The sequence below is a fragment of the Crinia signifera genome, chromosome 1, assembly GCF_055691185.1.
Source record: "Crinia signifera chromosome 1, ASM5569118v1, whole genome shotgun sequence".
In the NCBI taxonomy this organism is placed as follows: domain Eukaryota; kingdom Metazoa; phylum Chordata; class Amphibia; order Anura; family Myobatrachidae; genus Crinia; species Crinia signifera.
The window spans coordinates 390,860,505-390,993,888 of NC_139217.1; the positions used below are offsets into that span (position 1 = coordinate 390,860,505).

Sequence of the window (133,384 nt, forward strand, 5' to 3'; positions counted from 1 at the left end):
CACTACGTCTTAATGTATGACTGCCAATACCTGTTATTAACAGGTTAATGGATAAGGTGTTACACCACAGGTGATGCCAATCATACATTAAGAGAAAAGGGGACTATGTAAAAACCGGACCCGGACATCAAAATCTGCAGTCGGGAGCTTGTAGTGTCCAGTCCGGGGGGGGGGGGTCCCTATGATAGCTTTCACCAGGGACATGGGGAAGGGGAGATTACAGCCTCCCCGTGTGGTCCGGACCGTCCGGTTTTTGGTACATGCCCGGACCATACAGGGAGGCTTTATCCCCCCCCCCCCTTCTCTCCTTGGTGACAGGTGTCACAGGCAGCCCCCCTGGACAGGACACCCCCCTGACCAGACGCTACAAGCTCCAAAATGCAGATTTTGATGTCCAGTCCGGTGGTACGGGGGTTTTGTCCTGGTCCGGTTGTTACCCATACCCAGAGAAAGAGCCTTGTGTCCCTCCTGGAGAGGGTCAAGTTGGGAGGTATGCAGCATTGTGTCTCTCCTGGATAGGGAGGCATGTTGGGAGGTATGTAGCTCAGGGTTGCCTACCTGACCCTCTCCTCCAGGGAGAAAATGCTCTGTTCCTGGACTTCCCTGGTAATGTATGATTGCCATCTCCTGTGGGAAGCTAGGTAATTGATAAGAAAGGTGTTTCACCACAGCCCAGGTGATGGGTAATCATACATTACCAGGGAAGCCCAAGAACAGAGCATTTTCTCCCTGAAGGAGAGGGTCAGGTAGGTAACCTGATGTATCATCCCATCCATTATACAATCCGCTATACAGCTCAAAAAGGGGGTGTCGCATCTATACTGAAAAGCCATGCCCGGGTCACAAACATATGCGGAACGGAATTATTCCGGAACGTAGAGATCTGCTCCAGTTCCCCCGTGTTCGTCTGCACTGTGCAGCAGAGGAAGAGGAGGACTAAAGCGGTGGAGGAGGTTGCTCCGTCATTACCAGGTCCCGGCTGTTACTGACACCAGACCTCCAGCAGTGGGCGTTGTTACATGCTGTGTGACTGTCGGGCACCCGGTTGCCAGGCGGAAGTAGTCGGTAGTCAGGGGGCGTGGACTCGCTGTGTTTGTATTCTGAGAGAAGCGGCAAATAAGGCAGCGGCGGCGGGTGACAGTTCCCCAGCAGCCAGTCCCAGGAGCTGCACCAGATCAGTCCTGCTGCGTCTTTCTGCTTCTGTGCAAACATGGGGCCCAAGTCCGAGCAGCTGCTCATTGTCGTGTCCATCCTGGAAGGTAAGGGACACTGTCACCGCTCAAACTCCCCTCTATCCAATATAAAAACACATTATGTGCCCGGGTAATATACTTGAACTGCAGACCCTATACCCGTCCTGAATGTGTGGCAGAGGGAGGTCATCTCTAGCATTTCACCTGTTACAGAACTACAAGTCTCAGCATTTGCATACCCAGCTGTCAGAGCAAGCTGGCAGTAGTAGCCTGCCCCTGATCCAACGCTACATGCTGTATACACTATGGGTGTAATGAGCTTCCTCTCTATAACGAGGTCCTACCTGGTGCAGTATATTTAGCTGTGGCTATAACTGTATGTATATCAGCTGCTGGTTCTTAGTTATACAGTATACTCAGATCAGGGGCTGACTGGGAACTAAAAGTACCCCTGGAAAGTTTTGTAGTAGAGGCCTGCCTGACAAGGGCAGCACCACAGGCACAACATGCTGTGTATCCATGTCAGCATCACTGGATGGCACTGCTGTTACTGTACTGCAGAGATGGAATAAAAGAATGATGCAGTAAGGTGGGCTGTCTGTCATGCAGGGACCACAAACAAAACCGGTCTCTGTGGTGTGTCAGCCCACTGGCAATCTTTGCTGTTAGCCCTATGACCAATCTTGCCCAGACTCAGATCCTCCAAATAGAGGGTGTGGATCGTTTGGTCTACAACAACTAGGTCTACAAGCATTGGGTCGACACCACTAGGTCATCATGGGTCTAGGTTGACATGACATTAGGTTGACACAAGCATTATGTCGACATGGGCAAAATCCGCAGTCAAAAGGTCGACATGGGGTTTTTCCCTGTTTTTTTGTCCCGAATGTCGACACAGTTTGAAGTGCACAGCATCCCCTTGCTTCGCTAGCAATGCTTCAGGCACGGTACCTCGCTACGCTCATCACACTATTTTATTCTCCCACCACGCCCTAGTGGATGTTAGGGCATGAAATACCGCCTTTCGGCACATGTCGGCTCAAAAAACAGTGAAAAGCCCCATGTTGACCTTTTGACTGTCGACCTAATGTCATGTCGACCTAGACCCATTTTGACCTAGTGGTGTCGATCCAATGCTTGTCGACCTAGTTGTTGTAGACCTAATGACGTATCCCCGAATAGATGTAGTAAACATAATAAATGACTACCTGTTAAGGAGAAATACAATATAGCCAATTTCTGCATCAGAGCACTTGGATAGGAAATATTAAGGTGATTTTTTTTTTTTTACCCACCCTGGCAGAAGGGTTTATATATAAGTAATCTTAAATAAAAACGTTACTGGATTTTCTTTTTCACCCTGGCATATGGTTTACAATAATAATCACTATGGGAGATGAAGTCTTTTTAAACAATATTTCTGTCACCTGAGTTCCCCTCTGGGATCTGTAAGCATCTGTTAACTAAACTGCCATCTTTGCCATCAGTCTCCCTGCATCTGTGACAGGAGCTTAGCAGCACTCCTATGCTGTTGGGGAACCTGCTCTTTGCACAGACTAATGCTCAGTCTGTGGCTCTCTCTTGCCTTCATTTACTTCCTTAAGGCATCCTATAAAATCAAAGGCTTATGCTGCTCCTCACCTCCTTTGGGGACATGGAAGTGTTTTTTATGCTGGTGTCCACTAAATGGGGCTTGACGGCAATGCAAGTGTTGCTCCATTCGGCCACGCATAACCACCATTGCTGATGTTACTATTATCTTATTCTGTCATTTTGATAGGCTGAATGTGGCTGGTTGTATACCAGTGTAATCTACGGTGTTCCAGATATTTTGGGACTACTAGTTCTAGCTTGCCATCTAGCAGGACATGTTGGGGGCAATTTACTAAGATGGGAGTTATATTTAATATGGAATGTTGCTATAAGCAACCAATTATATATGATCTATTATCTTCTTCTATAAAGTGCTAAATAAATAAGTAGATGGTTGGTTGCCCTTAGCAACATCATGTGAAATTGAACTCCCATATTAGTAAATGTCTCCCGTAGTACTTTGTAGGTCCACAACATTAAGGGGGAAATTTACTAAAGGAAATTTGTAAAAAATAGGTGTATTTGTATTTAGAAATACACTTATTTTTGACATTTACTATCCCGAAAATACGGCAATTCCTATTCGTATTGATAGCACATCAATACGAATACGAATTGCCGTATTTTCGGGATAGTAAATGTCAAAAATAAGTGTATTTCTAAATACAAATACACCTATTTTTTACAAATTTCCTTTAGTAAATTTCCCCCTTAATCTCAAAGCACCAATAAAGTAGTGTTCTAGACTGAAGGCCAACTACATTGCTGCTTGTATTCTGCACTCTCTGCTTTACCTCTATAGCTTCCATGGGGCAGTGACCATTCAAGTGAGGAAGCTTTCCTTGCTAAACATAATACAAGTGTGGTATTTTAAGGTTCCTTACTAAACTAAGAAAGATATGTTGAAAGGGGATGTAGCTGGCATCCCAACAGACGAGATGTTGGTGGTCAGAGACAGGAGCTGGAATCTCAACACCCAGTAGAGTAGACACTAGAATTCCAACATCCAGAATCTCAAATGAAGTATACAGGGAAGGTTGAGTGTTAGGCTGGTTTTACACACTCCGGCTGCTGCCGGACGGTGAAATTCCTCACGGCCAGGGAGGTGTGCCGCACACATTAGTTGTGAATGGACACTATTGTGTCCATTCACACGGGACGGCCACGGCCCGGCCGCACGGCTGCAGCCGGATCCCACCACTGGAAGGGACGGCTGCCGGGCTGTGGCCATCCCCTCCATGATAAAGTACTGCGTGCGGCACGGCTCCCTGGCCGTGCGGGATTTCACCGTCCGGCAGGAGCCGGAGTGTGTGAAACCAGCCTTAGGGTTAGTTTCCTTGCTCACTTTTGTCTGGATTCAGGCACTCATGATGCTGGGGTCAGTTTTCAGACCATACATCAGGCACCTCTAAAAGTAAAGTGGATAATTATTTTAAGCTCATTGGGGGTGATTCAATTCAGTGCAATATGGATAGCACCATGAAGCAGATCCTGTTGCAATTCAAATGACCTTTAATCCCAACTAGAGGATCTTTGTACACCCCAAACAGTTTATTTTATAGCGCAGAAAATTCCATTGCACTTTACAGTTGGACACACCGATAAAACAAAACTGGTTAATAACAAACGGTAATAGAGGTATACTGCTTCCTCATCGCTAAGTGCAGGATCACACCGGGACTTTGAAACGGTTCAGTCCCAATGCGACCCTGCATTTTGGGATGCTCACATCCCCTCAGTGAACTGGTGTTATTGCTGGGTCGCTTACATCTTCCGGGGAGTCGGCGTGTCATTGGGGGCGGTGGAGTAGGCAGCGTGTAGAGCTGGCAACGGCTCCAAGTGCTACCTCGGTACTTGTGTATTTTGGCGGCGCCCATCGCATCGCATACCATAAGGCATACGATGGTATGCGATATCGCGCGATATTGTACAATGCCATACAATTTTAAAATTGTATGACATTGTATATGGCATACAATGCCATACAATGCGATGCGATTAAACATTGTATAAGCACCCTAATGGGTGCTTACAATGTTAAATGCACCCCCCCACTATAAACGTGAACCCGAAGCGTGGCGAGCGGCGGGGTACGCATCCTCCGACCTTTTCATACCCCCACTATCCACGACGTGGAGTTGAGAATAGAAAGTGTGGCGAGCCTGAAGCGTGGCGAGGGGACGCAGATACCTGTGAAGGCCGCGAGGGGACTCCGATACCTGTGAAGGTATCCGCGTCTGCTCGCCACGCTTCGGGCTCGCTGCGCTCGCCACACTTTCTATTCTCAACTCCACACTGACGTGGATAGTGGGGGTATGAAAAGGTCGGAGGACGCGTACCGCCCCCCCTCGCGGGCTCACTGCGCTCGCCACGCTTCGGGTTCACGTTTATAGTGGGGGGGTGGCGTGGGGGTGCATTTAACATTGTAAGCACCCATTACGGTGCTTAAAAGCACCCTTTAGGGTGCTTATACAATCTTTCATCGTATAGGGGGCAAAAATCACGTCGCATCGCATACCATCGGGTGCATGGCATGCGATGCGATTAAAACATCGCGCAATGGAAATGGGGGGCGCCGCTATAATACACAAGTACCGCTACCTCCTCCATAGTGTGAACGGGAAACGGGTGAAAGGGGTAGTAGTAAGGCCATTCTCACAATCTATAGATATCCAACTTGGCTATTTCTGCGATGCTGTTTTCTGCCTTAGCGCATGCGCAAACAGCATCTCGACCAGCACTTGTTGGAGAATGACGATCACCATGACTAAATGTCCGGTTTATGGCTCAATAACCGAGTAAGTGCAGTGTGCACTTGTTAAAATTTAAATAGCTCCTGGATCTTCTTCCTGGCATCGTTCATATTGCGCCACATGAATCGCCCCCATTCTGCAGACAGTAGAGGTAACCTGTCTGCTCTTGGTCAATGATTGGCTGAGATTTCACCTCACACTGATATCACTTTGTTCCCAGCCTTTCATACTGCTTTCACATCGATATTGCCGGGCTGGGCACCAGGTCCGGCACTTTCACATTAAACCCTGGTGTCCCATTATACACAGGGCAACCGGGGTTTAACCCTTCTTAAAATCCAGGTCACATTACCTGGGTTTCAGTGTGATGTGAGAGAGGTATCAGTGACTGAGAGCAACTGCTTCATGGGACTCCGTCCTATTCTACCGGCAGCTGGCAGATCCTGAGAGGGCCAGATGAGAAGGTAAGTATTTTCTTCCTGTTCTGGCCCAGTGTGTTTTGAATCCCGTAATACCCAGAATTTCATTTATTAGAATAACTGGTATTTTTGGGATTCAAAAATGTTTAAAATCAGCTTTCCTGAACAGCAATTCCTTCATTTAGTCCTTATGATCTGCTGTCTTTTGCATTTTAAAGTTTTTAGATAAAGTAAAAAAAAAATTGTAATGTGCTGCAGTGCGGTATTTGGTAGGGCAGCAGCATTTTACATCCACTGGTGTGATAGGAGCATATTCTCCCACTCCTCACTGGAGCTGTTGCTCTTCAGTTTCATGGCAGTTCCAAGGATCAGAAAGTGGGTTTGCACCACAAACTGGTTTGGTGTACAAAAGAGATGCACTTACCATAGCTATTATAGATTAAATATGTAACTTGTTTGTGTATGTATATTGTAAGGATATGGGGTAATTAGCTAGGTAGAGAGGTGTATTTGGTGCAGGCCTGGCCACCCAATGGCTCTCCAGCTGCTCTGAAACTACAGATACCAGCATGCCCTGTCTCAAATTTAGCATTCCTTAATAACATGTGGGCATGCTGGGACTTGTAGCTTCTTAACAGCTGGAAAGCCATTGGTTAGCAAGGCCTTTTCATAGTAGTTTGTACATCCCCTTTCCATTCAGAGCAACATATCGTCCTATTGATTGAACATATTTAACAGCCCTTCAAACTACAAAATTCAACAATACAGTATGTAAACAAACATATTGTGCATAAAAAAAGGCATACCATTTTTAATAAAAATATCTGCTTTGAGTAAAATAACTGTTGCAGAGTTGTACTGAAGTAATTACAATTTAGTTAATGAAAGTAACACATCTGACTGCAGCCATAATAAGTCTAAAGGCCCCCATACACTTATGCGACTTCTTGGAGTGAGAAGTCGCATAAAAAATTTCCCTTGAAGCATCCAGGCGCTTCCTAGGATATATTGAATGTGGTCCTTTTTCATGTGATTAGGGAGGCCAATCATGGGATAGGCATCTGTCTAACGCTCGAACGCTGCTGCCATCTCCGGCTGTGCGGCTCTGCGACGTGGTCAGAAATCACGCTGCACAGGCCGCACCACCGCTCCCTCCTGCCTCGCTTCTGGCTGCACCGCCCATCCCCCTATGCGTGTAAATGTGCGGGGTGGCCGGTTTGGAGGGGGCAGGGTAGTGTTTTTCTATAAGGCTTATACTGGGAATCCCAGGACTGGGCATTTTTTTTAATCCCCAATCCCAGGATTGAAAAAATGCCCTGGGATTGGCATCCCTAAATGTCTCATTTTATACCATTCACTGCTGCCAGAGGCTGTCTAATCCAACAGATCCTTCTTGCGGCCAGTCCCATCTCGTATCGGATGTCAAACACATTCACTTTTTCACCCGATTTCTCGGCCGGATCCAGCGAAATCGGACAAAAAGTGGCCACTTTGCATAGACAGCTTTAAGCTGGGTACACATTAGATTATGTTTACCCAGCAACTTCACAGATGACAAAAGCCATGCATACACATACGCCAGTGACTGAAGCGGCCATTGCCCAAATTTCAGTACACATAGAAATGCTAGAAGCAGGTTGGTTGCAAAGTTTTTATTGCAGATTTTGAACAATGTTACTAAACAACTGTCGATACACATTATGTCTATGAGGGTATTCAGTCTTGGGTCACGACTGTAGAGCTGGACCAACAGCCGTTACCCTCTCCCGTTCTTGGTCTGCTCGACCGAGAATTTGCAGACAGGATTCAATTTCAGCTTGCAGTGGGACTAGAAGGGGGCGTGGCCACGAGCTGGAGCCGGGAGCTCATCACTTCCTGGCCGTTCTTGGCAGAACGAGCCCGACTGCTTTTGAAGTCGGGCTTGTTCTTCCGAGATCCACTGTCCAATGCTGTTGGGGAAGACAGCATAGAATAGGGCCCCGCAGCCATCTTCCCCGTCGGGAGATGGCTGCAGGAGATTGAATACCCCATTAGAACCTGATAGGTACACGACCAATGGAGTTCAGGTACCCTGTCTGCAATCTTATCACCAAACATGTTTCCTGGCTGTTCCTGCCCAATTCATGACTAACATTTTGCTACTCTCTCTTTCCAGGGCGTCATTTTCCAAAGCGCTCTAGACACATGCTTGTGGTTGAAGCCAGATTTGATGGGGAACAGCTTTCTACAGATCCAATACCCCACTTAGAACAGCCACAGTTTGCTACAGAGTTGGCTTGGGAACTTGACAGAAAAGCTCTTCACCAACACAGGTAATTATAGGTTTTACCCTTCTTCTGTTGCCACTCTTTAGTATTAGCATACAAACATAGAATTCATAAAAAATGGCCAATTGGCCAAGATTATATATTTTGTTTGGTGCATTTGCCTTTGATTGCAGTGATCTGCAGCACAGCTTGTGTGCCAAGTAGCAAACCAAAGACCTTCCCTAACATCACCCTCTGTGCTGATTCACTGGCCACACTAGAGAAAAGCAATCATCGTATTAAAAGCTGACAATACAGAGGAGCGACAACTCTATAGTGTGTCATCTCCAGTCACTTTGGTTAACTTTGTTCATTGAGTGGACAAATATTCCAGATATATTTTCGTATTAATCTCTGGTAGAGCAATTTGCTGTAAAAAGAAACATGTTGATGATTTTCTGGATGTTATGGTGTATTTGTTGTGAATGCTGTGATTACTGTGATAGTAAGTTATTTAAAGGATTCCAAACCATTAAGCACATTGGGCTAATTCAGTGAAGGTGCCACTGCAATCTTGCTCGCACTGAGCATTTCAAGTAAAAATGATTGACAGGAAGTGACTGTATGGGGTTTACGAGGACTGTGTGAAAATAGAGGCACACATTGCCACTTTCAGCCATTTTTTGCCATCAACTGTGAGCTGAAACATACAAAAACTTGGCACCTGTGTCCAGTCTGCATAGCCAAAGACCAATCCTTATAAACTATGTACCTCATTTTTGCATGTAAGTCGCAAATGTGTAACTAATTGCGAATAAACTTGTGATGGCTCCAGTGAGCATCTTTTTCTTTCCAGGGCAGCAGCGTAATTTGATAAGTTTTTTTTGTGGCCTAATAAATCACATTTGCAATCAAACATGAATTAGACCCATTATACATATTGTACAGAATCTTTTTCAAGGAAAAAGATTGAGTTTTTGCAGAGCAGCAAATAATCTATGTGTGCTGGGTTTAAATAAGCAGTTCTGTATAGATAAATAAATTCTCTGTAATGATACTGCTTTATTCTTTTAGGTTACAACGAACACCAATCAAGCTGCAGTGTTTTGCCGTGGATACGTTAACTTCTGCAAAAGAGTCTGTTGGTTATGTTGTTTTAGACTTAAGAGCAGCTCAGGAAAAAAAACAAGTAATTGTATTTCCATTATTTAACAGAAATTTCAAGAGATTGTTTTCAACTTTTTTTTACAGCGGCCCAAAATCCTGTCACAAGTCATGTAACAATGCTGGACTACAGCAACATAAAATATTCTATCCATCCATCTGGTTTACCCAATTCAATGTTTATTATACAGGTTGGGTATCCCTTATCCGGATATCACAAAACCGAAATATTCCGAAAACCGTAGGTTTTTCAGAATATTTCAGTGTTTTGTTGTTGGATACTCCGGTGACATCACCAGCACACCTGCGTAATGCATCCTTGGGAACGGAAAAAGGAATCAGATGGGACGTCGGCGGACTGTTAAAGTACCGGCAGGGGACCAGGGGAGTATGTTAGAAAAAAAAAATGTGAAACCCGCAAAATCCCTTCCCAAAATGCTTGTGGTCCTGAGTATTTTGGATAAAGGATACTCAACCTGTAATATAAATGTTATTTCGTTTTATGGTGACTTTTGCTGTTTAGGAAAATGAGAGCTTGATTTATGTTCTAGACCATTTAGTCAGATCATATATTTGTTTGCTCTTGGTTCTAAAGGCCCCCATACACTAGTGTGATTTGGCCTGATTTCACTCGATTCTGGCGGATCAGGCTGAGAAATCGGGGGCAAAATCGCATGTGTTTGACATCTGATCCGATGCGCGGTCCCATGTGCATCGAGTCAGAGGTCGGGCATGCTGCACATAAGATAAATCGTATTGTGCAGCCGTCAGCGGTACATCGCAGGTGCTTTTTTAGCACCCACAATGTATTGCATCTGACTTTCCTGGAAGTACCCAAGTAGCTCACCCGGACTACTTGTTACATGCAATAAATCACATGAAAAAAAAAGGGCACCTCAAGTGCCAAGTCAGATGTTAGTCCTCCTGGGAGCTGCCGGGGGAGCTTATGGGAAATCTGGTCCGACTTGCCCTTGAGACATAATAGTGACTGGGATTTGTCTCTTCTATGTAAAATTCAGGACATACCTCTCTTGGCCATAAATTGTCTTTCTTTCAAAGGGGTAAATTTACTAAGATGGGAATTCTATTGAAATTCTATCAGATTCTACTTCTTTATTTAGCACCTTCTAGAAAATGATTGGTTGCTATGAGCAACATCCCATCTTCAGTAGAACTCCCATTTTAGTAAATGTACCCCTAATTGTTTGTCTCCTAATCTGTCAGTGCAGTATATGCTCTACAAAATGGTATAAACAAAATTGAAGAACTGATCTCTTTATTGCATACTGTATCATTTGTGTTTCAAAATCTGTGACCCTTCTACCCATTTAAAAAATGATCAGTGTCTATTACCCTCCATCACCGATTTTTTTTTTTTTTTTTCCTCCCTTATTATATGTATGAACAGGCTCCAAAATGGCATTCTCTATTGAGCAGTAAGTATACAAGGTTTAAGCCAGAAGTGCAGCTCAGTATTGCCTTGGAATCGGACACAAAACCTGCAGTGGAACCTTTTAAAGCCAAGGAAGCGCCTCCACGAAGCAGTAGAGGTAGGTAGAGCTGCTGTGTGCAGTGTATAAATCTAACAATGAGTGCAAACAAAAAAAGAGAAAGGATTATGAAGATGTTGCAGCCAGGAATCAAATATCAGCCCCAGATTTTTTTTCTTAGTTAATGCACTAGATTCTTCCGTATGCTCCTTTCCAGATATATTTCGTGTTGGTAGAGATTTGCGGATTACATTTTTTAAGACCTCAGTGCAACAGCCTGAGTGATCAAGCTGTGCTTTCTTTACATCAGAAATATTTGCTTAAATGCGTATTGAACAGGCGGGATACATAAAGATGAATGGAGATCAGAATATCAACACTGACATCCAACAAAGTGGTCCCCCCCCCGCTTCCTTCTCGCTGCTCAACCCTAACACACACCACCCCAATAGTGCCTAACCTTAACCCTTGTACCAAGACAATTAGTCTTCACCCCTCCTAAGTGCTTAATCCTTCCTTTCAACAGCCTTACCCTAACTTTACCACCTCCCCCGTCTCCACATCCGAAACCTAACACCCACCCTCATCACTGGTGTATCGATAACCCGCCCTGGTCACTCTGATTGGCATCCCGGCTGTCAGGTTTTCTGGCGCAGTCATCCCAACTGAGGTTGATATTCCATCACCCGTCTCCCGGCAACAGTTTGGATGCGAGGGTTGGTATAGTGAAAGCCGACATACTGGCTTATGAGCAAACTATGAATGATCATGAAGAACGAAAATAAGTGTTTGGTGTGTTGGCGCTCTTACTGTCTCATGCTTGATGATCTTCAGTTGCACGTATCCTTTGTTAAGCCACCTTGGTAAGCTCATGTATTGTGATCATATGATCACTCCTCCATTATAATTGGCTGTGGTGTTTAGAAGGAATAAATGCTATAACACCATTAGAAACCCTAGACCAAAAAGTTGTATGCTAAGGCTGTTTTTTGTACATTTCTCCTTTTCATACAAATAGAAATAAAACCCTAGAGTTGGGGTCTTTAGAGGGTTCACTTGCTCTTTTTCCTACTGCATTGTTGTGGGGGGACAAAAGGAGTAGCTGGTTCAAGGGGAGTGGAGGATAGTGTCCAATGTCCAGACAAGGGTTAGCTGACACGTTTCGTTGTGCTCTGACAACTTTCTCAAAGGTATGCCACTGCTGGTCTGCTGTGGGTTTATATACCTGTTTTATTAGGGCAAGCAATGCAAACAGGTCTTTTTCTATATGGTAACTGGGTAGTTTAAGGTAGTTCTGACACTCTGAATCCTGCTATTAGACTGCAGTAATTCTTTCATATTTGTCTGGTCAGAGAATCGGATGTGGCCAGAGTATATTATGCGTATTACACAATAGGTAGAGAACCTGAAAGTCGTTACCCTACAAACAGGAATACCTATTGCATCAACATGCCCTTATTGTACCTTGGCAACATCTACAAGCTCCCTTCCAAACTTCTCTGCCCCATTGGTGCTTTAAATGTAAAAAGAGCCTGAATCGACAGGACACATTCTGAAATGCCATCATACGCAATTTACAAAAATATCTGTTTGTTTCTTTCCAACTAATTCCAATTTGTTCATAACTGTAATAACCTGATGGTTGGTGCACTGCGTATGTGCAGGACAAGTTCTGCACATGTGTAGAATGTAGTCTACCTTAATCTGCAGCATGATTGACCTGCTTTGACATTTGGGAAGGATGTAGTAGGGACAGTGTTGGGTCCAGTGTCCACTTCATTGGAAACAGACTTCCTGGACCCAGCAGAGACGTTCCCATGAGCAGTTTAAGTAAGTTTCACTATAATCAGACAAGTTCCGCGACTTTGGTGGCCAAAGGTGATCCGATGCTGCCCCCCCCCCACCCTAAAGTACAGGTTCCTCCTGCTGCCGTAGCATATTAGTTGTACTGTATTACCCAGCTGATTCCCTACCTCTTTGGAATAGCATACAGATCTGAATCGGGCCAGAAGTCTGTTGTATCACCCGCTTTATCACTACTTGAATATTTAACTTTTAGCAGCTAAGATGTCTTGTTCTAAGATGTTTTGATTTTCTGCATATTGTATGTATTTGTATTTTATCACAATATACTTTGTAACCATTATGTTACAAATTTTAGAGTAAATGTGTTTTGAGAGTGGCTGATATTTATATACTTTGCGTGTCCATAAAATAAAGGATTTAAGAGTCCATTTTACAATATTGAGTTTGCAACCTTAGTTCTTTTTTGGATCTTTGTTAATCTGGTTATCTAGTCGACAGTCCAAATTCCATGCTCTATTTCTCTTAGTCCTAGGTGAATTCCCTGGCCTTGATCCAAAGAGCCTTGTTCCAATTCTGAATGAAAGCGAAGGCTACCATCAAATTGGGCCAGCGGACTACTGTAAAGACTACTTTGTTTTGTCTGTAACTGTTGCTTTTGCAACACAATTGGAGCAGGTAAGGGCACGTGTAATAACTGCTTTATAATCAGCAATTTACTTAAGTACACCTACTTTAGGCTTTGATGTGTCTCTTTTTCTTCAGAGCACCAATTTTAAATGTTTTGCACATATTTTCCATGTGACATAATTTTTGTTTTAAATTATTATAGTAGTTGTTATAGGAACTGAAGCTTCAAAAAGTATACCTGTCACTGTTGTCTAAGCACAGGATTAAGGTTTCCTTTTTTTTTTTTTGTTCTGGCTTGTGTACTCCATGCTAAATTACTAGTAGCTTATTCTCCCCCCCCCATTATGCTCACGTTTAAACATGATTTTGTATTTCTGCAATTCCTTTTAATGGTGAATTATTGTTCCCTCTTACCGTCAGTAACCTCTTGTTACTGACTCCACCCACTGCTCAATGACACTTGAAGGGGTGGATTCATGTGGGGCTGCGCAGCGTGTCTCATTGCCAGCTTCGGCTGGGGCAGTGTCCAAGCCAAGTAATAAGCTCTGCCAGTTGAAAACAAGTCTCTGCATGCTCTCCGAAATACCGTCTTTTTTGGGCCCAAGGATTGGCCTTCCTATTTCCAATTTGGACTGTAGTCCTACCTGTATTAACACACACCAATAAATAGCCTACACAGTTTCCACAAGTGTGACATGATTACGTAAGTGAGGTCGGAAGATGACCAAACAGAGGCCGTAAGCGGCCATCTTACCACAATGTAGTTTTCTGGTTTCTTCCATTAATAAATGTATCTGCATGTTCTTTTTTTTTTTTTTAAAGATACCTTTTTGTAGTTGTGATTTTGTAAGCGTATGACTAATTTAAATAATTATGGGTTTGTGTCTTGGTATTTGTGGGTATAATAGTTTCTAAAATAGCTGTATGGGGCCCATATATCTACTTTCAGTTAAGGGAAATGCAATTTGCAGATGACTGGGTCAGGTCATTAGCAAAATCCATGCTGAAAATCCTTGATTCAAATTCAGTGGGATATTCTGTATTTTTCCAATTCCCTGACAATTCGTACATTATTGGAGTCTGCCGGTTGGAGCATAGGCGCTGTGGCATTGCCAGGTAGACGCATGAGCCAAATTGGCTTAAACATTTTAGTTTTATTATGCTGCAGTATTGGGTCGATGTCCCTTTCATGGGAACCGATTAGTCGTTTTTCTTGATCAATAAGATTTTTATATCTTTCAGTTAATCCCAAGTACTTTGAGGCTTCCTGAATCACAGCCAGAATTTTTCTTCTACTATTCTTTGCTGGGAAATGATGTCGCAAATGAACCATTTACGGACTTGATCAATCCAGACTTTGAGCCAGAGCGAGCATCCGTCAGAATACGGAGCAGTACGGAAGTGCTCTGCATGTACCTTTCTGTGCAGCCTAAAATGCAGGTACTACCTTCCCCCTACTACAGGAGGTGATGCATCCTACACGTCATCTCCTTTCTATACAGATGGAAGAACTGGGGTCATGCATTGTGTGATAGTAAAAAAAAAAATAAGGTACTCTTTACCTAGAAGGGCGCCCATCGAATTGAATGCACTAAAAAATCGGGTGCGATGCGACCGACGCGATGCCCGCGATTTCCCATAGGGAACAATGTTAAATGTCTCAATTGACCCGATTTTCCTGTTCAATGCCTCAATTGACCCGATTTTTCCATAGGAAACAATGTAAAATGGGCCACAGAGGCCAAATAGGCACCCTGAAGTGTGAAATGGCCCCCACAATTGTTAACGCCACCCCGCGATCAACGAGAACCCGAAGCGTGGCGAGCGCAGCGGTACGCGTCCTACGACCTTTTCATACCCCCACTATCCACGTCGGCGTGGAGTTGAGAATAGAAAGTGTGGCGAGCGCAGCGAGCCACCGAGCCCGAAGCGTGGCGAGCGCACGCGGATACCTTCACAGGTATACACGTCCCCTCGCGGGCTTCACAGCTGTCTGCATCCCCTCGCGGGGCTCGCTGCGCTCGCCACGCTTCAGGCTCTGTGGCTCGCTGCGCTCGTCACACTTTCTATTCTCAACTCCACGCCGACATGGATAGTGGGGGCATAAAAAGGTCATAGGACGCGTACCGCCGCCCCTCGCGGGCTTGCTGCGCTCGCCACGCTTCGGGTTGACGTTGATCGTGGGGTGGCGTTAACAATTGTGGGGGCCATTTCACACTTCAGGGTGCCTATGTGGCCTCTGTGGGCCATTTAACATTGTTTCCTATGGAAAAATCGGGTCAATTGAGACATTGAAGAGGAAAATCGGGTCAATTGAGACATTTAACATTGTTCCCTATGGGAAATCGCGGCCATCGCGTCGGTCGCATCGCACCCGATTTTTTAGTGCATTCAATGCCCGCGATGGCCGCGATTTTTTACTAACGATGCCCACGATCCAAATCGTGGCCGCAGTTCTAGGTAAAGAGTACCAAAAATAATAATAATCCATATACTGGTGCTCTGTGTTGTCCAGGTATTATTTGCAGTCTAAATGTAATCTCCCATGTATGGTTTGTATGGCAATCAAAGTCCCCAGCCGGGATGTGGTCACTAGGACGACCCTATTTAGATCGACATGCTAAGGTCGACAGGTTTGGAAGGTCAACCCAAGCATAAGGTTGACAGTCAAAATGTCGACATGAGGTTTTTTTGCGCCGAAGTGCTGACAGGTGGTATTTCATACCCTACCAGCCACTACGGCCTGGTCATAGAATAAAATAGTGTGCCAAGTGCAGGGAGCCATGCAAGGGGACAAGGTGTACACTTTGACAGTGGCCATGTCGACAACGTGAAAAACGTGTCGACCTTTTGACTGTCAACCTAATGCTTGTGTCGACCTAAGTTCTGTCTACCTTCAGCTGCCGACCTATATAGGATCGACCCAAGGACCCATACCCTCCCATCCTTTATCACTGGCCTGGGACTCATTTTGCCAAAAATGGCTGGTCATGGTGTTTGGGTGCTACATAAAGCAGGTACACCCTTGAAATGTTGCATTTTGGAATTTATTCTTTACCTGCACCTAACAGCCAGTAAACTCTTTGTGAGCATTACATAGGCATTTGGACAGTTGCTGCTATCAGCAACCATATCAGAGATGACAAATGTTTTTGTTGTGTTTTATATTCATCATTTCATACATGCAAGGATCTAGTGAAACAGATACTGTTACCTACCTGAATTTGCACAACCGTTTACCCTTCCCTTCTCCTTTGTATTTTCTAAGATACATCTGTGTTGTGGTGATCAGTCTCTTGGCAGCACAGATATTCCTTTAACAGGACTGCTGAAGAAAGCCAGCACAGAAATAGAGCACCACCCAGTGGTTGTTGAAGGTGCTTTCATGCTCTCGCCACCTAACCGAGCAAAACAGTCCTCTATGGCGGTGGAGAGCTCCCCAACTATCGGGGTGTCAATTGCTCTGCATAAAGAAGGGACTTTACAGGTATGATGGTGCTAAGAAGTGTTTTCATTATTAGTTTGTGAATGTTTTTATACATAAAATCATTTTAAAATGCGGCTTTCCCTGTTCTTAGACTTCACAACGTGCCAAAGAATTTAATGAAAGTGTTGTGACCTTGAAAGAACCATCAACGCCTCCTAAAAATTCAAAACCAGATAGTTTACCACCAAAACGTGAGCTGTTTGGGGATTCCCCACCAACTAAAGAAGATGCCACGGAGAGTGAAGCTGAGAGCTTGCAGTCCGTGCAAGCAGAGCCAGCAACTTCTCGAGTACAAAGGATACCAGAGGCTCCAGGTCCGTCTGAGCTTCCTCTAGCAGGTAATTGGTGATAACATAAAGCAACTGACACTTTCTAATCCCCTAGAGAAGACAATGGACTAGTGAATCACCCTCTGGCGCAGCAGCTAAGTTAGTCTCAAACACCTGATGGGGAGACACCACTTCCCCCAAGACATCCACAATACAACAGGTTCAGGTGGAAACACACTAGCGCTAGGTATATCGAATGTTACTTTCCTTTTTATATGTAATGTTCAAAATATTGGTCAGTGGGTAAGTTAATAGGTCTTCCCAGACAGATTTTTCATATGAATTTATACATGTAAAAAAACATATAAGCAATATATGGTGAAGTACGTCCGCATTAAAGTTTTTTAATATATCTACACCAGTGCAGATATATGGGGATTGTGAGAGTTCTCCTTCCACAAAAAAGGAGCAAGATTCATACCCAACTCACATTAACAATACTGTGTTGAAACCTATCAAGGTTTCAAGTAATCGTACCCCAACTCACAGTGCACATAAGATGTTCTTTCTTATAAAGGTATCTTTAGGGGTCATGACAGGAGTGTTTCCATCTCTGCATTAGATCGACCAGTAACTGTGTTGCCCTAACTGGTCAGTAATCGTGTCACATGTCCTGTAGATCCAGTAATTGCCGGTTGCATCTGGCAGTGGATTCAGTGCCGCCGCTGACTGGATGACATTTTCCCTGTTTCTTCACAGGAGGGGAACCCAAATATCCCAGAGTGTATGGCAACAATATCTGAAGGATTTTGTCTTGTCCATTTTAAAATATCCCTTAGTCTCACAGACATTTAATCTGACGTGAATGCAAGCATTGCAAACTTGAGTCCAATCCTTTCACATTAAACCCAAGTCTCCCATTGTACAGACGGCAACCCAGTTTTAACCCTTGTTATAACACGATTCAAATTTCTGGTTTTGTTGACCCGGGTTATAATATGTGGTGCTTTCACACCACACCTCGACCCGGGTCCATACATTGCCAACTCTGCAGTAACCTGGGTCCAAGGTGCTGTGAGAAAGGGGAATTAATACTTAATTCTCATAATAATAAACCATGTATTCTCTCCCTGATGCAAACTGGCCTTTGCAATCTTAGTAAAGCACTTCTATGTTTACACTGTTGTGTTTTACTACATGGGACTCCTTCTTTTAGTGAGTTTGGGTCTATGTACTGAGCTTTGGAGAGAGATAAAGTCCATGCCAATCTGCTCCTAACTGCCATCTTACAGGCTTTTAAAATCTATGATTCTCCCCAGGTTTAGTGCATAGACCCCTTTGTCTTAGACTGCCCTCCTTGAAATTAAATGCTTTATAATGGGGTTGCAAGGGGATGTGGTGCATTGGCTGCATCTCCATATGCTTCTGTGCTTCAGACCCCCCCCCCCCTCCAAGTCTTCCCCATCCACCTGGTCCAGTGTTCTGCTGCAAATGTTGCTGTATTTGTCACCACCAACACAAAGGCATAAATGTCTTCTATATGAAGCTTGATACAATGCTGACACTGCAAAGATGATACTGTAGCTTTATATGGAAATTAATAGGTCACGATACACATGGCAGAAAATATGCCAGGTAGTGAGGTTGGGATTATACATATTGAGTTTTGGATAAATTGATTCTTTGGGACAAATGTATTAGTGTCAGAGTTTGCCAAAGGTGTGGGATGCCTGCCAATCTCAGACTTTTTATTTATTTATTTATTTTGTGGAACGTAAAATCTTGCCTTGTAAGGATAGTAACTTTAAAATAATAATAATAATAATAATAATAATAATAACAAAAGAATTGCCTGGCATCCCTTACCTCCGGCAGACTCTGACCCTAATACCTCTTTCACACCGGAAAAGGCAGGGATTTACCCAGAAATACAATCCAGGGATCATGCAGGGACATTCCCAGGTTGGCCTCTTTCACACCAGCCTCAACAATACATACAATTAATAACTATGGTACAGAATTACAGAACTATGTATTTTTTATGTATTTTAATAGCAGGTGCTCAGTCTCCACCGCCGATTTCCCAGAATGCTTTAGAAGCTGTAAGGAGCATCTCCGAATCTACTTCTGCACCGAAAATAGCAGTGCCCCCAGCTGCGCACCATTTCTGCTTCTCCCTCGACTTGCGAAGTATCAGTAATATAGATGCTGGATTTCCTGTAAACTGCATGCTACGGTATTATGTTTTTGTTTGTACTGTATCCTATATAATAAATGGCCAATGCTGGTCCTCACCTCATTGGCAGGAATTAAAGTGTTTTTATATGTGTGCATGTTTATAGATATATCTGTATAGATAGAGATATATAAATAATTTTATATCCAGTTCTGTTTCTCAATAGTCTGAATATGGTTTTGCACGTGTAATATTCCAATCCTCAGTGGTGTAACTAGTTTGAGAGAACAAACTTTGTATTCATGTGGCAGCTTCCTGGGTTCTCCAACACGTTACCTGACAGCTGAATAAATCCTGCTTAATGGCAGAAATAGGGGAGCTCTAGAACTCCTGGGAGAGCTTCTTGCTAAATGACCACTTTATCTTTGTCAGCCTGTACATTTAACATGTCCATCCTTCACACCCAATGTGTTCAGTATTTAGGTTTAGTAAACCAGTTTATAGACCAAATCTCTATGATAAACACAAATAAATGACTTGCATTTAGAAGTCCATTCACATGTATTCCGTGTTTTCAGGTACTCGTACCCGTTTTTTGGCAGTGCAGCACCTATTATGACCAACCCTCCAGTGGAAGTACGGAGAAATATGGAGGTTTTTTTCCCCCAGTCTTACTGTGCATTTGACTTTGCAACTTTGCCTCATCAGCTCCAGGAGACCTTCTTAAGGTACAGAGTCCTGGTTGGGACATAACCTGTATTTTATTTTTGCAGCATATGAAGTCATTTTAAGAATAGTAAATCAGAATAGACCTGTAAATCTAGTGGTTGGTGGATTGCAGCAGAAAAAGCAACAGATATCCCACGTCTTGTTCACATTCCTTTACTAAACTTTTTAATTGCGGTATATGTGGTAATACAGGTTGTTTAATTGTAAACGTAAAAGGTTTAGGAGTAAGTGGAAAACTACTGCTGATTCTTTGGGGGAAATTTACTAAGATGTGTATTCTACTTCACATGTGATGTTGCTATGGGCAACCAATCAGAATCTACTTCTTATTTATTTAGCAGCCTCTAGAGCAGGCATTCCCAACCACAGTCCTCAAGGCACACCAACAGTGCAGGTTTTGTAGATATCCAGGCTTGAGCACAGATGATTTAATTAGTACCTGAGTGATTCTGAATAAACCATCTGTGCTGAAGCCTGGATCTCACTAAAACCTGCACTTTTGGTGTGCCTTGAGGACCGTGGTTGGGAATGCCTGCTCTAGAAGATAGCAGACAGGATGTGATTGGTGGCCCGTAGCAACAACACATGTGAAGTAGAATACACATCTTCGTAAATTTCCCCCTTTGTGTGTAGGATTTTTTGAAAATTTACTATGTACCATAGTATTTGGTTTATTAAGAGCAATGTTCTGCAACAAATAACAATGATTTCATATAAGCATATAGCGTATTCCGCTTTAATGGAGGAAAGTCTGCACCTGTGTTTTATTATGTGGTTTGTTGAACATGTGATATAACAGCGATACTATGTATTGTTGTACATGACCACTAGAGTGCACCAAAGTCTTTTTTTTTTTCTGTTTCGAGGATGATCTGTTTTTATGAATGGGATGAACTTTAGTATAGGATTCCCTCTTATTATTATATACTAACTATACCCAGTTACGCGTCTGATCATTGGCGGAATAAATGCATGGCCATGTGACTGACCATGCGTGTCATGTGACACTGGTGTGTCCAATCATGTTAGTGGGAGTTCTGTTATACTCAGCCTAAGTCTGCCTGGGAAAATTACCTATACAATAGGGAAACCAGAATCACAATAGTTAGAGTGGTTTTGGAGTTTATCTCAATTAGACAGACATTTATTTGTAAAATGTACAGCTAATGTAAAATGATTAAAAACGATGTAAAATAAAAGGTTACTAATGGTTTGGGAGTTTTGTATTCAATCGCATGAAAATATGACCTTCTTTTAAAGGCTACCCCTCCTGGTTGAAGTGTGGCACAAAGATAAACTTGCCAAGGACGTTCTGCTTGGAGTAGCGAGACTTCAGTTGTCAAATGTTTTGTCTTCAGAAAAAACACAATTCATAGGACCCCATGGTGACCAGTGTTGGAGACAAACCTTTTATGAGAAGACTTCTGTTGTGGCCATAGAGGGGTAAGACTCTGTTTAATGTACGACAGAATTCTGGGTTACGCATTACATATTTATTAAATGTTTCCATCCATGGAGGTTAAATCAATTCTGTCCGGTAACTACAGAACTGCAGCATATAGTAGAAATATGTGATAAAGGATTAGGTGTAAGTGGGGATATCCATGGAATGTCACAGAAAGGATGTCCATAGCCTTGCAGCAGCCATTTCTGTATTGCAGAGGTTCCCAAACTTTTTCTGTTCAAGACACCCATTGGGTCTCCATGACTTTTTCAAGGCACCCTTTAGCCAAAATAATTTACGAACTGTCCCTTTTTTTTTTTAATTTATTTTTTTAAAGTTGTTCTGTCAGAATAATGCTATTAGTATTTAGATCAGCTAAAAATACTTATTAATTTGTTTGCAAATATAATAAACATAAATCCAAGAAAAAATAAAACCTTTTATATAGTTGAACTCTCCAGCGGCACCCCAGCTCCGAGCCTAAATCGCATCACCATACTTTAGTATGTGCAGAACCCCCTTTCCAACGCCGAGCGCATTGTGTGTACATATTAATACATCCCCTTGATAGGATTGCATGTTACAATGCGATCCTGGGGGGTAATATTCTGTCCAGTTCGCATTATAAATGCAATCCTTAATAAATGGTTCAGTAACTGGAAAACTGGCTTCCTGAATTAACTATCTAAAGTGGTGAGAATCACTCAAGCCAGTAGATGGCACTGTCTGAAAGAAGTTCCTTAAACTTGTCATACAAGGGTTTACAGCACATACTTCCTACTAGAATGTATACAGGTTTCTTATTATTCAAATACATTATAATGAGGTTCCTTATGGTCAGTATACAGTATATTGCACTACAGTCTTTAAAACACAAGAAAATAGTTTTAATGTTCCAATGTTGGGATATATGGTAAGGCATAACTGTATTATAGAGTGTTATTAAGGTGCAATATTAAGCCGTGGCTGTCGATGCAGATTCAAGGGGGGGGGGGGGTGGACAGTCGGAGAGGAAGAGGGGAGGCTGCGGCTGTATGGAACTTGCTTCTGGCAGATCGAAGCAGAATAGACTTGTCTGCCAATTCCAAATCGAATCTAAAATTAAACTGAATGTGACTGTGTGTGCCAAGCATGACTGAGATTCTGTAAATATGCCCCTAAAGTTTAGCACAGTGGATTACAATAGATGGATCAAATGTAGACCGCACAATGATGCGGCACTCCAGACAGTTGAAATGGTGCAATGAATCTTTCTATTCAGCAATGTTTCAATACGTGAGTATTTTCTTCAGGCTCCCGTATACTCACATATTGAAACGTTGCTGAATAAAAAGATTAATTGCACTATTTCAACTGTCTGGAGTGCCGCATCATTTTGATATATATATATATATATATATATATATATTCTATCTCTAATTATACAGCACTCAATCAATATTTTTATACTTGAATAGTGCTCCAGACAACTTGCCCAGCAATGATCTTATTATTGTCTGTATAGGACTGGCGCTGTGAACGCTGTTTGCTGCCCAAATAGTGCCCAGCATTTAGTTTGAGCTGCGCAAATTGCAACATTGTGTCTATACCAGGGCTGGGCAACACCGGCCCTCCAGATGTTAGTGAACTACACATCCCAGGATGCTTTGCATTAGTTTTGCTATGTGGCCATGCTGAAACTGATGTAAGGCATGCTGGGATGTGTAGTTCATCAACATCTGGAGGGTCGGTGTTGCCCATCCCTGGTCTATACGGAGACACCGTACATTTACCACTGTGGGTCGCAACCATCTGAGCATGGGGTCCTGACTCCATGCTGCTGACTGTGCGGCTGATAAGCTCTCTGATCTCTCAGCCAGCGATCCAACGAGTAAGAGAAATCTGTTAAAATTGTCTTCCACTTCAGACTCCTCCCATCATTTTGTGCCTCCACAATTTTATCCAGGAAAGCCTTCAGTGTTGGTTATATGGGATTTTTTTAAGGTAAAACTAAAATCCCTAAATATATTTATTTGGTAGGATCTAGTTACTTGAGTAGTGAGACGTCTATAAAAAGAGACCGGTCTCTCATCCATTTGTTTAGTTAGTTATTTATGTCTTATAATTGTTTTTATTCTAATACTTGTTGTTTTCAGACCTAAAAGCAGAGTGGCTGAACTATCGTGCATAATAATCTTAGAGGATTATGGACTTGTGAAAAAGCGAGAGATTGTTGTCTCAGAGTCCTCTCAGGTATCTGTTTTCATTACCCAACTTCATTTCTTGCACACTGGTTTCCATTTCTCTCACAATCTGTCTGTGCTACTCCTTCGTGTGCAATTTCATTGTTTTATGTGTTCCCAATCTCCCGACTAATGTAATAATAGATAGGGGGTGCTATTTAGTTGCTTTTTACAATGTGTGCTTATTTTAGAGAATTAAACTGGCTACACCGACCCGACTGCTGGGCGAAATGCAATAAGTGCAGATTGGGGGCCCAAATGGGTCAAATTTTACTCATTTCACATGGGGTGGTGCGCTGCAAGAAGAAATAAAAGTGCTGATCCTCCGTAGAGTATATATTACACCTGAAGCTCCATTGAGTGAACCTTTGGGTACCCACTGTGGTCCTGTCGTATAATTTGCTCCTTTTGGCATGAAGTAATCTGCATTCTAGTACCCACAGGTAGATCTCAAGACGTGCTCACTCCAATATGTAATACATGCTAGACAGTATGTTGATTGGTGTATTGCTTCCAAAAAATGTGCATAGCTAGGTCATGGTTAACACCCCAGGGTCTAAACTTAGGGGCCTGTCTATCCTTCGCTTGTGAATTTCTGCTCATGAGAAATTTGTCTATGGCCAGGAAAGCGACATGAGATAGATGGATAGAGTCTCCATTCAGTTTGCAAGCAAGGCAACTCCGAGTTCCTAATATGACTGCAGGCAATAGGAATAGGACAGTATGATTATATATGCAACTTTCCCCTTTGTATCTGTTGGTTGAAATTTGTGTCCTTTCCATCCTACATATGGAAGCCCATGTTTGATACTTTTCTTTCCTATTTCCTTGAATAATAAGAGCTCACTACTCCAGAACCCTCCGCCCCCTCACCCTCGTGCAGAACATATCGCGGAACCTCGTGAGACTCTAGAATACAAAGCTGCTCTTGAGCTGGAAATGTGGAAAGAAATGCAGGAAGAAATGTTTGCAAGTCAGGTATGCGATATCTATAGTGTTTATTGTTTAAAATTATTAAACTGTCCTACAAAATGGGGGTGTACCTTCCATTTGACATGTCCTGTGGTCACCTTCTTTTGGGAAGAGACACAAGTTACACATTGGAACACAGTGAACAGAAGTAAGGTAGACTCCAGTACTAATGATGCAAACAAAAAAAACCCCCGTAGTGATCAGGAACCATTCTAGTTTACGCTATGCAGACTTTACTAGGTCATGCGTTTCTTTGAAGTTAGAGCACCAATCATGTTGTATTTGGCAAGACTGATGTAGAGAACTATTAGGTGCTGGACCAATCTGTAACCAGTAATAGCATCTGAATGCTTTCTACAATAGAGTTATGTGCAGTGTTTTTCCCAGGATCTATTTCACAGGATCTCCACCGGCTTTATTTTACAAGACACCCAACACTGGGGCAGATGCATTATGCCTGGTGGAGAAAAAGTGGAAAAAGATAACGAATCAGCCAATCAACTTCCAACTGTCATTTCACAGTTGATTGGCTGGTGTGTCAACTCCTTTCATTTTTATCTCTTTACCAGGTTTAATACATCTGCCCCACTGTGCTATAGAAGACAGGGCATTGTTTGGAAGGTGGTAATTACTAATCGCAGACAGTTTGTTAGAGTATTTTAGATTTATTTAATCTAAAATTGTTAATCTTGAGGTTTAATCAATATAGTAATTTTGGCATTTTTCATTATTTCAATATATTACACTGCCGCACCTGGCTACTTATTTAATGCATCCACCTGGCAGATTTTCAGGGTTTTTTTTTTCTGGGGGAGAACACCGAGATGAGACGGCTCCAAACGTTGGTTTGGCTTGTCCCTCGCCTTATGCCAATGGGTTTATTTTTTGGTATGGCCATTTTCAGTCAAATTTTTTATTTTTATATTTTAAGCAGTAAATAGAATGTTCTCATATATTAGGTCTGTAGATAATATGATCTTGGCGTGAAATATTTTGGTTTTATAGTAATCAGACAGATATTGTTGGCAGTAGATTTGCACTGTTCATGAGATTCTTTTCATTACTATAAACTTGCATTTTTTTTTTTTTTTGGGTTATTGAAATAATGCTGGAACGTTCTGGACTTTCACCCTTCTGGTGTTCTGGCACAGCTGCAGATATTTAATAGTTTAGTGTTCTCAGAGCCGTTTACAGCTCCTATTAGGTGTGATGTATACTGAGCAAAATCCTATGTTCCCTATCAAGCTTCCAGTGTTTAGCATGGCAGATAATAAGGTCCTGATAGTGTCCACATCTCACAATATATTTAGGGAACTGCACTGGGGTTGAAGCAACCATGTGCAAGAGCAAGCAGCTTCTCGGTTGCAACCTTTTCACAGTGGTGCATGTGGTTTGTTTATTCCATTTTCAGTTGCACAAAGCATTCAAGGGCCTATTTCAGACCTGTTCATGGGCTGCATGGTATGCAGTGAGCATGCATGAACCATTCATCTGAACACTGCCAGCTAGCCTTTGCTGGCTGCCCACAGGGTGAGTGACAGGAGCCGGGTGTTTTGAGGGGTGTGGATCGTATTTTTGACCCCACTTAGGTCGACAGTCATTAGATCGACACTGTTGGGTCGACATGGGACAAGGTCGACATGGGTTTAGGTCAACAAATGTGTTAGGTCGACATGGGTTAAGTCGTGAGGTCGACATGGGGTTTTTCACAGTTTTTGTACCCGAATGTCAACACAGTCGACATGGACACAGTTGGAAGTGAACCACAGCTCCTCGCGATGCTTCGGGCACTATTTTATTCTCCTGCCACGCCCTAGTGGATGGCAGGGCATGAAATACCGCCTGCCGGCACATGTCAGCTCAAAAAACAGTGAAAAAACCCATGTCGACCTAGACGCCTGTCGAACTTCATCCATGTAGACCTTGTTGCCTGTCGACCCAATGGTGTCGACCTAATGACTGTCGACCTAAGTCGGGTCGACAATACGACGGTATCCCATTTTGAGGGCGGCAACACAGTCTGGGAGTTCCCCAGAATATGCAGGCATTCCCCATCCGTTGGGAGGAAGGGCCGCTGACTTCAGCAGATCCTTCACAGCACTGAGTAAGTCCATACTTACTTGGCGCTGGGGAGCACCATTTGATGTGAGTGATTTTACCCTTTTGTGCAGTGGCATTTACCTGAATCAGTCCCTAATTGCCATTGTTAGTGATGAGCAGTAGGCTCCAAGGACATTGTGCACAACTGAATCAGGACCCATCCAATATCTATTATACTTTGCAGATTAAACATACTCCTCTCAAATAAGAACAATGGTTATTCTATGCTCACCACTCAATTTGTGACCCTATGTACAGGCTAGGAGTAAATTGACAGATTTGTGATTTGTGCCTCCCTATTTTGTATGATATAAGGACGGACTTAACTTCCGTAGAGTGTTTTTGCCACTCTACCTCTCTGCAAGCCGTTGTAGTGTGAAAGGATTATTCTATCCATAACAGGGCTTTGAGAGAAGAAATCCAGTTATGTAATGCATAAAAGCAATGGCTGTAAGTTTGTCTTACGCAGTAATTCAATGCTCTGCAGCATCTAGATCAGTGGTTTCCAACCTGAAGTACGCTGCAAACAAGTTGAGAGCACTTGAAAATAATATTGGTAATGGCGGAAGATGTCTCCAGCAGCTGTGGAGATTCACCAAGTTGCTCAACTTCCGGATCTATCTGCAGCATCATCAGCATCTCCTCGTGCTTTTGTCTGACCAGCAAATCCCTTGGAGCTACCCGCGCTGCCATCAGACATCAGCGATCATCTTCCCCACACTGAGACGGGACGGGTGGAGGAAGCAGCGGCATTTATACTAAAAGCATTAACTGGAACTCCAGAGACAGTACACAGCCAGCAGCCATACACAGAAGGACCTGATTCCTGACCATGCACTACCCCTCCACTACCCCTTAATATACGGACACACATAAGTATACGCATATTGCTCACTTCCACTCGTAAGTACTGGAGATATTTAAAAATGAGAGGAGAGGGTACTCTTAAATGAAAAGCCTAATCAAGGGGTACAAGATGGAAAAAAGGTTGGGAACCACTGATCTCGATAAATGGTTGCTAGAAAATATATACCAATCAGCCGTAACCTTAAATCTCCTGCATAATATTGTGTAGGTCTCTCGTGCTACAAAAACAGCTCTGACTTGTCGAGGCATGGACTCCGTAAGACCTTTTGAAGGTGTCCTGTGGTATCTGGCACAAACACATTCTCAGCAGATCCTTTTAAGTCCTGTAAGTTGCAAGGCAGTGTCTCCATAGCTTGGGAATTTGGAAACCAAGCCAGCACATTGAACTCTTTGCATGTTCCTCAAACTATGCCCGAACAATGTTTGCAGTGTGGCAGGAAGTATTACACTGCTGAAAGAGACTATCATTATGGAGTTTGCATTGTCTCTGCAATGTGTCTTTCGGTACTCTTTACCTAGAAGGGCGCCCACGATTTTGATCTTGGGCATCGTAAGGTAAAAAAATCGTGACGGTCGCATCGCATGCGACCAAAAAAATCGCATTTGATACGAATGACGCGATTAGCGCGATTTCCCATAGGGAACAATGTTAAATGGCCCACAGAGGCCAAATAGGCACCCTGAAGTGTGAAATGGGCCCCCCCCCAATTGTTAACGCCACCCCACGATCAACGTCAACCTGAAGCGTGGCGAGCGCAGCGGTACGCGTCCTACGACCTTTTCATACCCCCACTATCCACGTCGGCGTGGAGTTGAGAATAGAAAGTGTGGCGAGCCACCGAGCCCGAAGCGTGGCGAGCGCACGCGGACACCTTCACAGGTATACGCATCCCCTCGTGGGCTTCACCGGTGTCTGCGTCCCCTCGCGGGGCACTTCAGGGTGGCCATTTGGCCTCTGTGGGCCTTTTAACATTGTTCCCTATGGAAAATTGGGTCAATTGGGACATTTAACATTGTTCCTTATGGGAAATCGCAGTAATCGCGTCGGTCGCATCGCATTGGTACACACGATGCCCGCGATGGCCGCCCTTCTAGGTAAAGAGTACCTGTCTTTCTCTGAAACAATGTTTAGGTTGATGGTTTGTGTAAAATTAACATCCAACACAACAGTTGGATAGCCACAAGTTGGCAAGGCCTGTCCTAGAGCATCACACTGCCTCTGCCAGCTTGCCTTATTTCCATAGGGCAACCTGGTGTCCTCTCCACCTCTTCAGGTAAACTATGCACATGGACCTGTCCATCCACATGATGTAAACGAAAACATGGTTCCCTACACCAGGCCACCTTCTTCCATTTCTCCATGGTCTGGCTCTGACACTCATGCCCATTTTACTGTATGTGCTTTTATCAATAAACAGGGTTCAGCATGGGCTCTCAGACCAGTGTGTGTGACTACTCTTCCCCATATGCAACAAGCTGCAATACACTGTATTCTGACAACTTTCTCTCATAGCCAGCATTACAGCAATTTGTAGCTTTTCTAGACAGGCTATTCTCCGCTCCCCACATGAGTAACTGAGCCTTGGGCACCTATGACCCTTCCACCGGGTCACTGGTTATCCAGGAACACCCCGCAAGACGTAATTGTTTTGGAGATGCTCTGACCCAGTCTAGCCGCAATTTGGCCCTTTGCAAAGTAGGTCAGATAATTATGGTTGCCATCTTTTTTTCCTGCTTCGATCATATACCCTTCAAGAGCTGACTAATACATTCCACCCTTTGACAGGTGCCTTTTGTAATCTGATAATCAATGTTATTCACTTTATCTGTCAATGGTTTCTAATGTTCTCGCTGATTGGTGTAAATTATACATTAAATTATTGATATTTTACATAAATTAATGTCAACAGGAGGAGCAACGATTTCACTTTTTTTTTTTCTTGATGTTGTATTTTTGATTCTTAGTTGAAGAAGAAAGAATTAGCCCACATGCAAGTTCTTGCTGAGGAGTGGAAACGAAGAGACCGAGAAAGGGAAGCTTTAGTAAAGAAAAAGGTCAGGTCGATTTCTGTATCAAATACCATGTGGCTGTTTGCAAAACCAGACACTCTAAGGCAGGTATGAGGAACCGTTGGCCCTCCAGCTGGTGTTGAACTACACATCCCAGCATGCCCTGCAACAGTTTTAGCATGGTCAAATAGCAAAACTGTAGCAATGCATGCTGGGATGTGTAGTTCAACAACACTTGAAGGGCCAAAGGTTCACCAAATTTACTAAGATGGGAGTTCTATTGAAGATACAGATTCGGTATGAAATCCCTTACTGGGTCAAAATCCTGACTGGGTCAAAATTCAGACATTTAAAATCCCGACAGGTTCAAAATCCCAACATGTAGAATGTACAGGTGAAACAGTCTACATGACTTTCCGTCGACAGGTGCGAGGTCGACATGGGTTTTTTCAGGTTTTTTACCCGAATGTCGACAAAGTCGATATGGACACCGTTGGAAGTGAACCGCAGCCCCTCGCATAGGTCGCTTCGCTCGCAATGTTTCAGGCACGGTGCCTCGCTGCGCTCGGCACACTATCTTATTCTCCCAACACGCCCTAGTGGATGGTAGGGCATGAAATACCGCCTGTTGGCACATGTCTGCTCAAAAAACAGTGAAAAAACCTGTGTCGACCTCGCACCTGTCGACGGAAAGTCATGTAGACTGTTTCACCGGTACATTCTATATGTCGGGATTCTGAACCTGTCGGGATTTTGACCCTGTCGGGCTTTTGACTGCATCCCGAAGATACGATGTTGCCCATAGCAATTCAATTCTACTTCTTATTTGTTTAGTAACTTCTGGATCATAATTGAATCTTATTGGCTGCTATGGGCAATCTCACATCCTATTTTTTTAATTAACAGTTATTTATATAGCGCACACATATTCTGCAGTGCTTTACAGAGGATATTTTAACATTCCCTGCCCCAGTGGACCTTACAATCTATATTCCCTACCACATGGACATATGTACACAAAGACATTTGGGTAACTTTTTTTGTTTGGAGCCAGTTAACCTTCCAGTATATTTTTTGGAATGTGGGAGGAAATTGGGTACTCGGAGGAAACCCATGCAAGCACAGGGAGAATATACAAACTCCACACAGGTAGGGTAATGGTGGGAATCGAACCCATGGTCTCAGTGCTGTGCGGCAGTAATGCTAACCATTACGCCATCCATGCTGCCCATTAGTAAACTGAACGATACATTTTTAATATCCGCTTGAGTAACAATTCAAGAAAGGAACAAATTTTGGTGTCTTCGTGCAGGTAAGCAAACCTCCTTATACAGGGTTTGTATAAAACCTATGTTTTTCGTATGCGGCTTTACGTTGCAGCACGAATGCTCCAGGTAGGTTTAATAAAGGGGGAAGGCAGATTCAACACGCACCGAGCGTCAGTCGGCTACGAGCTTCTGTGCAGTTAGTATTGTGGTTTTAGTAGATGCCTGTCCCTAGGCTCGTTAAAGCTTAAAAATGCAACATTATATCGAACAGCGCTACGCCATTAAATTCTATGTGGAACTCAGAAAATCAGTTATGGAGACGTTGGCCATGATCCAGAAAGAGCATTGCTGCCAATTGGAAGCTTCATCATGACAATCGCACCACTTCCCCAGCCCCAGGGCCGGATTTATCACTAGGCCCGTGAGGCACGGGCCTAGGGGCGGCACCTGTCATGGGCGGCAGGCTGCGACCATCTGCCGCCGCCAGCCAGGCAGAATGACAGCCGGGCTGTGGGCTGCCCGGCTGTCCTAAGAGCAGTTCCGCACTTCCACCCCCTCCCCAGCACAGATCGGATCTTTCTTCCGATCTGCACTGCAGCTGAGCACCGCGCTCTGCTCCCTCCCCGCCGCGCTGATTGACAGCTGAGCCGCCGGCGCCCTATAGCAGTACAGGGCAGCTGAGGGACGGCTCAGCTGTCGGATAATGTAAGCAGCCTGCGCCTCTGTCACTGAGTGGCTGGGCGCTGAAGAAGGCTGTAGAAAGAGGTGGGATCTGGGCAGGCAGCGTCTGCTGCTGTGGAGAGGTCGACTCGAGTTCTTATGCTGGGCTGCTGGCATGACTGAAACTTCAATATGAGTAAGGCAGTCAGCTCTTATACATCTATTATAATTGTACTATTTTAGGCAGGTTTTGGGATATATATATAATGTGTGTGTATGTATGTATGTATATATGTGTATATATATATATATATATATATATATATATATATGTATGTATATGTATATATATATATATATATATATATATATATATATATATGTATGTGTGTGTGTTTTTATGTATATTTTACGTCTTGATAAAGGGGCGATACATTAGCATTTATGAATGATGCTGTGATATTTTATTCCTGAGGGCTGTCCATCCTCTATATATACTATGTGTATATATATATCTATATCTATATCTATATATATATATCAAGGGTTAGCTACGGCACTCGTAGGACTTTACAGAAAATCAAACACAGACACTAGGGTCCGGGGGCAACGTTTCGGTTTTAATCAACCGTTTTCACCCTAGTGTCTGTGTTTGATTTTATGTAAAGTCCTACGAGTGCCGTAGCTAACCCTTGTTATATGGTGTATTCTTACACTCTAACTGGCACCGAGGCAATACTGGATTATTCACCCAAGGAGTGCCGATCCATACAAAGACTGACTATATATATATATATATATATATATATATATATATATATATATATATATATATATATATATATATATATATATATATATATATATATATATAGTACTCAGGAAAATATATCACAACATTGCAGTCTTAAACGCTAACGTATCGCCCCTTTATCAAAACATATATAAATAAATATACATACATACACATGTATGCATCGGATATACATGTATTTTGTGTTTGTACATATATATCTGATGCATACATGTATACGGTCCACCGGCAGGCAGCATGCCGATGCCAGCATCCCGCACCCCAACTCTCCCTCATCTACAGCCTAACCATCCCCACTAACATCCCAACACCCTACCACCTAAACCTAACCCCCCTGCCCCACATTCTAAATCTAAACCGCCCTTCTATGTGCTTAAACCTACCCCCAGTCTAAACCTATAACCCCCCCCCCCAACAGTGCCCCCTTGGTTTTAGTACCCGCGTACCCCCAGAGACTTAATCCAATCACTTATGTTGTATAATATATAATATGTAATGTAATGGGAATTATCGTATGTGAAAGAATGTGTAATAGGCATTATGGTGTATAGCACAATGTGTATTGGTGCAGTGTGTCTAAGGGGCTCTAGCTGGCACGGGGTATCTAAGGGGCGGCCAAAAATGTTGTGCCTAGGGGCGGCCTGACCCCTAAATTCGCCCCTGCCCAGCCCCCCTACAGTCCCGATCTGGCCATGGCGGACTTTTTCCTGTTCCACTGATTGATGACCGCCCTCAAAGGACACCGCCATGGGACCCTAGCAGAGGTCAAAGCGGCTTTGATGCGCAGCTTGAAGGACTCTGGAACAGGACTTAACAACTCGTTGCCAAAAGTGTGAATTTTTTTTTTATTGTTTGTAGCGATATCTTCAATAAAAAACTTTTCCTGAATTTGGTCCATTTACTTTTTATACAAACCCTGTATATACACTTAGTGCGGAGTTTTTTTGTTTTTTAGTTTTTTTTAAACACATCTGTCTTCAGCTGAAACCTTTTTATACTTGATTTTTATAGAAAATATTTGTTTTGATGAGTGATCTCATTTTTATACAGGTTGCTGAATACACTGTTCTGGAAGAACAATTACAAAAAGCTTTGGCAGAATTAGACAAGCGCGAGCGTCAACTTTCAAGTGATGAAATTGAGGTACGATTATCTATTTTAAATGATTCAGAGTAATTACTAAATAGATTTTAACTACATTGAAACAATCTAAGGGGAGAGCCTAGTCTATATTTATTACGCTCTCATTAAAAATCGCAAAGCAATCATTAACTCCTCAGCCTTAATAAAGGAAGAGTCGTGAATAAAAATGAATATTTGTGTTGGGTGTAAAAAAATTAAATAAAAGTCATAAACAACAAAATAGTTTAAAAGATTAATTCTGACCTTTAGCAGGGAGATATATAGATAAGTAACATGGCTTGCTTCACACCAAAATAGCACCGTATAAATCTGTAAAGTATGTGTTGATGTTGGCAGTAATAATTTGTTTTATATATGTATACTTTTGTTCTCCATTCACATATATTGTAAAATATGATTATGCTTCCACAGCTTTACCTATGAAGTGCAAGGTTTTCTGTCTAGGAAAGGCCATAAATCTTCAGGGTCACAGAGAATATCCTGCTTTCTGTTCTTGGCACAATCCTATTGGTAAAATCCGACATTTGCTAGGATACGGACATAAAGCAGAAAGTAACTCTGGTGCCTTAAACATTTCCTTATCTAAGACACATTAATTTATTCTGGACATGTTGACATACTGGATATGCACTAGGAAAGTTTTATTAAGAAGGTCTTCTGTTACCATGCACGGTTTTACATATGAAAGGCTCTCTGTAACTCACTTTATATTATTAAAAGAATCAAATTCTAATTTCCTGTTACCTTGACATTAGCTTTCCCTCTTTTCTGCAACTTCTGCACACATCCATATGGTTTGTTTGTTTTTGGTTTTATTTAGTTTTTAGGAAGCGTTAGTTTGTTGCATGTAAAATTTTTAAACTGTATTACTTTTAGCTGTAACATAAATGAATAGATAAATTATTATCAGTTTCTGTTATATAGCGCATACATATTCCGCAGCGCTTTACAGAGAATATTTGAATATTCACATCAGTCCCTGCCCCAGTAGAGCTTACAATCTATATTCCCTACCACATGTACACGCACACACAGACATTCTAGGGTTAATTTTTGTTGGAAGCCAATTAACCTACCCGTATATTTTTGGATTGTGGGAGGGATCCGGAGTACCCGGAATAAACCCACGCAAGCACGGGGAGAATATATAAACTCTGCACAGTTAGGGCCATGGTGGGAATCAAACCCATGACCTCAGCGCTGTTAGGCAGTAATGATAACCATTACACCATCCGTGCTGCCTTAAATATCTGGTTGTGATGGTCTCACCTATTAGCTTTGTAGTTCCAGCACAATTAGGTATTGCTTGTACATTCTGTGCCAGTGACTGTTGCTAAAAATTTGTGTAACACAATGACTATATATTGAATGATTTGCTCCCTGTTGACTGTGTGGATAAACCAGTACTTTTTAGGGTTACAATGGGAAGGTCTTCTATTCTATTAAAGTAAAATATTGGTTAACATTAATAATGTCATTGAAATATTACATTTTTGAATACAATAGTAAATGATTTGTGGACTCACACGCACACTTTCAGGCAGTGCATCATCTTTTTATACATGTTAAACACTATGGGGAGTATTCTGGTTCACACACAAAGGCAAATTCACTCTCTAATGGACAAATCCATGTGCACTGCAGGTGGGGCAGATGTAGCATGGGCAGAGAGAGCTAGATTTGGGTGTTATTTTTTTTTCTGTGCAAGGTAAATACTGGCTGCTTTATTTTTACATTGCAATAATGAGATCAGTTTGAAGTACACCACCGACTCAAATCCAACTCTTTGATGCACATGTTACATCAGCCCCACCTGCAGTGCATATGGTTTTGTCCATTAGAGAGTGAATTTGCCTTTGTTAGTGAACCAGAATAACCCCCGTATGTACGTATACATTTTTTATGGTACACAGGCTGTATAAATGCTTTTCCAATTTTAGCGTTGGTGCAAGTTATGGCTCTTCTATATTATATTATATTCTGCATAAGGGAGCCTCACCAAGGCACACTTGGATATTTATTATTGCCTGCATGCACACCAGTTATGGGAATTCAGTCCCACTGCCATCCCAAATAAAGGCTTCAAAATGAAGGTGTAAATGTACAATTTGTGCATATCGGATTTAAATGTGCTATTTAGCCACTGAAATGCATCAATTTAGATCAATTTAAAATAGACTTTTAGTTCATTTAGCCAGAAAACTCCTCATACCCCTTTCACAGAGAAACCCAAATTTCCGTACGGAGCAGTTCTACCTGGTAATTTGCCGTTCAACACTGGTCCTACTTCTGTGTGAAAGGGTCAACCCGGGTCGTAAATCTCGGTTCTCTGACCCCGGAATACCGTGTTATTCAGCAAATTACAGGGTTGAAATTTTTAACCTGGTAATTTGCTGTTCAGTGTGAAAGGGGTCAGACTGCTCCGGACAAAATAACCAGGTCCTCTAAATGCCGGGTAATTGCCGGGTCCTGTGCCTGAAAGGGGTATTGGTGTATAATTCAATCATTCCAATGTTTGGAATATAACATTGTAGACATTATCAATGATTTATCAGTAGATGCATATAGGGGCTGCTTCAATAAGACTCTTTCAATACTTTTTGGTAGCTCTAGACTCATTGATTCTCTTTTTCATAGTCCTATAGGACTTCGTACAAAAATCTGTCAGTACACAGCAAAATCAGGCAGCAAGGGTGGAGAGATGAGGTGCTGTAGCTGGCGTTTCCGCACCGCTGCAGAGACCACTTGCCCATCTCATGCCCAATTAAATTGTCCCTATAGAGTTGATTTATCAACACCTAGGGTGAAATTTAATACAATGAGAGATACAGAAAGTAAGAGATTTGGTAAGAAATTTCCAGTTTTTTTAAAACGGCAATCATTTTACATTGCAAATCAAACTGGTTTTGCAGTGTAAATGATTGCCGCTTTAAAAAAATAAAAAAAAAAACACTGGAGATTTCTTACCAAATATCTCACTTGCTGAATCTCCTATCCTATTACATTCCCACCCTACAGGTAATGTGGGTCCAATACTATACAGTTTTAGTTACATTTATACAGTATTTACTTTGCAGTTAAAGAAGGCAAAGGCAGAAATCCAGTTACAGTGTGAACGAAGTATTCAGGAAAGGCAGGACTCAATCAGACGAGTACGAGAAGATTCTGCACATCAAATAGAGCTGGAGAGGTTAAAGGCCAGGCAACTAGATGAAGACAAGCTTCGTCTACAACAACGCGTAAGTGAAGGCCAGGTTTTCTGATTAAGCTGGTTGAATCCATTAGATAAATCAATTGATGAAAATGCAATATTAATATTAATATTTCTGAAATTAAAAAGTTATAAAATCTTGAGTTCCTTACTCATTTAGTGAATTTATCTCTAATAACCCTCTCTGATCACAAGTGGAAATGTCTACTTATTGCAGTAACAAACTGTCTTTGTATGCAGATAGCAGGTGACTACTATTTATTATTTATTTATTAATAGTAAAGCGCAACGGAATATGCTGTGCTATATAAGAAATTATAAATAAATAAATAAATAAACCGTTGCTTATATAGCGCATACATATTCCGCAGCACTTTACAGAGAATATTTGAACATTCACATCAGTCCCAGCTCCAGTGGAGCTTACAATCTATATTCCCAACCACATGTAGTGTTCATTCTAGCACTCACCATCTTTGAAAACCCATGTAGTTCCTCCTTCCTGCCTGGGGTGTCGCTGTCTACTGTAGTTCTTCTATCACAGTGTGGTCTGTATATCAGCACTGAATTGTTAACCAGACCTGTGCTAGAAACACCACAGCAGATGGCGACACCACAGGCAGGGAAAAGGAACTGCGTGGGCTTTCAAAGATGGCGGGTGCTAGAATGAACAATATACATGTACACTCACACACATACATTCCAGGTTCATTTTGCTGGGAGCCAATTAACCAGCAGAGGAAGAGAGGACACCGGAGGAAACCCACGCAAGCACGGGGAGAATATACAAACTCTGCACAATTAGGGCCATGGTGGGAATTGAACACATGACCTCAGCACTGTGAGGCAGTAATGATAACCATTACACCATCCGCACTGGCTACTACTGTCCTGACCCAAGTTCTGCCTTTTTTTTTTTTTTAGGTGTCAATTTTTATTTATTTATTTTTTCAATGGACCAAAATTTGTTAAATCATCACGTGGGAGTTGGACAAATGTTTACTGACTCAGTAACAAGTATTCCAAAGATATTGCATTGTAGGAGAAGCCCTACAACTATAGTGTGATAAAACAAAGTCCAGGCTGTAACTAAGCTGTCAGAGTTAATACAATTTATGGAGGGCAGTTTCTATATATTATCTCATGTCTGTGTTTTTCTTGTGTCACTAGGAAATAAATAACTTTTTCACGTTTTTGTGTCCTAAGTAAGAGTATTTTTCAATCTCCTTTTTTTTCCTTGTCTATTCTGCATATCTGAAAACAGTCATAACTCATGGTGGCAGTGCTGTTTCCATATCTGTTTAATGTCTATTGATGTGCTGGGTTCATGTGCTGAGTACAGACATGTTCTATGTCCTAATCCTCCTTTCTAAAAAAAATCTGGTATTGTTTGCATTTTTTTTTTATTTTTTACCTATAATCTTCTTTTTTTTTTTTTTGTGTGTGTATTTATATTTAGCTTCAAGAATCGGAACATAAATATAAAGCACTGGACAAGGAGTTTCAACATTATAAGGAGCAACAGAGCAGCAAACCGGAAATCCGATTACAGTCAGAGATCAATCTTCTAACTTTAGAAAAGGTAACCCCTGACTTGCTAATCAAATGACTTGACGAGAGTTTTTGCACTTTGTTGCTTTTAAATATATTAATTTTAAATTAAAAATGTAATAGTTACAATATTTTTTTGAGGATTTTAATTGATTTCCTAGTCTGGTAATGTCATTAATTTGAATAACAATACAAAAGCGTATGTATACAGGGTGTGCTAAGTTTTACGGTCTATCGAATTGTTTTTAAAAGATTTTTCACTTGACCTTTTAACTGGTTACTGTATATGTCCCTGGTACAAAGAGTTTTCCATTGGGATATTGGCAGGGAATTCCACAACATTACTTGTTATACCATTGCTTGTCATCCATTGAGTTATTAGAAATTACAACAAAATTGTCCTAAAAAATTGCCCTATGTTTGACCGATATAATCTGTCATATGATAATTATGTCAGGTACAGGGAAAAGTGTACTTTTTTTTATTGTTTTGTTTTTTAATTATTTTTATAAAATTCCAAAGGAAATACTTGCCCGTCCTCTTCGCTATGTTAATTCTCACCGCCTTTCCTGCCTACTGATTACTTACTTCCTCCCACTCCTACCTCCAAGACTTTTCACGTGCTGCTCCCTACCTATGAAACTCTCTACCTCTCTCCCTCAGACACTGTACCTCTCTTCAAAACTTCTAACAGGCTCCCATTTCTTCACCAAGCCCAGCCAACTCTCATCCTAACCCACTGTTACTTGCTCATTTCTGCCCCATCTTTGTCACCCCTGTCTGTCTGCCCCTGTCTGCCTCTCCTAATGAGCTAATACGACCAGGTTGCAGTGGTGTAGTACAGGTGTGCTTTTGTTAAACTAACCCATAACTGGACAAATAAACTTGTGTCTAGTTACAGAGCAAAATATTGGTGCAAATTAGCATGAATTTTAACCTCCTTTCACACCGTGATTCTGCATTCCGGACGACCATGTTTAAATCTCTGCTTGCTGTAAATCACAATATTAACAGGCTGCGTTCTGTTCTACAGTAGGTTGTAAGTGTGAGACGCAGACAGTGGGCTGGTTCAGACAGAAATGTTTCAAGTCTGCCATTAGAACATGTTTTCACCCTGATAACCTCCCTCGAAGAACAATGATTAAGTGGCCCATTCCCAAAAGAGTCTGGTTCCCAGAATCATTTTGTAGATGGATTTCAGCCTTCATTTCTAAATTCATACTGACTCTGATTGCATACAATTTCCTTTCAAATTATAATCTCACGATGGCCACTCTGTTTCACTAATTGCTGCCTCCCAGGACACCAACAAGAAAAGTACAAAAGATTTACGGTCTACTACTTTTAGGATACTAAAATTGTACAGTGACACGGTTTTTTGTTTTACAACATTTCCGATATAAGAGTATGTTCTTTACAAAGTTGTAGATTTCTCTGAATGATAAATATATTTAAAATAAAATAAAACCAAAAATGTAACTTTTGTGAACTGGGATTCCCCGGATATATTCTGTTACTGGACACCAGTCTTAAAAATAGCACCATCTTATTTTATACAGTGAAGTTACAGCAGAATTGAACTGAAATATTCTGTGTCATGTGCACACCTGCATTGTGCTCATGACAATAAATGTGTACTTTCACCTGCAAACAATGTTGCAGACAATTGTTGCTATACCACCCCTACAGTATGTGTATAATTTGTTTCATAGTGGTAATTTTGCATGTGCGCTTACCACCAGTGCATATTCTTGGTGCAAGATGTCCACTGGAATTATACATCACACACAGTGGCACCTGCGGACTGATAGGGCACACATGGCGGCACCCCTGGAATTATATGGCAGACAGGGCAGCACCCCTGGACTGATATGGCACATTTAACAGCACCATGTCAGTAATTAAAAAAAACGTGCAGCTCCCCTGGACTGATACGGCACACAGGGCAGCACCGCTGGACTGATAAAGGACACTGGGCAGCACCGCTGGACTGATATGGCACACAGGGTAGCCCTGCAGTAAAAAGGTGCCTCACATCCCCCTTATTAGTGCCCTAATAATAGTGTCCTTCATAGTAGCAGGCCCCTCTCAGCAGACAGCACTGACACTATGGTATATAGATGCTGGAACCATTTCAACATTCTTTTGCCGGAATGGATCCGGCATCAATTATTCAATCCAGCACCCAAATCCGGATGTCTGATTTGTCCGATGATTGACACTCACCTGGCCGGCGCTCGGACCGGGTGAGTGTGGCAGCAGGAGATGGAGTGAGGGAGCCTGGTTGGAGCCAGGTGAGCTGCTTTCGGCAAGACTGCAGTTTCGACACTCATTGAATATACCCCTATGTGGGAATAAAGATGGCAACAATCACTGGGACTTTTATAGAGTCGGGATCTTGTGAGAATCTGACAGCGGGAAGATGATGTTCGAACCGCCTCACATCAGGCAAGTTTGGGGTGGGAGGTTTGGTTCTCCAGAAGCCAAACCCGCTCATCTCTAGTAACAAGTGGAGATGCACCACCCATGGATATTTTTGCACCGTACAAAAACCCATAAAGATCCACTGCACAAATTGGTTTGAGTTCAGCTGTCCATTAGAATTAGGGAAGCCAATCCCGGGGCATTTTTTTCAATCCCGGGAATCGGGATTGAAAAATGCTCAATCCTGGGATTGGCATACCTAAAAGAAAATTGCCGCTGTACCCCACATAAGTTACTTTTTGGGAGCGGTGGAGGGGGCAGGCTTCGAATGACGCGGGCGGCTGGGAGGCGCGTCGAGTATGATGCGTGAGGCTGGAATAGGCCCGCCGTCTAGCGAGTTCCGGGTGCTGGTGATGCCATGCTGCAGCATGCACAGCGTGACCTATGACCGAATCACACACCGGGTCGGGAACAGCCGGGCAGCGTCTGAGCATTAGACTGCACATGTGCAGTCTAATCCCGGGATTGGATACTCCAATCCCGGGATTGAAATCCCGGACATTTTGGGGCCAAATCCTGGGATCCCGCCGATCCCGGGATTGGCCACCCTAATTAAATCCAGCTAATTGGATACCCATCTCAGTATTTATTCATTTCGCTCCCTGTGCTCGAGTTACATTTTTTTTTCCAACTAAATAGATCTTTTTATAAATGCGTATCAGGGGGCAATTCTATTCTTTGATATGTGCTTTATGGAACAGCATGTCCTCATCTCTGATTTTGTTTTGTTCATCTGAGGTTCACAGGAAAATCTTTAATTTGGGCTATAATAAAATAGGGTAATGCACACATCTGCACATTGGGCCTAATTCAGAGTGGGACTCGTGCACTGCATTGATTCACGATTAGCGGAAGTTTGCAGCTTCGCAAGGTCTGTTCTATAAAATCACTGGGCGGTCCTTGTATTGTCATCCACAGTGCCCCTCTGCAGCTGCCTTACTGAGAGGCTACATTGCAGAGGGTCTGGGTGGGGGGAGGCCTGCATTCCCAGCTATTGGTTACAATGTTGGATCCCAGCTAGCTCGTCGGTTGCAGTGCTGGGATGGCAGCCACATGCATGAGACATCTCTCCTAATGAGACATCTACTGCATGTCCCTTCTGTATTATCGGACAGAAACGCAAAGCTGCTTACAAGCATCTTGGCATTTCCATCCATTACTGATTCAGGCGCGTTACGCAGAATTGCCTCTGCCTTGCCCACAATTCCAATATGAGTAGGTAAACAACCAATAGAGCCTTCAGATATAGAAAGGATTACAGTTAAATGAGTTTGATGTTCTGTTTAGTAGTAATACGTAATCCATCATTTACTGTAACACCTTCCAGTATAAACTTTCGTTTTATAACTTGTCATGCGGAAACTAACGTTATTGAACTGGTTTTATTTTATTTATTTTTAAGAATACAAACACAACCATTGATTTTGATAGGTTGTGTATTGATATTCACTAGTTAACGCAGCAGAGGGCTCATATTTTTGATCGGCATTAAATATATTTGTTTATTTTGGATCTTATTTAGCTTTGAAAGTACATGCTAAAGAAGGGCAGACATTTGTATTTCTTTAAACTTGCTATCATTTTATTAAAATAAAGAGTAAAACTTTTGTCAGAGTGTTTTAGCCAACTTGTTTCTCTGTTTGAGACTGAGAAAGTACATTCCTAAAACAAAGCCAGTTTGGCTTGTATTCAGTTATAACAGATCAGCTATGGCAAGTAAAAATAAGCATTTTGATCCAGCCTGTGTTTTCCCCCCTTCTATACAAACACCCCAGCCCCCATGCAAATGCTTAAAATGAGAAAATGGCAATGTTTTGCCAGTCTTATCGGCTGTCCAGACAGCACCACAGATTGGGTCATTCATAAACCAATGTGGGTTCCAGAGCATTCTCTCTCTGCTTTGTGATGCCAGTGTCTTTGCATTGCTGCACCTGTTGAATTTGGACAGATTGGGCAATCCATGCAGAATATATATATATATATATATATATATTTTTTTTTTCAGATTATACATATAATTGTTTTTTTTACTATTTATTAAATTATTCTCCTGGTTTACAGAGAATGTTTAACAATTCACACTAGACCCTATCACAATGGAACTTGGATTCCACAAACATGCAGCACAGTTGACTTCTTTGCAACCATTTAACCTATAAGGATGTCTTTGGTGTGTTGGTACTTGTGGACTTTTAAACCGTTAAAACTGCACATATTTGGAGACATTATCAACATAACCGGTGTCTGAAGTTCTACATAGTATCCATTCTTGAACTAAGTGGTTGATTTTAGACCTGTTCGTACAGGTCTGGATTCGGCACCATCTCCGGTGGTGGGGTTTTATGCGTGCGCATAGTTGTGCATGTGCATACTTTTTTGCCGAGACATTTGCAAATAGAGGGCCTTATTTTGGTTCATTCTTTCTGACAAAATCCTTCTTAGATGGGCAAAACCAAGTGCACTGCAGGTGGAGCAGGTGTTACTTGTGCAGAGAGAATTAGATTTGGGTGGGGTTTTACTTCAAAGTGAGATCTATATTGCAGTGTAAAAATAAAGCAGCCAGTATTTTCCCTGCACAGAAACAAAATAACTCACCCAAATCTAATTCTCTCTGCACATGTTACATCTGCCCCCCCTGCAGTGCACATGGTTTTGTCCATCTAAGAAGGATTTTGTCAGAAAGAATGAACCAAAATAAGGCCCAGAGTGACAAGCAGGAGGTAGTAGCTGGGTTCATGGGCGTGCCCACAAAGATGGTGGGTATGCCTATAGAAACGCTGGTCGGACCCTTATGAACATAGGTGTGACATCAGCACCTGTCCCCAATTCACAGAACAACGGTCAGCATGAAAGGAAGTCCAGCAAAGAGAGGAAAAATTATTCGCTGATGAGTAACAATCAAATTGTTCAACTGCATGCGAGCAGAAGGGGGGGGGGGGGTGCGCTGCGCTATGTTGTATTTCTTTCCTCTATGTTCTAATATTGCAGAAGACATAAGGCCTACCCTTTGCCCTGAGTCGCAGGTGTTTGTCTTGTGTAGAATCTATTTTGGCACAATGACTAATCAGAAATTATCTTAAAATGGCGTAAGCATTGAAATATTACTGTAATAGCAAAATGTTCTATACAAGTTGTCTTTAGTTTTATAAGCTTAGGAATGTGATATTGAAGTCTGGAACATCTTGTTGACACAACTAGATAACTTGTACGCATGCGCAGTCCCCAAGGAGTACGCCACTGACAGGACTTTGTGTGATGGGTGAATCGCATTATGACTGAAGGCAAATCTGGCCAATACTGAAGTAGAATGAAGGTATAAATATTGGAGATGAAGTGGCTAGGGAGTTAAGGAAGAAGTGTCAAACACATGGAGAGGGGCTGGATGTGTCTAATAACTATGAATGAGGTGTCTGTCTGATTACGGCCTAATTTAGAATTATTATATAAGCCAATCAATTTTTTATGTGTCTTGTGTTAGTCTGCATTTGCAAATACTTGTAATCAAGGCTATCTTTTAAGTAAAGCATTGTCATAAATGTTTTCAAGTTTGTGTTGACGTGCAATTATTTCAGCGTTTGACATTCTATTCTATTTAAGGGTTAAAATACTTAGATATGCTTTTTCAGTATGTTCGCTGCCTAGCGAGCAGGTAAACCTTGCCCATCGAACGCGCCCTCCCCCCGCAGGTCTGAATTGGGCCCTAAATGTATCTTCCTCCTATCCCATTCTTGCAAAGGCCAGAATCATTGTTTTCCCTTGTGAAACGGGAGGATGGAGAGACACGAGGTCTCCTGCTAGGTGAGTAGTGGAAGTCTAGCCCCAGCCCCTGTATATGATGCTGCAATTTGCTGAATTGTGTTTTCATGAGGTGGTGGGGCAAATTCTGCCATGTGTAAGTATGTAGTGCTGCACCCATGTAATCTGAGTATTTCATATTCATTTTTTATTAATAGGTTGAACTTGAAAGAAAATTTGAATCTGCCACAAAATCTAAGCTACACTATAAGCAACAGTGGGGGAGAGCCTTAAAAGAGCTTGCAAGGATAAAACAGGTAAGGGTTTTCTTTTCTGAGATGAGGGAAACACTGGGCCACGCACACATTATGGATTATTTCAGTCATTGCCTCACTGTCCCAGCATTTACAGCAGCCAATAAGGAGAGGACTAAGAATAGAAAAGTTTATGATGAGCTTTATGGTTGTATAACATTAAAAAATGGAAGAGTTAATTTATAAAAACAAGAAATTACAATTGTATTAAATGAACAATCATATATTCCTTATGTGATGGTAACACTTGTACACAGATGTGTCACTTTATAACTTCGTTTATGGTAAAATAAACAATGTGAAAAAAACCTTGGATGATCTTTAAACATGGCTAAACTATAGCTATATATATATATATATATATATATATATATATATATATATATATGTATATGTAGAAAATAAGATTTATTGCTATTATATAAATCTGTAAAATCTTAATATTGCACATTATTCTGTGCCTTGTGTACAGATGTACAAGGCTAAATTTACCTTTGAAAAGACATAGAAGCTGGTTAGTTGGTAAGGTATCACTCTCTACTGTCATTTTGCAAACACAGCATTGGAATTGATTGGCTCGTACTTTATCACTATCCACTTTATCACTTTTCAGGGCGTAGTGCCCACTGGCGCGCACACACACACACACACACACACACACACACACACACACACACACACACACACACAAATGTGACGCATATCAAATGTATCTGGGAAGTGGTTTGGAGATTAAGAAGCCCATTTGAGCAGTGGTCGACCCTATGCAGCTCACTAACGATGCATGGCATTGAGACTAGGTGTATGAGAACACATTTGTAATATCCCTTTAACAATGTGCCATGCTGTAACAGACAAAGTTTTAATCATTTCTAAGTATAAGTAACTGTACATGATGTAAGTATAGCAAATCTCTGTCCTGTGCTGGCCCTGCCCCCTGGATGAGAAGGTGGCTCTACCGAGACCAGAAACAAGATGACAGGTCTACCGGCTACAAGGTGCCTCCTGGAGCATCATCTGGATACTTCAATTGGTTCTGCAGCAGCTCTACAAGGCTGCATGGTCTGCATATGGCTGGTCAACTAAGAAGTTTCATGGACACATCCCACAGTATTTTTCATGATGTCTTCATGTCCCTACACCTATTAATTATTCAAAAATGTTCTTTCTTTTACAGTCCCCATGGCAGCCAAAACCTTGGGATTTCATCCCTCTCCTTTCAGTTAGAAAGGCTGTTTTTTTTCCAAGGATCTCCCCCTTCTGGTATAAATTCCCACTCCTTTCCTTCCTTCTTGTCTTTACTTCCTTTCTCCTAGTGCAGTGGTTCTCAAAAGTGGGTCCCGACCTTCTCAGCATGGGGTCGCGACTCCATGTTGCTGAACATCAGGCTGATGACTTTTCTAATCTCAGTTAATGATTCAAGGAGTCTGAAAAATCTGTTGAATTGTCTGTTATTTTTGACTCCTTACATCATTTTGTTCCTCCACAATGCTGCCATGCATGTGCTGTCTGCTGCCTACACATGTGATATGATGACCTTCTGCAGTAACTTTCTGGGGTCCCGTAATTATTTTTATTGTCTGATGGGTCCCAGAGCAAAATAGTTTGAGGACCCCTGTCCTAATGTATTTAGAGCTAAGCAGAGTTTGTTTGCTTTTTCAGCAGGGCTTACCTTATTATGCAGGGGGGGGGGGGGGGGGCATGGGAACGTGGCCTGAGGAGGTTCCTGCCCATAATTTTACCTGGAAGTGTGGCCAGTATTGAATCCTTTCCATTGTATGGAAGCAAGGAGTCCCTTACATGTATAAAGCGCCGTTTCTCTATGACAGTTAGTGCAGTATGAGATGCGTACAGTGTGGATCCGGGACATTATAACCTAGAAAGCCACCAGAAATTACAAGCCCCACAAGGCAATGCCGGCTCCGGTAATAGTGCAGACTTCGGGTGGGTGGCTGTCATGTAGGCGCTCAGCGCCAAGGGAAGCCTCCAGATACTACAATACCCACAATCCTAGAGTGCTGCATCTAGGCTAGATGCAAAATCCAAGGTGATAAGGTATGACACGGTATGAGATTTATAAGACTAGGTATGAGATTTGACTATGCATGCTGCTTTCAAGCTTTATGCACTTTGGGACTATGGGTTTAAATGAGAAAATTCTGGCTTGTACAGATGTTTGTGCTGCTTGAAACATGGATCTGCCTCCCCATAAATCTGATGGTGCCCCTGTGAGGTAAGCTCTTTCATTTTTTTAATGAGATTAGTAACTTTGTTTTTTTATGGTAGTGATATGCTTATTTTTATTTTTAGTGTGCCTGCTAATACTGCCATCCCTAAAAAGAAAGCTGCAAAAAAAGCAGCACATTAATCATTAATATGAACTGTATGGCTCTCTGAACAAAACTTTGTGACAGATGTGAGGTTTACCCTGCACCCATGTCTGATCAGCCCAAAATCCGATTTGAAAAAAACTTATGTGACCAAAGAGGAATTCATGGAGTTACAGGGGAACAAAAGATCCAGGAGTCAGGCTTGGTTTAACAATGAGTGGGAAGTTACCTCAAAGGAATTAAGAGGATGTGGAAGAGATCTCTTCTGATGAGTCAGGAGAGATTAAAGAAGATTCTAGAATATTTAACTTTGTATTTCATAGTTTTAATACTTTCCACAATGTCAAAGAGCCAGTTACGTCTGAAGAAGGTTAGGATCTACTGTTTGAGGATAAGTCAAGAAAAGGCTGCCACTTTCCGATTCACAAAGTTATGAAAGACTTGACCTCAAAAGAATGGTCCAACTTGGATAAGAGGCTAGGGAAGTTGTCCAGAATTGACCGTATGTATCGGGTTATGGACAAGCACTTTTTGAACTGGTGCAACCTGTTTAGGGTTGATGCAGCAGTGTCAGAGTTAACTTCACGAACCACAATGCCCCTAGAAGATGGAGCCTTATTCAGGGACCCCATGTATAGGAGAATGGAGGGATCATTCAGAAAATTACATTCTTCTTTAGCTGTATCTTCGAAAGCTGGTGTATCTATTGCATCAGTAGCTAGAGAGGCTTTGGGGGATGTATCTGCACAGTGACATTGAAGACAGAATCTCTAAATAATATTTGCAAACAAACAGTAGAATCTATCTGCAAAGCTTCTTTGGATGTGGTTTCTTTCACAGCACTGACGGCTGGGGTGATGGTCAGAAGAGTACTATGGCTGAGGTTCTAATCAACAGATGCCGAATCTAAAAATAGGCTAGTGACTCTCCCGTTTGAGGGATCACTGTGACCTGGATGCTCTGATACATAGCCTCACAGGTGGATTGTCTCAAGTAAGTAGAAACAAGTATCCGTTCTCCATCATCATCCAGACAACGATTCAGGGAAGCCAGGAGCTGCAGACCAGGGAGACCCTATGTCCAAAGAGGCTACTTTCTGATGTTGAGACAGTCCTTTTGACGACGTTTCAGAATAGGAGCCTGTCTGTTGCAGTTTGCTAGTATATGGGAAGAACTGCTTCAGGACAGATGGGTAACCAAAGATTGTTCGCAAGGCATATGTGATTAACTTTTTCTTGGAACCTGTAAAAATTCTATTTTTGGGAATCAAAGACCACTACGGAGAAGATGGAACTGAAAAAGATAATAAATCAATTGTTGGTCATTAAGGCCATAGAGCCAGTACCCTGTTCAGCAAGAAATGGAAGGATTCTACTCAAACCTTTTCTGGTAAAGAAAAGCACAGGCGGTTAGCTTATCATTCTGGATCTGAAGTGGCTAAATGGGTTTATAAGAGGAAGAACTTCAGAATGGAGATGCAAAAGACTATTTGGTACTTATGTAGTATCTGGACGCCCGATTAAAAAATCGGGTCCATCACATCGCATGCGATGCGATGCAATGGACCCGATTTTTTCCATAGGATTCAATGTTAAAATGGACTGAGTCCATTTTAACATAGGATTCTATGGGAAAAAGGGTCCTTTTCATTTCCCCACTATCCAACTACGCATTAAGTTGGATATAAATCTGTGGCGAGCGGATGCGGAATACTTTTTAACGAATCCGCGTCCCCTCGCGGGGCTCGCTTCGCTCGCCACAGGTTTATATCCAACTCCATGCGTAGTTGGATAGTGGGGAAATGAAAAGGACCCTTTTTCCCATAGAATCCTATGGAAAATCGGGCGTCCAGATACTACATAAGTACCGACTATTTAATCTGAAATCGAGATAGGAGACACCATGGTCGCACGAGAACTCAAAAAAATGTATGCTACCATATTCCAGTCAGTTATCAAGACCGACGATTTCTAAGGTTCTGCATCATGAGGAAACACGGTTTTACCTGCCTGCCCTTTGGCCTAGCCACATCCCTTTGAGTCTTAACAATAGTGTTAGTTACATTGATTGCAGTACTGAGAAAAAAGCATATCCATATATGGCCCTACCTAGACGACATGCTGATTGTGGCTTCCTCAAAAGAAGAGGTCCTAAAAGATCTAGGTCTGGTGGCAAATTTACTGCAAAGACCTAAACCAGTGGTTCATCCAAGTCTAGATTTATTATCTCTGAGGGCATGGAAATTTAAAGGGAAAATTTTAAAAAATAAAGGATTGTCAGAAGTTATTACTTTATTACAAGCAAGAAAGGAAGTGTCTTCTCTTATGTACTGTAGAGTCTGGCAGGCTTTCATTCGGTGGAAGGTTCAGCAGATATGATTGAATAATCCTCTACAGCCCAGGTCTTACAATTTCTATGTAATGGCTATACAGGTTTGGATACTTCAACCTTGAAGGTGCAGATTCCAGAGTTAAGTATTCTCCTTAAAAGAAGATTGGCAGAAGAAGAACTAATCAAAAGATTCTGTAATGCTCTTAAAAGACTTAGACCTTCAGATCGTTATTGTCCCCCTGGGACCTGAACCTGGTATTAAATGCATTAATAAAGGACAACATATAGTGATATAAAAAAGGATAAAAATCCTTCACCTAGTGGAAACCCCACTGCCTATTCTCCCGAATGACTTCAATTATCTTGCTGTATGGCTATGTTTGTATCAACATCCCACAGAGCTGCGTGTGAGGGGTGCCTGCGTGCACTCCCTCGCTCAAGTGGGTTTAGAACAGACAGGAACACTACCGGTTCTGGCGCCAGATACCGTGTCAGTGTGTTAGGTAGGGGACCGTGTCCAACGGTAACCCCGAACGCAGCCTACAGTTCAAAATTACAGTTTATAAGTGGGGAGGGGAGAGTGGGGTATTAGACACACTAGGTGTGTAGTTCAGTCAAGCGTACGCTTTAGCAAAAAAGCTTCCTCAGGACCTGGTCCTGAGGAAGCTTTTTTGCTAAAGCGTACGCTTGACTGAACTACACTCTCTCTAAAAAAGGCGGAAGGGGAGGAGCGGGGATTTATACCGGAAGGGGGAGGTCCTAGGGAAAAAAACAGCCTGTCTAACTGAAAGGAGAGGGATGAAATCCCAAGGTCTTGGCTGCCATGGGATCTCTAGGACGAAATGGAATTGTCGGTACGTAAAATTTGCGCTTTTCCTATCACACGGGTTACTGTAGCAGAGATGGTACCCGGCAGAAGCTTCGTAAAACTTTTGTGTTACAATCACCTCTTGTACCAAAATAACAACACTTCGCTGAGAAGTCACCCAGCCAGTGCAGGAGCAATGTAAATGAGCAAAGCCTCATAGAAGAAATGTGCTTGGCAGTAACCACAATGTTCAATCATTGGATTATGTTTGATAAAGAAAGACAGCATCTTGTGTTGGAGTTTTTAAGCTTGCCAAAATGTATACATGACCCATCCACCTCTGAGCTCCAACTTTTCTAGACTAAAGAGACCAGTATTTTGGACAGCAGGTTATTTTTATTTTTAATTTTTATTTATTTTGCTGGCAAGAAAAGAACATGCGATTTACCTTACTAAATAAACAATAGCAGATTTAAACTCTACAGTGCAGTATTCCCCTTAGGCTAGTGGCATACAGAAGCAGACCCCATGGAACCCAATGCTTTCATACATTGCCTACACATGGCAGAAGGTACCCATGTGTTTTGCTGTACCTTTTTAGAAATGGATTACAAAGTGACAATTTCAAATGGCCTTATGTCCTAAGATACATAAGTTTTTTTTTTTTTTTTTTTTTTTTTTAAATATATTTTCGTTGTTAGAAACCTCAGCGCGTATTTTGTCTGATCTATGCTTTCTGCCAGTAAAAAAAAAAAAAAAAAAAGACTTTTAAAACCTATTACTGATATGTCCTCCTGCATCTAACTTGAATACACCATGTGAGAGAGCGACCAGTTCCGTGCGACACTGCAATCCTAATATTACTTGAAGTAGGATGCCTCTGGAGACTGTGCTGATTAATTTGAAATGCAGCATTTATGGGAAAATTTACTAAGATGGGAGTTCTATGTCACATGGGATGTTTCTATGGGCAACCATCAGATAGTATTTATTATCTTCTAGAAGGTGCTAAATAAATAAGTAGATTCTCATTGGTTGCCCATAAGAAACATCCCATGTGAAATAATAATTTTCCCCTGAGGCTGTATCCAAAGCGCAACAGAACTGGAAAAAATCTGCAGCCGCTTGTATACAGACTCATACTCTGATGCATATTAATCAGCGCAGACTAAGATTGGTGTGAATAAGATGCACTAGGCTAGGCAAAAATGTGTAAAAATAAAAAACACTTGGCGGAATTGAATTGCATGCAACTACAGCAATAATGTATGAGGACAGAACTGTATGTGAAGGAATGAGTCTTAGTAAATAGTCATTTGTTACACCCAAGTACTGCACAGACCGTTGCACTATATTAAACCTATTAAATGCAAATTGTATGTTGAAATTTGCCTCTTTATTCTTACTTAATGTTAATGATGAAACCCAACTGCTAAGAGCTTTAAAGAGACTTGTAGTTTGTGCGAGTGCCTTCTGCCAACGAAGAATGAGTAATGATTTCCATTACTAAGTTGTGCCTGTGTAAAGTCTGTTTAGTGAATTACTGTTAGAGGTAGCCCAAAGAGTAAACATTTGGGAAATCTGCCGCCTTTTCGATTTGAAAGAACTTGTTCTACGTTTGTCCATTATAAAAATAATCTTCCTTTATTAATGCTTCTTGAAAATTTGGTATTATATTCAACAAAGCTTTACTTCAGGTTTCGTTTTTATTTTCCCCCTTCAATGTTAATCACTTCAGAATGTGTAATGGTCTGCTAATTACACATGGGCAAGAAAAAGAAGAACATTTTTTGGGAGTAATAGATTTTCATAGCAACATTTTCTGCTGTTGTATACAGGGCTGGTGGAAGGCGGGGGAGGGGAGGCACTATGGTGCTCACCTGCTCCAGCGTGGGGGGTCGCTCTATCGCTCCACTAGGGGGAGGGGGGCGCTCACCTGCTCCGGTCGCTCCACGGGGGGCCCGGTAATCCACGACGCGGATCGGCGTGACTTTCAATGGGAGGGGACAGGAGGGGCCGGGTGTGATGTGGCTAGGGCAGCGGAGTAACTCCACAGGGAGTGGTGCGGCGGTGGCAGCCGCCGAGTCGCTCCGGGGGGGCGAGATGGGGGGAGAGTTGCCGCTAACCTCCATCCACGGGGACATGCTCCTAACTGCCGCCCTGCAATAGCCGGCGCCCTAGGCAAATGCCTAAGGCTGCCTAGTGGTGGCCCCGGCCCTGGTTGTGTATCATTATTAAAGTTGTTCAATGAAAACCTTAACACACCTCTTGCCTGTTAGCTAATGCAACTATATAAAGTAATTTAAGATCTTCTCAAATCACAGTTCTAAAAGTCTAGTACTTTCAGATGTTACAAACCTTTGACCTCTGTTCTAGTAATAGGCACTGGGTTATCCTACACATGCATAGTCATTTTACTTATAAAATCTATACTTTGGTGTAGGTTGTGGCCTGGTTAGGTCCCAAAGTAACATGCTTTTCTACTGGCTATGGGCGGGATGTATTAAAATACATCGCCCCCCCCCCCTGCCGCATATATACTAACATATGCGGCTGGCATTGCGGTGCAGTGACAGAGCCCCCCCCCCCCCCGCGATACCTGGAATGTGGTGTGCGGGGGGTTCTCCGTCACCTCCCTGCCGCCACACTCCCCTCACGCCGGGGACAGCTATGCATGCTGTCCCCGGCGCTTCCTCCTCCTCCCCCCTGCAGCCGGAAGGATGTCCGGCTGCTTCACTAGGGGGAGGCAGGGCTTACCTTCCGGGGTCCAGGAGGACCCTTCAGGAAAGTAAGCCAGAGGGGGGGGGGGCGGCGGGTTTGCGGCGGCGGGCGGCAAAAGAAGCCCATAGGCTTCTAAAGGTGGCGATACCCTTCAGTGCGGTATCATTTTTGATACATTGGAAAATGCGGTAAAACCGGGGTTTTACCGCATTTTCCATTTGATACATCTCGCCCTCTAAATATCCTGAATCCCATCCTATATCCATGTTCTATTCACATGCCAAGAACATTCATAACCTGTATATCAAATTGCACTTTTTTTTTTTTTTTTTTTTTGAGTACCATGCATCTGGAAAGTATTCACATTGCATCACTTTTTCCACATTTTGTTCTGTTACAGCCTTAGGTACTTGTGTAGTTTCACGGCACTTCCCAGTGGACCGTATGCAAATCGCATGCAATATTTGCATATGATTTGCTTATGATGTGCATAAGAAGCGTGGAGATCGCAGCGTGCCCCGAGCGAGGACGCAGTATGTTCATACCCCCACTATCCACGTCAACATGGAGTTCATTTTATGAAATGTGGTGAGCCCGAAGCGTGGCGAGCGGACACTTCATGTAATCTGTGTCTGCACACTACGCTTCGGGCTCGTTTCCGCGTCCCCTTGTGGTGCACGCTGCGCTCCCCACGCTTTGGGCTCGGTGGCTCGCTGTACTCGACACACTTTTTAAAAATCAACTCCATGCCGACGTGGATAGTGGGGGTATGAACAGGTTGCGAGGACGCGTACCGCTGCCGTGGATAGTGGGGATCGCGGATCGCATCGTATGCAAATCTTATCCGATTTGCATACTATGCGATCCGCAGGGAAGTGCTGCAGTGAAACTATACAAGTACCCAGCCTTATTCTAAAATGGAATACATTCAGTTTTTCCATCAAATTCTACACACAATAACCCATAATGACAATGAGAAAAAACATTTTGGGAGATTTTTGCAAATTAATAATAAAAAAATAAAAAAAACTAAGAAATCACATGTGCATAAGTATTCACAGCCTTTGCAATGAAGCTCAAACTTTGACTCCGATGTATCGTGTTTCCATACTTGAGATGTTCCTACAGCATGATTGGAGTCCACCTGTTGTAAATTTAGTTGATTGGACATGATTTGGAAAGGCACAAACCTGTCTATATAAGGTCCCACACTTTACAATACATCCCAAAGCACAAACCAAGCATGAAGTCAAAGGAATTTTCTGTAGACCTCCAAGACAGGATTGTCTTGAGGCACCAATCTGTGGAAGGTCCCTTTGAGCACAAAGGCCTCCATCATCCGTAAATGGAACAACCACCAGGACTCTTGCTGGAGTTGGTCTGCCAACTAAACTGCGTGATCGGGGTAGAAGGACCATATTCAGGGAGGTGACCGAGAACCCAATGGTCACTCTGTCAGAGCTACACCATTTATCTGTCCTTCTGGAAAGTTGTCCTCTCTCCACAACCAAATCTGCAGCAATCCAACAATCAGGCCTGTATGGTAGAGTGGCCAGGCGGAAGCCACTCCTTTAGTAAAAGCATTTGGCAGCCGGTTATCATGTTCTGAGGAAATCACTCACTGCTCATCACCAGCAAATACGATCCCTAAAGTGAAGCAAGGTGGTGGCACCATCATGCTGTGGGAATGTTTTTAGCGGCAGGATTTAGGAGACTAGTCAGGATAGGGGAAAAGATGAATGCAGTAATGCAATGAGATATACTGGACTAAAACCTGCTCCAGGGCGCTCTTGACATAAGACCGGGGAAACGGTTAATCTTTCAGCTAGAAAATGACTCTAAGCACACAGCTAAGATATCAATGGAGTAGCTTCAGGACAACTCTTTGAATGCCCTTGAGTTGTCCAGCCAGAGCCCAGACTTGGTGCACAGCCAATCCTCAGATGTTCAACTGGATTCAACTCTTCGCATCCAACCTGATTGAGCTTGAAAGGCGCTGCAAAGAGCAATGGGTGAAACTGCCCAAAGATAGGTTTGCCAAGGTTGTGGCATCATATGCAAATTGACTTGAGGCTGTAATTGCTGCCTCAACAAAGTATTGTGCAAAGGCTGTGAGTACCTATGTACATGTGATTTTTTTTTAATTTGCGGGGAAAAAATCTCCAAAAATGGGGTATTATGTATAGAACTGTGAGGGGGATATAATTTTATACCATTTTGGACTAAGGTTGTAACATAACAAAATGTGGGAAAAAGTGAAGCACTGTGAATACTTTCTGGATGCACTGTAATATGACTTCTGTGCAAATATTGGCTTTTTAAGTTAAATAACAACTCAAACACACCCCAACCATAGTCCTTGTTTTAATTTTAAGTTAAAACATTATTATCCTGATTTACAGGATAAAATGGTTAGGGCCACCTATCTGAGCACCACAATGTCAGTGATCAATAGTGAATATACCCATAATACTGTAGTGAGATGTAGATCTGTCTAGAAGAGTTGTATGAATTACATTGCTGGTTTTCTTCTTTCCATATGACTGCTGCTTTATTGGGCAAAACTATTAGATTATTAGTTTGTGTAACACATTCCTAAATATACACTTGAGGACTTTACATAAATAATACAATATTTCCATAAAGTATAGTAATGTACTGATACACCATATTCGTTTTAGCACAATAAATTTCCATGGGGACACATTTGTGACACAGTGCAGAACACGACGACTGCACAGTTTGGGATATAGAACAGGGGCGCATACATGCTGTCTGGATGTGGCCTATCGCTTTTCCTTATTTTTGCGAGGGCAAATAAAAGGTGCATGTCCAGGTCATTTGTCATCTAATCAATCGGCTTCTTTTCTGTGTTTTTCTCAGCACAAATTTTTCTGTGCGACGCCTGGATTGTCCCTCTCCTGTGCCTTGTTTGTCCACTCACAGTAATTTGATTTATTAAGTCATTTGGCTAAATATGGGAAGTGAATATTTGCTTAAAAATATTAGTTTGTGATCTTGGTTAGGTTGAAAACTGTGTCTTGAAAGCATCCAGGCCCTTCTCCTGGCTTGTCAGATCTGGGTTATTTTCAGAAAACTGGACTTGAGTTCCTTAGTTCTTATTTCCCACAGACTTGCTTGGTATGTATGAGTGGGAGAGTCAGCAGTGGCCACTATTTAGTGATTGTTTAGTCTACTGTATGTGTGTTTACTGCTCTTCTCAGGATTTATAGACAGCCATAGCAAAAATAAAGATTGTGCTTGCTTGATTGAGCAGCCGCTTGTCCTTTACACTCGTTGGGTTGATGTCTCTCTTTCATATTAACTTATCCAGTCCTGGAAGAAGGGGGGAAACTGTGCAGGCAGAACTCGCAGCACAAAAAGGGTTACACAAGTGAAAGAAGGAGAAAAAAAATGTTTTTGTTTTAATTTTATTGCTAAGCATCTCCAATATCTAAAAATAACATTAAATGGCCGTATCTGCTTCTTTTCAAATCCTCACTCCATTGAGTTGTATATATTGAAAGGATTAGGAGCATCAGTGGAAGTACGTATGTGTGTAATAAAAATAGTTTTTGGGGAAAAGCAGGATTTAAGGCACACGTAGTGAAATTATATAAGAGAATTCAATAAGTCACAGTGATTATACCATTAAGGGTGAACTAATGGATTTCCCCAAAATCGATCTCTTCATGTAAATCTTTATATTATTTGCATAGACAATAGCTTATATACAGAAGTTCAACATTATTTATATATCGTTATGCAGAAGAAAAACTGTTTATAATGTCAAATAGTATTTACCTTCAACTTGTATTAGAAAGTTATATTTTTAGAGGTGTACAGGGAATTCGGTACTTGTTTAGTTTCATGGTGGCCGATTATATCAGCTGATGCGATGCAATTTTTTTACCTGTTCATAACCCCACTATCCACTAGGCATGGAGTTGATTTTATATAGTGTGGCGAGCCCGAAGCCTGGCGAGCGGACGTGAATTACTGCGCTCGCCACACTATATAAAATCAACTCCATGCCTAGTGGATAGTGGGGTTATGAACAGGTAAAAAAATCGTATCGGATTGCCGGTATATCAGCCGATATCGCATCTGATGTATCGGCCGCTGTGAAACTAAACAAGTACCGGGAATTCCTTTAGGTGACTATTGGATTTGCTTATTGCTTACTCCACAGTGGTGAGGAATTCATTCAGAAGTGGCAGAGAACACTTTTCTTAGGTTACTCCAGCATTCGGACAGGCAAGGGGAGAATAAGGCTGCGGTTGTGGCCCCTTTGTAGCTAATTGAATTCCCCCAATTCAATTTAAATATAGCACCCCCAAAGTACTGTATTCCCCAAATCAATGGAAATGGATGCTCAATGGTCTTTCACAAATAGAGTGAGGTTTGATGGGCTGAAAATTTGGATGCAAGAATAAAACACTAAATACTTAAAACTGTTAAAGCCAACACCTCCTTCCTCCAAGTTATCCTATCTACTACAACAACTCTGTCGCACACACATAAATGTGTTGCTTCTCAAATTAATCAGCACAGTCTCCTACTTGATACTAGTTGCATCACAATGTGACGAAAATGCATTTTTAGAAAAAAAAGATTCCAGATGTTTCTTTAACAGCAGCCAGAATAGCTCAGACAGCAGTGCATCAGTTTCTGGCAGCAATGTGCTGGGTCCACACTGTAACTAGTACTTTCCCATGTATTTTCTGACACCAAATAATGATGATTGCTTAGGCTGCATCAGTCCATGGTTTTTTTTATGAGCATTCATCTTTAAATATAAAAAAAAAAAATACAGGTCATTAGAAGTGTTGATTCCTCCTCCTCTTGCATCCTCAAATACAATTGTGGCACCCACCACTGTTTACTGCAAGTAGGGTGGCCAATTCCGGGATCGGTCGGATCACTGGATTTGAGGCCAAAATCAGCGGGATTTGAATCCTGGGATTGGACACTTCAATCTTCACTGGTATTATTACTGGTTATATGCAGTGTTGCCTTGATCTGACACTGGGGGCTAGATGTATGAAGCAGTGATAAGGGAGGAGAAGTGATAAAGTGCCTGGTACTTTATCACCAGCCAATCAGCTCCTAACTGTCCCTTTTTAAACCCAGCCTATAACTTAACAGTCTGGAACTGATTGGCTGGTGATAAAGTACCACGCAGCTTATCACTTCTCTTCCCTTATCACTGCTTCATACATTTACCCCTGGATCCGTGGAATTGTTTTGATCTGCAATTATCATATTCTGTTTTCTTTTCGATTCTGCCCTAGTACTAGAGAACAAAATGTAACATCTGACTATTTATATCATTCTGCGTTTTGTAACACTAGACCGATCTACTTTCTTCTTACAGGCTGTTCATTTAATGATTTGTATGAAAAAGCCTCAGTATCATAACAAATAATCATGCTTTACATATATAACCAGTGAGTTCATGTATTAATGACTCGGTCAGGTTGCCAGCTATATTTAAAGCAATAATTCATTTTTACATACAGCATGGCCTATATGAGTGAGAGATTGATGGTATAAAGTGGAGCCAGACATAGTTCAGGGAGTCACTAGCCAAGATCCCATAACACGGCAAATGCAAACCATCACAGCACCCCTACTACTTTCCATAATGTCTTCATCATTAATACCTAACTTCTGAGTCGTGGCAAAGCTATTGCTGAACAGGCTGATCTGTGGAATTAACAGAGTACTTAATGGACTGTAAAAATGACACATTCTCCTTGTACACATGATCTGTGTACCAATGTTCCCCTGAACATTCCAATGACATCGTTTAGGTAACAGGAAGGATTCTTTTGGATTTTTCAGCTTAATCAATAGGCATGAAATACATTACACACAATCACACGCATATAAACACACATCTGTTGTGTGTGTAAAAGTTTTCAAATACACTAGAATAGTACAACATAATCTGTAGAGCATTGATTCCCAAACTTTTTTCTCTCCCGTACCCCTTGATTAGGCTTTTCATTTTTGAGTACCCCTTCCTCTCCATTTTAAATATCCACATCAGGCATTTACCAAAGAAAATAAAACCCAATTCTGTAGATTTGATGGTGACTTGGCATATTTGAAAACTGCAATGCGTCTCTGTAGGGAGGCGATCTTTAACTAGATAACCCTTGAAATTGCGAAGATGTAAATTGATCATGGTCTTTTTTTTTTCCCCTATTTTTGGTAAAGCGTGAGCAAGAGAATGCTATGGCACGACTTAAAAAACAACAAGATGAACTTGAACAAATGAGACTGCGCTATCTGGCAGCTGAAGAGAAAGATGTTGTGAAGACGGAACGTTTAGAGCTTGAGGAAATACGGAACGAGCTAAATAGGTATCTAGAATGAACACTACACTCTGTGGCCTATAATATATTGTATATTGCGACCAGATGACTGAGTTTGATGTACTCTATGGCCTCTACATTGTCCTTTTTATGTAACCAAATTGAGAAGATGTTGATTTGTGATGAGGCTTATCATTATACTTTTGGAATTGGTGTAGACTGCGATATATAAATGATGCTAACTTGGTATTAAGGGACGTACTGTTTCTTAAGATAACATTTCCCAAATCCTTAGACCACAGCTAGTCTGGACTGCTGGCAGAATAATTAAGGATTCATGTTCTTTGCACCAAATTCTGACCCTTAACCCCTTCCCGACATTTGACGTACATTTACGTCATGGCCGGGAGGTACTTCCCGACACATGGCATAAATGTACGTCATGAGTTTAAACTGTCACTGCGTCTCGAGACGCAGTGACAGAGGGACGATGTCTGCTGTCCCTGACAGCAGACATGTCCCTGCATGCCCAGGGGGGGCTGCGATGCCGCCCCCCCGTCGGCGATCGCTGTGATTGGCTGTTCAGTGTGAACAGCCATTCACAGCGTTTTCCTGTGTTACCAGCGAATCGGACGCTCGGTAACACAGGTGTCAATCACCGCCGGGCGTCAGGGGGCATGAGGGGGTCATCGGTGACGATGACACCTCACCCCACCCTCACCCCACCTGCCCCCAAGGCTGTGATTGGTCCGTGGGACCCACGGACCAATCACAGCCAAGGCGCGACATTTAAACTGACGGTGACTGCGCTGCAGACGCCATTCCGGTCTGGAATAGCGTGCAGAACGGTCACCGTGCCTGCCTGCCGTGAATACCGACCTGATCCTTGCTAATACTTACCTGATCCTTGCAAATACCTTACCTGATCACCTTATCACTGCTTGTAGCGTGCTGGACGCTTCCTGGATCTGACTTCCTGAGACTTCCTGCTGCTGCTGCAGTGTGATAGAGAGATAGAGAGAGAGATAGAGAGAGATAGAGAGAGATAGAGAGAGATAGAGAGATAGTGACAGAGAGAGCTATATTTTGTGTCTGCTACCCCCCCTTTTTGGGGGTGCAGGGGTTTTCTATATATAAATAACTGTCAGTGCTGCTGCTGCAGTGTCATACAGTGATAGATAGTGATAGATAGTGATAGATAGTGAGAGGTAGAGAGATAGAGAGATTTGTGTCTGCTACCCCCCCCTTTTTGGGGGTGCAGGGGTTTTATTTTATATATATAACTGTCAGTGCTGCTGCTGCAGTGTCATAGAGTGATAGATAGTGATAGATAGTGAGAGATAGAGAGATAGAGAGTGATATAGAGTGTATATTTTGTGTCTGCTACCCCCCCTTTTTGGGGGTGCAGTTTTTTTTTATACATATAACTGTCAGTGCTGCTGCTGCAGTGTCCTAGAGTGATAGATAGTGAGAGATAGTGAGAGATAGAGAGATAGAGAGAGATAGTGACAGAGAGTGATAGAGAGTGTATATTTTGTGTCTGCTACCCCCCCTTTTGTGCTGATCAGTATATCTGTGCTGATCAGCAACTTTTTGGGGGCGCAGAGGTTTTTTTTTTATATATATACCTGTCAGTTGCTGCCAGTTGCACTGTCAGTTGCACCAAAGGTTGTGCACCTGCTGTCCCTCACTGGTAATCAGTGTCGCATCACTGATCACCTTTTTTTTTTTTTGTGAGTGCTGTGGGGTCTTTTTTTAATTTTTTTTTTACACACACTGATTTTGTGGGTGTCCTGTGGCCACTGTGCGCCGATCAGTGACGTACATCACTGATCAGCTTTTTCGGCACAGGGTTGATCTATTATTTTTTTTTTTTTGATCAGATTCCTGTTGCCTTTGAGCGCTGTTCAGTGACAGACGTTACTGACCAACATCTGTGCTCAATTTTTGGCGCAGGACCTTTTTTTTTTTTTTTTTAACCCCTTCAATTTTTTTATTTTTAACCCCTTCATTTTTTTTTTTTTTTATTGGTATAAAGTATTTTTTTTTTCTGCACTACATACACACTACATACCCCCCGGGTTGAAATAAAGTTTGTACCCCCCCCCTACACTATACACGTGTTGAAACATTTCACTACCAGTAACACAAAAATAAAAATGGCATCCCAAATGTCCTCCCAAATGTCCTCCCAAATGTCCTCCCAGTCATCCAGGAGAATGTATTCAGTGGAGGAGGCATATGCCATGCTTGCCTCTGACTCTGACACAGGCAGTGATGCAAGCGGGGAATTTGAAGGATTCGTCTTAAGCTCCTCTTCCTCCTCTGGTGATGAGGGACCCCCTCAAAGACGCCCCCGTAGATCAGCTGAGATTCCCCCCCCCAATAATTGATCTAGTATGGACCCCACCACCAGACAATTTTGAGCCCCAGGTTCCTGAGTTTTTGGCCATGCCAGGAATCCAATTTGATTCCACAGGTCTCAGAGAAATTGACTTTTTCAAATTATTTTTCTCTGATGATTTTATAAATTTAATGGTGGACCAAACTAATTTATATGCCCAGCAGTTTATTGCTCAAAACCCCACGTCATCATTTGCTAGGTGGACCCCTGTAGATGCAGTAGAGATGATGACGTTTTGGGGTCTGGTGTTTCATATGGGCATAGTAAAAAAGCCAGAAATTAGGCAATATTGGAGTACAGATGTTCTGTACAGTACTCCATTTTACCGTATGGCCATGCCCCGGACTCGATTTGAGACAATTCTTAAATTTATACATTACACCGATAATGCACAGTGCCCACCCAGAGATGATCCCACCTTTGACCGGCTATTCAAAGTCAGGCCGGTCATTGATCATTTCAGTGCCAAATTTGAAGAGGTGTACATCCCTGAAAAATTTATTTGTATCGACGAGTCCCTTATACATTTTAAAGGAAGGGTTAAATTCCGCCAGTACCTTCCCAGTAAGAGGGCAAGGTATGGCATAAAAATGTATAAACTGTGTGAAAGCACCTCAGGGTACACCCACAGGTTTAGGGTTTATGAAGGGAAGGATTCAAGAATTCAACCGCCAGAATGCCCCCCCTCCCTCGTAGGTGTTAGTGGGAAAATTGTCTGGGATTTAGTGCACCCCTTCCTGGATAAAGGTTATCACCTCTATGTGGATAACTTTTACACTAGCATCCCCCTGTTTAAGGCCCTTGGTTCAAGAGGTACAGCAGCTTGCGGTACTGTGCGCAAGAACCAAAGAGGCCTCCCAAAAACGCACATTGCCCAAGTAATGAGAAGGGGTGAAAGCAGGGGAATATGCAACGAAAATATGTTGTTGGTCAAATATAAGGACAAGAGGGATGTCCTTATACTGACAACAATTCACGGAGACAGTGCCACCTCCGTCCCTGTACGAGGTACCAGTACCCACACCTCAAAACCTAATTGTATCCTGGATTACAATAGGTACATGGGCGGAGTGGATCTTTCAGATCAGGTACTGAAGCCGTACAGTGCCCTGCGGAAAACAAAAATCTGGTACAAGAAGGTGGCCGTGTATATCATCCAGATGGCACTGTATAACGCTTACGTGCTATTCCGTTCTACCGGCCAGAGGGGGACATTTATGCACTTTCAAGAGGAAGTCATAAAGGGCCTAATATTTGGGAACCAGCAGGCAGAGGGCCCCAGTACTTCTAGTACTGGCCCCCGTATTGTACCAGGGCAGCATTTTCCTGATGAAATCCCCTCCACTGGAAAAAAGGGCAGGACACAAAAAAGGTGCAAAGTTTGCTATAAAAAGGGAATAAGAAAGCAAACTATTTTCCAGTGTGACACTTGCCCCGACAAACCCGGCCTATGTATAAAGGAGTGTTTTAAAATATACCACACATCTATGGAATATTAGGTTCATAATTTCACCGTGCTTCGGGGGTCTTGCTAATGCCACATAGCACCCACCATTCATTCCACCAGAATCTGAGCCGCAAAATCCAAAAATCACTCCTTCCCTTCTGAGTCCTGCCATGCACCCAACTGGTATTTTTTGGTCACATGTGAGGCATTGCCGTACTCGGGAGAAATTGGGGCACAGATTTTGGGGTGCTTTGTCTCCTTCATTCCTTGTGAAAATGAAAAATTTTGAGCCAGAACTGCATTTTTGTGTAAAAAAATGTAATTTTTCATGTTCACTGCCCAGTTTTATCAAAATTGGTGAAACCCCTGGGGGTTTGAAATGTACACTATACCCCTAGATGAATTCCCTGAGGGGTGTAGTTTGCAAAATGGGGTCACTTGTGGGGGGGTTCCACTGTATTGGTGCTTTGGGGGTCTTGCTAATGCGACATAGCACCCACCATCATTCCACCAGAATTTGTGCTGCAAAATCCAAATATCACTCCTTCCCTTCTGAGTCCTGCCACTTTTTGGTCACACATGAGGCATTGCCGTACTCGGGAGAAATTGGGGCACAGATTTTGGGGTGCTTTGTCTCCTTCATTCCTTCTGAAAATGAAAAATTTTGAGCCAGAACTGCATTTTTGTGTAAAAAAATTTAATTTTTCATTTTCACTGCCCACTTGTATCAAAATTGGTGAAACCCCTGGGGGTTTGAAATGTACACTATACCCCTAGATGAATTCCCTGAGGGGTGTAGTTTGCAAAATGGGGTGACTTGTGGGGGGGTTCCACTGTATTGGTGCAACATAGCACCCACCATTCATTCCACCAGAATCTGTGCTGCAAAATCCAAAAATCACTCCTTCCCTTCTGAGTCCTGCCATGCACCCAACTGGTATTTTTTGGTCACATGTGAGGCATTGCCGTACTCGGGAGAAATTGGGGCACAGATTTTGGGGTGCTTTTTCTCCTTCATACCTTCTGAAAATGAAAAATTTTGAGCCAGAACTGCATTTTTGTGTAAAAAATGTAATTTTTCATTTTCACTGCCCACTTGTATCAAAATTGGTGAAACCCCTGGGGGTTTTAAATGTACACTATACCCCTAGATGAATTCCCTGAGGGGTGTAGTTTGCAAAATGGGGTCACTTGTGGGGGGGTTCCACTGTATTGGTGCTTGGGGGGTCTTGCTAATGCGACATAGCACCCACCAAAATTCCACCAGAATCTGAGCTGCAAAATCCAAAAATCACTCCTTCCCTTTTGAGTCCTGCCATGCACCCAACTGGTATTTTTTGGTCACATGTGAGGCATTGCCGTACTCGGGAGAAATTGGGGCACAGATTTTGGGGTGCTTTTTCTCCTTCATACCTTCTGAAAATGAAAAATTTTGAGCCAGAACTGCATTTTTGTGTAAAAAATGTAATTTTTCATGTTCACTGCCCACTTGTATCAAAATTGGTGAAACCCCTGGGGGTTTGAAATGTACACTATACCCCTAGATGAATTCCCTGAGGGGTGTAGTTTGCAAAATGGGGTCACTTGTGGGGGGGTTCCACTGTATTGGTGCTTGGGGGGTCTTGCTAATGCGACATAGCACCCACCAAAATTCCACCAGAATCTGAGCTGCAAAATCCAAAAATCACTCCTTCCCTTCTGAGTCCTGCCATGCACCCAAATGGTATTTTTTGGTCACATGTGAGGCATTGCCGTACTCGGGAGAAATTGGGGCACAGATTTTGGGGTGCTTTGTCTCCTTCATACCTTCTGAAAATGAAAAATTTTGAGCCAGAACTGCATTTTTGTGTAAAAAAATGTAATTTTTCATTTTCACTGCCCACTTGTATCAAAATTGGTGAAACCCCTGGGGGTTTGAAATGTACACTATACCCCTAGATGAATTCCCTGAGGGGTGTACTTTGCAAAATGGGGTGACTTGTGGGGGGGTTCCACTGTATTGGTGCAACATAGCACCCACCATTCATTCCACCAAAATCTGTGCTGCAAAATCCAAAAATCACTCCTTCCGTTCTGAGTCCTGCCATGCACCCAACTGGTATTTTTTGGTCACATGTGAGGCATTTCCGTACTCGGGAGAAATTGGGGCACAGATTTTGGGGTGCTTTTTCTCCTTCATACCTTCTGAAAATGAAAAATTTTGAGCCAGAACTGCATTTTTGTGTAAAAAAATGTAATTTTTCATTTTCACTGCCCACTTGTATCAAAATTGGTGAAACCCCTGGGGGTTTGAAATGTACACTATACCCCTAGATGAATTCCCTGAGGGGTGTAGTTTTCAAAATGGGGTGACTTGTGGGGGGGTTCCACTGTATTGGTGCTTGGGGGGTCTTGCTAATGCGACATAGCACCCACCAAAATTCCACCAGAATCTGAGCTGCAAAATCCAAAAATCACTCCTTCCGTTCTGAGTCCTGCCATGCACCCAACTGGTATTTTTTGGTCACATGTGAGGCATTGCCGTACTCGGGAGAAATTGGGGCACAGATTTTGGGGTGCTTTTTCTCCTTCATACCTTCTGAAAATGAAAAATTTCGAGCCAGAACTGCATTTTTGTGTAAAAAATGTAATTTTTCATTTTCACTGCCCACTTGTATCAAAATTGGTGAAACCCCTGGGGGTTTGAAATGTACACTATACCCCTAGATGAATTCCCTGAGGGGTGTAGTTTTCAAAATGGGGTGACTTGTGGGGGGGTTCCACTGTATTGGTGCTTGGGGGGTCTTGCTAATGCGACATAGCACCCACCAAAATTCCACCAGAATCTGAGCCGCAAAATCCAAAAATCACTCCTTCCGTTCTGAGTCCTGCCATGCACCCAACTGGTATTTTTTGGTCACATGTGAGGCATTTCCGTACTCGGGAGAAATTGGGGCACATATTTTGGGGTGCTTTTTCTCCTTCATACCTTCTGAAAATGAAAAATTTTGAGCCAGAACTGCATTTTTGTGTAAAAAAATGTAATTTTTCATTTTCACTGCCCACTTGTATCAAAATTGGTGAAACCCCTGGGGGTTTGAAATGTACACTATACCCCTAGATGAATTCCCTGAGGGGTGTACTTTGCAAAATGGGGTGACTTGTGGGGGGGTTCCACTGTATTGGTGCAACATAGCACCCACCATTCATTCCACCAGAATCTGTGCTGCAAAATCCAAAAATCACTCCTTCCCTTCTGAGTCCTGCCATGCACCCAACTGGTATTTTTTGGTCACATGTGAGGCATTGCCGTACTCGGGAGAAATTGGGGCACAGATTTTGGGGTGCTTTTTCTCCTTCATACCTTCTGAAAATGAAAAATTTTGAGCCAGAACTGCATTTTTGTGTAAAAAAATGTAATTTTTCATTTTCACTGCCCACTTGTATCAAAATTGGTGAAACCCCTGGGGGTTTGAAATGTACACTATACCCCTAGATGAATTCCCTGAGGGGTGTACTTTGCAAAATGGGGTCACTTGTGGGGGGGTTCCACTGTATTGGTGCTTTGGGGGTCTTGCTAATGCGACATAGCACCCACCAAAATTCCACCAGAATCTGAGCTGCAAAATCCAAAAATCACTCCTTCCCTTCTGAGTCCTGCCATGCACCCAACTGGTATTTTTTGGTCACATGTGAGGCATTGCCGTACTCGGGAGAAATTGGGGCACAGATTTTGGGGTGCTTTGTCTCCTTCATACCTTCTGAAAATGACAAATTTGGGTACTTATGTAGTAACTGGGCTGCCGATTTCTAAATCGGGTCGGATCGGGAGATCGCATCGCATGCGACCATGCGATTCGATGCGATGCGATGCGATGACCCGATTTTTCCATAGGAATCAATGTTAAAATGGACTGAGTCCATTTTAACATGGAATTCAATGGGAAAAATGGGTCCTTTTCATACCCCTACTATCCAAGTGGGCATGGAGTTGGATATAAACCTGTGGCGAGCGTAGCGAGCCACCGAGCCCGAAGCGTGGCGAGCGAAGCGAGCCCCGCGAGGGGACGAATACCGTCCCCTCGCGGGGCTCGCTTCGCTCGCCACGCTTCGGGCTCGGTGGCTCGCTACGCTCGCCACAGGTTTATATCCAACTCCATGCCCACTTGGATAGTAGGGGTATGAAAAGGACCCATTTTTCCATAGGAATCATTTTAACATTGATTCCTATGGAAAAATCGGGTCATCGCATCCGATATCGCATCCGATATCGGATGCGATGCGATGCGATATCGCATCGCATCGCATCTGATTGTATGCCTTAACTTAAGGCATACAATCAAAAAATCGGCAGCCCAGATACTACATAAGTACCCAAATTTGGAGCCAGAACTGTATTTTTGTGTAAAAAAAATAATTTTTCATTTTCACTGCCCAGTTGTACCACAATTGGTGAAACCCCTGGGGGTTTGAAATGTACACTATACCCCTAGATGAATTCCCTGAGGGGTGTAGTTTGCAAAATGGGGTCACTTGTGGGGGGGTTCCTAACTTTTAGCATCTTATGGTGCCTAGAAACCTACATGGTGCCTAAAAAATAATCTCATAAAAAGGAGGCTCCAAAATCAAGTAGGTGCTCCTTCTATTATGAAGCCTGTGGTTTGGTCACCGTGCACACTAGGGCCACATATAGGATATTTATGAAAACAAAAGAATTGGGGGAATCAATTTTCAGTCACATTTCTCTAGTAAAATGTACTGTGTTCCTTAGAAAAATGTATTAAAATTGCAAATCTGCAAAAAAAAAGAAATTTTGAAATTTCACCTACACTTTGTTTTAATTCCTGTGAAACACCTAAAGGGTTAACAAACTTCCAAAATGCTGTTTTGAATACTGTGAGGGGTGCAGTTTTTGAAATGGCATCATTTATGGGGGTGTCTCACATACAAGTCCCTCAAAGTCACATCAGAACTGAACTGGTCCCTAAAAAAATCAGTGTTTGAAATTTTCTTGAAAATTTGAGAATTTGCTATTCATATTGTAAGCCTCCTAGTGTCCCAAAAAATTAAAAGGAAGTTGAAATAATGATGTCAACATAAAGTAGACATATGGTCTATGTTAGTTATTCACTATTTTGAGTGGTAAGATTATTTGTCTCACAAGCAGAAAATTTAACATTTTGCAAATCGCTAAATTTTCCATTTTTTCACGATATTTTGGTATTTTTCACAAAAAAACACAGACTGTATCGACCCAAATTTAGCACTAATTTGAAGTACAATGTGTCACGAAAAAACAATCTCAAAATCACTGGGATAAGTAAAAGCAAAAAAAAGTTATCCCCACTTAAGTGAGACATGTCAGATTTGAAAAAAAGGGCTCTGTCAGGAACGCAAAAACTGGCTCTGTCAGGAAGGGGTTAATGTATCATGCGCATGTCACAGCAGAAATAATTATTCCTCAGACAAAGTAATATTTTGTTCCAATATCCACTTTTGGTCCTTAGCCTACAGGAATGGAATCTGGTGTGGTCTGCTGCTGTAGTCCTTCCGCTTCAAGGTTCGGTTTGCCGTGAGCTCAGAGACTCACTCTTGTATGGTTACTGTATTTGAGTTGCTGTCGCTTTGAAGCAGCCTGGCCATACTCTTCTGATCTCCCACATTAACAAGGCATTTGTTGCACACAGAAGACCCTAGATGATTGTTTTGCATATAATAATAATTTGATTTATTTAGCGCTCTTTCTCCATCAGGACTAAAGGCACTTTACGGACACCAAAAACAATGCACGCAATATGTAGGATTTTAGGAATACAGCAATAGATCAGCCACAAAGCTAAAATTAAAACCTAGAGTGCACACTAAGAACAATTCATAATTGGTGCAGGCATTGTGGGTAATAGCTTCCACAGGTTTTGTATTCCACCCTCACAAGGTACCAGGGGATTCAGCCATTTTGGGCATGGGATTACCCTGAGTGTAATAGTCTACCCCAAGAAGAGATGAGACAGAATGTGGTGATTGCAGTGTCCTAAAGCTCAGAATAGGGTTCCAACAAAACCGTAGGTAATTTTTTTTTCATTCCATCCACAAATGTACGAAGCGAGGCAGCCATGTTAGGCGCACTATCAATTTTACAATGTGAAGGTTAACCCATACAAGGGCCCAATGCATATATGGGAAAACAGACGCTTGCATAGTAGAATGTTATACACTGCATGGAAAGAACCACAGGAAGCACATCCTGCTCATGAAGAAACCTTCTGAGGTAATCATCTGGGGTGCACTGTATTGGTTGCTGCTGGCAGGGTGTGCAATCACTACAGGAATAGCACACAGTGGGAAAGTATGCTGTAAGAATAAAATAGAACATGAGGTACACATACAGGTAACCAATGGAAGGAAAATGTTGGGGTTCCTGATGTTTTCAATTGGGGAGGGGAGGAAGGTTAGTATGCCTGGTCCTGGTGTTCTGATCCAGTATTCATTCCATGGTCAATGTCCCTTATTATATATTCTACATTATAGCATTTGCTCTTCACCATACCTGTATGCTTTTTTTACGCAGTGAGTTGTTGCTGCCACATGATTGGCTGATTTGATTTTTGCATATATGTATATTAAGATATATATATATATATATATATATATATATATATATATATATATATATTGACATTTCTAATGTTTGGCAAAAAAAAAAATCACACACACAAAATGTAATGCTTATTTAAATAACCATTTCTTTTGCTTGCATCAACAGACTGAGGCTGCAGGAGGACCAAAATCAGCTTCCTGATGCAGCAAAACCCACTGACCGTAAAATGGCAAGTTCTGGGACTAGACCGCAAGACGACGGCTTGGATGAATTTCTGTCTCGGCTTATTGAAGAGAGGGACACCTTGCTAAGGACGGGAGTGTATAGTCACGAAGATCGGATCATAAGTGAACTGGATCGACAAATTCGAGAGACCATGGCAAAAAGAAGCATTCGATGAAGTACACCACTTCCATCTTCCTCTTCTGTATTGAATAGATATCCCATTTTGGCGAGAAATGCAGTGCTTAGCAAACTAGTGCACTGTGTAAAGATACAAAGGGCTCAAGTATATAGGGGGTTATTCTGAAACACTCGGAAAGGCACGGTCACTCTCCAATGGACAAAACCATATGCACGGCAGGTGGGGCTTATGTATTATGTGCAGAGAGAGTTCGATTTGGGTGGGGGGTGTACTTCAAACTGACATCTATAGTGTAGTGTAAAAATAAAGCAGTCAGTATTTACCCTGCACAGAAACAATAAAACACCCAAATCTAGCTCTCTCTGCACATGTAACATCAGCCCCACCTGCAGTGCACATGGTTTTGTCCATAGAGAGTGATTGTGACTTTCCGAGTGAATCAGAATAACCCCCATAGTCTTATTCATTATGGTGCAAAGTTTTTGGACTGAACTGAATGTTTTACTAATGCTATAATGTAAGTTTTCTACTAAATTCCACTTTTTATTTATAAAATGTAAATCACTTTTTTCTTACAGTATATATTTGTAATGATGCTATGTACATTCTAATTCTTGTTAGTGTATTTGGTAGCCAAGCTTAATAAATTATATGTAATGTGTCTAATTTTGAAAAATGTAAATTCTGGATGACATTTGTTTAAATATATCTATTTTTTCTTTAAATTTGCTTGTAGAATTCTTTCATAGCTTAAGTGTTTTCTGATGCCAATACTGAATCGCTTGTATAAATTGTTCGATTTTCTTGTCCTTTTAATAGGGAAACCGGTCATTCATAAAACAGTCCCATTCAAGCAGATTGTATATATTTCCCAGGGGTTCTCAAACTCGGTCCTCAGGACCCGTCACAGTGCACGTTTTCCAGGTCACCCGGCAGGTGCACAGGCGACTCACTGACTCATTTTAAAAGATCCAAAGGTGGAGCTAATTATTAACCTTGTGATTCTGAGGACCTAGTTCGAGGAACATGTGCCCGAAACCAATACAAGTAGACATCTGTAACATTCACAGTAACATAAAACTATACCCAGAGGCTTCTCCAAGATGTAATCCTCTGTGTACATACAGTTTGCTAATAGTGCAACATGCCACATTATCTTCTGAAGAGTGAGATCTCCGCTACATTCAGCCTAAATATACAAACCGATTCTATTATCTTGTTCTTGAGTAGCTAATTGATAAGACATGTCCCTTTTTTGTTTGTCCTGCAATATAGTAGTGATATATTGGAGCTATATGGGGGGAAACGTCACTATTACAAAAGGGTATCTGTGGGGCCTAAAGAAGCCAAAACACAGGGAGATGCTGAAGCGTTCAGAGTGATGATTGATCACTCAGAACGCTCAGCACACAGCGATGTGTCAGCGCTGTGTGCTGAGCGATCTGTCAGGGCCAGAACACTGGCCCTGACACCGGCGATGACCTACACACAGAGCAATGTAGGGGCATTTTCTATGCGATCTAGTGAGATCGCTTAGAAAACTCCCTTGAATTGCCCCGTGTATAGGCCCAAAACAGAAAAATGCTCATAGTGGTTCCTCTGGCCCACTATGAGCAATAGGGGAAGGGGGGATTGTTTGCTACCTCTTTGCCTGCCCCTGGGTGATTATCATGTTTCTTTGGTGCTCAGTGATGTCACAATGTTCCTAACCACGGCGCACGCAGATATCACACCAGTATATTTTATATATTTGTCTCATTAATTACAATTTCTTAAAAATGTATATATTTATAATCTAGCATTGTATAATACAGAACTGAATAATATACACAAGATAACTGCGAGGTTTATATGTAAATATGTTCATAAAGCTATTTGTCATTCCCTTGCAGTGGAGGTATACAGTCAGCAGACTGATATTTATAATGTAGATACCTGTATAATTATGTTAATACCACAATGTCGTCATGCAACAGGTCAACCTTCTCAGAATGTCGACATTGGGTTTGGGCTGTAGGGGAATTGGGTTGAGGGGTGGTTAAGGTTAGGCAGTAATCACTAGGATAAGAATGAGGTGGACCAGAGGTTTGCACCAGAAGTAACTGTGACATGGCTGCTGGTGTTTGGGAGCCCAGGCAGGAGTGGGTAAGTGACCTCTTGGCCAACAGTGATCATATGTATACAATCTAATACAGTATTTCACATTTTATCAGTGACTACATGATGAATATCCACACAAGGGTGTTATGGTAGATTCATGTACATGTATGGTTCAGGGATGGTATAGCGTCATATCCGTGTGTGACTTATCGCATTAAATAACTGCATGGTCCTCATTAGTTCCTGTATCTGCCTACATCAAGGCATCCAGACACACTGTATACGAAATGTGGAAAATTGATGGGCGTAGTGGCTACTGGCAACAATGGTCAATTAGTGGGTGTGTTATGGGAGTATCATTGGTGTGTCGGCCTGAGGCAAGAAGAGCCCACCGGAGGGATGCAATGGCAGAGTCCCATGTGTAAGGGTGTGGCCAGCCACCACATAGGATTGACTAACCATTTTAAAGTGCATAGTCTGGGCCCCTTGATGAATCTAACATATAATAAATATATATTACCAGCCAATCGGCTCCTAACTTAAGTTTTCAAACACAGCCAGTAGCATGGCAGTGATGAGAGGTTGGCTGCTTGTTTATCACTCTCTACTTTATCATTTATAGAAGCTCTGGCCCTATAAACTGAAAATCTGCATAGTGTTGGTGGCCATGGGCCTTATTCTAGTTCACTCTTAGAGGCAAATTCCTTCTCAGATGGACAAAACCATGTGCACTTCAGGCGGCAGATGTAACAGGTGCAGATAGTATTAGATTTTGGTGAGTTCTTTTGTTTCTGTGCAGGGAAAATACTGACTGCTTTATTTTTAATCTTACATTTTTGCAACATAGATCTCACTTTGAAGAAAAACCCCACCCAAATATAACTCTCTGCACCTGTTACATCTGCCCCCCTGCAGTGCACATGGTTTTGTCCATTTGAGAAGGAATTTGCCTCTAAGAGTGAACAGAATAAGGCCCCATATCCCAGAAGAACAGCCCCCATGCTAGCCTCCTGGTTGCAGTGTGGCACTTTTACCAGCAGAGATTCTCCAGAGGCATTTCTCCTCCTGGGATTCTTTTGAATCAGGACAGGCATTAAAAGTCCTTTATTACTGCTGCTGTTTTATGTGCTACTAATAGCTCTTCCCCATGGGTGTGGTATGATTCACAGACAGTCGGGATCCCGACAGTCATTATCCTGACGTCGGGATCCCGACTGCCTGGTCTCAGACAGCGTGGCCAGCGCAACAAAGCCCACTGCGGGCGGACCCCTTTTCCCTTGTGGACCCCCACAAGGGAAAATAGCCGACGGCCGTCGGGAACCCAGCCGTCAGTGTTTTAACAGTCGGGATCCCGTCCGGCACCTTCCCATGTACTGCAAACCTGTTGAATCTTCTATGATATGCATTGAAGGTTGTTGTATAGCAGAGTGATAGTCAGGATTCCAATGGTCAGTATAGAAACATTGTAATCCTGACTGCCGGTACTCTGACAGGGGGGTGAGTGCATCGAAAAAACACTGTTTTTCACAAAATTCATAGTCCACTTGGATACAACACAGCTCAGCACTGCTTAGTGGTTTAATTATAATTGTCTCCACAGAGCAGTTCTATGTCATATCAAAGGAAAAAAACTAATTAAATATATGGACACTAAAGGGCAGTTTTCAATGCTCCAGATTCACTGTTTTTTTATGGCGAATCGGGCTGTTTTTACTCCCTGCGGTGAATCATTTTCACTGAAAATCTGATTCACCCTATTCAATATTCACTGTTCGCCGAAAGCGAACACTGAATGCCGGCCAGTTCTCCGTTCCATGCTCGCTGCAATTCGCTGGTGTATTTCAATGGGGTTTTCACTGATTCGCCAAGAGCATATTCAATGCTAGGATGGAGAATTGCTTTCAGCATGGCGATTTTCGCCATGATTCACCGTTTTGCATTCTACATCTTTTTAAGGTGAACTGGAATGTTCTTTTAAAATAAAGGGGTTTTTGTTTTGTTTTTTTTGGTGTCTAATAATCTGTAATTTTATTTTGTGAAGGGGTATGCTATTTTTATTTATGTGCTTTCAGCACATGAATATATATTTAATTTTTTTTTTACACATTCGCCAGCAGGGGGCGGGGAGCTGCTCATTAGATATTCCCTGCACACTGGTCCCGCTCATTACATATGCACGAGCAGGACCAGAGCAGCGACTCCCTCCACCGCATCCTCTGCCAGCTCTCTGGGGGGCAGCACTGTGCTGCCTGTGTCCCCAGGAGCCCTCCTTCTCCCCCACACATTCTGGGGCAGGCAGGGAGGTTTCCATCTCCCTGCCTGCCGCTGTTCCCCGGCTCGCCACAGGGGTTAAAAATCGCTTCCAGGGGCAGCGAGCCGCTGTGGCGTTGAATAGGGTGAGAGGGAGGGCTGACAGTGAATGCTCCAGCCCTCCGGAACCCTGCGAATGTGCAGCGAATCCTAAACAGGATTTGCTTCACATAGCAATTTCTGCTATTGAATACTGGCCTTAAACTGCATGTTTATAGTACAGTAAATGCACTTATTTTTATTCCTTATATATGACTTGGCTTTGTGATCTTCAAAACAGGATTTATAATTTGCATAATATAAGTTATGAACAGACTAGTTTGTCTAATTATTATTGTTTATTTATATGACACCACACGGGTTCCGCAGCGCCTGACAATACATAGATGAGCAAAAAAACAAGAAAATAGTGATTTACAGCGCAAATGCAAATTAGGACAGATACATGGTAAAAAAAGGACAGTCGCAGTAGTGGACACTGTCGGTATTTTAACAGTGGCAGAGATATACCATATTCTTAGAAAAGCACATGAGGAGAGAGAGCCCTACTCGTGAGAGCTTACATTATAATTATTTTTGTACTTTATATTCTACGCTGTGATGCGAGCTGCAAACTAGTGTATAATTCTCACCCTTTGGATCACATATTTTTTATTTACTAACACTAGTTCGACACGTAAATGTTATTTCTCATACAAGAAAATAGGTCCTGTCTTCGGTTATAGACTTAAGGGAGGAATGTGCTTGGCTTCTAAACCATGTCTGATTGCGGTCCCAGGACTGAAAATTAAAGTGTATCTTAATTGACACCAGGGTTGGCCTACATGTAAATTCTTGTCCCTACGTTTGAGGTTATTTCCCACAGAAAATGTCACGTGGCTGCTACAAAACGTGTAAATGAGATGGCTTGAGAACATGTTTGTTATGCGTTTGGGTGGTAGAAAAAAAAGTGTAACAGTCAACATATAGTTGTAGACATTAATTCATGTGTAATTGTCTGGAGATAGGCTAAACTTTAGACTCCACTGTCTGGGAAATAAAATGTTTGTTGTCACAAATGTCTGTAACCATTCAAAAACTGGGAGGTTTCCAACAATTGGAAAATTCTATAAGCATCAGCCTATCTGGAGGATTATTTAATGTGTCCCAGAAAACTTGTACAGAAATATGAAGCCAAATGGAATCTGGGCGCTGGAAACACCGTTCAGAAACTGTCCACTTTATTGCTCTGTAACCACTGTGTAACTGTCTGCAGAGCAGAAGGGTCATTAAGTGACTCCTGTCTCTCTAGATTTGTTTTTGGAGCCAAATTTAGCTTAAGTGGGCTTTTGGGTTAAAATATAATGTGTAATCTTTATTGCTGGAGTTCAGGAAAGAATGTGTAAGGGTTTATTTCTGAAAAAGATTAATAGGATTGGGATCTGTTTAAGTATGTTAAAAATGAGCTTTCACATCACATTGTAATTTCAGCTTAAAAATAAAGAGAATGACATATTTATCTTTTTCCACTATAAATCATCAACATGTTTTACTACAGTCCTTTATTTGTCTTGTAGATCATTCTTTACATTAATCTTTTAATTGTGTTTATAATTTTATGCATAACCGTATTTGTCATTCAGGTTCTCCTCATCAGATTCTCCTCAAAACTTCAAACAGGCTTCCAAGACTCACTTTTTCATCAAACCCAGCCATTTCTCACCCTAACTCTCATCCTAACTCTCGGTTCTATGCTACCTTCTTCCCCCATCTGTATCAACCCTGTCTGTGTGCCTCTCCCCTTTAGACTGTAAGCTCTTAAGCTCTCATGGGCAGGGCCTTCTAACCCCCTCCCCCCCCCGAACCCCCATTGTGTCTTATCTTCTCTTACTTTGAAATAAGTAGGGAGTATGGAGATGAAGAGTGTCTGTGCCTGATGCAGCAATGTTTATAGACCATGTACCAGAGGTGGATTTTCCACAAGGCAACCTAGGAGCCTGCCTAAGGCACAGGAGGTCCCAAGGTGCCCCATAAAAATATCCTGCCCAATCAAAATGTTCCGAGAGAAGCATTGCGCATTGATGTTCTTTGATAGGAGAACAAAAAATGCTTGGACACACAAAATAGATTCATCCACTGTATGTGGGCATTCAATTTACTTTAAATATGACACCGGTATTAAGCCTACTTCCAAAAGATTGCAATACCAATGTACATGCATCTGAGTATTTATCGGTATACTGTGCATGCGCCAAGGTGCACTATCGATGCTGGCTGCAATCAGCAGCAAAAATATAGTGCTATGGATGGTTGGAGGGAGGCTCGAAACCGATATCTTCCCTAGGACCCCATGAGGTCTATCGCTGCCGCCTCTGCCATGCACTTTTCCTCTACTGTAAGTCTCTGTTTCCTTGTCTAGCTGATATTTTTATGTACTTTGTTAGGTGCTAAGGAACACTTATTGGTGCCATATAAATAATGTATAATAATAAATAAAAAACCAAGGACTGTTTCTGTTCAGCATTTGCTCTAATTTGCTCCAGTTTTAATTGTTTATTGTAAGTCCAATTTGTTCAAAAACTAATCACATGAAATGTATTTTAGTTTCAAGGCTACAATCAAATATGATTAAAGACAATTTTGTTTTAGTTGGATGGATCAATTTGGTAATTGAATAATGATGTAATGAGTACTTCCTGTCTAGTGGTATAAAAACCCAGACCACACACTGGGTGCTACACCTTTGATAAAGTTGCCAGTTAACAATGAAACGCGTTAGAAGCACCAGCCATTTCAAGTATTTGGACTCCAGAGGGATATCTTGGATGCCCCACATTGTCCCAGCTCTTTTTCCATTGCCCCATGCTTTCATCTGGTGATCTGTTGCCAAAACCAACTCCATTGGAAAACCACCACCTGCTCAATTTTGGATTACAAAAACCTGCAGCATTGTGAGGACATCTTCCAGTGGCTTTAAATTCCTGCAAGGTACATGGACACCCACAAAATTGGCTCCATAGCAGATCCTCTTTGGGGAATCCAGCTTCTTTCTGGCATCAAAGAGCGCAATAGGAACAAGTGTGACTCCAATAAGTATTAATGCCTCTTTATTTGTCCCAATTTTTATATGTTTTAAGTGTTAATATCAAAGTACACTTGTTTACATCATTTACTATTATCATTACTATTATTATTTTTATTGAGTTTTCTGCAGTCTTTCTGAGACAAAAATAAATAGAATATAACCTGTAATACCCAATTGATCCTATTATTACTATATAGTGATACTATATCATATTTACTACAGTAATTACCAATTAACTTTTAGCACTCCACCACTCTTTGTTTTGTTTTTTGCCCTTAATAGGTGAGTTGATCGTCCCCAGTGGGAGTTACATGGCACAGCACCACAGTAGGCACCTGTTATTTTGCCGGCTGGCAAAAACTTTTTTTTCCACGAGATGCAAATGGCTGGTAAAATAAAATACACTCTGCATCACTTTCATAATTTTCACTTGTATTAACCATTGGCTTGCACAGTGTTCTGTAGAACTAGATAAGTATGAAAGATTAATACCTGGTCAGTATGTAATAACATAAAACATCATTAAGCAAGTGTGTGATGCAGTTATATATGCCATCTAATCATATGAACATAAACCCACACATATATTGAGAAATCATATTTATACCATTACCTAAAACCTATTTCTATTGATTTTAACATCCAAGATATATGATACTAGAAGACGGTAGTATAATGAGAAGTGGAACGAGAAAACCTGCACAGAATACTGCTATGAAAGGCCTATCAAAAAATGGAGGTTTTCTTTTTTTTTTTTTTTTTAATGAAGATTTGGGATTTCTTCCAGATTACAAGATATCACTAGTTGTAAATGCTCTTGTTCACTTGCCAATATGTCAAAACAAGTAAAATGTACATCGCAGAGAGACCATAAGTAAATCACTTTATTTCATGATGGCTGCATTACTCTTCCTGTGAGCGGAATTCTGTGTGTCCACCTTCCTCTTCTTTCATACATGCCATAGATCAAACTCATATTCTACATCCATTTTTCATGACGAATGGTAGTCATTTTCCCACAGGCAGATAATTGAGTTATCTGTGCGACCTGCAAGACAACATTGTTTTTTTTGGAAATAAAGATGAACTGTAGATAGAATTTTCGGTACTTATGTATTATCTGGGCTCCCATGTTAAATGCACCCCATTTTTTCATACCCCTACTATCCAACTACGCATGGAGTTGATTTTATATAGTGTGGCGAGCGCAGCGAGCCACCATGCCCGAAGCGTGGTGAGCGCAGCGAGCCCCGCGAGGGGACTCGGTCTCATAAGAAAAACGGGAGCCCAGATATTACATAAGTACCGAATTTTCATGCACTGACCTCACATCAATGAGAAAAGTATTGTAGTTTACAACCTAGGGGTTTGTAGGTGGTACCATGTACTTCTACATTTTCTGCATAGCAATCATTTATCCATATAATGCGTATAGGGCCTAATTCAGCTTGGATTGCTAATTAGAGAAAAAGTAGTTGCCTGTGATCAAAAAGTTGCTGCGCAGAAAGAAATAATAGCCGCCCCTTGCAAAATTGGGAAAATAGCAAGCCTGCGCTATCACACACCCAGAAAATGCCATGTTTCCGCCCCTAAACGCAGGCTTCCTATCACTGAAACTGCGACTGCTATGCGTATGGATATTTATTCACTAATTGCAGCTGCGCAATGCCAATGCTGCATTCGCGGAGTCAGTTGATAATCGAACAGATTGCTAATTCTCTAATTAGTGATCTATGCTGAATTAGGCCCATATTTAGGTCAGGTATACATGGATTAATTAATCAGCTCCTGTACTTTACAATGTGTATATTGTCCTTATATAACTAGGAAACATTTCTTTAATGCTTGATATTTTTTATTTTTAAATCATATAATTATTGTGGATCACTAACTATCCAGGCAAAGCTAACTCCTAAGGGCCAGATGTATCAAACTTGATAAAATGGAGAGTGATGAACAACCAGCCAATCAGCTCCTACCTGTTATTTTTCAAACCCAGCCTGTAACATGACAGGTCGGAGCTGATTGGCTGGCTGTTTATCAGTCTCCAATTTAACACTTTTTGAAGTTTGATACATCTGGCCCTAGCCAGCCATTGCAGCAGGACTCTTGCTCTGTCCTCTCGACCATACAGTGCTGACATTTTTCCAATCGATACACCATGCAATTCAGAGTGCATGAACTAAGCATGGCATTGGCATAGTTCTCCCACAGACAAAACGTACAAAAACATAATGGTTTTATGTGGTGTTTTCCTTTTAATGGGATATAATATAAATTAACTGAATTATTTACATAAATTATGTGCCATGTTTGTTTTCATTATCAATGTGCTGTTGGGTTAAACATTGAACAATATCGTTCAGTGATTTCACCTGGACCCTTGCTGGAAATGCAGTCCCTAATGATATTGTCAGTTTTAATGGTATGTTCAGACGATGGAGGTTATTGTTATAAAAAAACACTGCTCCAGGATCCTACAGATGCAGAAATAGACAGAACCAGATTTCACATGTTAATAGACATTCAAGGAATTTAGAACTAAAATGCACACCTCAAAACTGTCTCAATTTGAGCAGGACAGTACCGCTTTTCAGATGCAGTGTCACACGGGTGGGCAGAAGGAAGATTGGGGGAACATTATATCAGCACACAGCAGAGCCAAGAGGAGATTCCTAAATACACATTTGCACGCATGAACACCGCATCATAACACTACAGGAAAGTGAGCCAGGAGGCAACCCAGATTCTCGGAACACTGGGCTGTGCCTCATCCAACCCAGAGGCCACACCCCCGAGAGACCCGATTTCAAGGAAGCATTTGTTAGGAAGTATGTAAATGTACAGTTTAGCTGGAACCATAAAAAAAATGGAATGCACAGGGACAATGTTTAGGTGGGCACATGAGTTATCTATAATTTTATAAAATGTACTTGATAAATGGTTCCTCAACTTCTCCACTATATTCACTGCTTGATACATTGACCTGTATGTCTCTTTAAAGTCAATCTATTATCTTCAGATAAATCTACCCAGGTGTTTTTTTAAAACATCCATATACAGTCATTTCTATGTGAATTTCTTTAAATTGCTGCAATGAGTTTGCCTCATAGGAGATTCGTACGCTATTGTCAGCTAATGAGAACAGACCAGGACAATTCTGAAAACAACAAATTGGCCACCACCAGAAACTGATATTGGGTGGGATGTACCAACCTTGCATGGTACATACCGCCACTTACCGTGTTGATAGTAATCATATATGTACTGACATATGCAATTAGTATCACAAATTGCAGCTCTCCTGATTAGAGCTGCACTTTGCTATTTATTAGCTGGCAAATATGAGACCACGATTATATCTATGTTTTTAAAGTCCGACTTCATAACCCGAGCAAAAAGAAACCTAACAACCCTAAATAAAGCAATTGCATGGACCGTATTCAGGATGCAAAGCATGAGATGGTGCTACGTTTCAGTGTTCATGTCAACTGTGTCAAAATTCGGGACAAAAAAATCTGAAAAACCCTATGACGACCTTTGGACTGTCGAACTTCCCCATGTCGACCTAATGCTTGTGTTGACCTGATGACCCTGTCGACCTAACCCATGTTGACCTACAGTCCATACTTGCCTACCTGACCCTCTCCATGCGGGAGAAAATGCTCTGTTCCTGGACTTCCCTGGTAATGTATGATTGCCATCACCTGTGGAGAGCTAGGTAAAGTTGTTTCACCACAGGTGATGGCAATCATACATTACCGGGAAAGTCCAGGAACAGAGCATTTTCTCCCGCATGGAGAGGGTCAGGTAGGCAAGTATGCTACAGTCACGTCGACCTTCCTGCATGTCGACCTTAATGCATGTTGACCTAATAGTGTTGACCTAATGCTTGTCGACCATCATGCTGTCTACTGAATGATTCATACCCGTTGCTAGACGACACATGTTTTAGAACCTTAACCAGTAATGTGGTTTATTTGAGTGAACACAGAATTAACCATAGTACTGAAATGGTTAACTTGCAGGTATGCAGCATATAGCAATCGGGTACAGATGTAGCAGGTAATTACAGGCAGATATACACAGGTGTATGGTACAGGTGTATGGTACTTATTGTATCCTTGTAGCTGCAGTGGATACTGGAGGGTAACAGCATGCAGACTTTTAGCAGGTCTATGAAGGCTGAACAGCGGGGTAGCGCTGTGGCACTGTGTAGAGGGATGCTGACAGCTTTCCCACTATAGATTTTCAGGGCTCAGGATGCTTCTGCTGTGGGGCTCCATTACTGGGCGCAATGTCTCCTCACAGTAACGGACACTATCCTCACTGTACGGAATGAAGTTTTCCCTTACACGCAGTGGTAAGCAGCACAGTGGCCCTTATTCTGATTGATGCGTACTTTCCCGCATACTTTCGGATCGCGTCTTTACGGCGTCTGCGCATGCGTGGAGAACGCCACGCGCATGTGCCACGCCTTGACTCCGTACCTGTTCGGGCAAATCCCGTACAAAACTGGTCACCGCAATCATTCGGGAAATATGGGCGTATTATGGGCGTCATGCGGAATGACACATGGGCGTAGTTTCAAAGTGGGCAAAACGGGGCGGAAACATGGGCGGACACGGGGGAGTACACTTATGTTGGGGGGCGTGCATTCGGATAGCACTCCGAATGCACGCGAACAAAAAGGGAAGAAATGTGCGGTGTCCAAAAGGCCACTATTGCTTTGCGGACACCACTCGTTCCTGCGGGAGGCGAACGGACCGCCTAATGACTACAAGCATTAACACCTGAACCCAATAAAATCGACTCCTTTACTCATTAATCACTAATAGGACGCTTGTCAGTGCTTTAATTGAAACCATTGCTGCTTCAAGGAAACCTTACTAATCACCCACATATGCTGTACTTCTGACACACTTTAAACCTGCTAACAATGGACATGACTGAATATTAATACTAGCAATACACATGTGTATGCGACATGTACTAATTAAACCACACAATTGTTGTAAAGTAAAGCAATTTATTTATATAAATTTCACTGTCAATGCCACTGTGATGCAATGACAAAAAAATAAAAATACCAAAAAAAACAAACCATGGCAGGAATGTACCAAAATAAAGTATAATACAAAACAAATATAATTGCACACAGATGGACTCCAGCACCTCCTATGTGCCACTGCACATGCGGCCAGTGGGAAATGAGGAGGCTGCTGGCCCTTCTACAGCAGGCCAACCTGCACCTGACCATTCTACAGCAGGGCAACCTACACCTGGCCCTTCTGCAGCAGGCCAACCTGCAGCTGGCTCATATGCACCATCAGCAGAATCATTTGGAACACAACCGGGGACTTAGCAACATCACATCAAGTGCAGCTGACAGTAATGGCAGGCAAAAGAGGGCAACAGGGGAACCAAAAAGGACATTGGAAGCAAGGGCTCATCTGGTTACCCTCAGCACGTGATTGGACACAAGAAGCTGACACACACAGTACAATGGAAGATTTGGGATGAGATAACGGTGGAGATTAATGCAGCCACAAGTTCATTTTCGACCACGTTTGGCCTTGGTAGGCTCCTTGGCCTGTGCAGCAGCTCTTCGGCCACGGACAGATGCTGGGGCAGGTGGAGCAGATGCTGGTGAGGGGTTGGCTGGTCTACCCCTCCTGCCAGCAGGGAGTGTTGCTGGTGGTAATGCACCAGAAACGGATGACATTAGGACCCTGTTGCTGTTAACCAGCTCCACCATAAGCTCATTATGGTGGAGGAGGAGATCATTTTGGCGAGTGGCTTGCTCGGCCAGCACCTGAGCACTTGCAGCCATGGCCTGATGCGCCTCAGCCATGGCCTGCAGGCTCCCAGCGATGGCCTGCTGGGTGCTGACCAAGCTCGCCATGATCTCCTCGGTCCTATGCATCCGTTCTGATGCCAACTCTCCCTGCTGGTTTATGTCCCCAAGCATCTGGGCCAACCTGGCCAAATCGGCTTGGGCCGATGGCTGCTGCTGCACAGGCCTACCACTGGGGCCAGGTGGCACGGACTCCTCCACCTCCTGACCAGAGTCGTCACCAAGCAGTGGGGTGTCTGTGGAAAATGATAAACACAATTAGGACACATTCTAAGATAATTACTTGCACAAGCTTATGGCATGACCAATATTTACCTTCCAGAAAAGACGCAAACACTTCAGCTGGGGCCTCGCTATCCATCGTGCTCACCCCCCTGACCTCCTCAACTGATATACAGCTCTCGGCCAGCAACTCCAGGGGGGTGAGCTCTAGCCCTGATGGCATGGGCCCGGCCCCAGATGTCTGGCTGTGTTCCCACCGCTTGGTCATCTTCCTCTTCAGGTTGGTTTTGAAGTCCTGCCACCTGCAATGTAAGTTGACATATTAATACATGTCACTCCAGATGTTTGCTGTTGCAGCCATTGCTCTGTGCTACATATTACGACATGTGCTTAATGTCCAAAAGATAACATTACATGCAACTATGATATCAACCGTTACAATACACATTCACAATCACCATACTCTAACTCTCAACTAAATAACATGGCAATAATGTCTGTGTATCGTAACAACCTCACGGGCCATTTGCAAAATCCATCTAAGCATGAATTCAATCATTACTTGTCTATTACTGGGCACATGTATCACAAAACAACTTGCCTCTTCTTCACATGGTCCGTCTCACGAACTTGTGGCGCTACTTCATTAATCTCTGCCGTTATCTGTTCCCAAATCTTCCATCTGCGTGTGTGTGTCAGCTTCTCCGATGGACACTCAATCCAATCACGTGCTCGGGGAACCAGGATGGCAAGCTCCTGTGCTTCATATGCCTTATTTCTTGTAGTTGGTTCCTCTGTTGCCCTCGCTCTCCCCTTGCCACGTCCATGGCCACGCCCCCTGGCACGTGTCGCTGCACTTGAAGTGCTGGCCATGGTACTATCTTGTGAAGTCCCCGGTTGTGTTCCAAAAGATTCTGCTGATGGTGCATATGAGCCCACTGCAGGTTGGCCTGCTGCAGAAGGGCCAGGTGTAGGTTGCCCTGCTGTAGAATGGTCAGGTGCAGGTTGCCCTGCTGTAGAAGGGCCAGCAGCCTCCTCATTACCCACTGGCTGCATGTGCAGTGGCACATAGGTGGTGCTGGAGTCCATCTGGTCAAATAGTTGCTGCAGGTCTGGGTCCACCTCTGGTTGTGATCCAGACATGTTAGCAACAACATTGTCACCTTCTAATACACCTTTATATACTGTTTGTGTATCCTGTTTGGCGGACATCAGCGGCAGCTGCGTTCCGTGCACGAGCGTACGTCGCTGTTTTTTCGCGCCGCATACGGTGGCGGAAATTCCATTGTGTAAAACCTGGCGAAACTTCGACATGAAATACTGGTCACCAATTCTAACATTGCATAGAATCTTCTGCTACACCTGTGACTATCGCACAATACACATGCTATTTGCTAGCATGACATGACATTTGGTTCATGACTACTGTGGTATTGTGGCGTTTGATTGCAAGCTAAAAGTAGCCCAATCCCTTAGAAAATCCAGGCCACAAGTCATGCAATACTCATCACTACTGTTATAGACCACACATGTGACAGGCCTATAAATAGTGAATTGCTGCTAGAATCATTTGTCTCCAGATCTGGACTTGTCAGGGTCTAAGGTAAGCTCTTCCATGGTCCTTGTAGATATGTTATCCATTAACAATGTAAGTGTATGAATGTATGCACCATTGCCTCACTGACTACAGATTGTTGGGCCAGCAAAGTCTTTGTAGCATTATTGCAACATGTCACATGTTCACTATTTCACTCACAGGTCTGAAACCTGTGTGTGTTCATCTATTGCAGGACAACATGTCCCAGCAATAGCTGGAATGTCTCATAGTACATGATGTCGGCAACAAATGCAGACACCTTTGATACTCAAGTAGTGTTTAGTAGTTCGATGTTGTAAGCATCTGTGTGTTTAGGACGGTGTGTATTGAGTTCATATTATTGTTACATCATTATAGAGTCAAATGGATCTTCGGGATTTTACGGGGCGGCCATCTATTGTACGTATTGAAGCCTACAAATCTATTTGTAGTGGGATATGGCCATTATGTGCATAGGTGCATCAGTATTTATGTTCATTTCTTTATAGGTTGCTGAAGCAATGCTGCGGGACATGGAAAGGAGGCTAAGGGCACTTGCGGCTCTCCCCACTCGTCGCCCAAGGAGGCCAGGACGTGCTAGAATCTATCGCACACGGGTGACTCTGTTTGCTATGCCCGATGATGAGGTACTTACTAGGTACCGGTTACCGCCACATGTAATTCTGGATCTGCTCTCGTTAATTGAGAGTGATCTGGAACCTCTACACGGGATCACGACAGCAATTCCGCCTCACACACAGCTGCTGGCGGTGTTGCATTTCTGCGCCTCAGGATCATTCCAACAAGTAGTGGCAGTACTTGATGGAATATCTCAGCCGGCCTTCTGCCGAATCCTGAGGCGTGTGACGTCGGCCATGTTCAGGCGCAAGGGGCACTTCATGGCCATGACATTTGCCACCGAGACCCTGCGCAGAAGCCAGCAGGCCTTCCATCAAATTGCTGGCTTCCCTAATGTGATAGGGGCTGTGGATGGCACCCATGTACCATTTGTGCCTCCATCTCGAAGTGAGAAGATATATAGGAACCGCAAATTGTTCCACTCACTGAACGTGATGGTGGTATGTGGCCCATCCATGGAGATTCTCGCCTTCAACTCGAAGTTTCCCGGAAGTGCCCATGACTCTCATGTCATCCGACAAACCGGGATATGGCAAAGACTACAAGAGCTGGAAGGCCGTGATGCGTGGGTCCTGGGTGACTCCGGTTACCCATGTACGCCCTGGCTACTTACGCCGTACAGCTACCCAGCACCGGGCCCACAGGAGGCATTCAATGTGGCGCATGTTGCCACCAGGCAAGTGGTGGAGCGCTCAATTGGCCTTTTAAAGGGTAGATTTAGAGTGCTCCACCGCACTGGTGGTGACTTACAGTATGCGCCTCAAATGGTGTCGAGGATCGTGGGCCTGTGTATATTTTTCCACAACATTGCTGTGCGGCGTGAGATACCCTTTGATGAGTGGGAGGTACCATCTGAGCCGCAAGATCCGCCCATGCGCCCATCCCGCGCCCCTGAATGCCGGAGGGGATACCAGCTGCGGGACTCTGTGGCGCAAAGATACTTCAGGTACATTTTATCTAGTTGACCAGAACACACCAATTGTTGTAAAAATCACCCCTTCAAATAAGTACAGTGTGGTAGTTGTCAGTGTTACAAAACGACAATTATCCAGCCTGCCCTCCTAATGGCAAAGAAATAGTAGATATTTATCATATGTGCTTAGTTTTGGGGGAAGTACAATATAGGTGCTCATTATTATACCTTCTACAAGGGATCTTATGTGTTTGTTATATCTTCATTATTGTAGTTGATACTATCCCTGATGACTGGTGAGTACATTGATTTATTCTCTAATGTGTTGGGGATTTTTTCCTGTGTTGATGTATGATTTGTTTGCAGATATATATATATATATATGATATTTGAATTTATTAACATGTTTAAACATTTCAAGGAGCAGGCAGGCAGGCAGGCACCCAGGCAGGCAGCCAGGCAGCCAGCGCTGGTGTATAATGCTGGACTCAGGATACCTGCAAGTATGTGTATGTGTCTTTTAAACATAAATGTACGCATACACATAGATGCATAGAGTAAGTAATGCTAAGTACAGCTATGCGTTGCTAAGCTATAGCACGCGTTGCTTGGCGGAGCGAGGCGTCATTGGATTTGCTAAGTGCATACACACTGTGTTTTATATATATCAGATTTGTTCATTGCCATACATCAGCACTACTGTTTTGAAGGCATGCGAATTTGTCACCATTTGTGTTGGCGCAGAGACGCTGCTCATGTAAAGATGAACAATAAAGTTATTAACACAAATAACTGTGATAAACCAATGCCACCACCTGATTGGTTGATTGATGCCATTGTTAACATGGCGGAGACACGAAGGGCAGACCCGTTTTCTCCTGCGGAGCTGAGGGTTCTTGTCTCCGTCATGGAGACAAGGCTGGGCCGTGCTGGGCCCTTTATCAGCAACCGACATAAACGCCGGGCCTATGCTGCGGCAGGGCGCAGGATTTACGCCCGCACTCGGGTGCGGAGGACCATCGGGCAGCTCGAGAGGCGGTGGTCGGACCTCCGCAGGCGCCAGCCCCAGCTGTTACAGCAAATTAGGGGCGAAATAGCTGATTGTGAGTATTTTAGCTATGAAATTTCGCACTTACAACATAGCATATAGAAACAATAAAATGTGTCTCATGATAAGTGGGTGTCCATGGGTTTAAAAGTCCATAGACTGTTATGTGTGCTTCTTCCTGGTTAACATGCAGTCATGTGGCTTTTATATGTAATGACATAGCATTGATGATTCTGATGCATACAATGTGCCAGATCTAATATGTGTTACACATTGATAAATGCCAGGGTTGTAATGTTTGAACAAATTACTAACAATCACATCATAACTTAAATGTCACATTTTGGAGTCCATTAACAGTAAGGAGCTACTTTCAAGCATCGTTTGCCAACATTATCACCCTTCCATGTATGTCTTGTTATGGATTAATACATGTGCCCCAATGACCCGACATTGACCATGATTTTTTTTTCTACCACACAGCACGAGCCCGAGCCCGACAGGCACGTGAAGAGGCCGAGGCAGCCCTGGCCGAGGAGGAGGGGCAAGAGCCTGAGGAGGAGGTGGCGGCAAGGGTGGAGGAGGACCAAGTGGAGGAGGAGGAGGAAATGTTGGAGGAGCAAGTGGAGGAGATGGTGGAGGAGATGGTGGAGGAAGTGATGGAGGAGGAGGTGCCTGAGGAGGTGGTGGTGGAGGAGGTGGAAGAGGAGTTGGTGGCAGAGGAGGAGGTGTTGGTGGCGGAGGAGGAGGTGGAGGAGGAGGTGGTGGTGGTGGAGGAGGAGGTGGTGGTGGTGGAGGAGTTGGTTGTGGCGGAGGAGGTGGACGAGGTGATGGTGGCGGAGGAGCTGGCGGAGGAGGGGGCTGAGGAGGCCACGGTTGCCCCAGAGGTGTCCGATTCCGAGGGGGAGGAGGCGTGTCAGGCCCCGGAGTCCCATCTGATCGGTATGTTTACATAATGCATCATTCATGAAGTAGTTGTACTGGTATTTGTTATGTAGCACTGGCGATAAAAAATTTTGGTACAATACTATTAATACAGACCCCAAAGTGGGTAGCTACAGATACAGGTACGGGTTAGATGGGGTGTCCAAGGCATCCCTTTCATCCAGGACACCTCTCAATTACACAGGTTTGTGGGATGGCTTTGAGCTCCATTTTGACTGCCACATAACCGTTGTAGTTAAACAGGATCCTGGAGTAAAGGGATGAGTGGATCATTTGTGGATTAAATTCACCTGCTGCAAGCGTTGATTATGACCCATCAAATAGTGGAATCTATATTGTTGGTGAATGTTATTTATAAACTATAGGATGTATGCTATAAATGGAGTATGGCCCGGCCTACCTTGGAATGGAGTCACAAGTTGCCAGTGTCCCAGGAGCCTCCTCTACCTAAACACCCCCTGTAGTTCAGATTGTTTTTTTGCCCTCACAGAATTGTAGGTTGGTTTAGACAGAATTATGATTTTGAGGATGTGTACTGTGCATTCCTGACATTTGCATAACTCCCATGCCACGAACCATCACTGAACTTAGACTGAGGAGATTGTGACAAGTTCTTATTGACGGAGGCCATGACATGCTTGTCATTGGTTAGTCATGGGTGGGTTGTGACTGAGAAGAAACACTATGACTGTTATGTCTTCTGCAGAGTAAAGGGTAGAGGGAAAAAAACACAGTATGTAGTAAATAAGTTTGCATGTATGTATATATGTATGTGTCATATCTATTTATCTATGTGTGTCTCTATCTCTCTACATAGATATATATATATATATATATATACACACACATGTCACCTAGCATTTGTGCAATTTATGTAGCAGTATGTGAAATGTATGCATGAATATCATGACTAATTTTTGCCCCTTTGACATGCCCACAGATGACACCACACCGGCAGATGAGGGGGTTCGTGGGGCCCTCCTGCGGGCGGAGCACCATTTGAGGCTATTACTAGCCGATCTGCAGGACCTGCGAGATCTCCTAATCTAATTTATTATTGTCTATTTTTTTATTTCAATGTTAATTTTTGATTCTAATAAATGTTTTATGCAAGTTCACAGTTGTTGGTTTTATTTGCACATTAAACAGTATATGTGTAGATTGTTTATAATCTTTTACACAGGGTCTAATACAAACCATTGCACTTAAATTGCTGTAAGGGTTAATGTGTGCAATGCATGTGTTAGGCATGCTTGTAAGGATATATTGGCATCTAATTGATTCCAATTCAAAATAAGCAGTTTTTTATGAGGATAGGTAATTGAATAAGTGGGTCATGTGATGTATTGCAGAAGATACATAATAGTGGGTTGTTTGGCGTAAATACTCCGCTTACGGGCGGTAGCACCGCTTGGCTCCCGTTCGGATGCGGTATTCCCGAGCATACTCTGTAATACTCTGTAATACCGTGCAGAATCTGAGTGTTTCTCCCGCACACGCATGGTTTGTATGTCGTCCGTAAACACGCCCTGTTCTTAAAGAGTGAGTCCGTCCGAATGCGGAGGACACGTGGGCGTTTCTACGGGCGATGGCCGCACGCGGCAGAACACCGTGGCGTGCGGACCGCTCCGTAAGAATGCGGGAATATCCGCATCAATCAGAATAAGGGCCCGTGACTGGACAGAAAAGAGCACAAAACAAAATCACCCAAAAAGTGAAAAACATGTCGACTATGTGACCGTCGACAACGCTCCTGTCGCTTTAACGCTGGCATCTAACTTCTGTTGCTGGCATCTAACTTCTGTTACTGTCGACCTAGGCCACATCGATCCATTATACCATAGCCTATTAAACCCATTTTGCCCTCTCAGGTTGAACATGCCTGTACATATGGCTCTCTAGAGTTGTACAGGAAGAAGTATGTAGCGCACAAATGCTAGTGTAATGGCCCATACACACTGTGCGACTTTGAGCTGAAAGCCGCTCAAAACAGCAAGTTTGACCGGCTTTCAGCTCAAAGCCACCCAGTGTATATGGCCGGCGATGAACGGTGAGCGCTGCTGTGCGCTCCTGCATCATCGCCGGGAAAGCCGTTCATCTGCTGGTATTACCAGCAGATGAGCGGTTTTGAGGATGGCGTTGCATAGCACTGCTCTATGCAAAGCTGTCCTCTCCCCGCTGACGGCACCGGGTAGGGGGAAAGCCACTCAGTCTGTTTGCGGCTTTCCCCCAGCGATGATATCGATCATTGCTGTCCATACACGCTGGGCATAGTCGCCCAGTGTGCATGGACCATTACACAGGAGTAGACAGTGCTCTACTTTGCCCAAGCTCTCTTTAAGATGCAGAGTTTATTTCTGTAATAGAAAACACTGTAAAAATTGTATAGAAAACTTGAAAAGAGTACTTGTGCCAAAATAAGTGTTTTTACAGATTATATATATGACATCAGAATGTAACAGAAAATGGTTCATTAAAAGGAAACATGCACCATATTATGTTAATAAGCCTTAAGAGGCTGCCCACTGTTCTCTGATTGATATCTGTAGCATAAATACAGACTTTGCAGATGTACCTTTATGGTTTGGCCCTATTATTATAGAAAATGTTGGTATTTCCCGAGGTTAAGTGGCTACAGACACATGTTTAAAGTATGGTAATCTCAAAGCTCCTCTGTGATGTACTTCAGCTTGATCTTTCTGGATTACTTGTAGTGTGTGTTGCCTCACAGGAGAACGGCTCTAGAGAGTGACAGTGTGCTTGGACGGAATCCAGGATTCAAAATAATAGGATTAGGAAGTGACATATAGTTGTTTTAACTCACTGCAGCATTACATGTGCACATGTACTGAGCGCATGGTCATTTCAATGTAACAAGAACTTCATTCGCTAATAACTGTCACTTATGTTAATGGGGAATCTATAGGGAAAAGTAATTTACTCTACATGTAGGTAAACAAATAGTTGGGTTCATTTTATTGTAAAGTGACACTAAAGCATACTTGCCGAGAGCAATCTGGTCGGCTCAGCTGGGAGTGGAGGGGAGTAACGTATGAAAAGGGGGATGGATGGAGGTACAACCAATAAAAGTAGGGAGTATGCAATGGTGGTCACACTTGCGTCATTGCAGCCACGCCCTCCGGTTTACAATGCTGAGATTATTGGTCGACACACATAGGGCTGACATGGTCAAAGGGTCGAAATGGCATTGGTCAACACATGAAAAAGTTGACATAGATTTTCCTTTTTTTACATCTTTATACATTACCATCCATGTGTACTCTGATTGGTAATGGTAAAGTGTGCTGAACGCATAGGTAGTGGAAGCATGGTGAGTGAAGTGAGCAATGCTAGTGGATGCGTTACACTATGCTGGGGTCCATGTGATGATATCTTCAAATTGACACCAAAAAAGTCTAAAAAGATCAAAGATGGGATGTTGCTACAGGCAACCAATCAGATTATTACCCTTATTCAGATCTGATTGCAGTACAAATTTGTTCTCAAAATGGGAAAAACCATGTGCACTGCAGGTGGGGCTGATGTAACATGTAAAGACAGAGTTAGATTTGGGTGAGTTATATTGTTTCTGTGCAGGGTAAATACTGGCTGCATTATTTCTACACTGCAATATAGATTTCAGTTTCAACACACTCCACCCAAATGTAACTCTCTCTGCACATGTGGCCATTTTGAGAACAAATTTGTACTGAGCTCAGATCTGAATAAGGGCCTATATCTATTATCTTCCAGAAGGTGCTAAATAAATAGTAGTATTAGATTCTGATTGGGTGCTGTGGGCAGCATCCCATCTTCAGTATAGCTCCCTTCTTAGTAAATAAACAGACTGTGGGCCAGATTATCTAAGCTTCAAAAGTGATTAAATGGAGAGTGATAAACAACCAACCAATCAGCTCCCACCTGCCATTTTTCAAACACAGTCTGTGACATGACAGGTAGGAGCTGATTGGCTGGCTGTTTATCACTCTCCCTTTTATCACTTTTGAAGACTAGTGCATCTGGCCCTGTATGCTATTAACTATTTATAAGTCATATGTAATGTGTTGCTGTTTAATGTTTACACAACAGTAAAGGAATGTCAATGGTGTAACTTACTCATGAGACATATGGGCCGATTCAGACCTGGTCGTTGAGCAGCGAATATGGCCCCTCTGTTGATGGAGGGGGTCTGCAAAATTTTCGATCACCGGGGCTGGCTGATTGACAAGCAGGGGTCTTTCCGGGGTGGACACCTGGCGTGTGGGCACGCCCATACAAGTAATGCAGGCGTTCCCCTGCCTGCTTGGGGCGGGCGGCTGACATCACATGGTGTCGCAGAAAACCGCTCAGTCCTGGACTACTTTTCGACTGCGAACAGAGAAAAAGATGTGTAAGCGTAGCGAGCGGATTCGGGTGGCAGATGGGCATGTGTTCGCTGGGGCAGCAGGCAGCGTTAACCTGCTCTCTAGGCTCCGAATATACGCAGTCTAGGGAGCAGGTCTGAATTGGGCCCATAATGGATAAATGCTAAGTGCAAAAAGTTAAAATATTCCAGGTTAAGTCAACTAAGAAATTAAGGTATGCAGACTGCTGTTGGTAAATATCCTTTTAATTGCCAAATGTCGTAATTAGATTCATTTAAAAAGAAAGCAAAATTTTTAAAATGTTTTCACTTTCTTTAAAGAATACAAAAATGTATTGCCAAATTGTCCCATCTGAAGTCAATAACGTACTGCTGCAATTTAATGCCTTTGATTGATAACATCCATGTTTGAAGTTTCTATTTGCTATTAATAGAGGAAGTATTTCTTTTCTTACACAAGAAACATCTGCAAAAAGATATTAGGAAAGATTGTTCCATTCTATTGTACGTTACAGAATTAGATTTTATACACAGTCTTACCCTAGCACATGTCATTTCCAGACTCTGAATTGAGATTTCAGGTTCATGAGTTGCATGACCGCATTCCCCTGCATCCCTTTATCATATAAAGATTTTGTATAAAGGCATTTTCTGTATCAGTTGTATTAAAGTGGATTTATTTAGTTTAATACATCTGGAATAACTTTACTAACCCTAAACTGATACACTGGATATACTGACATAATCTCTCTCTAAAAAAAAGTTTACATTAGTATTTCCTTTTTAAAATAATAGATGTGGAAGCAACTTCTGGTAATCCCGAGCTGAACGTACAGTACGCAGATCTCCGTCTGAATTCAGATGCATATCGTGAAGTAAGAATAGGGGCCGGTGCTAGGGTATTCAGCGCAAACTGTAAATTTGTGCCCACTGCATGCCATATAAAAAGAAATGTGGTCTCACAAGGAATGGGTGTGGCCACACAATAGTACCCCACAATACACACAATAGAGTCCTTTATTCATGGTTAAACACAAAGTAGAGCACATTACTCATGTTTCTTCAGATAGTAGAACCCGTTATAAACATTATGCCCCACATTAGTGTTCCTATACACATAATGCCCACCGTACTAGTGCCCGTTATGCATAATTCCAACAGTAGTAGTAGTGCCTCTTACACATAATGGAAAAAAAGAAATTCTTGTTTCATGCAATTACATTTATTTATCATTTTTCCTCCTAACAGTAATGCCCCCTACACATTTTGCCACACACTGTATTGCCCATTAAGCAAGATGCTACATACAGTAATGTCATTACACATTATGCCACACACAGTTATACTCATTACACAATTATAGCCCAAACAGTAATAACAAAGCATGCCCCACACTAAGGCTTCGAGCATGGGTTCCATGTTTGTTGCCAGAAGCTTCATATTCATTGTAAGGGTTTTCATTGCAGAAGATAATAATAATAATAATAATAATAATAATAATAATAATAATGTTATTTATATAGCACTTTTCTCCTAATAGGACTCAAATTGCTTGCATTAGCCTTTTACAGCACAAAAAAAACTTAACAGGGGACATTATTGAAATGCTTGGATGAACAGGAAAGTCTTGAGTCTGTTTTTGAATGTTTCCAGAGTAGAAGCTTCTCAAACTCTGCAGGGCAGTGAGTTCCAAAGAATCGGAGCCACAGCACTGAAAATTCGACCCCCAGCTGGATTTAGGGAAATTCTGGGTACTGTTAATAGTCCTTCATCAACCGATCACAGTAATTGAGTGGGACAATAAGGGATCAGAAGCTGCTTTAGGTACCTTGGGCCCTGGTCATGTAGAGCTTTGAAAGTCAGTAAGCCAATCTTGAAAATGATTCGCCATCTTATAGGCAGCCAGTGAAGGGAGTACAGAATGGGTGTTATATGGCTGGAACGGGGCTGATTGTTTAATAACCTGGCATCTGTATTTTGTACCATCTGCAAGCGGTGCAAGATGCAGCTACTAACTCCCCCAGCTCTTTTCGGTCAGGACCCGACTTGGTAATTCAGGATGCAGAGCTGCTCTCCTCAGACAGCTCCCAGGACTATAGTGTGCTTCTACTGCGGTGATTCTTCTGGCTGGCGCTTCCCTGCTTTGTATACTTTTGCTGAGCAGGTAGTGCCTTCTATGGATAGGACTAGTACAAAGATAAGGATGACAGCTATTTTGAGCAGGTGTATATATAAAGACATTGCCTAGATGTATACAACTTGGCACATGGGTGAATAACTACATTTAGTCCAGCAATACAAATGCAATCGCAGCCAACTTGCTTCCAACTCTGAATTGGCTCATAATGCTACAAATATACGAAATTAAATTGCTTATACATAATAATAAGACAAAGAAAGCACCAAAACATAACTCCATTTATATAAACTAGTACTGAATGAGTTGAAAGTTCCAGGCTACATATTCCTGGTCTTCACAAATTTCAGACACTTGTGTGGCATAAGTGACAATTCTAAAACAAAAGTGTAATACAACTATTTCCTAAAAATCATTAGGATCAACCAACTGAAAACAAGTGATTGCTCAAGCCCTATTGGGTTGGATGGTGCTTGTTGGTGGACAGCAGCAATTTTAAAAAGTTGCCACAGATGCTCAGTTTGTGTGCACTAGGCCACTTCAGGACTTTAATGGTTTTAGAGTTAAAACACTCAAGTTTAGCTTTTATTATAGTGTATGCTTTTGGCATTAGTCATGTATGAAGATTATCCTTCTTTAAAGTCCAAGCACTCAATTAGACTGCAGCAGGTTTTTCTCCAGAATTTATTTTTGACTTTTTAAATTTTAAAAATTTGCTATTAACATTTTTTTTAAATGGCATTTGCAGCTCTCCAGTTGGGCAAGGTTTAATTTTAAACGTCTTTTATGGGCTTTCATATGATACATAAAACAGCAGTATGTTTTCATAAAAATTTTAAAAATGTGAAAAAAAATATATATTTAAAAAAAAAAAGCCAATATTTAACATTTTCAAATCTCAAAAATTGTTCATACTGTTGTTTATGAATCCCCAACATTTTATAAGATGACCAGGGATTGACTTGATGCTGAGGAACTGGTAACACCCCCAGAGTTTCTATATACATGAAAAATAAAGAAAATGCCTACAAATGTATGTTCTGTTGGTACAAGTTGCCTTCTCATCTTCCCACTATTTTCCCTAATTTCACCAAATGCAAGTGCTAGAACTGATGGGAGAGAGATTTTTAGCTGTACATTTCTTACAGTAATTACCTAACTTACTGGTATTACTATATGCCACAATGCCCTTCTTTCTCCATCTTGCTTAGGATCATTCAGTGTTGCCGATTTTACCATTGCTGCCAGCTGGAAACAGCAAGCTACTTCACCTGCACAATTCCTGGATTTGGAACGTCTACTACCTTGAATACACATCCATCATTCTACATAAGCATCCTGACACATTTGATAATATTGCCAAGCTTTTGGACTACCAGCAATTCCTCCCACATCTCTATTTTCCTTACTAACGCTCCCCTATTTTTAGTTACTACTCTTTCCTTCTTCATTCAACCCACCTGTCTCTCTCTGTTTTACACTTCTTCATCTTCTTTATATAAGGTGTCCTGAGGCACCTTTATTTAGTTATTTTCTATTTTATTCCGGTATGAGTGGATGCTCGGCCTACTGCTAGACACGGGCAACTATTTTTGAACCTTTTTGAAAAACAAAACTTATCAAGAACTAATCAAATGTCTGTACATATAAAAGGCTATGGAAAAAAAACTCTAAGAAGGTGGTGGAACCAAACTCTTCAGAGTGCTGGCTCTGTTTCAGTAAAAATAGTAACAATAATATTTAGACTTTAAACGTAACTCGATTAGCTGCTGCAAGTGTAGAGAGTTTGCTAGGCTCCAAGAAGAAGACAATTGTAAAAGGGGTAGTATTCCCTGCGCTGCTAAATTCTTAGTAAATTATTATTTTATACCACGTTAAGCACAATGACATGCTCTGAGAATAGATGTATTTTTTTATATATTAAAAAAATAATAAAAACATTTGTAGGTGGGTAAACAACAAAAATTGGTATATATAATAAAACAAAAAAACACAGTAAATAAAAAATGGCTGCACAATTAAAGTACAATTACAGTAGTAGCCTGATTCAATATGAAAACGAACTGGCCCAACCATCATTTATATGCTGAAAAGCCTGAAAGAAAATATCATGCAGCGAGTGCTATTCAAGATTTTGTGACGTTTCACCAATTTGTCCATAAATGCCTTGTCAGTTAAAATATCAAATTTCTCTATTCCCCACGGATTACATCTGTGCTAGTCTATAATATATTAAAGAATCAAAGCCGCTTATATAGAACAAACAGAGGATTTAGCTTGGATAAACAGAAGAGAGCTCAATGTCTTTTATGTCCATGTCTGAGCAAGGCAAAACGAAATGACTATAAATCACCCCAGTAAAACAACATGGTGTAAAACCTGTGTGTTTATATAATACTTTATCCAGCCATTTGTCTGGAGTATATAGTTCAGCGTGAATGTGCTACACAGAGTCCAGGTTTGGATAACTTGTCGTAATTGAGACAAAAAAATGTATCTCACTGTTTTATTACTAAAGCTGACATTGCTGAAGTTATTTGGACATTTGTGATCTGGAAACAGTGTTGCTGTTTAAAGAAAAATGAAATAAAAGCATGTTTTATAGATTGTTTATGTTGTACAGCAATGTCTATGGTCTATCTATTGCAGCCTTAAATATGCAATCAAAATAAAACACCTATTGGACCAAACTAAAGGACAAGTTCAGGGCAGGTACTGCGTCATATAGACTTGACATTGACTCTCCAGTAAAAATATGGATGTTTAGAGCACAATTGGAGACATTTAAAGATGGTATTTTAGTATCATGGACACAGAAAAGGTGCATGCAATAAAATTATGCTTGCCAACTTCTTGGTTATCCTCTTCAGGAGCCTGCAGCCAGGTCAGCTTAGTGGGGGAAGGGTCACAGGAAACTAGGGTGGGCCAATTGGTGATATGAAATTCACTCAGTAAGTGGGCAGCTGTGGGCGGGTACAGGTTGACTCCAAAAGACTTGCCCACTCTTGGCCATTCTGGGTGTTTAGGCAAGTATGCAAAAAATACATACCTGAGCTGGTATGTAGAGCGAATGCATCTTGTGATGCTAAGAACTCAAGGTGAGTAGTACTTACACCAGATATAAATCAAGCTACTCAGTGTGTGTTTGTGTGTGTGTGTGTGTGTGTGCGTGCGTGTGTGTGTGTGCTTGCTTCATAGATCCACAAACATTACTCATACAGTATATGTAAGTAATTAACACCAAAGTTGCAGCACATATGGTTAAATGGTTAGTGATACTGCCTCATGGGTTCAATTCCCACCACAGTCCTAGTGGTGTGGAGTTTGTGTATTTTCCCCAAGCTTGCTTGGGGTTTCCTCTGGGTACTCTGGTTTCCTTGCACAATCTAAAAAGAAACTGGTAGGTTGAATGGCAATTTAGTAAATCTTTATGAGAAGGGCCGTCTTAGCATGTGGGCTTGATGGGCAGTTGCAAAAGGACCCCATAACCCTAGGGGCTAGGGAGGTATATTGCCTGCTGTTTCGCTGCTAGAGCTGAACAGAGATGAATTGGGGATTGGCGAGACTTGAGCGCTGTAGCAGCCACCAGCCCTCTCGGTCCCGGCTCACCCTTTCCGCTGCAACGCGCAACCCCTCCACTTCTGCCTTCCTGATTTTATATGTTCAGCAGCATTTAAAGAAGGCACAGACCCTGTTAACGAGAGGAGAGCAGTCCCCTCCATCCTCCCAATTCTCTACAACCTCCCATCCCTTCCTCTCTCTCTCTCTCTCTCTCTCTCTCTCTCTCTCTATATATATATATATATATGTACATATATGTACAGCTTCGAAACGTAGAGGGAAATAAAGCATTTGAAAAAGTTGCTGCAGTGCCGTGCTGATTTTCTGCCCGTCGGGTCTTGGAAATCCTGTGACGCTATTACATTGTGCAGGGGCACGCAGCTTATCATCCCTATCGGAGAGTTCCGGGCCGTGAGCTGCTCCGGGCGCCAAGAGATCAGATGGCGCTGGAGCCATGCACCGATGGCTCCCCCACCCTGCTCGTCTGCTACCCCGCTCCCTCCCCCTATATTCAATTAAGTCAGCCGCTTGCCGCTTCCAAGTATGCGACTGCCGACAGTCCATCAACAGCACTGGGAAAAGATTGAATGCTGCCTGAGTCTTCATCGCTGCGGCTGCCTGAGTCCCTCAGCCGCAATTACAACAGCCGGCGGCTCTGTCTCCTCTAATTGACAGGAGCTGCAATTAATTAGATAGGGTAAGAGCTTAAACATTATTGCCTTGTCCTTGTTTTTATATTTGTTTGTTTATTCAATTTCATTTATTTTAATTTGTTTATTTAATTTAATTTAACCTTTTCATCTATTTTTCTATTATGCTGTATTGCATATTCTCTTCCCTCTTTCCCACTTCACCCCCCAAAAACTAGCGCTCTAAAAATCTTCTGTGTAAAAGTCTCCCGCTGGACCGCTAGCCAATAGGCGCTTGCAGTCCAGCAGCCAATCAGAAGCCGCATTGATGGCTGCTGAACTGTGAGTGCCTATTGCCTAGCAGGCCAGCAGGAGACTTAATTGAAAATAGCAGCGGACAGGGCAGCTCAGCCAGGCACAGCGGGGGGCGGGGGAGGCGGGCTGGGCTGCAGTCCCTCTTGGCAACAAGCTATTTAGTCCCCCTTGGCATCAAGCATGAAGCCCCTTGGCATCGAGCATGAAGCCCCTGGCATTGAGCATGAAGTTCCTAGCAATGAGCATGTAGGTAAGTGGCATTTTATGTGTGGGGATATCCACATATAGTTAAACAGTCCAGCAAATGAAGAAAGCTGAGGAGGGCACGCAATCGATGCAAAAGGAAGAATTTTTTAAATAGATATGCAATTTGAAAGTCGATGTTTCTATCCTAAACGGGTCATTTTTTAGACAAGTCAATGACCACAGCAGTCCAACAAGGAGGTCAGCAGAGTACTCGATTGCACTCCTCAGCTTTCAGTATTCTACCTTTGCTGGACTGCTTTGCCTGGAGGCCCATAATGCTCTTAAGATGGCCCTTCTCACACAAAGCATATATTATATGCCATGTGTCACAAATATAAATGTCCTCTTTACAACAACCTATGCAAAACATAAATATAAAATGCCTTACTGTTTATTACAATAAAAATCAATTACAATACAAATTAAATAAATCAGCCATATTGATATTAAGATGGGCTTAATGAGCCATTAGTGTGAATGTAAATATTTTACTACTATTCAATAATTATTCTAGCACATTGCTTCCCAAATCTTGAATATGCTTAATGTTCAGCAATACACAGAAACCATCAATGCATTAGACATTACAATAATCAATATAAGTAAACTGACAACAAATCCCCCTGGTACAGATCTCAAATAAATAACAAATGATTTTTAAATTAAAATGATTGCACTATTTCACATAAATATAAACATGTCTATTCGGTTAACCTAATTTAAAATATGTAGAATAAAGATTAAATACGTGTGTGTATATATATATATATATATATATATATATATATATATATATATATATATATATATATATATATAAAATAAGAAAAACAAATAGTGATACATGGTTACAAGATGTGAATATGCCTTTAATCCTGGAAAATATATAATTCACAATGTTTTGCATGCTGAATGTGATTAGAGGCTATACTTTTATTTATTGAAACTATGCACATTCTCTTCATCCATTATTGTAGTTCTTTTCTTGATTTATACTAATGTCTGATTACATCCTGTATACCTGAGATGCGTTCAATAAAAACATTTATATAAAAAAAAGTAGAATATTAAAACCATTTATGAAGCAGGTAGGTAATTTATATAATATAATACAATGAAAACACACAATGCATTGTGGCATAAACCTGAATTAATACATTTTCTTATTAAATTAATTTTTAATATACAGTATAGTTAAAGAATGTGGTATCTGGAATGATTGGCAAATAGTGTTTTCCACAGTGTCTTTGGTCCCCCTTCTACTTCCCATATGTACCTCTGCTTCCCCTCCCTATGACTGCCTATGCCTCCCTCCCTATCGCTGCCTCTGCCCCCTCCCTATCACTGCCTCTGCCCCCCCTTATCACTGCCTCCACCTTCCCTTCATATGACCGCCTCCACCTTCCCTCCATGTGACCGCCTCCACCTCCTCTCCATTTGACTGCCTCTGCTTGCCTCCCTATTACCGGATCATTCAGGAGGAAACAACAGATGCTCCATTCATTGCATACCTAACTCCTTACATACAGATTATTAATACAGCCCTCTCACTGACTCTCAGGGGATCAGGACGACCCTGATAGTCAGCAGCAGCAGCAGCAGCAGCTGTATTCTTTACAACTGTGGAGTTTCCAACTTGCCCTTATAACTTAACAAACACTTTCTACCCTTACCTACACTTTTTCACTGGTTACTGCTGCATTTACCTGACTACCAAGGGAGTGCTGATCTCCACATCTTATGCCCAGCCCAGGCATAAAGACTTAAGCTGGCCATACATCAGAAAGATCGATCTTAAGATCGATTGCGCTCATGATTGTGTACAATTTCCCTTGAAATCCCCGGCAGTCCTTGGTGGTTTTTGGACACACAATCTACACACAATCGATCATACAATCAATCATACAATCCATCTACTGCATGATTGTGTACACAAGATGTGCACACAATCTGCATACAATCCATCTTACAATCAGTCATACAATCCATCTGCTGATTGATTGTATGATTATGTACATAAGATGTGCACACAATCTGCATACAATCCATCTTACAATCAGTTGAGATTGTATGATTGGGTACAATATCTTTCTGATGTAGCTCCACCTTAAAACTTGCCATAATTAGGGCTATGCTATATGTATTGATCAATTTACTGTTTACCTATTATTTGGTGTGACCGGTGTATATCAAAAGTTATATCTCGCTAGCTGTATACTTCAAACCAATAGTGTCTCAACCCTTTGAGGCCAAACAACGTGGCCTTTGTTGGTATTATATTATAAAGGTTAATTGTTTCTCTGTACTTGGGGTGCACAAAAAGCATCATCCCCAGTCTTTTTCAGTGTGACTGGATTTAATTTGATCTTACTTGATGCACACACCTTCTATATGTTTAAATGTCATCTGTCTGTTTGTCAAAAAAAGTTTTTAGCATAAATTAATAAATATTATGTCTTAAATCTACATACCATTATAGCTACTTTTTCAGTTCTTTGTCCAAGTGTGCCCCCAAACAAAGGAGAGTACTTTCTCTTCCGTCCCCCTCCCTATTACTGCCTCTGCCCCGTACCTATAACTGTCTCTCCCCCCCCTCCCTTTGAGCCTCTGAACCGTCACTTTCATTCTCCCCATCCAATTTGTTACCGAGGGGTAGATGTATGAAGCAGTGAACATGGAGAAGAAGTGAGCCAGAGGAGAAGTGGCCCATGGCAACCAATCAGCTGCTCAGTATAATTTTATATTATGTAAATTATAGATGTTACTTTAGTGCTGATTGGTTGGGCCACTTCTCCTTTGGCTCCCTTCTCCTCCCTCATCACTGCTTCATACATCTACCCCCAAATCTTCTTAACTTATTCGACCCCCCAATTCACTCTTCTGTTATGCCACACCGTTCTCTCCCCTCATCTCCCACTTCTCCCTGCTTTATGTTTTTCCATCCTTATCTTCAGAATGTTGTACATAGATCTATGGTCATTAGCTGCTGGTCAGAAGAGGCATGGATAAAGAGAAGCACAACTGTGTTTAATCATGCTGATATTCTTATGTTGACCTTTTGGCTGTGGACATATCACATCGATGTAAATATACTGCTGGAAATTAGGTACCATTGTTAAATTGAGCACTAATTATTGTTTACAGCACAGATTTCCCATAGCATTGTGCCTGCTACAAACTTTACTTGTTTAACATATAATACTGCTAGTAGGGGATACTATTAACTTCTGAATTTATATCTTACAGTAACAGTAGTGCACCCATCCATAGGCAGATTATCAACAGGGAGATACAGGCAGGTACCTATGGCCCTGTAGTCATAGGGGGGTTCTGCATCTGCCTGCCATTCTCTGTAGGACACAGACTGGGAGCCAGAGCCCAGCATCTGCCATAGCATACCATGTGGTCTGACAATCTCCACAGCATGCAATTACCATGCTCCTGGAAAATGTAGAGCTAATGGGGTCTGACAGCACATTGTTGAACTACTGAGTAAATCATATGAGATGTTGCAGGGGAGGTCAAACGGGTATGTGCTGATCTCTGGTTGGAGGAACTCATTACAGCAGTATCATGGGAGCTTCACAATGAGCAGTGGGCAGCAGGTGAGTTGAACTAGGGGGAGAAGGGTTGGGATGAGATGGGAAGAAGCGCGAATTAGGAAAAGGGAATTGGTGTCATTGAGGAAAGTTTATAAGCAAGTTGTACACGGAGTTAATGTTTTTTTATTTGACAGGTGTAGGTACAGTAATGAATGTGAATGGAAATACTGATGTGTAAATTCTGTTTTGTTTCTGTAGGGGGAGGGGGTGGTTTTTAATCTTTTCTCCAAGCTCCAGTTTGTCTAGAAAATGTATTAATTGTATGAATGAATCGGAGTGGGGTCCAAACCAGTCTCTTGCATAGTCCTCGTGAGGTCTTCTTCCATCTTTGCACATATCCTATTAAACTTCAGGGGCCCAGACATCAGCAATCCCAAAAAATAATTCACCAGTTCTGTGTTTTTCCCTAGATTTTGCGATTCCTCAATGGACCAATGCGCAACAATGGAGATCTGATAATTTGATTAAAATTATCTGTGAATCATTGTAAACTATTTGCAAACTATGAATGAACAAATTTTAATAGTAAATACAAGTGAGTCTACAGTATAAATACAAGTGAGTTTACACACGCTTCGATTTTGCCAGTTTTTCGATTCAATTTTGCTTATAGAAGCAAAACCGAATCGAAATCGAATGGTTTTTAAGATGCTTTCGATCTGCATTCGATTCGATGAACGCTCCTGTTTTTTTCTCTATATCGAAAAGAAAAATAGACTGTGCAGGCAAGGAAATATCAAATTCGATCCAGTAAATCGAATGTGTACACTGTGCCTTGAATGTAAATTGAATTCGATATCGAATGTAAAAGTGCAGATCGAATGTGAAAGCAAAGGCCAAATCGAAAGGGGGTGGATTAGGGGAAATTGAAAGCAAATCGAATCAAAATTAAATCGATACGTGTGTACACACCTTTAAAATCATCGGATTGTTACTTTACACTAGCAATCTACAGCTGATAACCAACATACTGGACAACTTGATATACTGTACTGATTCTGTTCACTTGTTAGTCGGAATTAGCGATTGGTTTACTCCATACTGTACATTGCAGACTATCTACCCCAATCATCTTCAAAATGAGGAATTGCTCCAAACCACCCGCGATGCATGTGCACCTATGGATTCCATACATGAATTACCACAAAGTGCTTAACCTAGAAATGAGATATACTCAATATAGACATAATAAACACTGTGATAGAATAACAAGAACAGTTTCAGTCCTGCAGTTGGATCTTTTTCAGATACTTTGTAAAGATATAGAGAATGTGATTTGTATGAGTTCATCTAGATATGAGAACCTTCTACATTTGCAAATGGGAATACATTTCAGGGGAATGAGATCCAACTGGCCAAAGATGGACAATAGCTAGAAAAAATTGGCTGGATTAATCCAGAAATATTACTGCCTATCTGTGTGGCCGCTAAGCACATGCTCACTCAAGGGATATAGATTATCAATGTTTCTTGGATAGTCACCAGCACAATCTGTTGTTAAGGTTTAATACATCACAGATTTCCTTGTGCTAATCATTTTGGTGCAGTTGATTGTTGTTTTAGTTTACACCTATTAGGGCATGATATTGCTGTAGATTATTATGTGGCAGTAGATAAATTTACAGTGGTTTTAATGTTGCAAGCTTTATTGAGATTAGGTATTTAACGTGCTGTTTTTATGGCTTGTTTATTTTGGAGCGCTCTGTTTTTTTAGTGCTGGAAAATAATGTTTAACTTGGTTTAATGGACAATAGTGTTTAGAGAGCTCACTGCTGGGTGTCCCATCTTAATCCCTTCCAATAACTAGTCACTAGGTTCATCAGTCCATCTATTTTTCCACTTATCTGGCAAGGTGGAAATGTTACAGTATATAACAAAGGTTGAAAATGTTATTAAATGACTTAACTGAGATAGAGAATTGATTTATAAGGTGTAGCTATATTTTTGCGGCTCTATTATTCAATGTTATTAAAGCTAGAGTCTTCAGGCAGACATAAAAATTGAGCTGCTTGAGAAAAAGTTAAATAACAACGGTCTCTGGTCTGGCGGACAGAATTTAGTAATGGCTGCACTCTAGCTCAATGACCTCGTACAGAAACCTTTTCTCATCTTCTCACATATACAGTATAAATCAGTTAAACTTTGTGAAGTTAGTGGAAAATGGCATGGTGCAGTAGTGCATCATTACTCCAAGAGCAATGTTGTTTAGAAGATCTGAGTATCTTCTCATATGGTTTGGTGCTCTCTCAAACCATAGCACTGTACTCTATCAATGCCGCTTGCTGATTTCAGTTGGCATCGATAGAGTACCTTTGGCGAGTGCACAGTCTATAGATAATTTCTTAGCTGCATAAACATCAGCATTTCGTACAAAATTGAATAAGGCTCTATGTCTTTTGGAAGTAAGCTCAATACCTGAGTCACATTTAAAGGACTGTCCACATACAGACCATTGTGTGTGACTAAATATTTTATATCCTTTCAAAGAACATGAGAGATGGCAGTGTGAACAGGTCTATGTGATATCATGATGTCATGCTGTATTCACGCTATGTTCCTCTGGGAACATTTTGATGGCCAGGATATCTTTCTTCATGGGTTACAGTGTTAGGGGTTAGGATGGTTAGAAGTTTGAAGGAGAATTTAACCTAGGCTTCAGGGGGTTGGGAAAAGCAAGAAATGGGAAAGACATTGGGAGAAGCAAGGAGTGATATACTGTATGAAGTGCCATGGGGGTGGAGAAGGGGAAAGGGGAATCTAGACCAGGCAACGCAGTTGATACGGTTACTTTTATTTTGCTAAGTTCTTTGTTACGGTGCCTCACATGAGGTTGATATACAAAATAGGGGACCTGGGTCTAGGAAGCAACAGCTGCACTTGGATCAAAATTTTAATGGAGAACAGGGAACAGGGAGTTGTGGTAAATGGAACATTTTCAAATTGGTATTAAGTTTTAAGATCTCACTGCAGGAGATCGTATATACAGTAGGTTGATCTTGATTGAATTATGTATTTTTTAATCTCAACAACTATGTAACTATGGGCCTAATTCAGACTTGATCACAAAACATATTTTTTCTCAAAATGGGCAAAACCACGTGTAGTACAGGTGGGGCGCACCTGCAGTGCACATGGTTTTGCCCATTTTGAGAACAAATTTGTTCTTCCATCAGGTCTGAATTAGGCCCTATTTTACTACTTGTGACTTACTGGTTTCTTTTTGACAACAGTGAATATGGATGGGCAAATTTCTTGCTACTGTACCTAGACATCAAACTAACCAAGCTGCTTTTATTATTGTCCACATACAACAGAGCTTCAGTGCTGATATGTGGACAGTTAAACTAGAGCTGTTATTCCAATGCTTTAATTTGAGCTTCTTTTTTTAGTGTAGATGCATAAATGAATGTAATGTGTTATTTTTTTGTACTTTGTTATTATAATAAAACATTATAAAGTACAATAAAATATATTTTAGTGTCCTAAATAATTATTAGAGACCATTCAGGAATAAATCTCTTTTTATATATATATATATATATATATATATATATATATATATATATATATATATATATATATATATATATATATATAGATACACGTATGGAGCAGGAGTCACTCACCAGTCTTGCAGTAAAAATGTTTTTTAATCAGGCAGCATGACAGATACACATTGTATTAGTGCGGTCGACGTTTCGGTCCACCTCTAGGACCTTTGTCAAAACGTCGACCGCACTAATATCTGTCATGCTGCCTGATTAAAAAACATTTTTACTGCAAGACTGGTGAGTGACTCCTGCTCCATACATGTATCTATATTGGACCACTCCTTGGCCCTTTTGGAATGTCACCCCAGCAATTATTTATTTGAACATGTGAGTGCCAGCCATCTGGTGAATGTAATATATATATATATTTATATATATATATATATATATATATATATATATATATATATATATATATATATATATATATGTGTGTGTGTGTAACCAAAACACAGGATAGAACCATCAAGCTCAATAATTAATGTTTATCTGTATTTTCTAGCTTGAGTCAATGACTAACTGCACACAATGCTGATATGCACCCAAATGGTTAATGCTGTAAGTGCTGCGTCTCAGTGTGCATGCATCCTGTGTGCATGCATCCTGAGTGTGCATGCATCCTGATTGTTACAGCACAGAGATACAGAACAAATCTGGATACAGGGAGTGTGAATTTTTGTGGGTGCTCCTGGGAGGTAACAGGGGGGTAGCTAAGCAGATGTCACAGTTATATCCAGCAGTGGATTGGCATGCCAGGATGCCATGCTATTTCCCGGTCGGCCGCCCAAAATGCTCCCAGAAACAGCCACTAAAACCGCTTGCTGGGCCGTCGGTGGTCAGTGGCAGCTTTGCCAATAATCAAAATGGCTGCTGTGCATGCAGCTCCTCCCATAGGCCCTTGCGGAGCACGTGAGAGTGACAAGCTCACGCTCTGCCTCAGAGCTCAGGCCCCGGGCCGCATGCCTGTGGGTGAAACAAAGAGCCACAGCTGAACCTCTTTTCCCACCACTGAGCCTCATCTCTCTACTCCCCACTGAGCCTCCCTTTCCCTCACTCCACTGCCATCCCCCCACCACCAGCAATAGCTCCGAGCAGGGAAGCTGTGATGCTGACTACTCCCTTTCTCCCTCACTCCGCTTTACCCATCACCAGCATCACTTCTGAGAGAGAAGCTGTGAAGCTGCCCCTTCTTCCTCTCCCAACCCAGACAAAACCCATAGCAATGAGCAACAATAACCCCTGGTAGCGACCATGAAATCACTAGCAACAAGCAACAAAACCCCCTGGTGACGACCATGAAACCACTAGCAACGAGCAATAAAACCAGTGGCGTAGCTACGTTTTGGGTGCCCCCCCCGCCGTTAGGGGGGGGCGCCCCCCCCGTCGCCGCCCCGCCAAGCACGCCTACCCCGCCGCCCATGCAAACCCCCCCTCAATCCCCCACAGCCTTACCTATCGCGCTGGTCCCGGCGGCTCCGTTCTTCTGCTAAGGACCACCAGAAAATGGCCGCCCCCATACAGCAGACAGTTTCAGAGAGGCCATTGAGGGGGGGTTTAACTATAGCACCGCAGCCCCCGGTGCCCCCACATGCACAGCGCCCCCCCCCCGCGCGCGGTGGCGGGTTTTGCGGTGCAATAGTTACGCCGCTGAATAAAACCACCTGGTAACGAGCAGGAAACCACTAACAATGAGCAGGTAATTTAAAAGCATTTATAAACCTTACTGAGGGGCATTATTTTGTGGGGTTGGGATCATTTGGTCTACAACAACTTGGTTGACAAGCATTAGGTCGACACCACTAGGTCGACAGGCAGCAAGGTTGACATGGGTCTAGGTCGACATTGGTCAAGGTCGACATGGGGTTTTCCACTGTTTTTTTACCCAAATGTCGACCCTGTCGACATGGGCACAGTTTGAAGTGCACCGCATCCCCTCGCATCGATCGCTTTGGGCACGTTGCCTCGCTACGCTCGGTACACTATTTTATTCTCCTACTATGCCCTAGTGGATGATAGGGCATGAAATACCGCCTGTCGGCACATGTCAGCTCAAAAAACAGTGAAAAACCCCATGTCGACCTTTTGACTGTCAACCTTGCCCATGTCAACCTATTGCTTCTGTCGACCTAATGACCTGTTGACCTAGACCCATGTCGACCTTTACCCATGTCAACCTTTACCCATGTCGACCTTACTGCTTGTCAACCTAGTGGTGTCGACCTAATGCTTGTCGACCTAGTTGTTGTAGACCAAATGACCGTATATGCAGGGCATATTATAGTGATGGTAGCATTACAGTTTGTGGTATAATATGTAATGGGCATTATGCTGTGTGGCATAATGTATAATGGGCATTATGGTGCAGCATAATGTGTAATGGGAATTATGGTGTGTGGGATAATGTGTAATGGGCATTATGGTGTGTGGCATAATGTGTTAGGAGCATTATCGTGTGTGACATACTGTGTAATGGGCTTTAGGGTGTGTGGCATAATGTGTAATGGCATTAAAGTGTGTAACAATTAGTAATGAGCATTATGGTGTGTGGCATAATGTAATGGGCATTACGGTGTGCAGCATAATGTCCAAGGGGCATTATCGTGTGCAACATAATATGTAATGGGCACTACAACGTACAACAAAATGTGTAATGCATATTACAGTGTGTGGCCTAATGTTTAAGGGGCATTACGGGTCTACCTGGCGTAATGTGTATAAGTGGCACTGCTGTGTGGTGCAATGTGAATAACGGACACCATTGTGTGATGTAATGTGAATTTGTTCGATTATGTCTCCATGCCCCTTCCCATGAAGCCATACCCCTACATTTTTGGCATGCCAATGGTGCGCACTATCCCTATTCTGTCTGTATGTGTGTGCGTGTGTGCATGTGTGTGTGTGTGGGGGGGTGTAATAATTCCCTTTCCGGCACAGGGCACCAGAATGTCTAGTTACGGCACTGGTGCATGCGGCCACTGCAGTAAAGGCCCTTCTCCCACCCTGCAACCTCCTCTCAGCCTTCATGCTCTCCCTGTACTAGATAGTATAAAGGATCTTACTATTGTGGTGTATATGGGGTGGTACACTACACTTAAGGACACACCTCCTTTCCCAGAACACATATGCGCTTGGCATGTGCATAATTAGAGCCTTCCCTTTTACATAACCCCCACTTCGCAATTTCCACTTTGACCACTACATAGGACCCCACCCCTCAACAGACCCCCCCCCCCCCCCATTAAAGCTGGTACCAGAAATTTCCCAGGCTGTTTTTCCAACCCAATCCGCCCCTGGTTATTTCAAAGCAGTGGCCCTGACAGTGTTGTGTCTAAAGGCAGAACTGCTCACACAGGATGATATACTCAGAGAATTGTGCCTGCCATAAGGCTAATGCAAATTTTGATGGTGCGTTTGTTGGTGCACATAAAGAGGCAACAAGGTGGATTAGCACAACTGCATGTAGTTATCTCCCTATGAACAAAATCAAACACAGCATTAGCATAAAGAGGTAGCCACAGCTGCATCTACATCCTACTCATAATCACTGCCTGGATGTCCAACTTGGTCTAAAAAACTAAAATTGGGCGCTACCAGCTATTGTGTGTTTTATCCTAGTTTATTGTATTATTCCCATAATTTAATATATGAAGATTGATGTTTCAAGATTGAAGTATATTTTTCTTACAGATATCTTCTATTCCCGTTAGATTCATGTTGTGATATCATTCATTCTTTGTCGTATATATTGCTGCCAGTTTTATGTAACGAGAAAAAAATAATAATGTAACTAAGCTTCCAAAAGCAACATGAGCAATAACTATATGTGTGGCTTGGTACATTGTGCAGAGAGACATGCAGACAGAGACAGTCTTCAGCCTTGTTCCCTTATCAGTAATTAGAGTAGGCTCTCACATTGTAATGCATAATGTGGCCGGGGGCAAAGGAAGGGCTTAAAGCAGGGGTGTCCAAACTTTTTGCGATGAGGGCCAGATTTGGTGAGGTGAAAATGCCGACCATTCAGCCTGACATTCTTTGAACCATTAATCACATCAGAATGGTCCCCCACTCTGCCCCCATTCACTCTTTGTCCCCCAGCCTGCCCGTTCACTGTATATTCCCCAGCCTGTCCCCCCTTCTCTGTATTCCCCCCAGCCTGTCACCATTCACTGCATGTCCCCCACTCTGCACCAACTCTGACCCCCAGCCTGCCCCCCTTCTCCAAATATCCATCACTGCCTCCATTCACTGTATATCCCCAAGCCTGCCCCTGCTTCACTGTATGTCCCCCATACTGCCCCCATTCACTGCATGTCCCCCACTCTGCACCCACTCTGTCCCCCAGCCTGCCCCCCTTCTCCGAATATCCATCACTGCCCCCATTCACTCTATGTCCCCAAGCCTGCCCCCCTTCTCTGTATTCCCCCCAGCCTGCCCCCATTCACTGCATGTCCCCCACTCTGCAACCACTCTGTCCCCCAGCCTGCCCCCCTTCTCCGAATATCCATCACTGCCTCCATTTACTGTATATCCCCAAGCCTGCCCCTCCTTCACTGTATGTCCCCCAATCTGCCCCCATTCACTGCATGTCCCCCACTCTGCACCCACTCTGTCCTCCAGCCTGCCCCCCATCTCTGAATGTCCATCACTGCCTCCATTCACTGTATGTCCCCAAGCCTGCCCCTCCTTCACTGTATGTCCCCCAATCTGCCCCCATTCACTGTATGTCCCCCAGCCTGCTCCTCCATCACTGTATGACTGACATTTACAGTATGTCCGCCACTCTGCCTCCATTCACTATGTCCCCCAGCCTGCCCCTCCTGCACTGTATGTCCCCCACTCTGTCCCCATTGACTGTATGTCTCCCTGCCTGCCCCCACAAGGGGCCCCCAGTGGCCCCTTGTGTGAGCCAGATGATGGAGAGGCAAAGCAGGCACTGCAAGGACAGGAGATAGATGCTTGGGATCCCGCTGCCGCCCTCCTCTGGTCTACATGTTACGGGAGCAAGTTTCCCCCTTGCTGCCCCCCCTCTCCACACACAGCTGCCACTGTGATTGCGGAGGAGGGTGATATACGATTGTAGCAGCAGAGGTTGGAAGCATACTCACCCGAAAGATGCCAAACACACCTCACTGCTGCACGAAAGGTGGGGACCCGCGCTCGCCGGGTCCCCACCTTTAGTGTCCTGTGCTGTGCGTCCCGCATCTGATGCTCTGCTTGCTTCAGGCTGGAGGCTGCAGGCTACTTGAAGTGACAGCACGGGCCACAATTGGCCCTCGGGTGGGACTTTGGACATGCCTGGCTTAAAGGGTCTATTTGTCAAGGCTAAAACTATGCAATAACAGCATGGGTATGAGTACAGTGGGCCAGTAGTGTATCTATGATGGGTGCAGTGTGTGCGAGGTGCACATGGGCCCTTCAGATCCAGGGGGCCCACACTGCACCTGCTTGTAGTAACCTGGATGGTGTAGGCACCCACAGGGGTTTGTTTGTGCAGAAGGAGGAGCTCCAGAGAAGTGCAACAAATAACAGCACACATTGCCCCCTGCCAGCACACATTGCCCGCTGCAGAAACGAGCAAAGAGGAATCTTGGAAAGGTAAGCGTCAGTGTAATGCAGCTGGAGTGGTTGCTGGTGGCCTGGGGTAGCTGTTCTATCTCCTCTCCTCACCCTGCACTATATCATTAAGGCCAATATACAATTACAGGTTGAGTATCCCTTATCCAAAATGCTCGGGACCAGAAATGTTTTGGATAACGGATTATTCCGTATTTCAGAATATTTTTATATTTCATTGAGGTATCTTGAGGAGGGGACCCATGTGTAAAGACAAAATGCATTTTTGTTATATAAACACATGAAACACATGACATAACCACAAATATATTTTATTATATATTACATTTATTATTTATTTAATTTAGCATGAAACTAGGTTTCAAAACATGAAATACAGTTTGTATACTCTCAGGCCCTGAATTTAGTGCCAGTTACAGTAGTCATGTCCCCAGAAGTGGCAGTTACATATCATGTCCCCAGTAGTGCAGTTACAGATGTCCCTAGTAGTGCCAGTTACATATCATGTCCCCAGTAGTGCCAGTTACAGATGTCTCTAGTTGTGCCAGTTACATATCATGTCCCCTATAATGCCAGTTACAGATGTCTTCAGTAGTGCCAATTACATATGTCTCCAGTAGTACCAGTTACATAGTCTTGTCCCCAGTAGTGCCAGTTACATATCATATCCCCGGTAGTGCAGTGACAGATGTCCCCAATAGTGCCAGTTACAGCTGTCCCCAGTAGTGCCAGATAAAGATGTCACCAGTAGTGCCAGTTACAGATGTTTATGGTATTGCTTTTAGCAAAAAAAAGGTATATTACGGAATAATTTGGATAAAAGTTATCAGGATAAGGAACACTCAAAATGTAGAAAAATCGTAGTGTTTTTTTCTGATTGTTTGACTTTTTTTTCAGCATATACAATTCTAGTCTGAAAACACATGGTTCAAGTGAAACCTGTGTTTTCACTTGTAGGCCCCCCAAACGATACAGACTAGTCTGTGTTGTCTGGACCACGCCCCCAAATATGTCCGATTGGTACAGAATCAGGCCCCACTGAACAATATTGGTAAACGATATCATTGGTGATGTCACATGTCACTTTCTAAAGGTGTCCTTGCAATATAAACCTAGACAGCCATTGCAACTGTTTGTGGTTGTAAAGAAATTTCTATTCTGATATAGGTTGAACACCGATTATCCGGCATCGTAGGTTCCAGCGCTGAGCCGGATTACCGAATTTGCCGGAATATCAGTGACACAGTTTTAAAGCACCGTGACTCCGCAGCGCAATCCCCGCAGCCCGGCTCTCACCTCCGCCGCACCACCCGCAGCTTGTCTCCGGCTCACAGGGAATTCCACATACTGCCGCGTGTATCGGTCCCTGCAGCGCGCCCCCCCCACCCGCAACTTGACCCTCCCCTGCATCCCAATAGCCTCCCACTTCCTCTCTAAACCCTCCCACTGCCCTCACAACTACTTCTAAGCCCTCCCACAGTCCCCACTATGGCTAAAAACCAATGAATATTTTACTTCCGCCCTGCACCCGATGTGTCTGGATTAAAGAAGGTTCTGGAAAATCGGGGTTGCACCTGTACTTACATTATGCAACCCTGACACATAGGACCAGATTATGTACTTTCTACACTGCGCTCCCTTCTGCAAAGTGATACTTTAATACAATTACATTAAACAACTGTTAGTATATGCTGTTAGATACTGCTCCTTTCATCACAGGATTCCTATGTTTTTAATACATACAATAGAAAAATTCTCTTCATTGGAAAGTTTCTGCTCTTGGCTACTTTGGATACATCCTTTGAAGTACAAACACATAAAATAAGCATAATGTGGTGAAGCTAATATAAAAAAGTTCATGTTAATGAAGATGACTTTATTGGTTTAATCAGATAAATGTTTTGTTTGGGTTGAGTTTGCTTTGTATGCTGGCGTCATGTTCTTTATTTTTATTCATTTATATTCTCATATAAATAATGTACTTACATGACTGTAGAACGCAGGAGCGGAATATTTTTTTAACTGAAACTCAAAATGACCTCATACAGTATTTGCCTGATTCTGACCTGTTTCTTAGGCTGCGCATGGCTGTATTAACATTGATTGGGGGCCCCTGGCAAAACATTAGCATACCCCCCCCCCCCCACACACACACACACACACGCACACACCTATGTGCAGCGCCGTCCCTGGGCAACTGCCCATCTAGCCCAATGGGAAAGATAGCACTGCCTAGCGAACAGGTAAATGCTGCCTGCCCCCCCCCCCCCCACTGTGTGAATCTCCTCTTTAACATATGAGTGGTTAGCACATACCCTTGCGGCCACATGGAGGGGAAATCCTTCGATGCCTAACCCTAATAAAAGTCAGCCTGGAGTGATTTTTCTAGTGCCCGTTTTGCTCTGAATTCAGGGCAGATGCGGACGTCATGTGATGTCAGCTGCCCACCCCAAACAGGCATCATCATGCCTGAATGTGTAGGGGAACACTCAGTGTTTTTCATGGGGATGCCCATAAAACGCTGGGCTCGGCCTCTTCCCTTCCACTATGGAGCGAATGGCTCGACAAGTGTGAAACTAGCCAAAGCCGTTCGCTCCCGGGGTTTGTGCATGCATAACATGGGTTAATGTAGCTAAGAGTGTTTACTTGGAGTCCAAGGTGGTGCTCCCATCACCCAGTGCAGTGACCTAAATCGTGCATAGGAGGTATATGTACTTACATATGGACCCTCTCCCAAAGGCCCAGTTACTCCCCTAACCCCTCTCAGCCAAAAGGCCCAAGAAAATAGGAATTGGTTAGTATGCCTTTCCGAAGCTAAGAGCGACCCTCTTCCCTCAACTCACGGTAGGGTTAGGGCGGTTGGGTCCTTGTCGCTGAAGCTTGGAGAGACCCTTGTAGGCCTCTCTCAGCTTTGTGGCTCAGGGTTGCCTTTGGGGACTGCAGCTCTCCCCCGAAGGAGACAGCTTTGGTACGTGGGGAGTGGGTATTTCATAAGGGTTGTAATACAGCCCAAAAACGTGACCAAACTAATGGAAAACATGAAAAAGTGACAAATGTGAGAGGGGTGAAAAGAAATAAATAAATAAAGAGACCCCAGCCATAAGACTGGGGTGGGAGTGTGAAAAATTTTCCTGCCCCAGCCAAGAGTCCCAGGGCAAGGACATGCTGTGCTAGCTTAAAAGGAAATTGCACAGTGATAGTGCCAAATTGCAAGACTTTTCACCACTCCCAGGCTTGATAGGTCCCATACCCTCCCCCCATTAGAGCAGTTACTAGGTCAAGCCTTTCTCTATTTTTCTGCCAGGAGTAAGTCCACACTGACTGATAAAAACAGATACTACACTTGATTTTAGCCAAAAGGCCTCTGGCATTAAAGCAACGCCTAATGGGGAATCTGCTAAATTGCTTATGTTCCACAGCAGCCCCTATTGGTGACTCTGGCATTGCTCCTATGCCAAGCACCCTCTATTGGTAAGACTGCTACACTGCTCACATTACAAGCAACCTCTTTTGGTGGCTTCTGATATAAACTGGCCAACCATACTATTTACAACTAAAGTTTTATTGAATCTCTGTTGGTGTAAATGAAATACATAATTTCTTAATAACCTTGATTGCATTGTCTCTGATTGCATAACCTGTGATGTGATGCCTATTTCTCTTAGCCAATGCTAACAGATAATTTACAGCAGTAACCAATCGATTCCTGCATAATAAATAATATTGTCACCATCACTTTGTGTGCTTATTATTGTGTGCTCTTTGGGGTGTTCAGTCATCTCCTATGGGCTCCCGTCAGGATGAAGACGCCGTTGAGTGCTGAACCCACCCCTCATCTGAAAAGGTAGGACACTACACCATCACAGGGGTTCTGTTACACTAGAGGGGTGGTAAAAAGGGGCTACTGAGCAGCCTATCCATGTTAAGCATGTACTGCCTCACTGCAACTTTCCTAGAAAATATAGACAATTCATTTGTGACTGAACACATCACTATAATTATATGGAGCCCATTTATCATTCAATATTTGCTGCTATTTTTCAGAAAACACCCATTTCCAGGAGTTAGCTGCAAATGTTAAATATCCCCCAAATGTAAGTAGAAGGCACCCAAGCAGGTATCTCCAATACCTGCTGTGATACCTCCATCCCCGAATGCAGCCACATACCCTAATGGGTTCTATGGGGAATGCAATCCTATCAATTTTACCAATATCTGAAATGTGAAGTCATATTTGGATATTGGCCCCCACAGTTAGCACCATCTGAGCTACCCTCAGACAGTCAGTGGCACCCCTCTTCACCCCACCAGTCTGTGGTCCTTGCCTTCCTTGTTCACTGAGCTGCTATTAAATGACCCTCCCAAAATGACTGTTGCCTTCTCTAGCATCCTTAACAACTGTCTCCTCTTAGGCTGTGGCCATTTTAGGTGGGACATTTATAATAGTTTTCCATATCGAATACTGTCTGCAGCAATGGCCGTGCCCTAGAAATGGCTCTGGATCTGCTGCTGGGATGGAGTGTATTCTTGTATGCTGTCATATTGCCATGGTGTCTTTCTAATGAAAAGTGTTACCTCATAGACAAGGGCGTAACTACCATAGGTGCAAGGGGTGCAGCTGCTATGGGGCCCAGAGCTGGAGGGGCCCATCTTTGCTGTCTAAGTAATATGTTTTACATGCATATATCAGCATCAGTTGCTAAATAGGGGGCCATTACAAACTTTTGCTATGGGGCCTACAAATATCTATAGGGCCCTTATTCTGGTTGGTGCGGTCAGAGCCGCACACGGGGCTCCGACCGCACAAACCAAGGGCCGCCCACCAGACGGATCGCCACGGCCGTCCGTACACGGACGGCTGGCGATCCGCATTAAAATGGTGGAGGCTACGCCTCCACCATGGTGGGAGCTGCCCCCTGCATTCGATGGTCGTCGACCATCGAAGGCAGGCCCGCACGCCGCGGCAGCTCCCGCAAGCTAAGACCACACGGACAATCGTCCGTGTGGTAGCTTGTATGGGGGCTGAAAGCTGACATCCGGCGACGTCAGCTTTCCGCCCCCATGTCATGGTAATGAGGGCGTCATGCCCTCATTACCATGCATACGCCCCGCGTTTGCATGGGAACGCCCATGAAACGCGGGGCGTACACATAGGGAAATGAGGGACTGAAGCCCCTCACGCCCCTATACGCCCCCTTTGCGTCGTCGAAATTTTTTACACGGAGAATTCCCCTGCACATGCGCAGAGTGACCTCTGCGCATGTGCAGAGAGAAAACATCGGCGGTACGGCCGCATGCGGGCCGTACCGCATCAATCTGAATAAGGGCCTAGGTATGCCTCTGCTCATAGAAGTAAATTGATGGCACTCCACAGACTGTTTTCAAAGAAAGTTGTGAGCCAACATTTCAAGACCACAATAGTATTTTTAGCACCTTAATCCTTTGAGTGCCAACATCTGTGTGAGATGTTCAAAATATCTGAAAAAATGCCCACGTCTCTCAAATTTGTGATAAATATTTAAATTAAAAATGTTGTATATAAAAAAGATTATATTTCCTACGTATATAAGGTAAACATTACAGATCATTATAATGAATAAAAATGTTTGCTCTGCAATTTTTACAAATATTTTGACAAATTCACTTGGCACTCAAAGGGTTAAGCACCTTGATTAAAGACTGAGGGGTGAATTTATGAAGCTTGGAGAAGTGTTAGCTATCCCCATAAAGAACGTTATGAGCAAGGTGATAATGGTTCAGCCAATCAGCTCTTGCCTGTCAATTTACATATTGTAGCTGATTGGCTGAACCATTATCACCTTGCTCATAACGTTCTTTATGGGGATAGATAACACTTCTCCAAGCTTCATAAATTCACCCCTGGGTCTTTAAACGTCAGAATGTATTAAAGATCTCACAGCTATCTTTGAAATAAGGGCCTGATTCTGGTTGACTCGGTAAGCTGCAAAGATCACAGCAAAGATCACACCGAGTCCCAGAGTGCTCGTCTCGCCGAAAAAATGCCCCCCCCCCCCCCCCCCGCCACTGCTGTATCCCGTTGCAACCATGCTAGGGGAGGTGTTATGAAAACACATCCCCTCGCATGTCCCGCAGCAGGAGAAATCATTCGATGGTCAGCAACCATCAAATGATCTTTCCTGGGCTTGCAAATATGTCAGTGGAGACTGACTTATATTTGTGGGTTCTGGACCAAGGATAGGGCTGGCGGCTGATGTCATGTGTCGTCAGTTGCCCACCCTGGCACACCTCGTCACAGCCGCATTTACATGGGAATGCCCTTGAAATGCTGGTTGTTCTCATGAGCACTGCCTCTGCCCCCCCCCCCCAACTGCCCCCCCCCATGCAAGCATCACGCCAAAAGTGCAGGTAGGCGAGGGCGCTCGCAGAGAAGCCCTGCACATATCCGATTATGAACATGCGCAGAGCACAAACATTGCCCCCCCCATGCAAATGTGCAGGGGGACTGAACATCCATTTACTTTATATATATATATATATATATATATATATATATATATATATATATATATATATATACATATACTTAAATGCTAAATTCAAACATGTAAAAAATACCAGAAAATTATTTGAACAACTTATAATAATTCAAAATGGATCCTATGGTATTCAAAGTTTTCTGTTGACAGTTGAGTTTTAGTAAAAAAAGAATAGTACTCCGACAGTTGAGTTTTGCAGGTAAAACATGAAAAACTTCAGTACAAACTCTAATGCTTCAATTCTACTACAGTAGGTGCGAGTTGCTGTTGCAATGATGTCAACAGCTCTACCACTCACTTTACTCATGGTCCGATCTTGCCTGGTGGATTTTTGTATGCAGCTAAATTTACTCATGCCGCAAGGAGAACTTGCAATCTTTTAGTATCGACTCCTAACATTTGTAACTTTTTGGATGTGCTGTAGCTCAGATTTTTTAAGCCATTAGCTATTTACTAAGCCTTAGCCAGAGATAAATAGGAGTTTCAGATAAAGTCCCAGCCAATCAACTCGCAACTGCCATGTTACAGGCTAGGTTTGAAAAATGACAGTTAGGATCTGGTTGGCTGATACTTTATTCTCTTTAACTCTATTAAACGTTCAATAAATGGACCTCAATATCCTTAAGTAGATTACTACATTGCATCACATTTGCCTAGTTTATTTAAAATGATTATTTTTCAGAAATTATTTTGTAGCCTTATTTCTCTGTCTTCTATATATAAATAAATATTACAAAAAAATCTTTGAATATTTGTTAAGATTAATTGTCATGCCGGGAAAACATTTCCATTTGGCAGCCTTTTGTTTACAGATAACTTGTCCAACTTTCAAACAGTTTATATTATAAAACTGTTTTCATATTTTTATACTATTACCACTGTATTATCCTATTGTAAAATATATAATCTCTCTGTTACATATAATTCTTCTGACAATTACATTGCTATTTTTTGGGGTAGAGTTTCTAGTTTTACTGAGTTAGCAGCCAGCCCTTATAGATTTGCAGAAAGTGTGAAAGCAATTACTTAACCTTTTTTTTTTCTTCAGTACCGGTTACATTGCTTCCCAGATATAAGATTATGAATGCCCAGAGAACAATAGGAAAACCTAGCACACATGTAAATAGTTTTATACACATATACTACTGATTTGTGCATTCCTTTTTGATTGACTTGCTTGGAATGTCATATATTTCACTGGGTGTTACACTAACCCAAGTAAGCAAAAGGTGCTGACCGGGGAGCTCTCATGGAATGTGTCCTATGAGTAGTGCAGACTTGGGTGAGCAGAATAAAGCATTTTGTGTCTCTGGTCAGTGTTCCAGATCACTTTCTATGTCATGGCTTATATCATCTGACTAATTTGATGACTTAACAGTCTTTTAGTAACTACTTTGAACACTTATCATATATTTTATTTAGTACTGACAATACATCTCTTCTTATTTTGCTTATCTGTTGCTCCTCTTGTTTCTTTACGCCCGTCTTTTTCCAGACACAAATCCTTTTACATTTTATTTCCAAAAGCATCGTGTGAGGTCTGCTCTGCGTTGCCAACCTTAGCAAATAATATTTGCTAACAATTTCATAAAACTTTACTGAGGGATATCAAATTTTCGGACGCATTTTGTATGTAATAAAAAAATGTATACAAAATAAAAAATAGAGGAGAAAGAGGAGGATCTGGAGGGTGAGAAAGATTTACAAGACAACATCCTTGGTTACTGCTTGTGTAGCCAGTATACTTATGTCTGGAAGATGGATATGTTTTACTGAGCTCGATTTCCTTCTTACTGATGAGTGAATATTGTACTATTTTTTTTCAGTTACCGATTGTGTGTGCTTGTTTTGCATACAATAACTATTTAAGCTCTTATGACTAAGTATATATTAAATCATAGAAATCAATGAATGAATTAATCAATGAATCAATCAATCAACCAACCAATCAATTCCTTTAGATTTTATGGCCATACCTTGCTACTCTGGGGTTTCAGCTAATCTGTGCGTATTCTGCCTCTTCCAAATTACACTAGAAATTGAAAATTTTTAATATATGACCTATTGTTTTACTTTTGCACAAAATGTGTTTTAACTCAAAAAGTCTTTTATGCCTTGGCACATTTTGAATTGTTTTTATTTGACCTTTCCTCATTTGTCAGAACAAATTTGTTTACTCTGGATATCATTTATGAGTATCTTATTAAATGCAAATGCCTGCCCCATGTAACTGGCTTTAGTATAATATGATTGTATAATATTTTCTTTGCTCCCAGCGTGTATATTACTGCACCTAGTGTTATCATTAGCATTAGCATTATTATTGTTATAATTACAGTATAATAGATTTGTAAAGCATCACAGTGCAGAACTGGATAGTAGGGTAGAACAGTACATATATGTCAAACAAGGACACTAAATACATTTTGAGCTGAAAATAAAGAGTAACGAGGGCACTGTCCTTATGGTTATATTGCATTCTAATGTGGAGAGGGCATAACTCCACAGTGGAGATTGGGATTGTTGCATGTCATTGGTGTTTTTATGTGGGTTGCAAAGCTTTGAAGGCTGTGGGAGAGTCTGATCAGGCATGGTAGTAAATTCCATACATGGATAGCAGCCCAGAAGCCTTGTAGTCAAACTGAGAAGAGATCAATAGACCATAGGTCTGATATCTAAGATGAGATGTCTACAAAGTCTCATGTTTTGGTTCTAATTTCATCTACATGTTATGGTTTTTCCAAAACCACCCTCAGGTGTTTTGGGTTTGGAATACAGATTTAAAATCAGAGCCTTGGGTTTGAGATTTCTTAGAAATGTATAAAAACAGTCAAATCATATATTTTTTCAATTCCATTTAAAATCCAAATTCTGAAACACTGGAAGATCCAAAGCAGGACTTGGTTGGGTTCAGGTTTCCTCAGGAGATCTAAACCAGGACTTGGTTTTGTTTGGTTCTGAACATTTTGGGTGGGTACAGATTTTCTAGAGAACTGATCCACACATCTCTACTCTAATAAGGTGAGCGGGTGATTACTCTGATATGAGATTTTACAAATATGAAGAGTGAGGGCATAGAGGACTTCCCAAATGGTGGTCTACTCACTGGTCTCTAGTTTCATTCACCCCTAATGACAGTGAGACATGTCATTACTTAAAACTGCTATAAATGATGAAACTTCACTACATAAAATCAATATTTCCCCAAAAACTTTTGTGACTTCATTAAACAGAAACCCTGCGATTGTGTTAGCTACATTTCTATACATGGAAAGCATTTATTTTCCCCAGCCACTTCCACTGGACACTAAGGGGCAGATTTACCAATATGAAAACAGACAATTGGTGATGTTGCCCACAGCGACCAATCAGATTTTATTATAATTTTCAAAAATGCAATAGATAAATGACCATACCTCCACTTTTTTTTTTTTTAAGCTTTAGAATGGGCTAGAATAGGCAGGGCTACATGCATATAAAAGAGTTTTTTTGTAACCTGCGCTCTTTATGATAGCGCAGCGGTATTGAAGCAGTGAAGCAGTGGGTGGACGGGATCTCACGATACCGCTCGCTTCATGGCCATACAGAAGCCCAGAGGCAACGTGGAAGGACAAGAAAGCAAGACGCCGCTTCCGCCCGACAAGTACAGCAGAGAGGACGTTGAGGGACCTGGAAGTCAGGTAAGAGTGTACCACGGGTGGGACGGGACGCCAGCCTCCCGCGCCACTTGAAACCTGCACCATTCCGACGTAGACTGCACCCCGTTTACCCCTACCATAGCAGCCCCATCCAACCCCACCTGGCACACAGCCCAGCAGTGCCACTCCCATTTATACCACCCCCGCAACCTGACCCCTGCACTTGTTAATCTTTGAAATAAAGTAATTTTTTATCACTGCAATAATTTAGTTATTTCTATCACTGCATAATCCATTCATTCAAGAAGTGCACCGCGCATTTACCAACACTTCATTATCATAAAGAGCGCAGGTTACAAAAACCTCTGTTGTATGCAAATCTTTCTCTGTGAGGCAGGTCTCCTCAAATGTGACCCGTTGCCATTACATTAAGTATACACCACAACGGTAAGCGCTAGCTACCCAAACCTTCCATTACAGGGCTACATGCATTACTATAAGGTACATAAAAGTCTTCATTTTGTTTGGCCATCGTAGAAGGAGCTATTAGTCTTACATATTTGCAATATATCTGCATGAAACACCATCTGGAGATGGCATTAGCTGCTCGGTCCCTACTCTGGAAAGTTTTGCATTCCAGAGCGTGGAAAATCTGACAGCTTCTATTACCAATATAAACTAGTTTCTATGGGTCCTATGGACTGTGGCAGATATGAAAACTGCTTTCTCCTCTTTATACATTTGGGAGATCCTTAATATTTGCAAGTTACCCCCCAAGAATAGTGCTATGACATACATGTTCAATGATAAATAGGCTTAAAGTCCTAATAAAAGATTATGCTACATAAATTCCATATTGCTTGGTAATTGTCCCTTTGTATAATCCTGGGAGCTTGATTCATTTTCAGTTGGTTATAATCAAAGAGACATTCTATTTGCTATATAATTTAAAAGAGCCATATATGGGCTTGCCCTAGTGACATTTAGAATAAAGAGGAAAGGTGTTCTTCTAAGGTGTCTTAGAAGCAGATGGTTAATGCAAATAAATCTATTGGGTAAACGTCTGGTAAACAGAGAAATTAAGTTTAATAAATGCCTTTTTGAAGTTTTTGTAAATGTTTTGACTTAATGAAGTTGCTATTGTAGCAAATTACTTTACATCATATTTTTTTAAAGATATCATCCCCTTTGGAAATTCTACTATTTTCTTTTCATAAATTGGCAAGCTGGGGATGAGAACTTCTTGCACATGTAGTAATAAAAGTATATATAGGTATATACAGTAAGTAATTAAAAAGGAAACACTGAATGATATAATTAACTTTCTTTTCCATCCATCCAGCCCTCGAGAGCTACCAACAGTTCACATTTTCAAGCTCACCTCACAGGTACACAGGTGCGCTCATTACTGACTAACACATTTTAAAAGATTCACAGGTGGAGCTAATTACTTCACTTATGATTCTGTGAGGAGACATGGAAAATGTTAAATGTTGGTAGCTTTCGAGGACTGTAGTTGGCTACCCCTGGTTTAGAGCTTTGAATTGGTGGTTGTGGCGCATTCAAATACACAGCGAGCCATACGAGGGGGCGCTGTACATTCATATGGTGTGTCCATGTACACAAATTGATTTTCCATGTCCACAGTTTACTTCTGTCATTACTTTTGTCTGTACTTGTTTCCTAGCACGGCACCCATCGAATCGCATACCATAAGGCATACAATGGTATGCAATGCGATGTGACACGATGGTCCCCGATGTCATACAATGTTAAAATTGTACACCATTGTATATGGCATACAATGCCATACAATGCGATGGTATACGATTTTAAATTGTATAAGCACCCTCATGGGTGATTTCAATGTTAAATGGCCCCCCTATAAGATTATTAATTGTATAATCACCGTAATGGTTGCTTACAATGTTAAAAGCACCCCCACGACACCCCCACTATCAACGCCAACCCGAAGCGTGATGAGCGCAGCGAGCCCGCAAGGGGTGGCGGTACGCGTCCTCCGACCTTTTCATACCCCCACTATTCACGTCAGCGTGGAGTTGATTTTATATAGTGTGGCGAGCGCAGCAAGCCACGAGCCCTCGCGGGGCCCTCGCGGGGCCACTGCAATCGCCACGCTTCGGGCACGGTGGCTCGCTGCGCTCGCCACACTATATTAAATCAACTCCACGCCGACGTGGATAGTGGGGGTATGAAAAGGTCGGAGGACACGTACCGCCGCCCCTGGCGGGCTCGCTGCGCTCACCACACTTCGGGTTGGCGTGGATACTGGGGGTGGCGTGGGGGTGTATTTCACATTATAATCACCCATTAGGGTGCTAATACAATTTAAAATCGTATAGGGTCTTATACAATTTTTAATCGCATTGCATCGCATCACATGGCATATACCCGCATGCGATGCGATGAAATGCCATACAATGTAATATCATGGGCGCCGTGCTAGGAAACAAGTACCCTTTTGTCTCTTTTAAACTAATGCATGCCCAATTTTTGTCAATTTCTAACTAATGCATGGCTAACTTTTGTCAATGTCTAACTAATGCATGTCTAACTTTTGTCAAAGTCTAACTAATGCATGTTTAACTATTGGTGTTGACCTATTGACTGCCTGACTAGACAATGGGGGAAATTTACGAAGATGTATATAATACTTCACATGAGATGTTGCTATGGGCAACCAATCAGATCCTGTCTACTATCTTCTAGAGGGTGCTAACTAAATAAGAAGTAGATTCTGATTGGTTGCCCATAGCAACATCACATGTGAAGTAGAATACACATCTTAGTAAATTTCCCCCATTGTCTGTGAGCTATACCACACCCAGCAAAAATATAGGGTCATGACTTCATGGGAAAAGGGTATGACCACAGAACAGTAATCAATGACATTACTCCACACAAAATTGTTCGGGTGTAATAGGATACCACTGTTAATCTAATTTTTAATGAGAAACCCTCCTGTACTGTGTACCTGTACCTGTACTGTGAATCCCTTGGACTGACAATATTGACTGTGATAATCTGTGTTAATTAACTCGATAAAGGGGTGCATTGGTTCAGTGTCAAGGTGGTTAGTTGGGGTTCAGACACAGATTTTTTCAGGCAAATAAAATAAATAATGCTTTATTGGCAGCATAATATACACTATACTGTACTTAGGCAACTATTCTACAAATAAGTATCTCTCATAAAGTCCCAAAGTCTTACCTGATCCCTGCAGCTCTATCAGTGGCTTTGGCTTGGCTTGGTTGGCTGCCACAGCTTCACCAATCCAGTGTCAGAGTTTTCTGCAGGAAAGAACACAGTTTCCTAGTCCATACTGGCCTCTGGCAGATCACTGGGCTCTGACAGCAGTCCCACCTGGACTGTCTGCCTGCTAGTACCAAAACTTGGAGTAGTCTCCAAAGACTCATCTTCAATATAATAAGAAATACATTGTATTGCCTTTTAAATGATTGCCCTTTAAAACATTGGGGAGACTCCCTGGGAACTCACCAATGCCTGCAATTTTCAGGCTCTTACAATTACCCCTAGATCTTAATTATATAATACATTTTTTATAGAAAAGTTTTCATGGCAAGACAATCTTTAATGAGCCTTTAACTAGTTTTCTGAGGTATTTTCATAATGACTTTTGTTCGCTAAATCTGAGGTAAAAGTTATTTGTTGCAAGTGTGTTTGTGTACAGGATATATAACCTTTAACATGACTACTTCCACCCATTTACATGTAAGGAAGATTATTTGTATGATAATATGCCCTTCTTCATGTTGCATATGAACCCAAGTTCTAGCCCAAGTGACATGACTCGGCTCTCCAGCTATTGTGAAACTACACCTACCTGCATGCTTTGTTACAGTTTTAGCATACCCTAATATCAAAACTGTGGCAAAGCTTGCTGGGACTTGTAGTTTTAAAACAGTTGGAGCACCACAGGTTGGCCAGGCCTAATTTAGCACAAAGCCAGAGTCTACTGTGCAGGGATTAGGGGATCTGCATGGAACCTGTACACAGGTCTACTCCTCCCTAATAAAAAGTCCTCAGGGAATTCTAGAAGTCCATATTTTACATACTGTATTTCCTCAGTATCATAAGTGAAGTAATTAGCACCACCTGTGGATCTTTTAAAACGTTTCAGACAGTAGCAAAGAATACACTTTTACACCAATTAGGAGTTCTGGCAAACATGCATTGTTGGGGGTCTCTGAGAATTGGTGATGGGAAACACTGGCATATCACATGGCAATGTAGGTAGATTCTTGGCTTTACTCTGTATATTAAAATGCATCAGGATTGTTCCCCAAAAAATAAAAACTATCACATTTTTATGCTCTGATTTTATGAATCTATTTATCAAAGGTTGCTTCTCATCACATTGCTTCTGAAAAGAGTCTGCCCTACAGAACTATTTTGACCTATTAATGTCTTTTACCGTTGGCTTAATGCATCTCCAAAATACTTAAGTTCTTTGAGTAAACCACTGCGTGTGTATGATCAAACTTTTATATATGTGCAGATGGTAAAGCTGACTTTCACCAGAGATGTATCCAGAGATGTATCCACTGTTAACAGCAGCTAATGCTAAATGAAAAAGCAAGGGGCCCCCAATTCTAGGGGTCTTCAAGCAGGGGCCGATAGGGCTGTGATCATCTGCCTCCTGAGCTTCTTGGGAATCAGCAAGGAATATCAGAGCAGCCACTCAGCATGCTCTCCCTGCTTCCCAGCCTGCAGCCAGACAGTGAATGGCTGTAAGCATGCTGATTGGTAGATATCTCCAGTCATCCACCAATTAGAGTGCTGATGGTAATTCATTGTATGGAAGCAAGTGTAGAGACCATCTACTGCAGGACTTCAGAATGGGTGTTTTATGATTTGTTTAAAAAAAAATCCTGTTAAAAATTGGGTAGGGGCCCAGTGCATTGCTTTGCCCAGGGCCTACAATACTGTTAAGATGGCCCTGGCATTAGGCACCGGGCCCGCTGCGTGGCGAGCGCAGCGAGCCCGCAAGGGGGGGCGATCCACGTCCCCCCCATGTTGGGATTTCGGCAGTCGGGATTCCAGTGTCGAGATTCCGACCGCCGGGATCCTGACCGCTGGGATTACGTATCGGATCCTTATTTATGTTCTACTTAATCACTGATCCCATTTGAAAAATCAGCCATTTTTGCCTTTGCATTTGGACTTGTATGGTTATTTCTCTTTTTATGAAAATCTCATTATTCTAAAACCCCAAATTGTTTGAGAAGAATACAGATACAATTTGGAATAAAATCAAATGAAGGGACATCATCAAACACATGGGAAAGAACAGATCATAACAGTATGCACAGTACTAGTACAAATGCAATCTAGTTGACGTGTCCAATGTCACATAAATCTGTATAAACATGTTCTAAGATGAAGGAAAAGAAAAGGAAGAAAGAGAAAGAAAGATAGGGAGAAGAGAACGACCAGGAGCCGAGTGAACATTAACATTTTGTTTAAAAATAACATAAGTGAAGCCGTAACGGAACGTCAACCACAGCTTTCCAAGGGATAGAGATACAATCTTTATAGACATTAGAGAATGTATAATCCAGCCAAGGCAACCATATAATTGTAAACTCAGTCTATCTTTGGAACTCCATATTCATATAGTAATTGAGTTTAGAAAACCAGGTATGTCATGTAGGAGGATTATGGGATTTCTAAAAAGAAGGAATCACTGCACGAGCAGCATTACCAAGGTGTTGCAATAGCGATTTCTTATAAGCGGACATAGGTGTAGAAGAATGATTCAAAAGCCAAAAGGCCAGGTCAGAGGGGATAAGGGTGGGATGGATATCTGCAGAAACGGTAAATACATCATCCCAAAAACGTTAATAAGGGGGCAGGTCTACTATGTGCATCATGGTTTGTAAATTGTTATGGCATCTCCAGCAAGTGGGGGAGATAGATGGAGAAATAGCATGTAGAAGAGAGGGGTATCTGTACCATCCCATCAATATTTTATATTCTGTTTCTTTTACCTGTACACAAATAGAGCTGCTATGTGGCTTTAGAAATATAGACTCCCACTCCCTATCTGACAGCGAGATATTCAGGTCCCTTTCCATTTTTTTTTATAAAAGAGTGGTGGGTTGAGGGTCGGACATTTGTAATAACCGATGTAGGGAAGATATCGTATGTCTAGGATGTATAGGTAAAACACAAAGTCTTTCAAATGAACAGTACACTTTTTATGCACAAAATGATTATAAATATTGAATAAAATTACCTTTAAACTACGTGTATAAGGTTAATAGGAAACATATATACATTTTGTGTTTAGAAGTGGATCCCATGCCAAAGATATCCCATTATGGTATGCAAATATTCAAAAATACTGAAAAATTGAAAATACAAAATACTGGTCCAAAGTCAAGGGTGTAACTACCATAGATGCAAGGGGTGCAGCTGTTATGGGGCTGTAGTGGGCCATTTTTTACAGTCTAAGTTGTATGTGCTATATACATTTATTACCATCAGTTGCTAAATAGGGGGCCCTTACAAATTTTGCTATGGTGCCTACAAATGTCTAGTTACGCCCCTGTCCCAAGTATTTTGTATACAGGAGTCTCAACCTGCACTTCCCTTTGCAGTTCTGTGACTGTAATGTCTGGGACATTACAATGGGGCCAGAAGCTGGTTTATTTTATGCTTGTTCATCATTTTAGAGGTGAATGATAATCCCCTTGATCACTATGTTTTGGAGGGGGTGAGGGTAAGCACATAGATGAGGAATATGGAGAGATTATTGTGGAATAAATAATGTCTAAATGAAAGCAATGGACAATCAAATATTGGAATGCTATCATCTCTCACATGACTATTCAGTAAACAAATTCTGATACTTGTGTATTATCACGGCGCCCACTGCTCCATTTGTGTAGAGGGCTATTAACGGTAATGAACGGTAACGCGGCGGAACGCGTCCGACCGACCTTTTCATACCCCCACTATCCACGTCGGCGTGGAGTTGATTTTATATAGTGTGGCGAGCGCAGCGAGCCTCCGAGCCCGAAGCGTGGCGAGCGCAGCAAGCCCCGCGAGGGGACGCGTAATACATGTAACATAATACACGTCCCCTCGTGGGGCTCGCTTCAGGCTTAGTGGCTCGCTGCTCTCGCCACACTATATAAAATCAACTCCACGCCGACGTGGATAGTGGGGGTATGAAAAGGTCGGTCGGACACGTACCACCGCCCCTCGCGGGGCTCGCTGCGCTTACCACGCTTCGGGATCAAGTCGATACTTGGGGGGGGCATTAATAAATGACATTATGGGGGAAATTTACTAAAGGAAATTTGTAAAAAAAAATAGTTGTATTTGTATCCACAAATACACTTATTTTTGACATTTACTATCCCGAAAATACGGCAATTCGTAGTCGTATTGATGTGCTATCAATACGAATACGAATTGCCGTATTTTCGGGATAGTAAATGTCAAAAATAAATGTATTTCTGGATACAAATACACCTATTTTTTACAAATTTCCTTTAGTAAATTTCCCCCTATATGTTATTTAATGCTATAGTACATTAAATGCCATTATAAGCGTCAAAATCGCATCGCATCGCATGTCATACCATAATGGATGGCAATGCGATGAGATTTCACTACGTTTGCGTATGTAGTAAATTCAGGCGCCGTGATAATACACAAGTAACGAAATTCCTAAGCATTCATGTATTTTTTTTTATTAAATACCACATAATTATATTTTGATAGCAAAAGCAAAATGTACAGCTTGAAGGGGTTAAATGATGTTCAACTAAAAATATACTGGAAACTTTTTTGTGTGAAATTTTGCAAGGACATGTTACATTTCTTTTGAAGTAGGACAATATGCTTGTGGCTGAAAGAAGAAAAAGATACGGTTTGAAAGGTTATGTTTATTAATCAATAAATCACAATCACTATTGATGACCTGCTGATTCTAAGTGACATAAGTTGGGTGATGCTATTCTGCTCTTAACACCAGTTGTGTTATTGCATGGTTGGATAGAGAATCAAATAGCAGAAACTTCCAAGATTAAAGTAATTATTTAATGTGTCTCTTTCAATGGTTGCTTTAGGTTGTTTATACTGGAATTACTTGCATTTCAAATGGGTTAAACAACTCAGGCTTCTGAAAACAACGTAAATGACAGAAGGTATGAAATTAAACAAATTCATATTTGCTTTAAAAACCATAAAATTTAAAGGGAGTTTTTAAATAATGAAATTGTTGGCTTGTAAATTCCAACTTTTACTAAATCCATTAAGTTATCTTGCTAGCAGCTGAGTTTTTTATCCAGTCTTCTTATAATCGTATAACCTTGCTTAATTATATTGCCTGGAAACCAACATTGGTTTTAGTGTTCAATGTATTAGAGGCAACTACACTTCATTATCTTCTTTTCTAATACCTGTATTGGTCCGCAGTGCAAAGCCGGATTTAGACCTCATAGGGCACTACAAGTAAGATATTGATGGTGCATGCACAGTCAATAAATGCTCAGTTGCTCATACTGTACATCTGCATTGTAGGTCTTGTAGTGTAAAACATCCGGCGATGAGATAAAGACCCCAAAATCAGGAAATCTCATGACTCCCGTCTCCACCAACAAACAGCAATGCAGAAATCAGTCTGCGGACTTAAACAATTAAACTGTATGGTTTTCAGTGTCAATGTAAACTTCCCATTTGGTATGAAATACTTCTACACACTTACTAATGTTAGGAAGAGAAGATCACCCATCAAAATACAACAACTGAAATTGCTTGTGATAAACCTGATTGAGGGATGGAGCTGAACGTTTGGTCCAGTGAATCAAAATAATCTCTTTAGCTACAATAAGTTATTGTGAGGGCTATTAATGATATTTTGTTAGGTCAGTGAATGTGTTATTTAAAAAGCAGAGAGCAATTTGTTCCAAAGACATTTCATTTTTCTGCAGTCCCAGAGAAAATACATAAACCATTAGACATTTGACATTTTAGGTAATTGTCAGCCTCAAAGAAAAACAATAGCCCTTATTCTGGTTGACTCGCTTGGGCGCGAATTCGTACCCTTGCAAGTCATCCAAAACTCGTCCTGCTAATGGTGGTATGTCTGCCCCCCTTTGCACACCAGGTTCGTTCACCCGGCATGAGAATGGATGTTTTACAAAAACATCCATTCACATGCCAGTGGGAACCTCCCCCATATTTCGATGGTCACCGACCATCCAATGATGGTGAAGGCGCACGCATATGTAAGGGTGGTCCAGAGCACTCTTACATATGCGTGTAGAAATCCAGAGAATTGGGTGGGCAGCTGCCATTCGAAAGGCAGAGAGCGTGCACTCGGCGAACAGATTTTGCACCGAATTCGCACGCTCCCAGCATATGCACATGCGCAGAAATGCTCCTGTGCATGCAGACACGCAAAACATCAGTCCCGATGCAAATTCGTGCCCGGCCGAATCAACCACAATAAGGGCCAATGCTTGCATTTTGCAGGTGTAATGTAGACCATAAGTAAAACCAAAAGAAGACCTTTAGTAAGATGGCAGATTGTAGAACACGCAGTGTGGAGTCACAGTGTTGGAAGTGTTCATCGGGAGAGACTAGTGGTGACATATCACTGTACCAGGCCATGAATGTTTTATGTCTAGTGATGTATACAGTAGACTGGAGTATAAATATCTGGTCTTATATGAGATGATGCTACTATATATTAGAAGAGAACATATGGGGACTGAAGGGAAAGAAGGGGCATAGCTAGCAAAGGAGAATTAATGTAATATTTTGCTTCTAGGTACATGTAAAAGTGATGATGAGGAATATGTTGCAAATCAGAAAAGGAGAGTAAGGTGCCACCTGGGTCAAACTCCTTAGACGAAGTATGAAGCCAGTGTAGAAAGGTGTAATAGGTTTAGGTTGGTGGAAAGAAGGGGTCATCCCAAAGCTAGATAATAATAAGATGGTTTCTAGGCAACTTTTATTGATGAAGATACAGGGATAATAAGAATCCCTAAATAAAAATGTATGTGAGTAAGTCGGTAGGGATATAATGGGGTTTAGAGAGCAGTAATGACCCAATAAGTATGGGGAGAATAATGCTATGTTCAGACTGATGTTGCATATGTAAAGAAGACTGTCAGTGAGCAAGGAGCTAGATTCGGGATCCCATACCACCCTTACCACACCTACCATAATTTGAACCTTTTCTGAATGTATATTGTGTAGTGCTCCATTGTGTGACAATCACAGTAAACCAACTTTTTAGCAAGAATCAGATAGATTTCTAAAAGTGCACATAGTTCATGGATGGAGTATGTTGAAGAGTTCCATTAATGAAGCTCTTGGTTTTGGTTAGGACTCCATGGAAGAGGAGTAGAAACCACCCCTATATCATAGCAGAGGCACTCATAGATGAGTTGACCCTGGTTATGTGGACTATAAAGACTCTGCATGGAATTAATCATCACTAATCACTATTTGTTTAAAAGG

The 133,384-nt window shown here is 42.2% G+C and overlaps 1 protein-coding gene across 1 annotated transcript; it reads left to right on the forward strand.

The window, feature by feature from the left end:
• Positions 1-828: 828 nt before the first annotated feature.
• On the forward strand, positions 829-70,734 carry CEP120 (centrosomal protein 120). Its single transcript, XM_083151583.1, has 20 exons — positions 829-1,259; positions 8,114-8,270; positions 9,279-9,393; positions 10,777-10,918; positions 13,191-13,339; positions 14,534-14,731; positions 16,560-16,778; positions 16,870-17,116; positions 19,103-19,283; positions 19,802-19,951; positions 21,213-21,395; positions 23,532-23,628; positions 24,459-24,596; positions 29,523-29,612; positions 33,360-33,452; positions 36,530-36,691; positions 38,123-38,245; positions 44,652-44,750; positions 59,163-59,308; positions 69,854-70,734. The coding sequence occupies exons 1-20, from the start codon at positions 1,211-1,213 to the stop codon at positions 70,086-70,088; spliced, it is 2,973 nt and encodes a 990-aa protein (XP_083007709.1). The 5' UTR covers positions 829-1,210; the 3' UTR covers positions 70,089-70,734.
• Positions 70,735-133,384: the final 62,650 nt, after the last annotated feature.

Bases quoted from the DNA above. Each gene is read 5' to 3' on its own strand.
- CEP120 (XM_083151583.1), top strand. From the start codon at position 1,211: ATGGGGCCCAAGTCCGAGCAGCTGCTCATTGTCGTGTCCATCCTGGAA. The intron at 13,340-14,533 runs GTAAGGGCACGT...TATATCTTTCAG, and splicing joins TTGCAACACAATTGGAGCAG to TTAATCCCAAGTACTTTGAG. The intron at 19,284-19,801 runs GTATTATGTTTT...CCGTGTTTTCAG, and splicing joins CCTGTAAACTGCATGCTACG to GTACTCGTACCCGTTTTTTG.